Source organism: Pyrus communis, chromosome 16 (assembly GCF_041283825.1).
Source record: "Pyrus communis isolate YQ-2024b chromosome 16, ASM4128382v1, whole genome shotgun sequence".
In the NCBI taxonomy this organism is placed as follows: domain Eukaryota; kingdom Viridiplantae; phylum Streptophyta; class Magnoliopsida; order Rosales; family Rosaceae; genus Pyrus; species Pyrus communis.
In genome coordinates, this window is record NC_142580.1 from 27,440,447 (window position 1) to 27,584,625 (window position 144,179).

Below are 144,179 nucleotides of genomic sequence, written 5' to 3' on the forward strand. Positions count from 1 at the left end.
AACTTCCTAGGGAGACTGGTAAGACGGTAAAGCAGAAGTGAGTTGCGAGAGTTGATCTGGTGCAAGATTGGAGGAGAACTGAGATGGGTGCTAATCGTATGCAAGAGGTAAGTATTGCATGTTTTAATTGGTGGTATGATAAAAAATTTGCTACCATTGTTCACTGCTCTATTATATCTAATAAGCTTATTTTTAGATGGTATTATTTGGTAAAAGTTTTGGTTAACTGTGACCCTTGGATTGATGATGGTAGTTTGTTATTTGCTTATTGTTGTGTGAGTCATGATTGCTAGAATTATGTTTGTCTGAATTTGTTTGTTGGTGATTGTATTTTAAACTGCCAGGATGTAGTGGTTCAAGAGGGAAGTATGAATGTGGGGTGAAGGATATTATTTGAGAAACTAAGTTCATTAAGCAACATTTTACATCCATTTAACAATTAAATTGCGGAAGTATGCTTGTATGCACTTTAAAACAAACTTAAACCATGAAATTCAAAGCATAGTAGTGGTGGTGAACCAAGATTCAACTCTAATCACAAAAGAGTTGAGAAACTATATACCTTTGAAGTTCCTCTTTGCATGAGTACTACCCACGAGAAGGCCTTCATTCCTCTCCTTGAGTTGAACTCATGGCCATCATCTTCATGTAGTTGACCCTATGGATTCTTGGATCCAAAATAAGAGACCTAACTTTTGACACCAAGGGTGATGGAATGAAGAAGATGAGTGACCTAGAAAAAGAAGATTGCTAGCTACATTTCTCCTAGGTGGCTGACCTCTTTAAGGGAAGAGAGAGCTTTGTGTTTTCTCCTTTTGCATCTTAGAAAAACCTTAATGAGGTATGAAGTTATAAAGTTGCTTTTATAGTCATTCAAAATGGGTGGCAAACTTGTAATAAGTCCACCATCTCCTCCCCTGTCTTTATGTCCGGGCATGTTGTTTGTGTTTGGTTAATTCCCATTTTATTTTAGATGTCATACAACTTAAACTCAATGGGGCTAGTGGACCAAAACCTATTTGGGCCCGAAGCTTGAAACTTACTTAAAGCCCTTTACAAACCTTTCGTATGATTAATTAACATATTAATTAATCATTGTCATATACAATTAAACTAGTTAATTATCCTTACTCATATTTGTTATTTCCTTCAATCATTATCTTACTGGTGTGTGATCCATTATATTACTTTTAGCGAGGCAGTGGGTGATTAACACTCTTTCTAATCGATTATGAATTTAAACTTATTTTCAATTCTCTCTTTAGTGATTATACATCTTCAAGGCTTCCATAAGCCATGAGTGATCCTAGCATTATGTCATGGCTACCTAAGCTAATCAGAAGAGTTTGGAGAACCTATTCAGTTTTGGATTACAAATGCAATACGGTCTAATTCAATATTCTTGATCACATTGTTTGGTTTGATAGTTTATTCATGTCTACTATCCAATGTGATTCTTTTTTCTATATGATTACCTTGAATGTGATTTGAAACGACTTTTTAATTCTCATTCATACTCTGGCAAGAGATTCTTAATCATATCATAGAGCATTCTCCCTCAAAGGTTTGAAGGTTGGAAATCCATTGTTGCATATTCACATGCCCCCACAATTAAGTAGCTCAGCCCCAACTATGCTGTGGACATCCCCAAATGGAATGCTTTTAATATAGTCAAAGACTAAGGACCTAACCATAAGACAACTATGATGTCTCAGGTTAAAGGACTACTTTGCATTATCCCAACCATGAGTTCTCATGTGACATAAGTATGAGAACTCTTCGTTGTTCGCGTTCAATGGACTCATTCTCTTTGAGCACTATACATACTTGTCTTGGTGTCAATCACATTAATGACTTGAGACCATCCAATTTCCTGGGAGAGAAGACATAACATGTACTGATCTATGCGGATCGTCAATGCCCAATTGGCAATCCAATGATCAGGAACATGTACAAAAGAGAATGGTCTCATGAATCTAACTTTTTTAGATCACATTCTTTTATTTACATATTCCTTGGACTTATCGTTTAAGCGTATAATGTTTAATGAGACGGCTTTAAACAATGATCTTTGCCCTTATGTTAAACTAGTTTATGATTGGTTTTAGGGAATATTTCCAACATAGGGGAGAGTAGTAGTGTTATTGGGGATGTTATTGCATCCATTATGGCATTAGAAGTTGCGATGGCCTCTCTTAGGCCAAGTGTGGGAGTGTGAACTAGTTACAAGAGTCTGCTTGAAGAAATTGATTAATGAAGTGCATGACGTGGAACTGACAAGGTCTAATAAGACTGGATTTTAGTAGTAATTTTAGGTTTCTGTGTAGTTTAGTAAAGATGGACCATTTTTGTTTATTAGAAACCAAGATGGAATTAGATAAGGTCCCAAGGAACTTTTATGGAAGGTACTTTGATACTGTTCTTTGTTGTAATCCCGCTGGTAGGGTTGGTGGGAGTTGTCTATTGTGAAACTCAGCTAGGGTGGCCATTGATATTATGAATTCCAGCTCTTGTTATATACATTGCTTTGTTAAGAATTTTCATAATGCTCATGAAAAATTCATTACGTTTATGTATGCTTTCCCCCAAAAGCATTTGCATGTGGCTTTTTGGGAGGATATCCTTAAACTTAACCCAACTAATAAACCTTGTGCAGGTTGTCAAAATACAAAGACTTATATGAATAATTTTATTAGCTTTTTGAATAAGGGAAACCTTATATCTTTGAATGCGATGAGAGTACCTTATACCTGGTGTAATGGACATGACGATAACACTAGAATCTATGAAAGGCATGACCGAGGTATTGCTAACAACAACTGGCTAAATGATATCTCTGATTATAATCTTCATAATTATCCAATTTTTTGTTCTAATCGTAGTCCCATTTTACTAAGTAATAATGTGGTGGCCGAGTTTAAAAATAATTACCCCTTTTAAGTTTGAAGCTATGTGGCTACTCCATCCAGAGTTTAAGGAGTTTGTTAAAAATGCATAATATTGTGATGGGGAGTTTGCTCCAATTGATCAGTTTAGGGCATGTGCTGACACTTTTAAGCATCTTCTTAAAAATTGGAACAAAACAATGTTTGGTAATGTAAGGGAGCGTAAGAATAAAATCTTAAGCTCCTTTAGTGAGTTGCAAGGAAAGATCATGAAGAGTCAAAATATAGATGAGCTGCTGAAGTTGGAAAGCAAACTTAGAGATGAGCTAACTAAAAGAAATTCTTTGGGCACAAAAAGCCAAGGTAAATTGGTGGCATGTCCAAAAAACTGGTGCAACATAGACTGATTGCACTATGTAATGTTATTTATAAAGTTACTGCAAAGGTTCTCACAAATCGACTTAAGAGAGTGATGTCGAGGGTGATAAGTGATAATCAATCGGTGTTTAAGGCCGGAAGGCCAATTCAAGATCACATTATCGTTGTGCATGAAATTCTTCCCTCCCTCAAGAATCAATCGAAAGATGATCCGCCGGGTATGGCAATCAAATTGAATATGGCCAAGGCATACGATCGCGTGGAATAAGGATTTCTCCTAGCTATGATGGGACGACTAGGGTTTGCACCTGAGTTTTGTTCATGGATAAGAGAATGCGTGTCTACAGCGACCTACAGTGTTCTAATAAGTAGGCGACCTATGGGCTATGTTTTGCTGAGGAGGGGATTGAGACAGGGCAATAATCATCTATCACTTTTTCTGTTTTTACTTTGCGAGGGCTTTTCGGCCCTCCATCCGAGAAAACAAGAGTTGGGAGTATTACACGGGGTAAATGTGTCACCTATGGGGGTCCCAATTTCACACCTTTTCTTTGCGTCTCCGTACTTTCTGTTGTGCAACGGAAAAAAAAGCCCAATGTCTATTCTATGTCTTAGAATGTTACGCGGGAGGCTCTGGTCAGGTGATTAATATGGAGAAAAGTTCTTTGTATTTTGGGTAAAGGGTAACGAAAAAGACAAGGAAGAAAATTGAGAGGACTTTGATGATCACAAGTAAGGAGAGCTTTGGGAAGTACTTGGGGATGCAGGCTGACTTTGGGCAATCAAAGAAAACAGTTTTTGTGAAGGTACGTGAAAGAATTGAAATGGGAATGGTGGGATGGGTGGAGCATCTTCTTTGGCAAGTGGGAAAGGAAGTCATCATTAAGGCCGTGGCTATGGAGATGCCCAATCATGCCATGGCATGTTTCAAGCTTCCTATTGAAGCATGTAAGGATATCAAAAAGTTGATTAGGAACTATTGACAGCGAGGAAACGAGAACAAAAATGAAGTGCACTAGGTGTCTTAAATGTGGCTAATGAAGCAAAAGAAGCATGGTGGACTCGGATTTAGGGATATACAATGCTTCAATCTTGCATTACTTGCTAAGATTGGATGGAGGGTCATCCTAGAGATATTATGTATATGTATGAGATTGTGACACATGGCATAAGATTAGCTAGGTAGTTAGATTAGTTACAGTGTTGTGTTCTCTATAAATACCTTGTAAGATTACTTACTCAGTGTGAAAAATATATACAAAAGAATTACATTCGACTTCTTTCTCTATCTCTCTGTAAAACCTACGTTCTTCTCTCTAGTTTAACATGGTATCACTCACCGCCATGGCTACCGCCTCTTCGATCTTTCCTAAGCTTCCGCTATTGTCTTCGATACCTGCAACATTGTAGTACAAAAGCTGAAGTGTGCAGTGCAAAAGCTGAATTGTGCAGTGCAAAAGCTGAATTGTGCTGTGTTTTCTTATCTTCTTCTTCCTTAAGATTCTAGGGTTTCGCCGTTCTACAATTTCTGATTGGAACTCTCTTCTCGTTGTCTTATGTGTTCTTGCACTCCAGGTGTTTGTGCTTTTACCGCTGAGAGGTATCTTCCTTTCTCCAAAATCTTGTGCCTTGATTTCTTGCATCATGGTTACTACTAGTCAATTGCAATTGCTCTAGTCTCCGATTACTGCACTTATTTCATCGCTTCCTACTTCGGTGAATGTTAAACTTGATGATTCCAATTATCTTAATTGGCAATTTCAAATGCAATTATTACTCGAAAGTAATGGTATCATGGGATTTGTTGATGGCTCTGTCCCTTGTCCTGCTCGATGTGTATCTCAATCTGGTAATTCTAGTGTGGCTCTGCCAAATTCATCTTCTTCTGTTGATTCTGATGAATATTTGATCTGGATGATGCATGATAGGGCTCTTATGCAGTTAATCACTGCCACTTTGTCTCCCACAGCTATGTCATGTGTTATAGGTAGTACTAGTTCTCGAGATCTTTGGACTCAGTTGAATGAGCAATTCTCTATTGTTTCTCGAACTAGCATCTTTCAAATGAAGTCCAACGTACAGAATATTAAGAAAGGCATTGATATTGTGGCTCAGTATCTACAAAGGATAAAAGTTGCAAGGGATTATCTCACTGTTGCTGGTGTTTCCTCTGCTGATGAAGATATAGTGATTTTGGCTTTGAATAGTTACCTTCTGAGTATAATACCTTCTGCATTGTTATTCGAGGAAGAGAACAAGTTATTTCTCTCAAAGAATTCAAGACTTAGTTACTTGTAGAGGAATTCATTGTTGATTCGAGTACACCTGCATCATTCCTTGCTACATTGGTTGCTATCAATTCATCACAGGCACCTAAAGGACAATCTCAGTCTTTTTCCAATGGTTCTGGATAGCCTTACTTTGTTCAATGGGGTTTAAGCAGTTCAATCAATATAAAAACAAAGGCAAGGCAAAGTTTCATCACCGTTCCAGCAACTTTAATCCTAGATCATTTACTTAACCTCAGACTCATGTTTTTCCCACTTCAGCTCCAAGAGTACTTAGACAAGCTCCACATCCTACTTATGAACCTTCTGCTCCCTCGTTTGTTACATGTCAGTTATGTAATAATGAAGGTCATACAACACCATTTTGTAGTTCCACGCCCCCTACTAGATCTCAATGTCGCATCTATCGAAAAACCAATCATGCAACATGTTTTTGCTTTTAAAATGAGAAAGGCCCGAACTATTTGGCCCTAGTTCTCACTATTCTCCTATATTTGGACAGCAATATGGTTCACACGCTGGACAGCTATATGGCTTTTCCTCTCAGAGTTTAGGTCCTGCTTATACTGTGCAGCCATACCAATCGCAACCATCAATGCAAGCTATGCATACTATAATTGATCCACCATCACAACCCTCTACATCACAGGCTGCCCCTCAGGTTTGGCTTACTGATTCAGGAGCAACCAACCACATGACAGCAGATTTGAACAACTTATAATTGGCTTCACCCTATCCATTCAATGAAACAATTCAAACAGCTAATGTTGAAGGTTTGAAAGTGTCCCATATTGGTAGTACTGTGTTAAATTATGTGCAGCCTATCAAGTTAAATTATGTGTTATATGTTCCCAAACTGTCACAGAATTTACTTTCTGTTCACAAGATTTGTCTAGATAATAACTGTTATCTCATCTTTGATGCTTTTTGCTTTTGGATACAGGACAAAACCACAGGGAGGATCCTATTCCAAGGGCTATGCAGTAATGGACTTTAACCTATTCATTCCTTAGCTACTACCCCTCTTGGTGTACCTCAGACAAAGTTACAAGCTAAAGCTTTTCTTGGACAACTTGTCAACTCTACTATATGGCATAGTCGATTAGGTCATCCATCTAATTCCATTGTTTCTTTGATGTTGCATAAGTCAAACATTACATGTGCCAAAGATTCTGTTCCTATTATGTGTCAAAGCTGCTTAGAAGGAAAATTTTGTAAGTTGCCCTTTCAAACAACTGTCAATAAGTCTGTCATTCCCTTTGAGGTGGTGCATGGTGATCTTTAGGGTCTTACACCTTGTACATCAATTGATGGATATAGGTACTATGGTACTTTTATTGATGAATGTACTAGATACACGTGGAATTTCCCACTTATCAATAAATCAGATCTTTGTGCCACATTTGTTGCTTTTTATGCCTTTATGTTGAATTAGTTTTCTGCTACTGTGAAAATTTTACAAAGTGATGGGGGAAGGGAGTATTGTAGTAATACGTTTTAATCCTTTCTAGTTGAGAAAGGCATTTCTCATCAAAAATCATGTCCATATACCCCGGAACAAAATGGATTGGCTGAGAGAAAACATAGGCATATAATTGAAACTACCATTACTTTGCTTCGAAATGCTCAGATTCTTTCTCATTTCTGAAGTTTTGCTTGTCAAATAGCTACTTACCTTATAAATAGAATGCCTACTCCATTACTATCAAATAAGTCTCCTTTTGAGTTACTCTATGGGAGTGTTCCAATTCTTTCTCACTTGAAAATTTTTGGGTGTACTTGTTATCCTCTTCTTAAACATTACAATAGCACCAAATTACAACCCAAGACTATTAAGTGTGTCTTTTTAGGGTATGCTTCCAAGTACAAAAGCTTTATGTGTTATGAGGTAGCTAAACAGAGAATATATGTATCAAGACATGTATTTTTCTGTGAACAAGAGTTTCCCTTTACAGACTTATTGACAGCATCACAATAGGTTCCTTTACACAGTGATAGTGTTTCATTGCCCATATCATCTGTGTCTTTCCTAAGTCCAGTTATTTCATCTATATCTGCACCATATCATTCATCTCCACATGTCATCGAGTCCACTTCTTCTTCCATACCATCTTCACTCTCACCCTCATCTAGTCCCAATTTACCTGTTCTATCTCAGTCCATTACTGTTGCAGAAAATAACAGCTCTGAGATCCCTGTGGCATCTATCCATTGTCCTGAGACTCTTCAAAGAGTATTGTCAGTTCCACCCATGAACTTACACCCTATGCAAACAAGGAGCAAAAGTGGGATCATCAAAAGGAAAGCATTTCTCTCAGCTTTACAGTCATCTAATGTCACAGATCCTTCTCTGGTTGAACCTACTTTTCACAAGTCAAGTCTTAAATGTCCAATTTGGTTGAATGCTATGAAAGAAGAGATTGATGCACTTCATACTCAAAAGACTTGGAGTTTGGTGCCTTTGCTACAAAATAAGAATTTGGTAGGCTGTAAATGGGTGTTCAAGATCAAGAAACATTCTGATGGTACTATAGCTAGATATAAGGCTCGGTTGGTAGCTATAGGGTTTAATCAAGAACCTGGGATTGATTATACTGAGACTTTTAGTCTTGTTGTTAAACCCACAACAGTGAGGATAATGTTAGGCTTAGCTGCTCATTTCAAATGGTCTCTTCGGCAGTTGGATGTAAAAAAATGCCTTTTTATATGGCATTTTGCACGATGAAGTCTATATGGTGCAACCTCCTGGTTTTGAAGATTCTGCATATCCTGATTTGGTCTGCAAACTTTATAAGTCTCTCTATGGTTTGAAACAGGCTCCCAGAGCCTGGAATGAGAGATTCACTGCATTTCTTCCTCAGTTGGGGTTCAAAAATACGTATTCTGATTCTTCATTGTTTGTGAAGACTGTTGGTTCTACGTTGGTTATTTTGTTGCTTTATGTGGATGACATTATCATCACTGGGAATGATTTTATGGCTATTCAACAGGTTATTCAGTCTTTGACCTTTGAGTTTGATATCAAAGACCTCGGTCCTTTGCACTATTTTTTTGGGAATTCAAATCTCTCGAACTGCAACTGGGTTATTTCTCTCACAGCAAAAGTACATTAATGATCTGTTGGTTAAAACAAAAATGGTTGACTTTAAGCCATGTGATACACCTTGCCTGCCCTATAATCGGCTCCTTAAAGATGATGGTATATCGTACAACAATCCTGCACTTTATAGGAGTGTTGTGGGTGCCCTACACTACTTAACCTTTACTAGACCCGATATTGCCTTCTCGGTTCATCAGGTATGTCAATTTATGTAGTGCCCTATGGTTTCACACTTTACTATAGTAAAAAGGATTCTTAGGTATCTTAAAGGTACCATGACATATGGATTGTCTTATTTCAGTTTTGATTTAGATATTAAAGCCTTTAGTGATGCAGATTGGGCAGGGGATCCCAATGATAGGAGATCCATGACTGGGTTAGTTGTTTACTAGTTTGTAATCCCATATCTTGGTCTTCCACAAAGCAACAAACTGTCTCCAAATCATCCACAGAGGTAGAATACAGGGCCTTGTCTTCCACGGCTGCAGAACTCAATTGGATCAAGCAACTCTAGAGTTTTATGCATATTATAATACCTTATATTCCTGTATTGTTCTGTGATAATATGTTGGCCATTGCGTTATCCTTCAATCCAGTTTAACATCAACCAACCAAGCACATAGAAGTTGATGTTCACTTTGTTCGAGAACGCGTTGCCAAAAATCAGCTTCATGTTCAATTTGTTCTTCTAAGGAACAATTTGCAGACATTTTAACTAAGGGGTTAAGTGCTCCTTTGTTTCATACACATTGTAGCAACCTCATGCTAGGATCATCCAAGCATGAGTTTGAGGAGGGATGATAGAGATATTATGTATGTGTATGAGATTGTGACACTTGGCATAAGATTAGCGAGGTAGGTAGATTAGTTACAGTCTTGTGTTCTCTATAAATACCTTGTAAGATTACTTACTCAGTGTGACAAAATATATACAAAAGAATTACATTCAACTTCTCTCTCTATCTCTCTGTAAAACCTGCGTTCTTCTCTCTAGTTTAACAGGTCATACATACTTTGGATTCTTTGTTGGCAAAGGTATTGTGTGACAAATACTACCATGGGAAAACTTTTTGTAAGGCAAGTATGGGAAAGAAATCTTACTGGGGATGGAAGGGTATTATTGAAGCAAGAAAAGTCCTGGATACTGGACTGAGATGGCATGTTGGTAATGGGCAGAATATTAATATCAGGATGGACCTGTGGTTTCAGAAACCATCTACTTTCATGGTGAGACCATGGGAAGGACTACAGGTGCGGATGGTGAGTGATTTAATCGATCTGGGATTGAAAGTCTGATATGCTCTAAAATTATTTTTAGTCATGATGATGCGGTAACGATATCGGGGATCCCGGTAAGTAGGAAGAGATGTAAGGATAGGCTGGTTTGGCATCATACGAAAAATGGGCTTTATAATGTTAAAACGGGTTATGGGGTTGCCATGAGTTTGATGGAAACGGAGCTTAGGGGCAAAAGGGACTGGGCTTGACTAGCACAAGAACGAACAACAATGGAGTATGGAATAAAATTTGGAGGCTTGTGGTGCCAAATACACTCAAGTTTTTCTTATGGAGATGCTGCAACAATGCCTTGGCGGTGTGGAGGAATTTGCAGAGAAGAAACATGAGGGTGGATAACGTCTGTGGAGTCTGTGGGATGGTTGATGAAATGGAGAATCATATCTTTTTCCGATGCGAACTTAGTCACATGTTTTGGTTTTGTTCTCCTCTTCATGTGAACTCGTTTGAAATGGAGGGGCTTAATTTTCTGGTGAGCTGGGAAAATATTGGTAACCGAGTCAAGAAGGTGGAGAATGAAGATTAGATACTACAGGAATTTGTTTTTGGATTTTGGAGACTATGGAAAAATAAGAATGATGCAGTTTTTAATGGCATAAAACGGGAGCTGCTTGAGATCGTGGAGATGTGGAAGAAGACTGTTGGGGAATTTAGAGATGCTAGAAGGCAGCAGGTGAAGACAATTTACAACCCAGGCGCGACAGAGGCACTACCTGGGAAGGGACGTATGAGTGTAGGAAGAAGCCGAGCTTTGGAATTCTGAAGGTTAACATGGATGCGGCATGATGTAAAACATCGCTGCGTGATGAAATAGGATAGGTTACAAGGGATTTTGCTGGAATTTTACACGCAGAAAGAGGCACGGGCGGCCTGCATTTTATAGGTGCGGCGGCGGCTGAAGCTGGAGCCATTAGGGGGCTATGGAGACTTGCATTGCGAGAGGATATAAGAAGATCATTGTTGAGGCTGATGCAAAGGTAATAATCCAGATGATCAACAAGAAGAGTGATGCTGATATTGTGGTTGAATGATCCCTGGAAGACATTTGGGCTCTTGCGCGAAGTCTGAGTTCGGCGGAGCTCACGTTTGTATTTAGAGAATGTAATCGTGCAGCACCCTTGGTAGCAAGACATGTGTTTAAAGTGGGCTATTCCTCTGCGTGGGATTGTATTGGCCCAGATTTTCTATTTAATATTTTAGCGGAAGACATGAGCGATTATGATCAACAAACTCTATTCTTAGGAAAAAATAAAGTATATATGTATAAATAATTAAATTTAAATGACTGTAATAAAAATGACAGAAAAGTATTTATAGCTAACATTAATACAATAGCCAAGGGCCAAGGCAGAAAATCAAATGGCAAGAAAAAGGAAAAAAATCCAATAGTACCTTAAAAAACTACATGACAAGAAGACAGAAAGAATTTATAACTAACATTAATGCAAATGACCTTGTACCATGGCGACGGGATTCTAACTTCCTTGTTTTACTTGCTTTGAATCCCTTGTTTTACTTGCCATGTGTAAATATAAATTAGCCCGATTACAATTTTTTTGGTCGGAAAGAGAATATTCATTAATTAAGAAAGTAAGTACAAACAACAAAGGGTAAAAGCAAAAAATGAGCAACCCAAAACATCTAGGGAGGCCCAACCAAGCTTTTGCCTAGCAACATAAACAAAGCAACAAAAGGAAACCCTAATCTCCAACACTAAAGAGCAGTCCGTCGCACCCACGATGCTTGTACCAAATCCCAAATCACACACGAACCATAAGATTAATCTTGAAACACCAAACCTACAATGCATGGACACGGGGGAAATCCAACGTATCCTGTATCTGACACGCGAGGATACGGATACGCATAAGATACGCATGGATACGCGCCCGATATGTATCGGAGTGAAGGGATACGTTGTTGACTGATGAGATACGCGTATCGTACTATCGAGATACGGGTAACCCACTTTTCAGATACGTTTCAACTAAAATCGGAGGATAATCAGAATCGTGCTTGATTGAAATTAGCTAAACTAAAATTAGGATTTACATATTTTTCCTCACTCAAAACTCAAAAATCAGAATCGTGCTTGACTGTTGTCTGCAACTGCTCCGTCGTCTCTGTCGTCTCCTCCTGCAACTACTGGTGATAGCGATTCGAAGCTTACTCCTTTGCTTTACTGATCTTACTCCTCTGCTTTACTGATCATTGAAATATTCGAAGCTTAACTGATTCCCCGAGGTAAAACTCGTCTCTGAAACTACAAGCCCCTTTTGCTTTGCTTTTCTCATCTCTGTATATAATAATAATAATCATCATCATCATCATCATCATCATAATAATAATAATAATAATAATGTATTTTTTATATTATAGTATATTATAAGCAATCTGAAACTAAAAGCTTTTTGCTTTTCTTATCTCTGTTTTTAACTTTTTGTATATAATAATAATAATAATATTGTATTTTGCGTATTATAATATATTATTGTGCTGCGGATTGAGCTCTTATTGTTTATATGTTTTTTTAATTTTCTCGAAGTTGTTCATTTTAATTTTTCAAGTTTAAGACTGATTGCTTGTTGGATGGACTATCTTTCTAATTGTTTGGAGTTTATTGAAATAAATTTAAACTTAGAGTAATAAATTTGAATGCTTATTTTATAATATTTTAGATATATTTATTTATTTATTTATTTATATTTTTAATTACTGTATCCCTAACGTATTGTGTCTTCGTTTTTAGAAATTTAACGTGTCCCTATATCATATCGTGTCGTCTCCTATATTCGTGTCTGTGTCCATGTATTCTATCACCAAACCAAATCGAACCCTCGAGATCCAAACCGTCAACAGCAACATCTGCAAGGAAAACCAGAGAACCAAACAAAAAAAGAAAAAGGGGAGGGTCGAAGGGGGTGTGTAAAACACCCTTGTTACGATGCAAATAGTTCCACACTTCACCCAAATTTTCCGACAAGCCGATAAGGCAAAGGCCTGTGAGGTGTGGATCTAGGAAATCAATCGAGTCAACCACTTCAAGAGCAAGCTTATGGCTGAATGAGAAAAGGGATTTGCAAGAGCATGGGGAAGAAAATTGGGTGGGTGAGAAACGGGAAAACACCAAAAATCACCAGGGATGCTAAGAAACAGGCATAAAACCTAGATCTGAGACAATCTTAGGGAAAATTGGGACCAAGCCCAAGGAAATCTAAGAAAAACTCAAAGAAAAGCTGGGAAGAGTGAAGAAGGGAAAAAAAATGAAGGAGAAGGGGGAGGAGACCTGGTTGTGGAAAGCTTAGGAGGAAAGGGGAAAAGAGTAGGAGGAGGAAAGATGCGGATGCCGCCAGCCCAAGCCGTCGCAAGGGCTAGCGGCGAGGTCCTACTAGGGTAGGGTTTTCTTTCAAAGGGAGAAAGAAGAGTGGCACGGCTCTTTCTTTATCTTTTCTGTTGAAAGCTCCTTTTTTTTTTTTTTTTTTTTTTTTGTTTATTATAAGAGTAATTTACATGAATTCATTATTATGCAATATTTTGGTTTTGATAATATATTTTTTTTTTTCCTGACAAAGGGTAAACTTTATTAAATTCTCATTTGAACATTTACATCTTCAGTTATAATATATTTTTAATAACATATTGTTATGTTTAAACTTTTTTCTAACATAACAATAAAAATTGAACATTTACATCTTCAGTTATAATATATTTTTAATAACATATTGTTATGTTTAAACTTTTTTCGAACATAACAATAAAAATATTAAATTACAGGGTGATTGACACACCCCGACCGAGATCAGGGCATGTTGGCCGTCACGTGAAAATGACGTAACCATGTGCACAGTGCGGAAGCTAACAAATAATAATATAAGTACGAATAAATAAAAAATTAAAAAAAAAAAAAAAAAAAAAAACCAGTTATACACAACGTAAGAACATACATGTGCAAGTGCAAGTGTCAAAATGAAGTTCAGAGCACGAAGACCTAATGCAGTCCGGGAGAAACAACACTACAAAAACACACCCAAAGCTGGTCCTACACTGGTGATAATCTGTCAGATATGCCGAGAAAATCCTCTGGGGAGTCACCACAAGTGCTAGCCAACTAGAAACTAGAGGGGCGCAAAACAAAAAGTGTGAGTGGGCAAAAACAAAGCTTTTCAAAAACCATTTCATAAACAAAGTTCTAACCCTTCGCCATAAAACCTGTATACTTCCCAGAAAATATCATATACATATATATAAGTCATGCTCAGAACTAAGTCATGCCAAATGCCTCAAAATAGAATGCAAGTGCTCAGGAAAAATGTCATCTCAATGCCATGTAATCTGTCAGCCGGAGTCACCTAACGTGACCTGTACGGCTGAACCTAGAGCTCAAATCTCCATCTCACTAACCATACCTGCACACGAGTCGGAACCACCTAAAGTGGTCTGTACGACAGGACTGGGTGTATAATAAGTACGCTCGAGTGCTACGATCACGTGAAGGCTGGGCGAATAATCGCGGGTCACCTACGAGTCGGAAACACCTAAAGTGGTCTGTACGACAGGACTGTGCACCTAACTTGGATCCACGATGAGCGTGTGGTGCGGGAGGTGAACATCACGTGAAGGATTGTGCCCAACTCTGGGTGGGACCACTAACACTGGGGGTGCAGGTTATGAGCTCTCTATGCATCTCAATTCACTACTGAACATAGACATAAACCATACTCACCTGGCACTTACCTGTGCGCCTGCAGCACCAACATACAGACATATACATACTACTAATAATGCATAAACAAACGGCAAACATAATGCATGGCATGTAAATGTATAAACGTTTCCATTCACTTTCTGGGAAAAACGTAAGTATATAGGTATATACGGAAAACCAAAAGCCCACTCACTGGTATGTAGAAGGGTCGTAACCCCCTTGCCTCGAGTGACCGCGCTCGTTCTCGGGATAGGTCTCACCTATATGCGAAACAACTATAAAAACGTTAATTTTAAAGCACATAACCAACCTTATGAAATAACTTCTCATACAATGCTCAAATAGGGTGTATGAATACACCGACGTGATCTACTCAACCTCAGGAACATCCCCATATTTTTAAAAAAAATTTCGACGCCGCACGCGGCTCCACGCGCCGCCCACGAGCAGGCACGTGCCTTGCACACTGACGACATCAGTTAACGCCGTCAGGAATATTCCGTTAACTCTGACGGATTCCATTAATGCCGTTAAGAATATTCCGTCACCTTCTCCGGCCAAACTCCGGCACCGTCGCCGGCGCCGGAAAACGGTGAAAATTTTAAAACCTTGTATCTTCTTCGTTTTTCAACCAAACTTCACAAAATTGGTACCAAAATGAAGCTTACAACAAAAGGAACAAATCCATACCACTTTCAAGCACTAAAACCCACAGAATCTTGCCGGGAAAACACCACCAACTCCGGCCAAGCTTGTAACTCACGATCCCGACGTCCAAAACTTTCAAACGAACCACCCCGAGCCTCCTAAGGACCTCGCCAAGCTTCCTACAAGCTTCAAATTCCCAAAAACACAAGAATTAACGTGTGCATGAACAGTGACCAAATCGGGGTATCCCGAGTTCGACGTGAAAACGAAGGTATCCTTACCTGAAATGGGTATGGTTGAACTCCCAAGGACCTCATGAGCATGAATATATAATTTGTTCCCTCGATCTGTGAAGGTTTCGATGGTTTTGGTTGTCGTCCGTACAAGAAGAATAGGAATGGGAGAGAGAGAGAGAGCTCGGGACAGGGCAGGGAGAGAGGGTGAGTGAGTGTGGTGTGTGTGTGGTCCAAAACCAGCCAAGCAACACCCAAAACAAACCACACAACGAAACAACCATAATAGGGGCAAAACCGTCATTTCACCCCTACGGTGCGAAAAGTCCGGGACGGGCTGTCACAGTGATTTTGTGTAAAATCAATAAAAAAAATTACAATACTAACAGTATATCAACAATATTTATGTTAATTATAAATAAGACAATCATGTATTGTGATATTTTTCGTGATTTTAATTCATTCAATATACAATTCACAATTTCAGATGAAACAGAAGGACTTCCATTGGAATCCCATCTAAATTTGCAAAATTTGTCACCATGCCGACATTGCGTTGCAGAGTTTGTTTCCTGGTTTTGTTTTTTACATTTGGATTCAAACAATGTGTTACATTGTCCATTTACTGGTTTCATTTTTTTTGTCCATGTTTTTTTTTTACCTTTGGATTCAGCCACTGCAATGTAGTGTCCGATTTCTGGTTCTGTTTCCTTGAGTTGAGTAGACTCCTCCAAGTAAACAAAGGGCATGAGAGAGAATGATAAAATATTCATGTTCTAACTATTTACAGTAGCTTAAAGCCTATATGACATTTATAGAGAGAAGGACAAAAAAGGATAAAAAAGGCAAGTTCTAACTATTTTTATAATGACTTAAAGCCCGTGACATTCATCATTGGCGTATGCTTAATTAATAAAAATATAACATTGTTTAATTCCAAAGCAAAAGTAGGTCATTGATTGGCTAAATAGTAAAATTTTTATTGATTTTTTTTACTAAATTATTTAAAATTATATGCAATAGTTTCGAACCACTTGTCTTTAAAATAATAAATTTTTTTTGTTAAAATAAATACAGGTGATAGCGGTTTGACAGAATAAAACGATAAGGGAAGCAATAGTAAAGATTGGTCATCGATAAAACAAATGAATAACACGATAAAAAATAAAAATGAAACACAAAAGAATAACACGATAAAAAATAAAAATGATAAAATAAGATCGTGGAGAGTGTTTTACACGTGCGGCATGCCCAACAAAATAAATCCAAAAAAAAAATGAAAGAAACGTGCTTTTCCGACACGCATCAGCCATCAACTGTTTGTCAACAATTTAATATAATGTTTTATTTTATTGAACAAATTGTGTTAATTATTGATGATCTGGTGAGGGAATTTGGAAAAGTCGAGCAAAAGGACGAAAGCGGGCGACCCAATCAAGGGCCAGGATTCAATCTCGTGCGGCCAACGCGTCCCCACCCTTTTGTTTTTGTCTGCTCTGCTACGGTATTTGACTAGATTAACCCTGGGTTGAGTGGAAAGCTGAGCTTCCGATGGATCGCCGATTATTTAGATGGCGGTCAGCGGTCTAACTGATACCTGAACCAGAGAGATAATGAGATGATTATTAGTGGATTACTGAAAATGATGCTTGGGTTAAACACGTGAAAAATGAGATTTGCCAATTAGCCCATCCCATAATTTTTTTTTTTATTTACACGTTAATACCATGCATTTGAAATTTGGTTAAATCGCAGACACTCTCTCTCTCTCTCTCTCTCTCTCTCTCTCTCTCTCTCTCTCTCTCTCTCTCAATATCTAAAGCCGTCATGCTAACTTGTATCAATCTTCTCAATATCTAAAGCCGTCATGCTAACTTGTATCAATCTCTATATATACACAAGGTCGGGATTTTCTTTGAATTTATATAAATAAATAAAATCACATTTGTTTGATCTAACGCAGCATCAAAGTTTTTATGGCCACAATGAAAATCATAAATCATGTTGGTCGCCCTATCAGTGCGGCAGTGCACCTGCAAACCCCATGCGCAACCATTACGAATACTCTCATGGCTGAAACTTTGGAGGGTTGTGTCTGTGAGGAAGACACTTCATGGATTCTATGTATCATGAGTAGATATTATATTATATATCTTACTCTAATTTCAGTATTAAATTATTTGTTATTTTGGTAGAATTTTAATACTTTGACTTCCTCTACAGCAAAAAGTGATCAAACAAACGAATTTTGAAGTGATTCTAATTGGAGGATTTTCGTTAGTTTTTCAGCTTGTTCGTGTCAAAGTTTCAAGTTTTTCTACCAAGCAATTTATTTATGGCGAGGAAATAAAAGAGCAGTGCGCACTACTGTCAAAGTGACGTTTTGGGCATATTTGGATTCTTTGGCATCCAAGATAATGTCTTTTGATTTGAGGCCTTCTGCAATTATGTTTGGGACATCTCAAGCTTTAATTCAAGTCGTTAATTTTGGCCTATTTTGGAGCCTTGAACGTCGAAAAATGTGGCTAATTTGTGGCTGGGCAGATTTTCCATATTTGATTAGGATTATGTTTCCTAGTTTCTCTTAAGTTATTATGTTTCCTAGTTTTTAGAAGAGTAAGGATTTTAATTGTGTAATAGTATTAAAAAATAAAAAATAAAAAATAAAAAATAAAGAGAGGGGGAGAAGAATGCATAAATTTTGGAAAACTTTGCTAGACTTTGACAATTTATATTTCAAGGTGTTTTCTATCCATGTTTATAATAATATTTTGTTTTATGATTGTTCATAACTAATTTTTGTTTGCTAGGGCAAGGCCATCAGCCTTAACAAAAATATGTAGTTTATTTTCAATTTATTCATGATATTATGCATGTAGGTTTTGAATTATTAATCACCATGTTTAAACTATCTATTTGTCTTGATATTTGATCACCATTAGGATATTTAGAAAAGTAATTTGATGCAATTTTCGTCAAAGGTCGGTCCTTGAAATTGATGAAGGCTTCTTGCGGTTAATATATGCAAGTTCACTTAGGATGAATACCACGTCTTAAGGGTTGTATGGTTTTTCAAAGTGTTTTCACAAAGCTTAACGAGTCTTGCATGTTTAGATTTGAACTGAATACCACAGACATATTGCATGTTTGATATACATTTTATGTTGGGAGTCCAAATAGGCATATATTAGGAAAATCTAACCTTCAAAATATGCATGCATAAGTCATAAGTAATTGGAAGAACTATATAGGATTGTTAAGGTGATGGCGGAACCCTAGTGCGTTTACAATTTAATTTTCAAAAACCATTTTCTTTTAGTTTATTTTATTTTTTCGATTTATTTAATTATTTTTATTAAATTCCTTTTTATTATTTTAAATCACAAAATCAACATTTTCTCAAACTTTGTTTTAGATAATTAATTAAGACTTGATTTGACATAAATTATTCATCCAATTCCTGTGGAGAACGACCTTGTTAAAGCCAACTATACTACGATTACCTTGTACTCTTACAAGTATTTTAAGTGTTTTTATCCCTACTTTCTTTGGTGGTAAAAATCTTATCAATTTACACCATGACTTCTATCAAGACCCAAATGCTTTGTTTCAAATGGGCGACTTTGCTTAGCCCATTATGGTTGTGTATATGGTCTGCTATATGGTCTACTCATGTCGTTAACGATAGAATCGTCATATTGAGCTTGTAGTCCACATGACGTACTCCTATTGAATGTAGTTAATTTATGTCTCCACAAAAGAATTCCTCAAGCCCTTCTTCATCTCTCTATGCTGCACCCTCTCTCTCCCTTCAGTAAAATAGGCAACAACATGTTATCAGCACGCTTTTATTATGATTAATTTATTTTATTTTATTGAATTAATATACTTGTTAGTGTTCAATTTATTCTTTTTATGTTGAACATGATACAATGCTTTAAAGATAGAAATCCAATATTGGAGGAGGAACTCTTACAAACCGTTCACAAGATTCATCATTGCAATCCTAGTTCTTCTAAAACACGATCTTCGTCGATATTTTTTTTCAGCCTGATTGCATGAAATATTCATCATTGAGCATGGACCCTAATTTTTTATTGCTGATTAACACATTCTACTCAAATTAGTGTTCACAATTATTTTATATTACTGCTAAGATAATTGTGGTGAATTAAATTTGTGTGAATAAACAAAGAAAAATGAAGAAGAAAAAAGTTTTAAAAACCCGAATCCAGCGCTGGAGCCACGGCTTGAAAAAATAGAAATAAAAATTTGGGCCAATAACTCCAACATTTTTTAGACTCGCAACCTATTTTGTGCCTCCAAGTGTCAACCAACCTATTTCACTATACTTTCACAAGAAGGGTCCCAGAGCTAAAGCTACTGGCTTTCATTATATTTGTTTTATAATTGCTTTCTTTCTCACTCTCTCTCTCTTTCTCTCTCTCTATCTCTCTCTCTCTACATACATACATATATATATATATATTGTCTTGTAAATATGTGTTTGTTTGCAAGTATTATGAACCCGAAGTTTATACTTTCAACTCGAACCTGAAGTTTCGAATGAAGTGCCACAAAAACATGAAGTTTCCTAACACTCGCCACTCAAGTAGAGACCTGAAGTTCTCTATGATTAATCCACTAAACCAAACTATGTCTTAGAAGTCGAATGTTCTAACTTTGATGCTTATGGAGGTTTTATTTCCCATAATAGAGAGAAAAACTAGTAGTCGACATGGGTGAAATTACGTACTAGTACTCTTGGGGATTTCTGTCCCTGAGAAAACAAAACTCCTTAGGAGGACTTCCATGACTTTAAGCATGACTCAAGTGATGGATGATCGTTATTGATTTGTGGGAAGATTAGGATTGGTGCCTTATTAAGAAAAAACCACCACATAGGATGGAGAAGCCACCGCAAAGGATGGAGAAGTGATCATAATGAAAGGATGGAAGAGCCATGACAGAAGGAATGGAAGAGGTGCCTCTCCGAAAGGCAGGGGAGAAAGCCAGTAGATGAGTAAACGTGTGGAGTGTAGAGAGAGTTTTGTTGGGTGACAGACAAAATTTTTATAGCAAATTCTTGTTTGTGGAACCAATTAAGTTGAAGTGGATGATTGCAAGGTTGTTCAGCTGAGCTAGACCTTGGTCGACATTGCCACTAAAATCAATATGCGGCAAAAATTTCCCAAATAAGAAGTCGACTAATTATTCTATTTGTGTTGTAAGCCTATTTGTTGAACTAATCTAAGGGATTAGAGAGAGAAGGGGCCGGCGATATTGAGGGAGAAGAGAGAGTGATTTAATTGGGAGGTGTGTTTGTATCACCCCATTTTGCCTTTATTTATAGTAGAAGGATAGGCAAAAACCTTACCCTTTAGGATTACAACTCTTAATAGGTAATCAACTCCTAATAGGAATATAAGATACATTCATATATCTACTAGGATTTACACAATCACATTCCTATTCTAAATATGGCTGAAACACCCCCCTTGAGTGTGTAAATACTCAACAAACCATCACATCAGATCTTTAACAAAGAAGGTAGAATAGTTGATGAAGTCATCGACACAATGAGTGAACGCGAGTCTCAAATTTAAGAAAGTATGCATTGGTAGTCAAACTCACAAGACCTCGCTGTGGTAAAACCCTTTTACCAAGGCATGGGGAAAACCCATAAACTAAGGAAAAAAGTGGGAAGTATGCATAAATCTAAAACAAACGTCAGACATGACGAAAGTAGTGAACTCAACGGAGTATGATCATCCCAAGATGGGTGCCTTATCAAAACCTCATTAGGTAGCAAAAACCTAGTGGGAAAAATGCTCCTAATCGTAGGACAAAGAGTACATTGAGATCAAGTGAGTATGCTTCTCGATACTCCTTATGAGTTAGGCATAACTTCCAAATAAGAGAACTACAAGCGATTCAACTCAGATAATTTACGCATACCGATTCCTTGAACAAGCTTCTGAAAAGTAGACTTGGGCAATGACATTGTGAAGAGATTGGCCAGGTTGTCCTAGTAACAGATTTGCTTGACTTCAATGTTCTGATGCTGCTGCTGTTGGTGTGAGTAAAAGAACTTTGGCATTATATGCATGGTGTTGTCTCCCTTGATGTATCCCTTCTTTAACTGTTCGATACATGCTGCATTGTCTTCAAAGATTGTCGTAAGAAGGTCAAAGACAGAAGTAAGACCACTAGTGCTTCGAATATATTCCATAACTGCTCTAAGCCAAAAGCATTCACATGATGCTTCATGCAGGGCGAGAATCTCAGCATGGTTCGAAGAAGTCGCAACTAGCGTTTACTTGGTAGACTTCCAAGATATAGCGGTGTCTCTAACAGTAAAGACATAGCCGGTTTGAGAACATGCCCTATATGGGCCAGACAGATATCTACCATCTGCGTAACCAACAAGGCGATAATTAATTCGAGAACCATAAGGGGTGGCAACACTTGAAGATTCGCAGGTATAGAATAAGCCTAAATCTGTCGTACCCTTAAGGTAGTAGAAAATGTTTTTAACACCATTCCAGTGCTTGTGCGTGGGCACATTTCTATATCTAGCCAAAAGATTAACAGCGAAGGAGATGTCGGGTCTAATGCACTGAGCGATTTCACTTAGGTAAGGAACTTCGGGTTCCAAAATCTTTTCTTCATCCCCCTTTGAACGGAAGGGATCTCGTTTAGCATCTAAAGTCCGAACAACCATAGATGTACTCGAAAGCTTTGCTTTATCCTCATTAAAACGTCGCAACACTGTTTGGAAGTAGTTCGATTGATGTACTAGGATTCCACCCAAACAATGCTCGATCTCTAGGCCGAGTCGATATTGCGTTTTCCCAAGATCTTTCATCTCAAATTCCGATTTCAAGTACGTGGCAATTTCCTCAAGCTCTGCAAGAGTCCTAATGAGGTTCATGTCACCGACATAAACTGCAATGATTGCAAATCCGGAATGTGACTTCTTTATGAACACGCATGGGCATAATTCATTGTTCACATGACCCTAACTTGTTCAATATTCACTTAGACGGTTATACCACATCCGCCCAAATTGTTTCAATATGTAGAGCGACCTTCTCAACCTAATTGAGAGAGTGTTCCGTGGTCTAGAACTATTTGAACCAGTTAATGGAAATCCTTATGGAACTTTCATATATATTTTCGTATCTAGATCCCCATAGAGATACACAGGGGTTTGCCAAGCTTTAGGGTCAAAGCAAATGATTGGCTAGCCGCCAATGTACCATGCCTCGTGGAAGGTACGGCTTCCCCACCTTTGAGGACATTCCAGCCTTCCCAGGCAGGTTGTCGACGTACGCGGGGTACATCGATCCTTGCATGTGCATTTGCAGCGGGTATATGTGATATTGTCACCTTAGCTAGATCATTAAAAGCATATAGCATGCTCTGAAGATCTATAATTCGTCACATCTCAGTTTCAGACTGGGCAGTGCGGGGATCTAAATGAGACATAGTGGGAGCATACCACGACAATTCGCGGTGTTCTACAGGAGCGTTAGCATGCTTATCTCCCCCTAATGATGGGAAGAATGTCTCATCAAAGTGACAATCCACAAAACGTGCAGCAAAGAGATCTTCTGTGAAAGGTTCTAAATAGCAATTAATTGATGGCGAATCATAACCGACATAGATTCCTATTTTTCTCCGATGACCCATTTTGGTATGTAGCGGCGGTGTTATTGGCACATAAATGGTGCACCTAAACACTAGTAAATGCGAGACGGCAGACTCGTATCCGGTGACCAACTGTAACGCTGAATGTGGTTGGGTAGCAGTGGGTCTCAGGCGGACTAACACAGTTGCGTGCAATATTGCATAGCCCCAGACAGATACCGGCAGTTTAGTTCTTATAACCAAAGTCCAAGGTATCAATTGAAGATGCTTTATGAAAGCTTTTGCCAAGCCATTTTGGGTGTGAACGTGGGGTACATGATGTTCCACATCAATCCCTACTGATATGCAATAATCGTTAAAAGTCCGTGCCATAAAGTCTCCAACGTTATCCAGTTGAATCGACTTAATCAGATAATCAGGGTGGTAAGCCCTTAGCTTAATGATTTGAGCTAGGGGTTTAGCAAACGCAGCGTTGTGAGTGGATAATAGGCAAACATGTGACCATCGTGTCTATGCATTAACCAACACCATAAAATATTTAAATGTCTCGCAAGTTGGTTGGATAGGTCCACAAATATCCCTTTGAATCCTCTGAAGAAATTTAGGGGGGTTATGAATAATCTTTGTAATCGAGGCTTGAGTATTCAACTTTCCTAAAGAACACGTTTTGCATGGCGAGAATCCAACGTAGAGAGGTAACTAATGCTCATGTGATGATTTGAGGATACGGTGCATCATGTCACATCCAAGATGTCTCAAACAGTCATGCCAAAGAAGCAAAGTGTTATATAACTCAGGCATAAGGCCGACCACATGATGGGCTTCTATGCCACAAATGGTTATGATGTACAACCCACTTGGGAGACATTCCAACTTCTCGTGAATACGTTTCTGGCCATATTCGTACAAAGTGAATCAAAGAAATTCAAAACCATTATCTTCAGTAGTTTCACTATGATATTGATTATCTCGAATATCTCTAAAACTCAACAACGTTCTTTCGAAACATGGAGAATAGAGTGCCTCTTTAATGGTTAAGACTGTACCATTCGACAACATGATACGTGTCTTTTCGTATCCTTCAATCAAGTTGGATCGGCCTGAAAGAGTTGTCAGAGGTGCTTTCTTAAGTATTAAGTTAGTAAAATAGTGTTGCTCACACAAGATGGTGTGCATGATAGCACGATCAGCCAGACAACTAACTTCCCCACTAGACATACCTAGAAATAAATTGATTGAATTAGTCACATGCATAAATATAAGTCCATTCATTCAATTAAGCAATTTGAGAAATAATATCCATGAAATAACAATCCATAATTCAAAACAAACCAAAACCAAACAAATTATTCTAAATACTTAGAATAATTGTTCAAAATTAAACCATAAACATAGAAAAATAGGGGAGAGGGGCTGACCACTCCTAGTAGGTTAGGCCACTAAGGGTAAACACCCTAAAAACATGTCTAATTTATTCATCCATAGGAGTTGACGCCTCCTGAAAATCCGATATCTCCATTGATGTAGGATGTTCCACATGAGCAAACTTAGACTAACGACGGGAATGATACTTGGCAATAGCCTCGGAGTTAGCTCGGCATACGCATGACCAATGATCATTTGATCCACAATGGTAGCACATCTCAATTTCAGTAGAAGCTAACTGAACGAGATTTTTTGCCTTTATTCTTGAAGTTCGGGGCCTTAGGGGTAAGAGGTGGACGCTGCTGGGTCACATTTCTACCCTTGGGGCTAGCACTCTGTTGACCTTGGGCCCGTGGTTGGGCTTGCCGCCATTTCCACAGCCACAATGATTCTTTCATCGTTTGTTGCTGCTAGAATTGGTCGCATGCACTTCAGGCGCGGCGTTTGTGCCAATTGGTCTAGCTTGATGATTCTTCATCAAAAGTTGGTTCTACTTTTCAGCGAAAAGAAGTACAAAGATCAAATCCTAAAATTTGGTGAACTTCTATGCCCTATATTGTTGCTACAAAACAATATTAGTGGCATGAAAAGTCGAATAGGTCTTCTCTAGGAGATCTAATTTAGTTAGTTCCACTTTACAGAACTTCAGCAGTGATCGAATTTTACAAACTTCAAAGTTGTATTCATTCATAGACTTAAAGTCTTAGAAGCGAAGATGTTGCCAGTCGTGTCTTGCTTCAGGCAAGTATACGTCTTTCTGGTGATCAAAACAGTCAGACAGAGCAAGCTAGAGGGTGTGTGGGTACTCCTCAGCAAGGTACTCGGTCTGCAGAGCATCATGGATGTGTTTTCGAATGAAGATCATTGTAGTAACTTTCTGAGCTTTGTCAACAGGTTTGTCGTCGATAGGTGCTTTGATGGTGGCTCTAATACTTATTGTAGTGAGATAGAACTTCACGTCTTGAACCCATTTAAGATAGTTTCTTCCAGATACTTCCAAAGTGTTGAAATCGAGCTTGTTTAAGTTCGACATGTCCCTAAAACAGAGGGAAAAAACATGATTAGTCATATGGTGATCTATAGACATATATCATAGAACATTCAGGTTCTATAGACAAGTATTGGTTTAATTTATGCATGAAAACTACAGGTTTCATATGGTAAGTTTTGAATCAAACTTCGGGTTTCAAAGGCACTAATCATGAAACTACAAGTTCAATTTAGTTTTATGAATGATTAGTTTATAGAGTAGAGGTTCTTGCAATAAACACAGTGCAATATACTGATTTAAGTGTAGTGGATTTGAGTTTCTTTGGGAACTCAAGTGTGAGAGCTTCGTTACTATGAAAGAATGTCAATGGTTCAAAGTATACAAATCAATTATTGAATCGTTAATGTCCAAAAGTGATCTTCAGGTCAATAATTTTGGATTTATTATCAGATTAATGGACTGCATGTCACTTTTAATGAATTCAATAGATCGGGACCAAACAGGGTCGATCGTGGAAGCAAAATAATGCTAAAATAATAGCATTGGGTCGAAAAAACATAGCTCAAAAAGATTTGGGCTCGGGGTAGCTGCAAAAGGCAGCCCACGAGTGGCTGCAGGCCACGAGGTGAGGGGACTGGGCAAGCCCAACAAACAAGACTGCTGGTATTGGGCAACAAACAAGACTGTCGGTATTGGGCCAAAGGGGTGCACGAGGACAAGCCCAGCCGAAGTGGGCTTGTGGATTAGCACATAGAAGGCCCAACTGAAGCTGGAGCCTGGTCTTTGGGTCGGGAACCCAGCCTACTAGGCTGGTTGTTTGGTTGTGGGCCGAGGTAAGATCAAAGCCCAACAAGCGCAAAGGCTTGCTGGCAAGTCGGGCCAAGCTGCAAGTGGGCTCAGGCAAGAGGAGTAAGCCTAAAGGCTGCTGCGGCAGTCCATGTAACTGGGCTTCAGGCCAGTGACGGTGCATGGTGTTGTCGACGGTGGTGCTGCACCATGCCCAATTTTCTTTCCCTTTCTTTTTTGAAATCCCTAGGGTTTGAAAAACCCTAAATTGCTTCTAATTTATTTATATGCTTTAACTCACAAATTCCACATAGCAATTTAATTGCGTAATGCATGAAACAAATATATGAACATATACAATATATATATATCGTAAGGAAAATATAGACATAGAGGGGTTCATGCATCATGGGGAATGTCTTAATGCTTCGTGGACATTTCAAATATCTTCCTTTATTTTAAGCGTACCTGATTGGCAGAAAACAAAGAAGAGCCTTTGAGTTTTGTGGAACATAGCCTCCTCCAACAATCTGTCAATTCCTCATCTTCTGGTAAGAGCGTGCTGATAACGTGTTATAGGCTTATTTGATTGAACTATTCTAAGGGATTAGAGAGAGAAGGCCGGCGGTATTGAGGGAGAAGAGGGAGTGAATTAATTGTGAGGTGTGTTTGTATCATCTTATTGTGCCTTTATTTATAGTAGAATAATAGGCAAAAATATTACCCTTTAGGATTACAACTCTTAATAGGTAATCAACTCTTAATAGGAATATGAGATATATTCTTATATTTACTAGGATTTACACGATCACAATCTGATTCTAAATATGATTGCAACAATTTGTGGATAAATTCATCCTTTTTATGTAGTTGAAAGATATCGGAATAATCTCGGTTCTTGTAATTGGATGCTAATTTCACCCACATTAACACCCAAATAACGATCTAAACAATTATTAGTTACCAGAAAACTATCCTAAAATGTTGAGTTCCATGGCATATTTTCTAATAATATCATCACATTCTGTTCCACGCATTGCTGCTCGTGCGGTAATGTGACCAGTCCAACACGGTCAAAAGTCAAAGAGTTTCACGCGCGTGCCCTACGTATACGCCGGCTTTTGCATGCTGCCGATTAATCGGCCAAAATGCTTTCCTGGAAATTTCTACTCGGACCACTCACTCTCTTCTCTTTTACCTCTCACTTTCCTCCCCAGATACATCTTCAGTTCGAATGCAGTCCACATAAAATCCCCTTACGCAATTCCATACCCTCCCCAACCCAAAATTCTCCCCCCCCCCCTCTCTCTACTTTCTCTCTCTACACACCCAACCAATCCCATCCCCAAAACGCTGCGTATCACATGACGGACTACCGGATACCGCCGACGACGAATCTGTGGACGGACGACAACGCGTCCTTGATGGAGGCGTTTATGAGCTCATCGGATCTGACGTCGTTTTGGGCGGCTCCGCCGGCCCAGCCCACGCCTCAACCTGCTCACGCCCCGGTTCAGCCGCAATCCGCGGCCTCCACTTCTGACTACCCCAAGCCCCCTGTCGCCGCCCAATTCCAGCCCTTTGTCACGCCCTTCAACCAGGAGATGCATGACCAGGAGACGCTCATGCAGCGCCTCCAGGCCCTGATCGAAGGCGCGCGCGAGAGCTGGACCTACGCCATCTTCTGGCAGTCCTCCTACGACTACTCCGGCTCCGCCGTTCTCGGATGGGGGGAAGGATTTTACAAAGACGAGAGGGACAAGGTTAAGGCCAAGGCCAAAACGACGACATCCGCCGCCGAACAAGAGTACCGCAAGAAAGTCCTCCGAGACCTCAACTCCTTGATTTCCGGCGCCGACACGTCAGCAGACGACGCCGTCGTGGATCAAGAAGTGACTGATACTGAGTGGTTCTTTCTCCTTTCCATGACTCAGTCGTTCGTCAACGGCGGCGGGCTTCCGGGTCAGGCCTTTTTTCACTCCGCCCCGGTCTGGGTTGCTGGACCGGACCGGCTGGCGGTTTCTCCGTGCGAGCGGGCGCGACAGGGCCAGATGTTCGGGCTGCAGACTATGGTTTGCGTTCCGACGGCGAATGGGGTTGTGGAGTTGGGATCGACCGAGCTCATCTACCAGAGCTCCGATCTGATGAATAAGGTCAGGGTTCTGTTTGATTTGAACAATTTGGAGGTCGGTTCTTGCCCTATGAGCGGCGGCGCCACCGCCGATCAGGGCGAGAACGACCCTTCGTCGCTCTGGCTCAACGATCCGTCGACCACCACCATGGAAGTGAAGGACCCGGTGAATACTTCGGCAACCACCAACACCAGCAACCAGCTAATTTCAAAGCCGGTGCAGTTCGACAACCACCCGAGCTCCAGTAGCTTATCCGAGAACCCGAGCCCGATTCAAGTACCACAATTGCAGCAGCAAGTACAACAACAGCAGCAGACGCAGAGCTTCTTGACCATGGAGCTCAATTTCTCCGATTACGACGGGAGCAGCGTGAAGAATTGCAATTCCAATACGCATTCGTTGAAGCCCGAATCAGGCGAGATTTTGAATTTCGGGGAGAGCAAGAGGAGCTCTTACAGCGCCAATGGGAAATTTTTCTCGGGGCATTCCCAAATTACCGCAGCCGAGGATAACAACAGCAAGAAGAAGAGTTCTCCGCCATCGCGGGGTAGCAACGACGAGGGGATATTGTCTTTTAGTTCGGGAGTGATTTTGCCGTCCAGCTGTGTGGTCAAATCGAGCGGCGGTGCCGATTCAGATCACTCGGACCTCGAAGCGTCGGCGGTTCGGGAGGCGGATAGTAGCCGAGTTGTTGACCCGGAAAAACGACCTAGAAAACGGGGTCGGAAACCGGCGAATGGGAGAGAAGAGCCGCTGAATCACGTGGAAGCAGAGCGGCTAAGAAGAGAGAAGCTTAACCAGAGATTCTACGCCCTCCGAGCAGTAGTCCCAAACGTTTCGAAAATGGACAAAGCGTCGCTGCTCGGAGATGCCATATCTTACATCAACGAGCTCAAGTTGAAGCTGCAGACGGTGGAGACGGATAAGGAGGAGTTACAGAAGCAATTGGAGTCGATGAACAATCACTTGCCCTGCAAAGATTCGAGGTCTTCGGGTTCAATTATGTCAGAGGAGGAACTGAAAGGGTGTAGTAGTAAATTGTTAGACATGGACATTGATGTGAAGATAATCGGGCGGGACGCCATGATTCGAATTCAGTGTTGTAAGAAGAACCACCCGGCCGCGAGGTTAATGGCGGCTCTCAAGGAGCTCGACATGGATGTACACCATGCCAGCGTTTCTGTAGTCAACGATTTGATGATCCAACAAGCCACTGTGAAAATGGGTAGCCGAATTTATACGCAGGATCATCTCAGGTTAGCTCTACATTCGAAAGTCGGGGAAAACCGCCAGACTTGACAATCCATCCAGAAACATTCCAATCCGATCCAATCCAATCCAATCCAATCCAGTTGGTGGGTTAGGGCTTCGGGACATTTTAAGGCTCCCAGCAATGCATAGAGCTCTGCTCGGTAGTCTGTAATATAGTTATTCTACTTCGTTGTCTTCGGGTAGATTTTGTGTTTTGGTATTTTGTTCAAGTATAGAAATTGATTTTAAGGTTACTTGGATTCGAGGATATGAAACCACTCGAACAATTTTTCTGTGTTTCTTTCCTCTGTGTATATAAATTGGAAGGTCTCAAGTATGTATTATTCACGGAATGCAGCAAAGCATTGTATTTCAGAACGGAGACTGCCTGAGAGGTTTTTTTGTTTTTTAGAAAACTAATGGAAATGGTTTGAAAATTTCGAGTTTTAACCTTCAAACTTTCTATATTTAGAAAAAAAAATACAGGAGTGTAGAATGAAATTTTTGGAATGCCAATAACACATCTCTTAATCAAAATGACAAAAAAGTGTTGTAAATGAATAATACCAAAAGTGACATTTTAAAGTAAAAATATCATTTTCGTTAAAATTGAATAGTACCAAGAATGTTTTGCTAAAACTTTTTTTTTTTTTTTTCCTGCACAAGTGCTGCTACTTGTTCAAGTTGTTTTCGTTTTCCTTTCGGAATTCAATGGATATTCTAAACTAATCTAAATTTGACGGAGGGAGTTGGAGACTATAGCCAACTTGGTTGTGGTTCAACTCTTGTGTGCCGAGCAGTTCACAGATTTTAGTTTGAATTTTGAAAATTATTATTTTTGGTGCAAGCATTTGTTTTTGGCATGTCGTTTAGTCCAATAAATTCAGCATATAGTTACATTTTGAACTTTCTTTTCTCTTAAAAAAGAGACTATTACGAATTTCATCCTATATGTGATCACAGTCAAGTAAATTCACCAGTTCGAAGCATCGAATCCGAAATCTTTCACATTTTTTCGTTTATTGGGTTTGAATCTCTCACCTTGCTCCCTTACTACTGAACCACTTATTCCGGTTATATTTTGAACTTTGAAGGGTTGAATTGTTAGCCCCAAATGGGTTTGAATCTATATTTCTTATTGCTGAAAATGCACCGACACTTGTGGATTAAAAAGGATCTGCCACTGCCATGGTGGGATATTCCCCCTGCCCTTACCTTATTTGAAGAGTTTATGAATCAAATATTCAAGTTCAATCACAATGTAACCCTTGATGCCTTTGCATCCCTCAAAATTTCAAGTACCTAAAAAATACAAAAACAAAAAAATGATTAAAAAAAAAAATGTGGTCTTGCTGTCTATATCACCGAAGTTTGAAGGGGTGCATTCAATTGAGGTTTTGATGGAGTTTATAAGAAGGGTAGTGTTATTGACAAATCTCTTTTTACCTTTCACACACCTATGTTGATTTTTGTCGACTGACCGTCTTCAATTCAGTTGATTCGATGATGGGAAATTGAGAGTAATGTATGGGAAGTAAAAATGAGTATCTGGATAGCGCAATTTAGAAACAAGCAACCACAGTTTAGAAAACTCACAACTCTGTCACTTAAAACTAACCACTTGCATTATTGTTTTTGGTGGATTTATTTTGCACTTGTATGTGTCAAGTCTAAAGTTTAACTCATATCGATGATGAGGACGATTTAATAATGGTATTGAGTTCGATCCTTAGTTATGAACTTAATATTGCCGTGCAATACCTCTAGGCCTTTAACGGTAGTTTAAGTGAGTGTGATACTTATATATAGGAATAAGACAACTTGAGTTTGATACGTATAACAATACTGCTAAATTCGTCTGAGTTTAATAACTATAAGAACCATACTATAAAGTCTACTCTTACGTGTTTGGCTTTCCTTGTCAAAAATTGTAATTGAACTCTCACAAGCTTAATCTAGCTTTAGAATATGCTCAAATTATGGGTTATTGCTGCTGGAGGAAATGTTCATGAATTAGGTCATCTCACCTCAAAAGGTTTGTTCATGCATGTGCATTTCATATCTCTATTTGTGTTGCATTCTGTCTAGTTTGATTGTTTAGTCAGTTTTGTGCACTGACTACCAGCTGTCTAGGCACACTGATTAAGACAGCCCATATGGACTGACTGACACCTTTCTGATGGTAGTCATTTCTGGCCATTGATTTTCCTAGAACTCTTTTGCAGTCGACAAGTGTCCCTGGGACAAGTTGGCTGATGGAAAATCTGATTTCCTTCGATATATGTACTTCTAGCATTTCAGATTTGTTCTTGGGGGGTTTAGAACTTAGTTTTAGAGAAAGAGTTGCTTAAAGGCTTTGAAGCTTGCATCTTCTACATTTATGAACCTTAACTACCAAACCTTCCTCATGTATTAAACATCGAATCATTGTATATTGGGGTTGCATTGTTTTTAAGGTTTTAGACCAAGTTGGATTCAAGTTAGATTCTTCCTTAAACAGTTTGACTGGTCATTTGAATCCAGATTTAATGTGCACATCATAAAATCATATCATATCATTGATTGTACTGATCCCGGTGCCACAAGGTGATGAGCTCAGGAGGAGCTATCATTTCGTGAAAACTGAAAGAGTTCATCTCGTGTAAGGCAAGGTTGCACAAAGGTAAAGCTGCTCGTTAGATATGGATCTAGGAATTGAGCTTGTATGGTCTTTGTATGAACCTTTGTTTACACTAGTGGATTGGACTCAATGGAGAGTCCTTGGTTTTTTAACCCAGATGTGGATTTTTCCAGCAAAAAATATCTTGTGTTCAAGTTATGTTTATTGTGTCACACATCCCACACACACATACATGGTATATTTGTTGAACATCTAAATGGTATGTGTTCTCTGTTATGCTCACCTAACACATTGATAACTTGCAACGACCTACAACCTTGCTGGCTATGATATTTTTTAAAAATTGGAATTGGTATTTGAATCTTAGACTTATTGACTAACAAATCTATTTTAGTTGACTAGTGGGCTTGACTAGTAAGTCCAACGAATTATAATTTTTATATACAGGTTATTCCATTTGGTACCAATTTCAATTGGTATCAGAGCCATGCTCTAGATATACATAGAGTGATCTCTGGATTTACTGGTATTGGGTGGAATCTAACCATAGACCGTGATTGTGTCTGTAGCTCATGTAATACACCTTCATTCTTTGATGGTACAACTTATGCTGCTTGGAACGAGAAGTTTCAAAATCTTTCTTGAGGCACAAGATCTTATTGCGATTGATTATCTCATTCTTGAGTGGAAGGCTCCATTGAGGCTAGTCAATGGAGAGTCAGTGATTAAACCAAAAGGTGAATGGACTCAAGGAGAAATTGGTTCGGCTATGAAAAATAGGAAAACGAAAAATGCAATTGTTTCTGCCATGTACGATATTGTACTACTATCAAGCAAGCTTGGGACAAACTTCAAATTCTTCATGAAGGTGATAAATAAGTGAGAGATCTGAAGCTTCAAATGACCTTTTCAAAATTTGAGGATTTGAGAGTGCTCGAGTCTAAGACTTTCTCGATCTTCTATGAGAAAGTTGAAATGTTAACAAATGAAGCTTTGGGGTTAGGGAAGCCTATTGATGAAACAACCATTGTTCAAAAGATTTTAAGATGCTTGCCCAAGAGATTTCAAGCAAAAAAGGCTGCCATTCAAGAGTTTCAGGACCTAAATTAGATCAAGCTTGGAAAATTGATTGGGAAACTCATTACCTATGAGATGGAGTTGACATGGATGAAAGTGACTCCAAGAAGGGAAAAGAAGTGGCCCTTCATGGTGTTCAGAACTATGAGGTTGTTGGTGATGTGTATAGACATGCCTCTGAAGATGATCTTGCTCTATTCGTAAAACAATTCAGAAGAATTATCAAAAACAAAGGGAAGGATTCTAAATGGTTTAGAAAGCCATCAAGCAGTTGGGAAGAACAATCCACTGGAGTGAAGAATAAAGGGTTCACTAGAAAATGAGACAAAGGTTTATTAAAGGTACCTGGTCCCTGCTTTACATGTGGTGGAAGTGGGCACCGTGCGTCTGATTATGCTAACACCAAACTCATTGGTCAAAGGCGAGAAAAGGCAATAATGGTTGCTTGGAGTGATGACAATGAACAAGGTTCTGTGCAATTTGATGAGTCGTCAGATGATGAAGAAAAGGTGGTTGCTTTTGTTGCCCCAATTGAGGAAGTGTTTCTAAGTGATGATGATTTTGTTCTGAATGGCAATGAGGAGATGACTTATGATGAATTGTGCATTAAGTGTGATACACTATTTGATGAGACTTGCTTTACAAAAGTGGAGAAGATTGAACTAGCTAAGAAAGTTATTGAGTTACAAAAGGAAAACAAGTCTCGTCGTCTAGTCAAAATTGAAATGGATGAAAAGATTGCTTATCTTAAGGCTCATGTTGAGGAGCTGAATGAGAAAGCTCGTAATTGCAATGACAAAGTTGAAGATAAAGTTGTCATCTCTACTCTTGAAGCTTAGGTCTAGAACTTGCTAAAATCTCAAGAAAACTTGAAGAATCAAATTCATGTGTTGAAGGTAAACAATGTGATGTATCATGACGCTAACATAAAACAGCTACTTGAGCTGAATGAGGCAAATGATAAAGTTATTCACCTTACTATTAGAGCTGAAAATTTTGACAAGATACTTAGTTTTGGAAAACAACATAGTGACAAAAGTGGTCTTGGTTTTGTAGAAAGTGGCTCAAATTCTATTCCCACGAAAACCAAATTTGTGAGAGAATCTAGGCCTGTATCTCAGAATGTCAAACCATGTCCAAAGACAAGATATCGTCCTATGTGTCATCATTGTGGTGAATTTGGGCACATTCGTCTAAACTGTAGAAAATTGTACTTTAGAAAGACCAACTTGCTGAAGGATTAGATAGACCGTCTGGTCATCAAAGTCAACAAAAATTTTTACCTTGCTCATTCTTCTTTATCTGGAAATATTAAGCAAAGTTCGAAGTGGGTTCAAAAGGACTCAAATAAGTGCCTTGTAGTTTCCAAATGTATGGTATGTTGATAGTGGATGCTTTCGTTACATGACTAGAGACAAACAGGCTTTCTCATCTCTTACTTCTTTAATTAACGGTGGTGTTGTGTTTGGTGGTGGAGACAAGTCTCAGATCACAGGGAAAGGTGATGTCAAGATCCCTGGATTACCTAAGCTTGAAAATGTTAACTATGTTGATGGGTTGAAGTCAAATCTTATTAGCATTAGCCAGTTGTGTGATGATGTGGCTGATGAAATGCGTTTCTCAAAAAGAGGGTGTCATATTGTAGAAGAACATGGAAATAACTTGCTTGTACTCCCGAGATCTGAAGACAATTACTACATTTTTTATGTCTCTAAAGTTGCTGAATACTCTAAGTGCCATAAAGCTATTAATGAAGCTAGTGTTATGTGGCATAAGAAACTTGGGCATGTGAACTTCAAAGACCTCAAGAAGTTGTCCAAACATGAGGTTGTGAGAGGGCTGCCACCTCTTTCTATTTCTGACTCATATGTTTGCAAACCATGTCAATTGGAAAGTAATCTAGAGTGGCACACAAGAAAATGACTGACATCGGAACAACTAAGTCTCTTCAATTGATTCATATGGATCTTATTGGACCAATTCAGACCTTATCTCTTGGTGGTAAGAAGTACATCTTGGTAATTGTGGATAACTACTCTAGATTCACTTGGGTATATTTTTTAAGGGAAAAATCTGATACCTTTCAACAGTTCCTCGCTGTGTACAAAGTAATGTTGAATGAATCTCTATCTAGCCATCATGCTCTGGTCAGAATCAGAAGCGATCATGGAACCGAATTTGAGAATACTCACTTTGATGATTTTTGTTCAACCAACAGCCTCAAGCATGAGTTTTATGCTCCAATCACCCCTCAACAAAATGGTGTAGTGGAAAGGAAAAAACATGTTTTGATTGAGATGACTAGGGTGCTACTTAATAGTAAAAACTTGGTAAAACACTTTTAGGCTTAGGCAATGAACACTGCTTGCTACATCTTAAATCGTGTGTTCCTCAGACCTGGCACTAATGTGACTCCCTATGAACTCTGGAAGGGGTAAGAAGCCAATGGTAAAGTATTTCAAAGTCTTTGGGAGTGTATGCTATATTCTACGAGATCGAGACCATCTTGCAAAATTTGATACTAAGAGTGATGAAGGAATTTTTTTGGGGTACTCCAACATAAGTCAGGCGTATAAAGTTTATAATCTGAGGACAAAGACCATCATGGAGTCCATAAATGTCAAGATTGATGACATTGATGTCCCTCCCTCTTTGGCAACTGAAAATGACAATGTGTTATTTCCATCTTCTAAGAATAATGATAATGCTTCTAGTAAGTCAAGATAATGCTTCTAGTGAGTCAAGTGTGGTGTTAGAAAGTGACAATGAGAGTGAATCAAGCACTGATCAAGACTCTCATGTCCTATTTAAAGACAACCCAAAATGGGCCAGAGGTCATCATGATGAGGAAATTATGGGTTCGATTGACAAAGGAGTTAGAACTCGAAGACAAATAGCTGATAAAGTTGCAAATGTTTGCTATGTCTCCCAGATTGAGCCTAAGAATATCAAAGATGCTCTAACTGATGATGATTGGATCTTAGCCATACAGGAAGAGCTGAATCAGTTTGAGAGGAATGAAGTTTGGTCCCTTGTTAATCGTCTATCGAACACTAATGTTATTGAGACAAAATGGATTTACAAGAACAAGTCTGATGAGTTATGGAATGTAATCAGAAATAAGGCTAGGCTTGTTGCTTAAGGATACTCTCAACTTGAAGTTGTTAATTTTGGTGAAACCTTCGCTCATGTTGCTCGTCTTGAATCAATCAAACTTCTCTGTGCTACTGCATGCCATTTAAAGTTCAAATTTTTCAAATGGATGTCAAAACCGCATTCCTCAATGGATATCTTAATGAAGAGGTCTATATGGAACAACCAAAGGGCTTTAAGGATCCTCACAAGCCAGATGGGGTGTACAAACTGAGGAAGGCTCTTTATGGTCTCAAACAAGCCCCACGTACTTGGTATGATAGGTTGTCGTCTGATTTTCTTACTCATGGTTATACTCGTGGTTCAGTTGATAAAACTTTGTTTGTTAAGAAGGTTAAATATCATGTTGTGATTGCTCAAGTATATGTGGATGACATAGTTGTTGGATCTACCTCTGATTCTCTTGTGAAACAGTTTATCGATATGATGACAAGTGAATTTGAGATGAGTTTGGTTGGTGAATTAAACTACTTCCTTGGACTCCAAGTGAAACAAGAAAAGGATGGCATCTTTATCTCTCAAACAAAGTATGCCAAGAACTTGGTGAAAAAGTTTGATCTAGAGGGGTCAAAAGCTGCTAGATCTCCTATGAGCACTTGTGCCAAAATTCACAAGGACTCAAGTGGCAAGGATGTTGATAGAAGTATGATTGAAAGTTTACTCTACCTAATTGCTAGTCGACCAGACATCACATTTGTTGTTGGGGTATGTGCATAGTTTCAAAGCTGTCCCAAGCAGTCAAAAGGGTCAAAAAGCATGTGAGTGAGACCACTGATTATGGACTTTAATATACTCATGACACCAACACAAACCTGGTTGGGTACAATGATGTTGATTGGGGCTGGGTGCATTGATGATCAAAAGAGTACCTCAGGAGGAGCTTTCTATGTTGGGAACAATTTGGTTGCTTGGCACAGCAATAAGCAAACTTGCGTCTCTTAAGGTACTACCGAGGTAGAATATATGGTTGCTAGGAGCCGTTGTACTCAATTGATGGGGATGAAACAAATGCTTTATGACTACAGTATATCTCAATCCACTTTTCTTGATTATTGTGATAACATGAGTGCAATTGATATCTCTAAGAACCCTGTCCAACATTCGAGAACCAAACAGATTGACATTAGGCATCATTTCATTAGAGATTTAGTGGAAGCTAAGATTCTTACATTAAACTTGTGCCAACTGAAAAACAAATAGCTGACATATTCACTAAAGCCCTAGATAATCGAAGGTACGAAGATCTTTGACGGTCTATTGGCCTTTCTGCTATGAACTGAATTTTTTAAATAGCTACACTTCCAGGTTGTGTCTGTCTTGTCAGCATGCTCATTAGATACCTTCGTTTTGTCTCTCCATATGCTTATCTTAACTGTCATACATTCATGATATTTTTGGGATTATCTTTGGATAATTGTTCATTGTGATGTCAAAGGTTGTCCCTATTATCTTGATAGCCTTGAAAAATCATTTTTCCAATCATCCAAATCTTGTGGTGTTCTTGAATTTAATGTTGTTTTGGTCCTAATTGAGTGGTAGTGACTTTACTTACTCTATAATCTAGACCATGTGCCAATTCTCTCCTTTTTGTCCTTTCCTTCAAATGGGAGAGTGTTTTATGAAAGGGGCATCTTCAAAAGAAAGTTTATATTATCAAATGGGAAAAATCCCTTCATTTAGCCTTCCATGCAATGTCATGAGTGGTGCCTCAAGATCCCCCTCCATAGGTCATATATGCAATTCTCTCAAATATCAATGGTGATTCATCAAAATTTCACCTTCATTCAAATGACCTTGGAACTTCTCAAATTGGTGCCTCATTCAAAGTTCCTCACCAAAGTTGGCTTTTGCTTCAAAGCTTTTGCCTTACTTTTTTGCGAGTCTTGTCCATTGTCCATGTTATGTAGGAAGTGTTGTCTCTTACGGTCAATGGATTATTAAAAGCTTGGTTAACTTTGAAAATTCTTTTGAGATTAAAGATTTGGATCTATGATTTTAAGATGGTTATCCAAAATCCTTTCTCCCATACCTTGACACATCACTGCAAGATTATGAGCTTGTATTAATTTCATTATTAGTGTTAGTGTATGCCCTTGAAAATTTGTTCATTGAGAACTGCATTGCACGTCTACTTTTTGTGTTCTTCAAATTACATATCTCTTAGAAGCCTAGATATTCAATCTACATTGTTGTTCATTCTCATCTAGTGGTTATGTTGTTGGTTGTCTATTGGTGCAAATCTCAAATTTTTGTGTTAATCCTGTTCAAGAACCTGTTCATATTGCAAGCATCATTTATGGGGGAGTTGTCTTTATGGGGGAGTTCGATTCACAACACATGCATCTTTTGTGCTTACTTGTTGCTAGTCTATTTGTTGCTTTACTTTGCTTGGGTATATCCATATGATCTATTGCAATTTCTTTATTTGATGTGCTCTTGTTGTTCTTATCATGTTTATTTGTAGCAAATTTGACTGTTATGTGTGATTTTCCACCATTTCTTTGTCTTACCATGACAAAATGGGGGAGAAATTTTTTTTTTTTTTTTTTTTGGTGCTTCATATCTTGCAAGCCTTTACCCATGATAAATTTCACTTGTTCTTGTCAAGAGTTGTTCTTTTGCAGAAGTTGTTACTTGTTCTTCTTCTGTTGCTTGATGTTCTCTTGAGTGTCGGTTTTGAGTGAAATTAGTTATAGGCTTGGGCTATTTTGTTAAGGAAAGCCAAAGTGAGAGAATGTAAAGAGTCCTAAGTGTTTGGCTTTCCTTGTCAAATATTGTAATTGAACTCTCACAAGCTCAATTTAGAATATACTCAAATTATGGGTTATTGCTACTAGAGGAAATGTTCATGAAGTGGGTCATTTCACCTCAAAAGTTTTGTTCATGCATGTGCATTTCATATCTCTATTTGTGTTGCATTCTGTCTAGTTTGATTGTCTAGTCAGTTTTGCGCGCTGACTTCGAGCTGTCTAGGCACACAGATTAAGATAGCCTACATGGGCTAACTGACACCTTTCTAATGGTACTCAATTTCTGGCATTGATTTGCCTATATCTCTTTTGCAGTCGACAATTGTCTTTGGGACAAGTTGACTGATGGAAAATCTCATTTCCTTGGGTATATGTACTTCTAGGGCTTTATATTTGTTCTTGGGGGGGGGGGGGGGTTTAGAACTTAGTTTTAGATAGAGAGTTGCTTTAAGGTTTTGAAGCTTGCATCTTCTCCATTTATGAACCCTAACTGCCAAACATTCCTCATGCATTAAACACCCAATCATAGTCTATTAGGGTTGCATTGTTTTTAAGGTTTTGCATTTATGTCTTGGTTTGGTTTTGAGATTTAAATTCATTTTTAGACCTAACTTTTGGATTCAAGTTAGATTCTTCCTTCAACAGTTTGACTGAAGAATCTAACTGGTCATTTGAATCCAAATTTCATGTGCACATCATAAAATCATATCATTTATCATGTTGATCTTGGTGCCACAAGGTGATGAGCTCAGGAGGAGCTACCACTTCGTAAAGACCGAATGAGTCCATCTCGTGTAAGGCAAGGTTGCACAAAGGTAAAGCTGCTCCTTAGATATGGATCTAGGAATTGATTTTGTGTGGTCTTTGTATGAACGTTTGTTTACACTAGTGGATTAGACTTAGTGAAGAGTCCTTAGTTTTTTAACCCAGAGGTGGGTTTTTCCGGTAAAAAATATCTTGTGTTCAAGTTACGTTTATTGAGTTCAAGTTATGTTTATTGTATCACACATTCCACACACACATACATGGTACATATATCTGTTGAACATCTAAATGGTATGTGTTCTCTATTATATGATAGGAGCATATTTATGCTACTTAGTTATGTTGTTTCCTTGCAATTAGTTAGCTAATTACTACTTATTATAGTGTTTTAAGCTATTTTTGTGTGTTTGCAGGTCCTAATGGCAAAGTTGGCAAGAAAGTGCATTTTGGAGCCATTTGGAGGAGTTTTGGGTATCAATTGGATAGCTTATGAGTGGAGCAAGATGGATGGACGAATTTGAAGACCAAAGGTGTCTAGGAATGTGCTAAAGAGTGGGAGAAGCAAAATTGGAAGTTTTGAAGATAAGGAATCAACTACAAAGAAGGAACCTTATCCTATCTTATCCAAAACATTATCCAAACAACCTTATCCTATCTTATCCTAACCTAATCTTGTTCTACCTTATTTCTAGTTGCAAAGGGACCTAAATACCTAATTTCTAGAAGCCTTATCTGCTCCAAAAAGGGTGCCGCACCCTTCCCCTTTATCTCTTCTAGAAGTACCAAAATCTGCCACAAAATACAAAGTTTCTAGAAGCCCTAATTTCTAGCAAATTTCCCTAACCTTTTTCCTCTTGGATTCTGAATTGAATGGGCCTTATTCCTTGTGGATTTGGATTGTGCAAAGCCTTTTCAGAAATTAGTTAGGTTTTGACCCTTTTCTTGAGGCCCAAGCCTTGTGCCACCCCCTAGTCCTTCTCCCACCTAATTTCTATAAACCCTAGACCTAATTCTGATTTCCCTAGGGTTTTTTCATGCAATATACATATATATATATACATTTATGCCGCACTAAATAGGGGAGAACTCAGAGAGAAAATCAAAAAAATTCAATTTGTGTCGCAGCAAGGAGAAAGAAGGAAGGGAGAAGCCTTTGTGCTATGCTTATGCCCAAGCTTTTGGGAGTACTAGAGCATCATTAGGGTGTCTTCTATCATTGTTTTAGTTTTACAATTATGTTGATTTCGTTGTTAATTTCTGCAATCATGTGGAACTAATTTCTTTATAGTTGAAGGTGAATTCGAAGCCATGATTATATGTTTTATATGAATTGATTACATCCAGTTATTGTCTATTAAGTCTTGAATGTGATTTGCTTATCTGAGTTATCAAAACTTGTTTATGTATGTTGTTTGAAGGTCGATACTTAATTTGCATGCATGAATTTGATGCTAGAGTATAAGGGAATTTCATCTAATTGTTATTTGCTTATATTTACAAGTAGTGGAGGTTGCTAGTCACAATCGTGTTAAGTGAATCCTTGGCATGAGTCTCATGTGTTTCATAGTGATGAATGCCTTGTCAATATTTTTGACTTTCATAGAACTTAATGACTTTTGATATGTATCTCTATCATGTGTTTCATATAGAGAACTTGAGAAAGATAATTTGGTTGCGATGCGTATTCCATCGAATTTAATGAGTTAAGGAAAATTTGAAAGTTAATTTATGCTTTTCATGGTTAATTTGGGGCATTGTCATTCATAGTCTAAAGGAATAATAACTGGAAATTGGTTTGTATGCATATGTCATGTGTGGGGAAGGACCCTCTAACTAGCCTTTCACCCATTCAATTCACCCAAATTCGTTTTTACAAAGTGTTTTATGCAAAGTTTCTGTTTTAAGTTTTAAATTCGCCAAAAACAATCCCCCTTTCATTTAGTCTTGTTATTTGAGTCAAAATCTGTTTTATTTTAGTCTTTTGAGTCAATTTAAGTTTTATTTTCGTCAAAATCACTTGTTAGGTCTAGAATTGAGTCTTTTTTATTGTTTGTTGTTGTTTTGAGTGTTTTAAGTTAGTTTTGAGTCTATAGAGTCTAGTTTAGTGTTTTTAAGTCTTATTTGTGTTGATTAACATCCCTAGTTAATCTTCGGTCTAGAACGATCTCTACTTGCATATATACTACAATTGTCAACATTATGCTCACTTGACACATTGATAACTTGCAACAAACGACAGCCTTGCTAACTAGGATAGTTTTTGGAAACTGGAATTGGTATTTGAATCTTAGATTTATTGACTAACAAATCTATCTTAGTTGACTAGCGGGCTTGACTAGCCAGTCCAGCGAATTATAATTTTTATATACAGGTTATTCCACCTGGTACCAATTTCACATAATTTAGAACCTACCAGTTTATAAGTATTATACTTATTAGTTTAATATATTGAACTCATGAGTTTGCCAAATTGGTATGACACTCAAATTTTTCAGTCCACTACAGGTTTATGATTCCTATATGAGCTCTGTTGGACCCAAAATTGTTACCTACAAGCCCAATCATGTCTCAAAGCTCAATCGTTGTGGAAGTGTCACAAGTCGAGCTTATATCTATGCATAAAGTACGAAATGAAGAATGTGCCAATTCACGATCATGCCACGCTAATGAAATAATAGTTTATTGGACGCCAAGCCCATGCAAATTATGCATATTCATCGTGCCAAGCTGTATTATAATATTAATACATTAATTCGAGTCACGCCAAGCATGTAATGAGCCTAAGCCACTTAACAGGGCTCGCTGAGTGGTTCATAGTGTGGATGGTTACAGAAGTTCACTAGGCCTGCATGGAATTAGAATTGTGGAAAACTTTGGGCCTACTTGGGAGCACCAAAAGTCCAAGTCCATGATTTTGGCTCTACGTAGGAAGGCTTGAGAGAGAATAGCTTTAACCTTACCCTTTTCCTTTGTAAAACAACTAGAATACTTAGGAAATAACCAAAGACCAATGGCGTGCTAACCAAATCACATGTTTACCTAGAGTCATGCGCTCATCTTATTGTATAAAAAAGAATCTTTCCTTTCGAAGCTCACGCAGGAAAAAGATGAGAGAAAGTAGGGAGGAGCATAACCAAAGATAAAGTTGTGTTGTGGGACTTGGTCCAGGAAATGAGAAACTTTGGACAGTGTGCTCAAAGAGGCTTCACGAGGTTCCTAGCCTCTGCATCATTATATCGAAAGGAAACTTATAACTGCAGCCATAAAAAGATGAAGGGAAGACTTATCTCATTCGAAAAATGATAAGAAACCAAGATATTCCCGAGCTAGAGCCTGGAAGGATCCCTGCTTCTACAAATACAAGGCATCAGTACGCTGTAAGGGAGACATAACCGCGCGAAGGGAAGAAGAACGACAAGGGCAAGAATGCACCACGCAAAGCAAGCTTTCTCTAAGTGCAAGAAACTCTAGTTCTTTAGGGATAAGCTTTCCTTTTGTCCTGAACCTTCCAATAAGCCTCCTTCAACTCCTGCAAAACCACCAAAACCATCAGAAACCTTAAATTAGCTACTTTGATAACATACATCCAAGAACAACCTCTCTCTCATGCCAAACTAGTTGGCATTTAGTTTCCACACCATGCATCATTTGCACAAGCACAATTTATTGTGATTACTTAGTTATTCCCACTGTTATTATTATTATTATTATTTTTGTTGAACAAATACTCCTCAAAGTCGCTAGGATCAGCATAGGAAGCACTTGCCAGTGCCTAAGGAAGCACTTGTCAGCGCCTAGGGAATACGTTCCAAATCATGTTTACAAGAATAATGTGAATAATAGAATCACACTGGATATTGGGCACGAATAACTATTAACCAAAACAATGTGATCAAGAGTATTGATTTATAGAAAGACTGGATTCTAGTGTAATTTCAACTGAATAGGTTCTCCGCCTTTATAGGATAGCTAGGGTAGCTATGACACACAACTAGGTGCCAATCATAGCGTGTGGAAGCCTTGAGGATTAACTGTCACTAGTCCTCATCAAAAGGAGAATTAAAAGAAGGATTGAATTCATAATTGATTAGCAAGAGTTTTAACCCCCCCACTGCTTTGCTAAGTTCAAATCGGGCGTTAAGTAAGTTTTGGGTTTCATGGCAGAATGGGTCACAATCCATCAAACCCATCTAGTCAAATTGTATGACAACTTACAATCCAAAATGCCTAAATTTCTAGGGAATTTTAACAAAAAACTTCCAGTACTATTCACTTTAACGAAAAACCACATTTTTACACTAAAAAGTCAATCCTAGTACTATTCACCTTACCCTTTATTTTGTCCTTATTATTAAAACTCAAAGTTTTTAAGCCATTTTCATTAGTTTTCCTAAATTTCTAATAACCTTAGTGAGACTGGCCATTGAGAGAAAGATATAGGGTTTTCCCTTTAGTGCTTGAATGGAAAGGGAAATTTGTATCTAGAGATCTAGGGTTTTCTTGTCTCTCATCTCCAACCCTCTTAGGTCTTAACTTGTATTTGGATTTTGCAAACATTTGGAGATTTGGTAAAACATATATTATAATTAATTGATTCTCTCCCTTGTTTAATTATAGAGTTTTTTTTTTTTTCTTCTGTTGTTTGAATTGGGTTGTGGTTATACAAAAAGAAAATCTTGATATTTTGCTCCTCATTTGTTGCGTGAATAACAGACTAATAACCAAAACCACAACATATAAACGGATAAACCTAATTAACCTATGCTATACCATGCATGAAAATTGGACCAATTGGATAAGGTTGGCATCGGTAATTAGTTGGCCCGAATTAGAAGTGGTTAAGCTGTGTTTCCGGTTGGCATTACCCTAATCCAAATACCAAAGTAACAAAAATAACATTTGGTTGTTATTTTTCCAACCACAATGAGTTTGCCTCCAGAAAAAAACTAACCCACCAAAAACATTGTATATTTCAATCTCTTTGTCTCGTCTCCCTAATCCGTCACTGTAATATGTTGTGATGGTAGAACCGTTTGCATCTCTATCCCCACGCATTCGTGCCTCATATGCAAGCTTAGCCTAAAGGCTCTAGGGTTTCACAAATTGTAAAAACCATGAGCCTTAATTGCCTAACATGCCAGGTCCTTCAGAGGACAAGTTCCACCGGAGATAGAGATCATGCGAGCAAGGAGAAGGCTTATAAGAAACTTTGTTGTGTAAACATCAATATCGACAGAAGCTGGTCTGGGAACTTAACTTCGCCACCTTATGAGCAAATTGAAAACTCGTCTATCTTCATGCCGGATAAGAAGGTGGTGAAGAAGGGGCCTGGTCATCGCCGGCTTATGACTACAGGTGGAGTTGCATATGAAGGGAGCGTTGAACCGCGCTTGGTCAGAAGCTCCGGAATGAGAAGGGATTGGAGCTTTGAGAATTTGTCTCTCCTCAGAAATGAGAAGAAGGGGAGAAACTCATAAATTATAATTGGCATTAGTTAATTTTTTAATTGGTTTTTAAAAAAAAAAAAAAAAAAAAATCATTGTGTTATTTGTTTATTTATTTTCTGAGTTGTGGTGTTTTTTTTTATTCTGAGCCGGCTGGACGTGCATATAGTATATGAATCGTTGGTTGAAGGGTGATTGATGTGGTGGAGTTTGAACATATACATATAATGTTTGAACATGCCTTGTTCAAATGTACATGTTGGTTATTCTTATATATACTAATTAAAAAAAAAAAACAGAGAAAAACAAAGTGAGGATCAATTTCTTTTTAGGATTACGGGTTCGTACCTTCCTGTGTTTGTTGGGACATTTTACTAGTGGTGAGGATGAAAGATATGAGGCTTACTTTTAGGTACGTTCTTTGAAACTTGATTTCGATCATACTTTGCCTTTTGAAACTCAAAAGATGCTATTTTACTCTCTGAAACTCGATTTTAATTCCACTTTGCTATTTGGAACTCAAAAGTCGTCATTTTACTCTTTGAAATTCAAAACACGTTTTACATTGCCTTATTATTTCTATTTTTTAAAATAAGTTCATTCATTCAGAATTCCCCTTGAAATAAATAAATAGTAAAAAAAGAATAAAATGAACCATCTTCTTTCTTCACCATCCACCTCCATTAAGAACATAAAAATTGTTTTTGCTATTTTTCTTACTTTTAGTTTTTTAATATGTTATAAAATGTTTGAAAATCAAATTTTCTTTTGTATTTTTGTTTCAATCTATGTGACACTATTTGATTGGATATATAAGCTTTTATACTTGTGCCACATCAGACATAAGTGGGCCTTAATTATACCACATAAGTAAACTTAACAGTTATTTAACGGAATACATATAAGACTCAATGTGGAATGAATATTAAGTTTCAGGATAAAGTGACGACTTTTGAGTTTTAGGGAGCAAAATGGGATTGAAATCAAGTTACAAGGACAAAAGTCGCGACTTTTGAATTTCATGGGGCAAAGTAGGATCACAATTAAGTTCAAGGAAGGAAAGTGGTGACTTTTGAGTTTCAGAGGACAAAGTGGGATCAAAATCGAGTTTCAATGGGCGTAGCTAAAATAGGCAAAGATATAATGAGTTGGGATTTTGTAAAGAGAAATCATTTTCTTTCTACACCCAATGAGGGGTCAGCACGGTTCGATTCAGCCCAGTTCCACCATTGAATCGGAACCAAAACCGAAAAATTTCAACCGTTCAGTTCAGTGCGATTCCGCTTAAATTTATTACTAAAACCGTATTGTTCAATTTACGCTGGTTCCTGTTTAGTTTATGTCGATTTATGGTTCTACCCAAATATATACATATGTATGTATGTATGTATGTATTTTAATCTTCGACTTCCAATTCCAAACACATATATCATCCATATATTCAAGCAAATTTGAGTTCCCGCTACTAGATCTACAAGATTTGAGACCAGAAGGTAGAAAGTTTACATATAAATAAAATGATAGAAAGCCTCAGATCAAGACCAATGTGTACACCTTAAAATGAAATTAAAGTGTACATAATGCACAAAGATAAATAAGGAACAAAAGAAAGGAGAGAGTGATGGATGGAAATTGGAATGTGAACTGACAGCTATAGTTGAATGGATGAGGTGAGGTAATTACCAAGGGTTGGGCTTTGGGTTTGAGAATTTTTTATATAGATTTTTAGGATTTCAAGCCAATACATGGATGTCTTACAAGTGAAATGACTCTAAGAACAAAAATGTAACCTTTATTTTGGTTGATATAATGATTTTGTAACTCGGAATGTTTCTATTGATTTAATAATTTATTTTAAAAAAGGCCCAAAAATCATGGGTTTGAATTAAAGTTGTCAAAAATGAAAATGAGATTGGTTTAAGGTGTAGGCTAGAAGTATATAGATATGTAAAAAATGGACACTTAAATATAACAATTCGTTAACGGAATGGGGTGAAGTGAGACCAAATAGTTGAAAATATCATTTTCAAGAGACAAAGTGAGACAAACCCAATTTCAGATGGTAAATTGAGATTAAATGACAATTTTAGTGGGCCTTTCAATTAATAAGCCCAAAAATAAAGCAAGGACAAGACCAGTTAATGAATACAATCTGAGAAAGAGAAATAATTTTCACTTTGAATTGTCTAATTATTTTATTCACGATTGATTTATTCAATTATATAATGAGAAAGAAGATGTGAAGTGTAAGGCGTTACAAAAAGAGAGTAGAAATTATTTCCCATCACCGCAAGAGCATAACAAATTGCTACTTGAAATAAAATTGTCATTGCCTCCACCAGTAACATATGCTACCACAACAACACACATTATTATAATTGTTGCTGCAAGCTTATGTTGATCACATTTCTTGGAACTTGTCAAGAAAACAATGGAGATCAAAGGTACGCCATCCTTATGACGAGCCAGCGCTGCACTTCAAAATGTATGATTGTTCTTGTTGTCTCGTCGTAATGATGCTTCATTATGATGAGATATATTTTCCATGTAAGCAACATGAAGTCATGAGCGTTATAATTACACACTTGGTTGACTAGATCTACTACTATGCAAAGAGACGAGTCACATGAACTCATTCCATTGCACTTCTACTTCTAATGCAGTTGATTGCCTTATGATGCTAGACTTCTTCATATTTACTTCAAGATGTTTTCGGGCCTACATCTACGTTATTGCTCTCTATTCTTCACGCGACTAGTCTAAACATCATTACAATATCTGGTGTGCTCTCTTTGATCAATAGGCTTCATTATCAAACTATCTTTTGTTTGTTCAATATTCATATCTTTGCATGTCTCACATCCAGACCAAGTTTAGTAAAAGCATGAACAAACAAAATAAAGGATTGAAAACAACACTTACAAACAATGTTTCCCTACTTCACAGTAAACTTACCACTAAAGTTCGCTTGCAACTAAAAGATGACAACTCACTTCAATTACGAAACCTTTTGAATGTTGAATGATGGGAACATGACTCGCTCCATCTATAATCCCAACAATGCATCACTTTAAGCAGTCTAACAAAAATTGACAAAAATAGGTCTAGCAGAGACGAAAAGATAGAAATAAACAATTACATGAACAACATCCTTACAAAACCAATTAAGAAAACATGATCAGGTATTCATTTTATTGGAAGTACCAGCCAATTATATTCTTCTCTTAGACATCACATTTGCGAGACAAACATATGCCATTTTGTATGATTGAGGATCATGCAAGTTTCAATTTACATCAAGGGCCAACAAATAAATTCCAAACAAAATATCTCAAAATTTTCTGTAGACCCTCAAGAAAAATGCATTTAACATTTGTCATTTCCTATGATCGAGAATCATGCACATGGTTAAATCTGTTGTTGTTAAAAGGTATCATCTTTCAACAATGTGCATCACATGTTGTACAAGAGAGGTGTTTAAGTGTACTTGTTGTATACATTTTGGCAAGGTTTTGTGGCATATTGGCACTGGTCATCTTTTGTTAGAAAAATAAAACATCTGAACCAATAATTCCCCCATATTGAAAAATGTGTTTCATACACATTCAATATCAAAGGTAATACCAAATATTTTTTATCATCGGGTAGATTAAGTAATTACAAATTCATTCACATATAATAATATTAATGCAAAATCCATGAAACAAATTTTAGTTGGTATCTTTAATAACAAACAAACTCCTACCTACCATACATTGAGAGCAACTACACATAGATGATGACACTAGCTGTATATGAAATCTTTGGCCAAAGATCATCATAGAACTTCCCAATTGGATCAACAAAAGAAAACAAAATATCTAGAGCTAAATCTAGTGAAAAAAAATTAATGGATAAAATATTAACATGGAAAGCAATATCAATACCACTACTCTAGTAGAACATGAATTTGTAGTTGCAAACAGTAAGACAAACGACCACAGGAGAAGGGTTTTCTAATAACGTGATTTCCTTCACCATCGATTAGTTAGGATCCAAATAAATTGTTTTCTAATAAAGACCAACAAAGAACCCCACCAAATTGAATACTTTAATTGGTGAATTGTAAAATAACACTTAACGGTTAAGTACCTTCATCCATCTTGTGTTGGAAACCTCCAAGAAAATTGTATTAACAATCAACAACAAAATTCAAAACATGGTAGTTGCATTCTGATATCTCATAAAAGTAAATAATCTCGAAAATCACAAGATTATTAGATGATCAGTATGAGTATAAAAGTCCTACAAAGCATACTAAATCAACAACGCTATACATTTTCAGTGTAATGCTAGGCCTCCAACATTTTATATAACATTACTGTCCTAAGTTAGTCAGCAAAACCTAATCAACTGAATTTATAACAATCATCCAAACATGAACATCGCATATCTTTCTAATAACAGAATAGGACATTATGCATTTCTTGTTCCATGTTATATATGTAATCAATTTCCGAAAAATCAAACCCTAAAAGTATAACTAAATGAACAACACAAAATCTTAGGAAAGGCACACAACATCAAACTCTAATCAATTGGGGAGCTATTACCTAAGTTATTTTTGCGAGCTTTGAATAAATAAATTGACTATAGCCTCCTCGATTTGGGTCCCAACAACACTCAGAATAGCGAGAAACGGGCAGGAGAGAAGCAAGGAGAAACTTCACCAAAGATCTGAATAAAAAGTTTTCAGTAACCAAATTAAAACACGTAGAGAAACTTCACCAAAATTTAGCAGCTGAATTAGGGATTTCCAATGAGATTCAGTAACAATGGGAAGAACCATATGAAAGTAGAGACATTCAAACTATAATTTGAAAGAAAAATTCAAGTCTAAAACAACAAATAACTCATATGAGAATCCGCAAAATGGAGAGAGCCCAAAAATGAAAACCCTAACCCTATAAAATTACAGAACTAGAAAGAGAATTGTTAGAAGAATCAGAGAAGGATAAGATATATGTTAAGAAAATGGGAAACCCTAACCCTTAAACAGTTAGAAGAAGAGAAAGAGACAAGACAGTCTGAGAATGGCTAGAAGAGAGGGCCAACTTGAACAAGTGTAAGAAATGAAAGGGTTATACAACCCTATGACAATTTTATGTCATAAGTAATGTGTCTACCACTGAGTGCTACGGAATTATACATTTTTATTTCGAGAAATTTTATTCAAATCCAGAGTTCTCTCCCTATGCCTAATATCAAAAAAAAATTTATTAAAATTCCTAATTCACCCTTAACAATCCTATTTTCTAGTTCTCTCGACATCCATCACAGTGGGCACGGGCTTGGCTGGGCTCAAATTTGGAAAGACTGGAACATATTCATTTTAAAATGCAACGGGGTTGGCTGGGCCAGCTATAAGAATTCTGCGGTTTGGAATGGCACCTAACTCGACCCATTTGAAACGAGCCTATTTAGGTCGAGTTCACTAGTCCAATTATATATATTTTTTTCAAAACAAATTATTTGGTTGGTGAAGCAAACTGAAACAAATTATTGTCAGGACAAATTATGATATACAAGGCCACAGAGGTTGAAACTATATATATTTTTCATTTCTAGAAATAGAAACAGATTGACTTGTACTCTTTATTTATTGATATGTATGTTCATGGAAATTGTCCAACAAAAGCAAACAGATTCACATATGCATTACAAGCATGTCAAACTTGAGAAAACAAAGAAAACAGAAAGACAAAATCGAAATTTGAATTTAAGAACACAAAACATCAAACTTGAAGCAACCCCAAAATGGAGCAAACCAAAAGCCCTAAATTCCAAAATTAGAAGAAAAAAACCCAAATAATTCATAAATCAGAATTACTATCGGATTTGCTTGACTAATCAATAAAACGATCCCCTTAAGTTGCTCAGCCATTTGTGTAAACCAAGATGATAGTAAACACACAATACCTTTCCAAAGACCCTGTAGTTCTACAATTGTGTTCATTTCGGCCCTAAAAATTTCTTGTTTTCTCATGAGTGCTCTAGAGAATTAAGCCTTTCAAATGATTTCTCATAGGACCCCAATCCATAATTAAGTATTCCAAGGCATAAGAATTATAAAGCCAAAAATAATCCCAAAAATCTAGAAGACGACGAATGAACTTTTTCTCTAAAAAGACAAAAATATGCTCATTAAATGGGTCGGGCTCTCAATTACTCCCACGCATAGCTTATCATCACTGGAGGTCCAAGCAACTGATTACGACTACTCAAAGCTCCCTTGATCATGGCCTAGAAAGCCAAAGGTATTAAAGATAGGATTAGTTACTAAATCTTATATATAATATATTCCCAATTGAAGATGAACTCCATCAATTGAGGAATCTCTATCACAATCAATCATGGATGCTTTCATCATCATCTCAAGATATTATCTCTTAATTAATATATTGGAATATTATTTCCTCACTTGATTGAGTTAAGTTTCAATGAGAATTTATTAAAAATGGGATTTGGTGAGTAATCTTATCTTTAATACATTTCACTTTTCCATACCACGTGACACACCCCAACCGAGATCAGGGCGTGCTGGCCGTCACACGGAGGTGACGTAACCATGTGCACGTGCGGAAGCTAATAAAATAGTAATATAAAAAGTACGAATAATTAAAAACTAGCATACAAAGTACTAAAACAAGTGCTAGCGTAAGTGAGACGCTAAGTTCAGAGCATTAAGTCTACAGCAGTCCAAAAGAAAAATAATTCGACAATAGTACACCCGAAGGTGACCCTACGCTGGTGAGCGTCTGTCAGAAATGCCGGGAAAGCCCTCTGGGAAACCACTGAATCTGCTAAGCAACTAGAACCTGGAGGGGTCCAAAACAAAAGCGTGAGTGGGCAAAAACAAAGCTTTTCGAAAACCATTTAGAAAAATACATTCTAACCCCTCGCCGTAAAACCTGTATACTTCCCAGAAAATAACATATGTACGTATGTATAGATATGCTAATCATGCTCAAGAATATGCCATGTCAAAATCTCATAATGAAATGCAAGTGCTCAGGTATAAATCATATCAGTAACATATAATCTGGCAGCCGGAGTCACCTAACGTGACCTATACGGCTGCATATAGAGCTCAAATCTCAAACTCAATAACTGAACCTGCCCACGAGTCGGAACCACCTAAAGTGGTCTGTACGACAGGCCTGGGTGTAATACATATATACGCTCTAGTGCTACGATCACGTGAAGGCTGTGCGAATAATCGCGGGTCACCTACGAGTCGGAACCACCTAATGTGGTATGTACGACAGGACTGTGCACCTAACTTGGATCCAAGCTGAGCGTGTGGTGCGGGAGGTGAACATCACGTGAAGGACTGTGCCCTACTCTGGGCGGGAGCACTAACACCGGGAGTGCAGGTTATGAGCTCTCTAAGTATCTCAAACCACTACTGAAATATAAACATGAATAACACTTACCTAGCACTTACTTGTGCGTCCACAGCACCCAATATGCATATGTATATATATATATATATATATGCAACTACTAATGCAACCAACGATGCATGACAACGATAATGTAATGCATGGCATATAACTGATAACCATTTAATCAATTTCTGGGAAAAATATAGTATATAGGTATATACGGAAAACCAAAAGCCCACTCACTGGTATGTGGAAGGGTCGTAGCCCCCCTGCCTTGAGTGACCACACTCGTCCTCGGGATACGTATCACCTATATGCGAAACAACTATAAAAACATTAATTTTAAAGCACATAACCAACTTCTCGTAATAACTTCTCATACATTGCTCAAATTGGACAAATGAATATACCAACGTGCTCTACACAACCTCAGGATCACACCCAAATTTTTAGAAAAATTTTCCACCGCCGCACGCGCCGACCACGCGCAGGCACGTGCCTGGCACGCTGACGGCGTCAACTGACGCCGTAAGGAATATTCCGTTAGTTCTAACGGATTCCGTCAACGGCATCAGGAATATTCCGTCTCCTTCCCCGGCAAACCTCCGGTGCCGTCGCCGGCGCCGGAAAATCGCGAAACCTGCAAACTTCGATTTCTCTCTCGTTTTTCAACCAATTTTCGTGATTTTTGCACCAAAACGAAGCCTAAGACTAGGAGAACACAACCATACAACTTTTAAGAGTCAAAAACTACAAGATCTTACCTGTCACCACACTCCAATTCCAGCCAACTTCGAATACGGCGATTCCGACGTCCAACTCCTTCAAACGAAGTACTCCGAGACTCCTTGGGACACCACTAAGCTACCTACAAGCTTCATTTTCCCTAAAACGTGAGGATTTACGTTTGCATGAATAGTACCCCAAAACTGACTTCGTGAAATCGACGTGAAAACGGTGATAACCTTACCTGAAAATGGTACGACTGGACTCCCACGAGCCTCACGATCACGAATGTGGTCTTAGTTCCCTCGATCTATGGGTGTTTGCTGGGTTTTGGTGAATGTCCGTACGTTTTCAAGGGAAATGGGAAGAAAGGGAGCTCGGGAGAGAGACAGGGAAAGGGACAGAGGGTTAGGGAGAGTGACAGTGTGAGTGTGTGGCCCAACACATGCCAACACCACACAAAACAACCAATAAACGTAAAAGAAACTAACGAGGGGCAAAGTAGTCATTTCACACATGAGTTTTCAATATTTTCGGGACGGGATGTCACACCACGAGTAGGAGAGTTTTGAGCAATTATAGTCAGTTGTTTGGACCTCCAAAGATATTGAGCTGTGCATAGGAATATTCGTGTGCCATGCCGATGTAATGAGGGCAATCTCGTATTCTTCATAAAAAAAAAAAGGTCTATGCGTTGTCCTCAAGATTTTTGAGATTATTTTTTGCTTCACAGTATTATCACGTAGTATTAAGATGTAGTGTAGAATATGATAGATTGCGCATATATTTATCATAACATGTGGCATTATTGATGTTATATATTAATCAACACTTGAAATAGGAAAGTCAGCATGCTCACAAATTAGTTCGTCGATATTTAATCATAACATATCCTAACATTATCCATTCATATACTATATAGTACCATGCCAAACATCTAACTCACCAATTCACTGACAATTTCAGATACGTTCCAATCCCATTTCTCGTCACCTCAACCTCACATGACATTGACATTAGTAGTTAATAATCCTACTTGTCTCGTTTATATATGAGTTCAACGTTACCCCACCACTATCAACCTACCAAGCAATAACAAATTTATATATACAACAATTGGATTGACTTCTCATAATCTCTATACCACTCCTGACTGTGATAGACTGTTCATATGAGTTTTCTTGTCCATTGTAATAATGGAGTTTTTATTTATTTAGTACAGGTAGGTAGGAGGGTTTAAATTTAGAATGCAGTAGAATAAATAGGAATGTCTAATCATCCGGACAATTCATCATTTGCCGTAATAAATGACCTTTAATGAAAACAAGAAAAAAAAAAAAGTTGAATTACTTGGTAAGTTGAACTATTGAAGAGTGAAGACAAACAAAACCTTTGACAAAACCCTAACATAAGGGCAATATTGATTTGCGCCGCCAAATTCCAGAGACAACATTTAACCAATTTTTATGTTCAAATGCTTTTTTTAAGTGTATCGAATCGTATCCCCAACTCAATGAAAGGTTTCTCCTATAGTAGTATCAGGTTCAGGTACTACCACAACCATATATGGGCAAATCTCTTTTCAGCACTATTATTTGGCTTCCATATCTGGATTCCCACTATAACAAATTAGCAATAGCGGCAGTACTTTCTCTGTAGGGAAAGATTCTGTTGTTATTAACCACACCAAAAATTTCACAATTCAGTAAAGTATAAGATATTCTGGATGTTTTAATCATTAAAGCTTAGTATTTCAAACAAAAATTCATCAGTATTTTAAACATTATAATAAAATATTTTCAAACAATGATTTATCAATTTAAAAAACGCTAAGTATGAGTCTATAGTATAGTAGAACTCCCACTTTGTAAAGGTTTCAATAATACATTTGAAAATTTCCGAGGATTTGATCTAAAACAGACCTCAAAATTTGAAGAAAAAATAAAATAAAAGAAAAACAGATTAACCTCACGAAGAAAAAGAGGAAATTGTAGCAATAGTTTTTCAATTTTAATTTAATTGTTGTAATAGTCTATTAACTAAAAATTCATGATCATTGGTCCCTTTTACTTCAAAACGTCCAGCTATGGTCCTTTTCGTCAATTCCGTTAGAACTTCTGTCAAAATGAATCACGTGCCACACACTTGAGGCTGAATCAATGAGCAAATATGAAAAATGAAATGAGAAAAACTATAGCCATTATCCCTCAACTTTAACCCAATTAGAGAAATTGTTCCTCAACTTTAACCCAAGTGGAGCATTGATCCATCAACTTTAACTTAATTGTAGCAATGGTTTTTCCAACATGATTCATTTTGACGATATTTTGACTGAGTTGACCAAAAAACTATAGATGCATGTTTTGATGAGTTAAGAGACCAATAGTCATGAATTTTTAATTACAGTATTATTGCTTCAATTGTGTTAAAATTGAAATCATTACTATAATTTTCTTTGTTTTTTTTTTTTTGGATAACAGACAACACCATTACTATAATTTTCTGAAAGAAAAAAACGCCATCAGTCCAAAGTCCAAACGCGATGACAAGTGACAATGACTGGATTTGGAAAGCAGCGTAGGAGTGTGACTAGTGCTGATAAATGCCAACCGCCAACATGCAAATTACTAGGTCATGGAAGATTTTTCCCATTAGCTGCCATTATGCAAATTCCTAGGCCATGGAATAGTTCTCCCATTCGGTACACCCACAAGTATTGGCACTCTCCAAATGTAATTCTTCTCAGATGATTTTTCAAAAACAAATGGAGAATACAAGGCGAGTTTTAGGAGCCTTGATAATAGCTCCCCTTTTGAGTTTAAGACGATAAAAGAATAGTTAAGCTTTACGTTCTCGTTAGAGGCGAATTTGAGTTATCAAATGTAATATCATTATAAATCTGTCATGCTATAACAATTTACTATTGATCCTTATCGATGAGCACTGTCACATTAGTGGCTTAATGGGATTTTACATGTGCTTGATTGTATGTTATTTTCTCCACACGTGTCTTGGATTTAAAACTCACTAATTTTCTAAATTAATCATAATAGCTTCGAACTTTCTCTCATCCTCTTAGTAATAGTAAAATTTAAAAAGAAACAGTAACAAATGTTTACTTTAACTTGATTTTCGGTTTTGTAAAAAATTAAAAATCCCACACTGAAAAAATAATTTACAAGTAATAGGTAAGAAATATACAGTTAATATAAATAAGGAATTTTAACGAAAAGTTCTTGTTATTGGTTACTTTAACGAAAAATCATATTTTTATACTAAAAAATCAATCATGATACTATTCATTTTACCATTTATTTGTCTTTATCATTAAAATTCAAAGTTTTTCAACTCTTTTCATTAATTTTCTTATATAAATAATAAACTTTGCAATGCGCACCGGTGGTCGGGGATATACTATCGGTGACAAGTTGGCTTTGACCCTAAAAAGTTAACTATGTTTGTCAACTCGAAAGGGAACTACAAACAACTAATTTGGTGTTTGGTTTTGAGATAAAACCAATGCCCCTGCCCCGAGATACATTGAACTTGATAACTACGATAGCTACAAGCCTACAACCCATATATATATATATTATTAACATTTAAATAGAACGAAGTGTCCCACTTAATACTTAGTACTACAGTTTAAGAGTATTTCATTTCACTTGTAACCCTAGATTTAGTTGTAGCAGTTAGGAATTGAGCCTTCAAGCTTTGCTTTTGGTTTCGTTTAGTTGTAGCTGATTTGGATTAGACGAGAAGTTTTAGATTCGATTATTGTCAAATACGAGTTTGCACAATATTATTCTTAATTTATTGTAAAATTAAGCATATTCTTTCACCATTTTACGTAGATAAAATTATTTATTTAAAAAAAAAAAAAAACAAAGTGAACGGTTAGTGCATTGTAAATTGTGATGGGAAACTTGGAGTAACAAAAAGCCCCATTTATGGCAATTGGATACTTACATAAAGTCAACAGCATAGATTCCAATTTCTTTTATGCATTTATTTATAGGGCGGGATTAAACTAGCAACTACGATTGTGACCCCTTTTCCATTAATCTATTTATTAACTTGTACTTCAAACCCTTTTTTTTTTTTCTTTTTTTTTTTTTATGAGCAAACTTGCTCGTCAGACGTGAGTCTGTCTACATGAGGAATTTTTAATTATAACGAAAACACATATGAGACATTACATATTTTAATAGAAATTATAAAAAATTTTATTTTTTAAATTATTAACTTTTTAACATACATTTTTTACTATTTATTTAATGACATATAATATATTATTTTATGTACCGGTCACTTGGAAAAATCTCTCCGCCCACACAACCCAAATGACAAATCAAATATTCACATTTCTTTACGTACGCATTGACTCAAATACCCTTTCCCTGTCCTCACAATTCCAACCTTACCAAAAGCATGGCATCCCGGACAATCATTTAAAACCAAGGATATTTTGGGGATTACATGGGAGGCGAATTTACAAATTAAAAAAAAAAGATAAAATAGAAAATTCAGAACAAAGCACAAATTAAAAATAAAAATACAAACATTTCCATTCCTGTTTTTTTTTATTTGTTAATTCGTGTTAAATTTTCTCGCATCACCCGAGATTTAGCATCCACCGTTGCTCGCCAGGCCTTCGGTGACCGACGCCAGCTTCTGGAGATTCAACTTGACAACAGTATCCGCGAAGAGACGCGTGTCCTCCTCGGAATTCCCCTCGGGCACATCGACGACGTAGGATTCCAAAACAACGGTCCAGATCCTTCCGTCACGGTCAAACCCATGCACGGTCGTCACGGACCTGTAATTCCTGAGGCGGTGCTCGCCCCCAATGATACTGAAACCGGTGACGTGGCGGTCTTCGTCGAGTAAGTCGAGGCGCTCGGTGCTGGTGGCAGCCGGTAGGCCGGAGATAACATTGACGTCCCTGGTGCACCCGACGGTCATTTTAAAGCCTTCCTTCACGTTACAGCTCCGGATGAAGTGCTTGTAGGTCTGGGGCTGGTCGAAGCGCCGCACCAGAGACCACACGGTGTCGGGTGGCGCGTGCACGCGTTGCGCAAGTAGGGAAGAACATTTTCCGGGGCCCACCTGGTACCTGTGGAATTCGTTGACGAACAGCTTCAAGTCGTCGAACTCGTCCTGAGTCAACCCGGACGGGAGGGTGAGGTGGTGCTGGGTTTCCTCCGCCTCGTCTTGCTCGGCCATTGAGCCCTCACCTTTCTCCATACACTCGAGAGAAGAGGGAGAGGGATGTACTTCCGCTTTTTGGAAAGGGGATTTTGTAGGATGATAGGGATAATAAGGTAACTCTATAGGGTTTTATTAAGCGAGTAGGAATTATTTGCTCTCTCATTTCTATACTTTTTACATATCTTTCTGTTTGTATAATCACGGTTAAGTTACGTTAATATTTTATATTATTATTATTTTTTATTTTATTATTTCTATAAAAAAATTAATATAAAATATGAACGTGGCTTAATCGTGATCAAACATCACAAAAAAGTATAAGAAAAGTATAGAAATGGAAAAGCAGACAATCCATCTCTTTTATTAAGAATATTCGTGGGGTTAGTCTAGGAATATGAAAATAGTTTTTAAAGGGTATAGGAAAGGTGTCAACTTGCTGATGCCGACAGGTGCTTTCTTCTTGGTTGCTTGACAATTTTATTTTTTATACGTCGAGAATAAGGCTCGAAACATTAAATATAATAATACAATTGGTTAGAAATTTAAAAAATAATTAATTTCAATTTATTACTCTGAAATTTATTGGTTTTCAATATTTTATTGATCAAGTTTTTTTATCCCATTTTGGAACCTAAAGTATTAATTTTTAGCTAGTTTCATACATCTGTTAAGCTTTTTCTGTTAAAACATCAGTTAATCTGTGACGTGACGCCTACGTGAACAATGACTGGATGCCATGTATTAATCTAGAACCCACGTGAATAGTAAAAATTTTAAAAACTAAAAAATAAAAAATAAAAAAAAGGTTAATCTCAGTTTACTATCCTGAAATTTTTTCATTTTCAACATTTCATAATCAAAATTTTTTCGTCCCAATCTAGTACCTAAAGTCATAATTCTAGGATACTTTTATACATTTGTTAAGTTTTCTATCAGAAACTCCGTTAACTGATAACGTGACATCCACGCAGACAATGACTGGATGTCATATGTAAATATGAGCCCCAGTGGACATTAAAAAATTAACCCATAAAAATGGGGTTCCCATACCCATTTTAGGGATGCTTCACAAGGTTGGGTCGGGGCTTGGTGGTGAAAGCTATAGGGAGAGGGAAATTAACAGAGGGCGTTGGTTGCTTTGTGGACATAAGGGATTTAATTTTGGGGTTTTGGACAGTACTTCATCGATCTCCGCATCGACACCCCTCCATAGCTCCTCCTTCTCGTCGCCAACACTTCCAGTGATCTCGTCTTGCTCACCTGCATCGACTACTCCAACCGTGAACCCAGGAAAGGGGTCTATCTCGTTTTCCTAGCAATTGGGTTGCCGGTTGGGGAACAAATTCTTGTACTAGGAACTAGGTGTTTTCAATCCCTTAATTTAAATTTTTTTTTTTAATTTTTTTTTTTAATGTACCTGTTGTGACAGCCCGTCCCAGATTTTTCGTACCGTAGGTGTGAAATGACGGTTTTGCCCTTAGTGATTTTGTTTCGTTGTGTGATTGTTTTGGGGCTTAGTTGGCTGCTTTTGGACAACACACACACACCCACACCTATTCTTATCATTTTCTGCCCTGTCCCGTGTGTTTATCTCTCTTTCCCTTTTTCTTCTTCTTACGGACAAGACTGAATCCTTCGAAAACGTTGTAGATTGTGGTGGAGACTTAGACCATTGTGTTCGTGAGCTTCATACGAGTTCAACCATACCCGTTTCAGTTAAGGAAACCTTTGTTTTCACGTTGAACCCGAGATGTTCAATTTGGGGTACTGTTCATGCACACGTAAAATCATGTGTTTTTGGGAATTTCAGGGTTGTAGGAATCTTAGTGAGGTCCTTAGGAAGCTCGAGGTGGTTCGTTTGAAGGTTTTGGATGTCGGGATCGTGAGTTGCAGGTTTGGCCGGATTTTGTGAAGTTTGTCCGGCGAGATTATGTTGGTTTTAGTGCTTGGAAGTGGTAAGGTTTTGTTCCTCTAGTTGTAAGCTTCGTTTTGGTACCAAATTCATTAAATTTGGGTGAAAAACGAGTGAGAAATGAAGTTTAAAAGTTTTTCCAGTTTTTCGGCGACGGCGACGACGGCGGCGCCGGAGGTTGGCCGGAGAAGACGACATAATATTCTGTCAATTTGGATGGAATATTCCTAACGACATTAGGTTAACTGTAACGGAATCTGTTAGTTTTAACGAAATATTCCTGACGGCGTTAACTGACGCCGTCAGTGTGCCAGGCACATACCTGCGCGTGGCCGACGCGTGGGGGCGCGTAAGGCGTCGAAAAATTATTTTTAAAATATGGGGATGTTCGTGAGGTTGAGTAAATCACATTGGTGTATTCACACACCCCATTTGAGTATTGTATGAGAAGTTATTACCTATTTTTGGTTATGTGCTTTAAATTAACGTTTTTATAATTGTTTCACATATAAATGAGACCTATCCCGAGGACTAGCGCAGTCACTCGAGGCAAGGGGGTTACGACCCTTCTACATACCAGTGAGTGGACTTTTGGTTTTCCGTATATACCTATATATACTTGTGATTTTCCCAGAAAATGAAATGAAGCGTTTATATGTTTTAAATGCCATGCATTGCGTTTGCCTATTTATTTATGCATTAGTACTTGCATATATGTATGTTTGGTGCTACGGACGCATAGGTAAGTGTCAGGTAAGTTATGGTTTATGTTTGTGTTTAATAGTGATTTGAGATGCATAGAAAGCTCATAACCTGCACCCTAAGTGTTAGTGCTCCTGCCCAGAGTAGGGCACAATCCTTCACGTGATGTTCACCTCCCGCACCACACGCTCATCTTGGATCCAAGTTAGGTGCACAATCATGTCGTACAGACCACTATAGGTGGTTCCGACTCGTAGGTGACCTACAATTATTCGCCCAGTCTTCACGTGATTGTAGCACTTGAGCATATTTATTTACACCCAGTCCTGTCGTACAGACCACTTTAGGTGGTTCCGACTCGTGTGCAGGTATAGTTAGTGAGTGGTGGATTTGAGCTCTAGATTCAGCCGTATAGGTCACGTTAGATGACTCCGGCTGACAGATTACATGGCATTGATTGTTATTACCTGAGTACTTACATTTGATGTAGAGGCATTCGACATGGCATATTTCTAAGCATGTTATCTATATATGTGTATATGCTAGGAAACTATACAGGTTTTACGGCGAAGGGTTAGAACTTTTTATAATGAAATGATTTGAAAAGCTTTGTTTTTGCCCACTCACACTTTCTGTTTTGCGCCCCTCCAGGTTCTAGTTTGGATAGCTCTTTTGGTGGCTCTCGAGGAATTCACGGCATATCTGACAGATTATCACCAGTGTAGGACCACTTCTAGGTGTGCTTATTTAGTGTTTGTTCCCCTAGACTGCACTAGGTCTTTTGCGCCCTGAATATTATTTTTCATACTTACGCTTGCACATGTATGTTATCTACTTAGTGTATAGCTTGGTTTTTATTTATTCGTACTTTTATTATTATTCTTAGCTACCGCACGGTGCACATGGTTACGTCATTCTCACGTGACGGGCAGCATGCCCTGATTTCGGTCGGGGTGTGTCAGTTTGGTATCAGAGCATAAGTTTGGCAGTCCTGTATTTTTGTGAGTGTTCTAAGTATTTTGGTGTCTTCTATCAGAACTATGCCGCATCGTAGGGAACCACGTCGCTCTGCTGAGCCTAGTTTCCTAGATTTAGCTCAACTGGGGGAAGCTATCGCCACCGCCATTCATTCGGCGCTCCGCCCTCCCCAGAGGACTCATCTGGAGATTATGTACAATTTGAAGCTTGATAAGTTCGAGGGTTTTGAAGGAGCTGAGCGGTGGCTGGAACATATTGAAAAAACCTTTCGTGTACTGCATAATCAGGGGAATCTCCTTGTTAAGAAGTGGGTTGAGACGACATCTTGGTTCTTGGGTAAGGAATCTGCATCTTGGTGGGAGCAGGAGGTTCATCGTTTGTCCCCAGAGGAGAGGACTGATTGGGAGGTGTTCAGAGAGTTGTTTCGGAAAAGGTTCGTGCCTCCAGAGTACATTAATCGCAAAAAGAAGGAATTCACTGAGTTGAGGCAAGGAAAGTTAACAGCGAACGAGTATTATCGGAGATTTACTAATTTATCCTGTTATTATCCAGAGGTTACTGCCAATTCGGCGGAGATACTTCGTCGTTTCCGTTTGGGTACTAAGAAGAAGTGGCGTTCTATGGCGACCACTACCCCTTGTGACACTTACCAAGAGTTCTATGAGATTCTGTTGAGGATTGAGGATTCTGAGAATATGCCCAGCGAGAGTGAGGAAGAAGAAAAAGATGGTAACCAGAGAAAATATGACAAGGGCAAGGGTCAGGCATCGCTCAAACCTCGCAAGACCCAGAGCTTTAAGCAAGGTGGAACCAGTTCTAGTTCTTTTAGCAGTGGTTTTGGTGCCACTAGTCAGGGTCATGGTGGTAGATTTGCTAGGGGTACTAGAGGGCAGAGGCAGGGTGATGCTGGTAGAGAAAGAGCTCCGGTTTGTCGCAGGTGTAATAATCGACATTTTGGAGAGTGTAGGAGAGGCAACGGTGGTTGTTTCACTTATGGGCAGATGGGACATCGGGCTGCAAATTGTCCCCAGAGTCAGCAGAGGCCCCAACAGTCTTTCTTGCCACCACCTGCGTCGATCCAGCGGGTTCCTGACCCTGGTAGTTATGGGCAGACAGGTCATGGTGGTGCCTATTATTATCAGGGCGATGCTGTTCCTTATGCCCCAAGACAATATCCATATCCCCAGGATCCATATTCTCAGAGTAGGTATCCTCAGTATTCTGGTAGCTATATGCCGTATCATCCAGTTCCAGCGGGTGGATCTCAGTGGTACCAGGGAGGACAACCTCAGCAGGGGGAGATTGCTGCTAGTAGTGCAGAGTCTTCAAGACAGTCTGGTCAGCCTAGTCAGGGGTGTAGTGCACAGAGTCATGGTGGTCAGACTAGTAGAGGTCGTGGTGGATGGTAACAAACTCAAGGGCGTATTCACAATATTTCTCTGTAGGATGCTCAAAATAATCCATACTTGATCATGGGTACGTTAAATATCCTTGGTTATTTTCCTAGAGTATTGATTGACTGTGGTGCTACACATTCTGTTATTTCTTATACATTTGCTCAAGTGACGCAACCTCACCCTATACCTCTAGGGTATGATTTAGAGTTTGCTATGCCTAAAGATGAGATATGTATTGTTGATTGTGTGTATCCAGGATGTCCAGTGATGGTGGAGGATATTGTTATGTCAGCTGATCTTATTCCGTTAGATATTGTTGACTTTGATGTGATTTTGGACACGGATTGGTTGCATTTCAATCGTGCCAATATTGATTGTTACGGGAAAATAGTTACCTTCCATCGTCCTAGATTACCTGTGGTTACTCTTGTGGGTGAGCAGAGTGGGGTGAGACATGGCGTTATTTCTGTTGTGCGAGTAAAAAGGTTGTTATCGAAGGGTTGCCAGGGATACTTAGCTCATGTGGTGCTGAACGATGTTACTCCTAGTAGTGTGGAGGATGTAAGGGTAGTCAGGCATTTTCCTGATGTTTTCCTGATGATTTACCTGGGTTACCGCCAGACCGAGATATAGAGTTCACCATTGATTTGCTTCCAAGTACTAATCCTATATCCTTGACTCCTTATCATATGGCTCATGCTGAATTGAGGGAATTGAAAGCTTAGTTGCAGGAATTAATGGATAAAGGTTTTATTCATCCTAGTACTTCACCTTGGGGAGCTCCAGTGTTTGTGAGAAAGAAAGACGGAACTTTAAGGCTATGTATTGATTACCGGTAATTGAATCGGGTAACGATTAAAAACCGTTATCCATTGCCATGTATTGATGATTTGTTTGATCAACTTCGGGGTGCTTGTGTATTGTCCAAGATTGACTTGAGGTCTGGATATTATCAGTTGAAGATCAGTAGGGAGGATGTCCCTAAGACAGCTTTCAGGACTCGTTATGGTCATTACGAGTTTTTGGTTATGCCATTTGGATTAATGAATGCACCAGCAGCTTTTATGGATTTGATGAACCGAGTATTTCAGCCGTATTTGGATAGGTTTGTTATTGTCTTCATTGACGATATTTTGGTGTACTCTAAGTCTAAATCTGAGTATGTTCGACATCTTACTTAGGTGTTGAAAAGGTTGAGGGAACACCAACTGTATGCTAAGTTTAGCAAGTGTTAATTCTGGTTGGATCAAGTGGCATTTTTGGGGCACGTCATTTCTGCTCAAGGTATCTTGGTGGATCCTCAAAAGGTTGCAGCAGTGGAGATGTGGGAGCAACCATGAACTGTCACTGAGGTGAGGAGTTTCCTTGGTTTGGCAGGGTATTATCGATGGTTTGTGAAGGATTTTTTCGTGATTGCTTTACCACTGACAAGGTTAACGAGGAAAAATGTTAAATTTGAGTGGGATGATAATTGTGAGCAGAGTTTCCAGCAGTTGAAGTATTGGGCCATACATGATCACTGAGCGAGTTGGTGAAGTGGCTTACAGGCTTGAGTTGCCTTCTGAGTTGGCTAAAGTGCATAATGTTTTTCACGTGTCTATGCTTCGTCATTATGTTGCGGATTCGTCACATGTGATACCTCCTCAACCCTTAGAAATTAATCCGGATTTGACTTATGATGAGGAACCAGTAACGATTCTAGATTGGAAGGAAAAGGTTCTGAGGAGCAAAATTGTGAATTTGGTGAAAGTTTTGTGGAGAAATCATTCAGTGGAGGAGGCTACCTGGGAGACAGAAGATCAGATGAGAGATTTGTATCCTTGGTTGTTCTTTGATCGCTAGTGGTTGGTGTGTGTGGTTGTTATGAATTTCAGGACGAAATTTTTTAAGGTGGGTAAGTTGTGACAGCCCGTCCCGGATTTTTCGTACCATAGATGTGAAATAACAGTTTTGCCCCTATTGATTTTGTTTCGTTGTGTGGTTGTTTTGGGGTTTGGTTAGCTGCTTTTGGACCACACACACACACCCACACCTATTCTTATCATTTTCTGCCCTGTCCCGTGTGTCTCTCTCTTTCCCTTTTTCTTCTTTATACGGACAAGACTGAATCCTTCGAAAACGTTGTAGATCGTGGTGGAGACTTAGACCATTGTGTTCGTGAGCTTCATACGAGTTCAACCATACCCGTTTCAGGTAAGGAAACCTTTGTTTTCACGTCGAACCCGAGATGTTCAATTAGGGGTACTGTTCATGCACACGTAAAACCATGTGTTTTTGGGAATTTCAGGGTTGTAGGAAGCTTGGTGAGGTCCTTAGGAAGCTCGGGGTAGTTCGTTTGAAGGTTTTGGACGTCGGGATCGTGAGTTGCAGGTTTGGCCGGATTTTGTGAAGTTTTTCCGGCGAGATTTCGTTGGTTTTAGTGCTTGGAAGTTCCTCTAGTTGTAAGCTTCATTTTGGTACCAATTTCATGAAATTTGGGTGAAAAACGATTGAGAAATGAAGTTTAGAAGTTTTTCCAGTTTTCCAGCGACGGCGACGACGCCAACGGTTGGCCGGAGAAGACGACGGAATATTCCGTCAGTTTGGACGGAATATTCTTAACGGTGTTAGGTTAACTGTAACGGAATCTATTAGTTTTAACAAAATATTCCTGACGGCGTTAACTGATGCCATCAGTGTGCCAGGCACATGCCTGCGTGTGGGTGGCGCGTGTGGCCGTGCCTTGGCCGGCTCATGGGGGCGCGTGAGGCGTCGGAAAATTATTTTAAAAATATGGGGATGTTCGTGAGGTTGAGTAGATCACGTTGGTGTATTCACACACCCCATTTGAGTATTGTATGAGAAGTTATTACCTAGTTTTGGTTATGTGCTTTAAATTAAAGTTTTTATAGTTGTTTCGCATATAGGTGAGACCTATCCCGAGGACGAGTGCAGTCACTCGAGGCAAGGGGGTTACGACCCTTTTACATACCAGTGAGTGGGCTTTTGGTTTTTCGTATATACCTATATATACTTGTGATTTTCCTAGAAAATGAAATGAAGCGTTTATATGTTTTAAATGGTATGCATTGCGTTTGCCTATTTATTTATGCATTAGTACTTGCATATATGTATGTTTGGTGCTACGGACGCATAGGTAAGTGTCAGGTAAGTTATGGTTTATATTTGTATTTAGTAGTGATTTGAGATGCATAGAGAGCTCATAACCTGCACTCCCGGTGTTAGTGATCCCGCCCAGAGTAGGGCACAGTCTTTCACGTGATGTTCACCTCCCGCACCACATGCTCATCTTGAATCAAAGTTAGGTGCACAGTCCTGTCGTACAGACCACTATAAGTGGTTCCGAGTCGTAGGTGACCCGCGATTATTCGCCCAGTCTTCACGTGATCGTAGCACTTGAGCATATTTATTTACACCCAATCCTGTCGTACAGACCACTTTAGGTGGTTCCGACTCGTGTGCATGTATAGTTAGTGAGTGGTGGATTTAAGTTCTAGATCCAGCCGTACAGGTCACGTTAGGTGACTCCGGCTGACAGATTACATGGCATTGATTGTTATTACCTGAGTACTTACATTTGATGTAAAGGCATTCGACATGGCATATTTCTAAGCATGTTATCTATATATGTGTATATGATATTTTCTGGGAAACTATACAAGTTTTACGGCGAAGGGTTAGAACTTTTGATAATGAAATGATTTGAAAAGCTTTGTTTTTGCCCACTCACACTTTCTGTTTTGTGCCCTTCCAGGTTCTAGTTTGGATAGCTCTTTTTGTGGATCTTGAGGAATTCACGGCATATCTTACAGATTATCACCAGTGTAGGACCACCTTTGGGTGTGCTTATTTAGTATTTGTTCCCCTGGACTGCACTAAGTCTTTTGCGCTCTGAATATTGTTTTTCACACTTGTGCTTGCACATGTATGTTATCTACTTAGTGTATAGCTTGGTTTTTATTTATTCGTAATTTTATTATTATTCTTAGCTTCCGCACGGTGCACATGGTTATGTCACTCTCACGTGACGGCCAGCATGTCCTGATTTCGGTCGGAGTGTGTCACCTGTGGTGTCTAGTCATTGTTCACATGGTCGTCACGTCAAAGGTTAATTGCTATTTTAACAAAAAGCTTAACAGATTTATGAAATTGTCCAATAATTATCACTTTAGGTACCAAACTAGGATGAAAAAAACTTGATGTATGAAATGTTGAAAACCAACAAACTCAAGGTAGTAAACTAAGATTTACCCTAGATTTTAATTTTTTAAATAGGCTTTATGGGAGAAAGGAAGAAAAGTATGTATATATATAAGGGGGGTGGGGTTGGAAGGAATTGGCAGAATTCTTTTAGGTCCCAACGAAATTCTCATAAGGAATTCAATAAATAGAGCATGAGGGCCAAGTTAATCAAAGGGTTCAGGTTTGGTTCTAGAAGGGATCGTGGAAATGAATGAAAATAATCTACTACTTCATTAAGTGATTTATTAGATAATTGAAAACAAATGATCTTGAAGACTTTTTTTTAGTTTTTAATTTTTTTTAATGTCCATTAGGCACCAGATTGATACATGGCGACCAGTTATTATTCATGTAAACGTCACGTCATCAGTTAACGGAAGTTCTGATAAAAAGCTTAACGGACGTATGAAAGTGTCCCAAAACTATGACTTAAGGTACCAGACTGAGACGAAAAAACTTGATGTATGAAATGTTGAAAACCAAGCAACCTCAAGGTACCAAACTACAATTAATCCAAAAAAGAAAAAAATTCTAACCCGTTGTATTATAATACTTGGTGTGCTGGACCGTATTCCATTCACACCGAAAAATTTCTCCTTGCTGAATTGCAACCCAAGCTGAATTCATCCCCAATGGACATTTTATTTGTTTATTTGTTTTGAATATGTACGTTTATTATTTATTGATGAGATCGGATCTTGTTGCAGTGTACACATTTTATGTAAAATTTAACAATTGCAGATATTCATTAAATCTTCATACACAAAATATAATTGTTAATTTTTCGAACACTTTTACTGCTGAATAAAATTGAACAAGATCATATACAAATACAAGAAATTTATATGTGGAGTACTAAAAAGTAGAGTTGAGTTCGAAAAATAGAAAGAAAAAAAGGAAAAGCATATTGAATCAAAGTCGAAACAAATTGAATCGAAAAACAAAGGAATGAAAATTGGTTGGTTCAATTTTCGATTTTAGTGGTTTTGGAAATCAAACCAAATAGAATTAACCCTAAGAGCAAGACCAGGGGACCTCCAAATGCCCAAGCATTGGAAGTTGAATTGCGTCAACAAAGAAAAAAAAAAAAAGCATCTTTACCGCCCCAAAATCATTGAGGCAATTGGACCAAGACAACAGCCCATTGAAGTAGGGCTGGTTCGTTTTAGGATCCCGTATCTAAAATGGGATCCCAAATCCTGAACCGACATTTTTCAAGATGAGATTCTGAAAACTAAAATCGAACCGATATTTCGGTAATCCTGAATTTTGGGATTCTCGAAAAAAATTTGGGATTTCGGTACGGTTCTGGATTCGTCAACCTTCCTCAAATTCATCGACATGGTCGCTGTCTCCCGAAGGCTCAAGGATCAGAACTAGATCGAGATCAGGAACCACCGTCGACCTCAACGAGCTCATGAAGGCGCGATATTCAATGATGGCGGCTTCTAGGTTCTAACAGCGACCATTCCTCACAGATTCAAGGAGAAATGGAGGTTAAGGTATATGATGGTATGAGAGAGAACTCGAGAGCTCGAGTCTAAATTGTAGTGGAGGTGGCTATGGTTGAGTGAGTGGTTTATGGGGGATTGAGTTGCAGTGAAGGTGCCTATGGCTGTGTGAATGATTTATGGGGGATTCATTTATAGAGGAAGGCATGGCTGTGTGAATGATTTATGAGGGATGAAGCAAAAATGGGGGAGGCTAGGCTTTCATGTTGACAAAAATTGAAGAGAGAGAAAGAAGTCTCTCGAAGCAATTAGAGAGAGAATGGAGGAGCCAAACGGCGCTGATAAGGTTGGATAGAAATGAGGGAATGCACGGCATCTTTTAGCTTTTATACAACCAATAAATCCCAAAAAAAAACTACTCAAGGGCATACAAAGGAATCCTTTTGGTTCGGTTCGGGATTACCGTCTTAAGGAGCAAAATTCCATCCTTATTATATACATATCGTATGTTTTCGTCTTTCTGATTATTTTCTTTAGTCTTATTTTGTGTTTGGATGCCGAGAAAATTATTGAGAAGAAAATTCTGGGGTTCATGTTATATTTTCAAGAAGCGCTCGACTCAATTGGGGAAAATGCATGTGGTTTATTGGGTTTGAAATTTTGAATATAATTTTTCAATTTGTTATTTGGAGGTGATTTCTCTCCTTTTTATATACTTTATGATGTGGTTTTTTTTGTTCAATTCGGTAACATTTTTCGTTTTTCGATTTTGATTTTATTTGTATAAACAGGAAGATGGAGAACCCATTGGGCCAGTCTGTAAAAATATAGAAGAAAATGAAGGGGAAATTGATTCTGACCTTCAGGCAAAGAAGGTGAAGACAGTGACCTTCAGTCCAGAAAATGAAACCTTTTACTTCAGTGGGTACGGATCGGATTGCAATTACAATCCAAAGAAGAAACAGCCGCGGAAGAGGAAGACAATGGCTGTCAAGCAGGTGTCAAAGAAGAATAAGCATGTTGAGGTTTTCGAAGATTCTGAAGGACTTGAATTATCGGTTGATATAAATATTTTTTTATTATTAATATATTTTCTATCGGTTTTATCCGAAATGAATGTTTTTATTTATTCTTATTACTAAATTCTTTGTCGGTTAAATCCGACAAAAGTTTTGTCGGTTTTAATTAGGGGTGTTCGCCGGAGAAGAGATAGAGTGAGGGTGGGTCGTCAGGAAAGAGAGGATTGAGGGTGAGTCATCGGAGAAGAGATGTGGTGGGGTGGGTCAGAGGAGATAGGATTGAGGGTGAGTAAACAGCGAAGAGACATAGTGGGGTGGGGTCACCGTAGAAGAGACGCAGTGGGTGAGCGTCGTTCGCTGGATATGGAAGGCTAAGAACGAGGGAGAAGAGGGGTGTTTGGATACTAGAATAGTGAATGTTTGGCTATCAATTTTAGACTTTTAGTTGAGTTCTTAAGAATTAAAATGGACACAAGTCGTTTTTTAATTGCTTCACATAACAAAGTTAGTATATTGGGTACTCCCCGGTGAGTACCCAAGTATGGTCACCCGGTTGGCACTAGGTCAGGGCTGATGGTGGGTCTGTGAAGGAACACCAAGAAAGAGGATCAGACTTGACCAGTTCAGGCTATGGAAGTTTCGATCTTCCCACAAATATTTTAATGGTGTCGATAGCGTGTCACGTCATGGTAAGCATTAGGCCAAGGCTGACCCTGTCATTATCAAAATATAAAGGTGAATGTTTTTAAGGGGAAGAGATTCCCTTCAGTTCTCTCCCACCAAAACCCACCAATTAATTAATTTAGATTTTTGAAATTTGATTTAACATGTACAAACAATGGGCTTTTTTAAAAATTATAATAATTTTAATCGTTTGATCAAATTTCAAGGACTCGGATTAATTGATTGATGAGTTTTGATGGGAGAGATCCGGAGGGGATCTCTTCCCGTTTTTAAGCACTTGAGTTATATAATTGAATATTGAAGTACTGATTTATGGTACTTTCATGGCAGCTGCAAATGGGAAAACTATAAAACAGGGAATGATTAAAAGAGTGATTATAAGATTAAAAACCATTCCATCCCGTGCTCAAATTTCCAACGAAAAAATGGAAAAAATAAAAAATAGAAGGAAGAAAAAGAAAGAGGGTTAGAGGAGCAAACTTCTAATATCCAAAAAGTGGAGAGCTTAAAGAAATAGTGGACTCGCTGCAGCCTAATAATTTCCAGGATGGCCAACTGGAAGAGATTTTCTTCTTGCCATTTTTGCTAGACTTTTCATCCTTATTGGTCCTATTCTTCTTCCTAATTAGTTGCTGCTGCTGAGCAGGACAGGTACTCAAAGGTTTCTGTTTTAGAAGTTCTCTATCAGGGTTTTCCTGCATGCAAACAGGCCAAACATTATCCCAGGTCCCATTGCCACTTAATGATGAATATTCTACACTGAACATATATAGAACTGAAAAGTAGTCAAATAGAAGTGGAATATATACAGATTGAGGTAAATTCACTGAAACAAAATTGAAACTTTATATAAGTGTGATCATAGAAAGCTTCATTCGTGAATATTGGCAAAAGATGGATTTCCACAAGGCCTTATGGAATATATAGGGTTTGGGATTTGCACAGCATAACATATATAGGTATATATGTATGTATACATACACACACACACACACATATATATGTATATGTATTAGTATGCATGTATGTGTTGTCAGCATCCACAATAAACCAACCACATGATATGGGCATACGCATAACTACATCAGCTTTTGTAAACTGCTAAAAGGGAAAGAACAAAACATATAAGCTTTCGAATTTCCAAAATCCAACCAAAATAGGAGTTTGATGACATAAGGCAAAAATTTCCAGGGAAAGCCTGCTTCTTATTATGATACTTTCTAAGGTTTCTCAATTTGTGGTGTGTTCACCATAAATAATAAGTCTGAATCTATGATTTATTTACTAGGATTTTTTCTACAATGCGGTTAACTGCACATTTTTAAAAAGCAAATATGTCGACGTAGATATAATTTGTGTTGGATAAATATCAACAATTAATGATAAATTTATATATGCTAATAAATAATAAATGCAAATAAATATTCAGGCAGAGCATAAATAAAACGAAATTAATATTAATCAGAGAAATTGAAGAACGAGGTTTGCGTACCGCAATGTCCTTGAACTAGAATTTTGTCCCTACTCTGTACTTGTAGTTCGATGGACATCTGCTTCACCAGGATTTAACGATCTAAGTTGAGATTCCAGCATCGGAAAACTAGACTTTTGGCAAATATCTTTGTGGTACTCTCAATATGTTATGAATGTATGGATTGATGATTTTCAATGAAATGAATGATATGCAGATGCATGTATTTACAGGAATCATGTGCCTGTTCTCAACATACATATTTTTGGGAGGCAACTATTCAACATAAAGGGTTTGTTGCTCCATCTTTTTCTCATACTTTTTTCATATGTTCTCAAATGCACTCAGACTTTATCTGAAAAGATGAGTCTATTGAAAAATGAAAAAGATTAATTATCAATCTATACATCTCATCTCACTGAAAATCATCAATCCATACATACAAAACATACTGAGAGTACCACAAAGATATTCGCCAGAAGTCTAGTTTTCTGGTGCTAGAATCTCAACTTAGATCATTGAATCCTCGTGAAGCAAACGTCCATCGAACTACAAGCACAGAGTAGGAACGAAATTCTGTTTCAAGGACGTTGCAATGCGCAAACCTCGATCTTCAGTTTCTTTGATTATTATTAATTTTGTTTTATTTGTACTTTGCCTAAATATTTATTTGCATTTATTATTTATTAGCATATATAAATTTATCATTAATTGTTGATATTTATCCAACAATTTGATATTGTAGAGACTCTTTGGAAGTTTTAACTAATTGATAATTACCTCAATTTCAAGCCTAGAGGAATGGACTTGGGATAGTCTTTCATTGTGAATCTGAAGTGGGTTGGTGGTAAAAGCTGGGAGCGAGAGAGATGATTCGCCCTTGGATGTATGGCTCCAGTAGGTATCCCCAGATGTTTGTGTTGAAGTGCATGATGATGAGCTACTGAATTCCATCTCTAAGCAGAGCTGAATGAAGCACCACAAGTACAGGTCAATAGGAAAAATAAAATAATTTAATATTCTTTCTCAAGTAGAGGAAAATGAAACCAGGAAATTATTGTGTTCGTCAATAATATAGTAGATCAATTGAAAAGAGAAATCAATTTTTGCTAGGTAACTACAAGTGATTTTGTAGTTGTATATTTATATTATTGTCTGTATACAAACAATTTTTTGTGTTATATATCTAATTAAAAACATCATGCTGCAGGTAGTAGGTTTTCTTAGGTAAAAAAAAAAATTTAAATCAAGAGCAGCCATCCCCTTGATATTAAATAAAATAAAATAAATAAATAGAATATAAAATGACACTGTGAGTTTCAAGATTTCTAATAGATGAACCAAATGGTCTAATACCACTATTATTCCCAACTTAATTATTTATAGTCAAGAGGTGTAAGATTTTATCTTAAAAAATCTCAGTGTAATTAGAAATAAATCATATAATTATAAGTCGTAAATTCTGTTGTCAAACTCCCGATGTTGGATTTCCAACTGCTAGTGTGGCATGTATCCCGAATTTTCTATCCATGCTAATGAAAGTTTCTCTGCTAATACACAATTGTAGAAATATGTAATTTGATGATCAAGCTGCAGTATTATCTTTATTATCAACAAAAAATGTAAATATTAATTCATATATTGTGCCAGCAATTGCAATTATATAACACATCAATATGGGTTGTTCATATTAGAGAATAAAGTCTCATATAAAAAATATAACATAATTTAACATATAACATATAGCATATGTGTGGGAAGTTCACTTCAAAATTTCAAGTAATAGCGAGACCGGCCTAAAAAGTTTATCAAATTAAAGTTGGTGATCATTTCTTGGCTAAAGAGGTTGGAGAACAAAGTCGGGAAAGTAAATTGACTGCATGCAAATTGGCAAGATTAAGAGAATTCATATCATATATCTGAAACGAGCAATTAATAAAGTAAATAAATTTAACCTGAAGAAACTTATGCTCAAGAGCTGTCACTCGATTCAACAGTGACCCTTTGAAGTAAGTCTCCTTCATCGCCAAATCCATTGGCAGGCATTGGCTCTTCGGTCTTGCACCACTCCTCGATCCCTTCTTGCTGCCCAATTTTCCTAATTTTTGGTTTCTTTCCAAATACTTCATCTAAATTCACACCCAAATATTTAAAATTAATTTGAAACCCAAATTTTAAATTGTAATTAAGGAGTGCAGAAAAGTTGATTAAACTTACAATAAAATCCAAATGATCCAACCTAGACACCAGAGGCATGGATGAATTACGAGACTGTATTCTTCTATCCTCCATCTTGTTGTTGAAGGTTGAAGGTTGAAGGTAGCTAGCTGGTTTGGCAACGTGGACGACCCAGAAAAATAAATTACAAAACAAATAAAAGAATTGCTTCTTCTCAAAGGTTATCAGATGGTCAGTCGTCTATTTCTGCTTCTCTGTAACTGTAAGCCTTTCACGCAAAGCCGTTATGCATTCCCTCCTTTTTTGGTTGACCGACTGAGGACACGTCACGAGCCATCCTGCAGTTTGTTACCTCACGTGGGGACGATTTAGATAAGCTCTTGTAGTTGCAAAGCTTCACGTGACTTCCATCTTCTAGTTTGGAGGCAAGTAGTACCTCAAGGGCAGGGGGCAAATATTTCTCACACTTGCACTACCACTCAACCAAAAGTGTAATTTCTATTGCATCCAAATCACTAAGATAACTTGTAATACGGTTACCATTCATAACTCCAAGATGAATTGGTGTTTCGGAATGTAATGGAAATTACCATTCATAACTTCAATATAAATATTTGGGCGTTAATTTTGTTTGCACACTAGTTGACCGTAGTAATCATCAGGAAATTTTTACTGAATTTGTGTTTCTTGTGACTATTGTCATCCTTTTCCTATTGTGGTAATGAAGAAGATATTGTCTCCTTTTCCTTAATTATTGGCCTACAAAATTGATGGACTTGCAACTAGCGAATTGTTCTGGAGAATATTACTGTCTCATCAACATATAGCACTTCTGGTTCGAACCCTCCCGTTTCTCTGAGTTCTCTAGTAATGCTACTTGTAATGAAATGAATTTGATTGACTTTTGGTTAGTTTGGTATTGTTATAGCTCATATCAAATTGCTTCTTTTGTACTTTGAGAATAATCATATGTAATCCGACAAAAAAAAAAAAAAAAAAAAGAATAATAAGATGTACAATAAAGTAGTTAATCGGTTGATATATTATAGCTTTAAAAGTGTTTAGCGAGTGAAAAGCAATGTCACAACGTATGGTAAAGTTTTATGTGAAACTGTTTTTGTGAAATCCCATCCATGGATTTCATTATTTAAATTCCATATTCCGTATTCATAGTTGTTACAACGTGTTCATAGTTTCGGTGTAGAAATTTTTTTGATTTTGCAAAAGGAAGAAAATACCCGTGTTGGGCTACGCGGAGTTTTATGTGGATGTTTTAGATCCTTTCATGTTTTGCTTCATTTCTTGGCATATTTATATAGTACATGTCGATACGAATGCGTGGACGCAAGCGGAATGGAATTTGGAGCTAGGATGAAGATTCTACAAGCTTTGGAAGTCGAGGGCTTTTTGGTAATTTGATCATTATTTGAACACATGTTTCTTATCCTTTTCTGCCCTTGGTGTGTGCCGTGTGGGGCCCACTCCTAGTTTTTGGATCTCTCATCTCTCTTTTCTCTCTCAGCCTCACTGGACTCTCTCACACCTTTCTTGAACTCTGTCTTCCTCTTCCTTCCCCGAGCGACAACACCATCATCTTCAAATTTTCTAGGGAGCAAACACTCACCAAATCACCATCGAATCCCTTTTGTCAACCCTGAAAAGTAGAAACGAGAATTCGACTTTGGTTTCTTGAAATGTAGTGCCTAGACGCTAGTTTCAAAGACCTTCGTTTTGATGAGAATTTCTCACCGATTCCAGCCAAGGTAAGACCTATACTAGATCGATTCCTTATGACTAGTAGACAAATTGTCATATATTATTTGTGTGATTTGGTGGAGATGACAAAGAACGAAGCATTTGAAATTTTCTCAGTTTTCTAGTGAAAATCCCCAAAATCCAGCAAGATCGATAATAGGCGATGACGACGGCTAGAGTCAGGAAGATTGAAGAGGAATATTCCGTTAACTTTTTGAAATATTCCTTAACACCGTCAAGTATGACGTCATTATTCCGTTAATTTTGATGAAATATTCTGTCTTGGCAACAAAATATTCCAATCAATCGAAGCCTCGTGTGTGAGGGCTCGTGGCCGATGACCAAAAATGTTTTTATTGGCTAATTCAATGTTTTGAATCCATTTTTGGCATATGTTTAGCGTAATTCTATTGCTTTAGCCTAGTTTTGTGGTTGGACGCCAATTAAACTTGTGATTGGTGGAGATCTGATAGTTGGATCATCCTGAAAATTTAATATGTTGTTGTGGAAGTTTAATGAGGCCCTTAGGAATTATGGATCAGAAATCTCATGTGCAGATCTTCCGAATTGAATCATGTAGAGTTGTTGACCCTACGTTAACCTTTGACGAAGGGTTGACTTTTGGTTAACGTGTCCCAGATCCATATAGAATGTTGTAAAAGACATATACAAGCTAGGATTATGTGTTTTACTACTAAAGTTTTGAGACGAGACTTGTGATTTGTTCTAGGTGGTGATTATACGTTAACACCTCGATCTTTGTGTTGCGATAACGCGGATTTCAGGTGAGTGACTTTAATATATGTGACATCGGTTTTACTCTGAAATTCCCATGCTAGTATACTTAGTGCATATGTCATGGATGTATAAAATATGTTTTCTGGTAAATTGTTGCTTTTAAATTTTGCCATCAATCTATTTTAAAATGTAATTTGAAGTGCATATTTGAAATGTTTGAAAAAAGTGAGGCCCAGTAAAAGACTGTTAACGCATTGTTATAGGGGAGTTGTTGCTTCAAATTTGTGTCATGTCTTACTTCATTTAGCCATCCTACGTTTCTAGAATTCTACTCGATTCTGTTGAGTGGTCTGAAATCGAGTTTTACTGAGATTTCATTTAGTGGTTTGGAATTCTTCTTTCTTTGCAATTTCGTTGAGTGGTTTGTAGATTTGTTCTGTTTCGATTTCATTGAATGGTCTAAAATCTCGTTTTCTCTCGGATCCATTGACTAGTCTAGAACCTTGTATTGTCGAATTTCGTTGAGTGATTTGGAATCCCTCGTCCTATTCAATTCAGTTGAGTGGTCTGGAATCCCATCCCTTGTTCCCGTTGGTTCATTGGAGTCGATCTAGAATGTGAAAGCTTAAGAGCTGTAGGCTTCGGTCAAACTGTATCACTATACCCTAGTTTTTAGTGTATTTATGAATTAGAAATTTGAGAACCTTTGTGGTTGATTTGCAAAAAGTCAATGGATGTCTAGGTGACACTTTCGGGATTTCCAGCAAATTGTTATGATTTTACTAATGTTGTTTATAAACTATGATCGATGGATTTGTTTTATGATTATAACATATGTTGGATTATTGTCACTTACATGAGCTTCACAACTTCTGGGTTATTTCTTTGGTTGGTACACCATTCCCACAGTGTAGGGAACTATGTGCAAGTAGCAGGTGTTAGTAGATACGAGAAGCTTTTGGGGTAACAGTCAGAGGTCAGAGAGCTTGAAGTGTTTAGGTTAACCTTATATCTTTCCTTGTACTTTTTTAGACTTTCTTTTTGGGAGCCTACGAGCATCTCACCTTAGTGAGGGTTAGTTGTTTTTGTTGTATATTGTGGCAGAGACCCCACCACCTTACTTTTGGTGTAAATATTGTGAATTTTAGTACTCGTATTTGAGACAGTCAGGAGGGTTGCCTAGAAACAGCCACCCTTAAAAGAGTGCGTAATGGTTCACTGGTCGAGTGCTCTTGCGCCAAAGATGAATGAGGCTAAGCGATCTACCTAAGCTGCGGGATGTAAAAATGCATTGGTAGGGGAGCATGTAACTTATTTGTATTCCTCGCACCTTACACCTGAGCATCAGGTGTCGATCCTGAACATATATCGGGATCTGAGCGTGACAGTTTTAATTATGTACAATACCAATAATGAATAAGATGTGGTAAGATGGTGATCATATATGATACCTAGACCATAGTTTGAAAATATATATTTAACTTGTGATAAAGGTATTTACGAAAATAATTAAAAATTAATATACCTATCATTCATGAAAATAGTTCAAAGAAACTTTATCTTCCATACATTTATAAATCTATACTAGTATGTATTCTGATATGTATTGTGACAACACATCCCTAATTTCCTATGTAAATTCTCCCCGAGTGTGTAAACTAACATTTATGCCCTTGTTGGCAAAGTGATGTGGATGTGATTATGCAGCTTTAAATCGTTCTTCTCGCCATCGTCATTAAATGGTACTCGTTGTTACGAATGCGTGGGCGCGAGTTAGACCCAAATTGGATCTATAACGAAAAATTTACGCTCCGTTAAAGTACGTTAACCACGGGTATATTGTACACACACGTACAAATTTACAGTATCAGAAACACTGTTAAGGATACAGATCGTGTGCATTTAAAATTGTACAAAATCTGAAATCCAATCCCTTATCCTCAAAAGTGGATCTGTGTCTCCCAATTGTCCCACCAATCAAATTTGTTTTCCCTTAAACCCTCACCTTCACTCATTTTCCCTAATTCCCTCTTCACCAATCAGAACCTTCCCTCTCATCCAATTAAATATGATCCTACTCTCTTTCCCCCAATCAGAAACTATATTCACTCTATCTCTCTCTTTTCCTTCTCTATCTCTCTCCCGGAAACCTCTTTTCTCTTTGCAACTAGCAAGTTCGATGTCCAAACTCCCTAGATCGACTCCCAAAACACTACCATTAAACTCCCCTTGAACTCACAATCACAACCGTACCCTCAGATCATGAAACAGACAAGTTTTGACTCGCCAAATCAGAAGGTTTAACTCGGTGAGTTTTCCTCCGACGAGTTTTAGGCTGAGTCACAAGGTTTTAGAACATGGGGAAGCTTCTACACAACCCATTGAAGTCCTTAGACTAAGTTTGGAGTCGAGTTGACATCGAAAGTAGCGAGTTCAAGGAGTTGAGTTTTTGGCCAAACCTTTCAAGCTATTTTCAGGTCACTTCTGTCCACTTTTTGGACTTTTGAAGGTATAATATTGTTCTTCTCCTCAAGAGCTTCATTTCTATATAAAGTTGGTCAAAAATGGTTAAGAAATGAAGAAGTTATGCAATTTTGAAAATTTCTCAGAAACCGGCGAAACCAGACGGTGGCGAACGGCGAGGCTCATCAGAGAAGACAAAGAATATTCTGTCAAAGTTGATGGAATATTTTAACGGCGTTAGGTAACGCCGTTAAACTCTGTTAACTATTTAACGAAATATTCTTGATGGCTGTTAGCTTCTGCCGTGCACGTGCCTGCACTTGGCCACGCGTGTGGCCATGGGTTGGGCGGCACGTGAGGGCGCGTCTGACCTTCGGCCGGCGAGTGGTTGACACATGCAGGTCCGTGACTTCGAGTAAAACATTTTCGTATATTCAAACCTTCCATTTGAGCAAAATATAGGGAGTTTTTCCTAGCTTTTTCGCATATGTGTTATTTAGTTAATTATTGTTACTTGTTTCACATATAGGGGAGACTTAACCTAAGGATGTACGTGGACAAGCGAGGCTAGGGGGCTACGATCTTTCTACATATCAGTGAGTAGGCACTTTGTTATACACACACACACACACACTTTATAGTTTCCACAAATGCTTTTAAATTGATATGCGTACTATGCCATGATTTATTTATTTCAAAAATGCTATTATGCGGTTGAGATTTACCTATTGTCATGGCATGTTCATATGCATTTTATCTGCTCATAAATATTGTATTGTTGTGAAATGATAAATAATCCCACGGATGCTCAGGTAAGTTCAAGTAAGTGTATTATGCTGATTAAAATCATTGAATCATTATGGCATGCATACATTCATACAGTTCGTTCATCATTGTTGCACCCCGGGCCAGGGCCAGTCTTTCATATGATGTTCACTAGGGGTGGGCACGGGTAGGGCGGGGCCCAAAATTGGAGGGACCGGACCTGCTTGAAAATACAACAGGACGGGGTTGGGCAGATTTTACTATTTTAAAACTGAGAATCGAACCTAACCCGACCCGTATAAAACGGGCTGGTTCCTACGGGTACCATGTCTTTTTTTTTTTTTTTTTCTTCTAATTTTCCCAATTGAATTTGCACTCGATCAAGTTCAAAATCGAATCAGGACAGGAAGAGGGTGCCGCCGAAGACAAATAAGAGAACTGGAGCGATGAAGTCAATCAATTTTTAGTATCCCACTCTCCTTTACAATTACCTAAGCACATCGACATCACCTCATCCAAGGCTCCAAGCTCTTTCCTTAGTCGCTGCGAGAAAATCCTACAAGCGTCCGTCATCCATGTAGTTCTCATGCTGCACGCTCACCTCCACTGTGGTTTGCAGTAGTGTGTTTAGGTTTGTTTGCAGCAGTGATGGTGATTGCTGCAGAGGAGAGGGGAAGGAGAATATGGGTGATTGCAACAGTAGGTAGTACTTGTGCAAAGAAAATGGTTGTTGAAACGAAGAAATCAAGATCGAGATCAAGATCGAGGTTGAGACTAGAGAAGTTGGGAGGATTTCGGAATTCGAGATCTAGATGTTAGAAATCAATGGTGAAAATTTAATCTCCCTATAATGAATGGTTGAAAAGGTTCAGGTCGGGGGCCCATTTTCTATCAAATTTGTACCCGCCCCGCCCCATTAATTAAATGGACCCGCCTCGACCCACGGGTCCAGGACCTGTTTGCCCAGCCCTAATGTTCACCTCCCTCACTGCATGCTCGCCTTGGATCCAAGTAGGTGCCAGTCCTGTCGTACAGGTCGCAGTAGGTGACTCTGACTCGTAGGTGATCGCGATTATCTCCAGTCTTCACGTGATCGTAGCACAAGAGCATATATATTACACCCAGTCCTCTCGTACATGTCGTATTAGGCAACTCTGACTCGTGTGATAGCATATATTGATAAGCAATAGGTGCAATCGTACAGGTCGCATTAGGCGACTTCGACTTGCGTGCTAGTATAGATTGTTGAGCACATGATTATATTTATATTGCTATTGACTTATAGTGTTGTGACATACTTTTAGATTTACTATTGGCATGCATTTGATTTCATACCTATACGTAGTATGATTTTCTGGAGACTACACATGTTTTACAGCGAGGGGTTAGTATGTTTAGAAAATAAACGTGTTTTATAAACCTTTATTTTTGTGCCTACTCACCCTTCTGTTTTTCACCCCTCCAAGTCCTAGATAACTGACCTACTCTGTGGCACTTGAGGATTACCCGGCGATTCTGACATATCTTCATCTTAACGTAGGAACTTATCCCAGTTGTATAATAAGTACTTCTCTAGTTCGACTGCTTTACCCTTATGTTATCTATGCTCGGAATATTTGTAGTTTATGGGTTCTACCCACTACTGTGCAATCACTTTATTAGTTTAAATAAGTTCTAGTTTCAGTTTTAATTTATTCACATTTTTTTTACATCACTCACACTTTTGGTTACGTCACCTTCGAGTGACGGCCAGCACGTCTCGACTCCGGTCGGGGTGTGTCATGTATAGTATATACAACTTATATTAGTTAACATAGTTAAGCTATGTGGAGGCAAACGAAAAAATTGAGATACAAGTTAGGAGCGGAAGAAGAATAAACAATATTTAATTCTTATATTAATCCTAAAATTGAGTAAAAGATAGACCTGTAAATAAGGGATGAGATTTACCACAGTTTAATAAAAAAAAGACAATTGAAAAACTAATGTGGATAATCTGTGAATAGTCCTAACCCAGCAAAGTGTACTAAACTCAATAATGACTCGTAAAATTGGACTTATATCAGGTTTATTTATAATTAAAAAAAAAATAAAAAATAAAGGTTAAAAGACTCTAGTCTATTTCTTATGAAAGCAGTTTTGAAAAGTAATCTAGAGAATGCTTTTAAAAGATAATGTGAAGAGGTCATTACTTTCAAAATAATTAGCATTTTTTTTAGGTAAACGATTTTTAGTGCTTAAATTAGAAGTGAAGTACTCTTTTTTTTGTTTAGCCTTGATAATTAGTTAACAAGTAACTGCAGCAACTTTCTGGATGCAAGAAAATCTCCAACTACAAAGTTGGTAAGAATATTTTATGCAATGAATACATTGAATAGAGATAATTATGGAAAAGATAATGAGAATAAAATTTGGAATGAAGACTTCAAAGAAAAAAAAAAAAGAAACGTTATTATTCTCTCTTGATTTTGTTTTATGAGCTTAAAATTATTAACCATTATTTACATGCCACATGGCAACTTCTATTCAAACAATTTTCTCTCGTGACGGCAATGCTGTAGCTCTCACTTCGGATAACGTTAGCAACGTTGAATGCAAGAACAAAAAATATGGGCGGCTGGCCCATAGAAGTTTCTCTTACTAATGTGTCATGGTATGTTTTTCTCAACCAGATGACACATGGTTGATGGAAGCCCATCCTCAAAATTCGAATGCAACCAAAATTACCCGAACTCATAAGAAGAACTTACATGACACGAGTATATTATTACGTGTGCTAATTATGTAAGGACGTTGCTATTTTTTTTCACATATTTTTAGTGTTATTAGCACGAGACAGTTACCATGGCAGTGTACAGGCGCTATGTAAAAATTGAATTCCGAACTCGGAGAGTCGAGTCACATGATACAGACATTTATGCACTCGTCTGTTGCCTATAAATATAAGCTCCCAACTCAAATGGAAAGCACAAGAGAGTGGGAGAGACGGAGACCGAGAGACGGAGAGTGGCAGTGATTGGCTTTTCCTACCTCAGTTTTGCCCAACCACTGCGTCCTCTCTCTCTCTCTCTCTCTCTCTCTTTCTCTCTCTCAATGTGATTCCTCTCTCTCTCTCTCTCTCTCTCTCGCTCAACCACACCTATAAACTCTCTCTCCCTCTTCCAGTTCACACTCCATCAGTAACGGAGCTGGTGGTTGGTGTGTGTAATCTCGTCCCACATAAGCAGTCTCATGTGGTTCTGATATCCCCCAAGATTCAACTCCTTCCCTTATTATTCACAGATTGTAGTCCTCTTACAATTTTAACATTCACCGAACTACTTTTTCTAAATCTCTGGTAATCTTTACCGCTTTGGTTTTTCTTGTTTTTGGTTTTTTGGTTTCACAGATTCTATTTAATGATCTAATGATTCTTGGGTCCTTGCAGATTGGACCATCTTGAACTCACGAGCTTTTCCTTTGGTTTTGGGTGCCACCATTTATTTGCCAAGTAAGATTCTTCGCCTTTTTTGTGCTTCAATTCTATCCAATGCGCATGTCTTTGATTGTTTATCATGTTTCTGATATTTAGATTCAATAAACTGCAAAATTGGAGCATTTCGATGATTTACATACAAGCTGATTTTCACACACTCTTTTTCGCCTCTTGCTCACCTGAAAAACCATAGATTCCATTTCAGCCATTATCTTAATCCTTGAGTTGTAAAATTTAAAAATTACAAAGCATGTTTGACATATGGGTAAAAGCATAACCCTTTCATCTTCTCCGTTTCAGCAATCACTTTCTTTAGTTACAATCTATTGCTAACTTTGTATTTAAATTTTGGGGTATTCAATTACAATGTACATTACTTTTCAATGAATAATATGAAATTAGTAAACTGAATCTTTGAAATAAAGCTATAGTGTGACATATGGTTAAGTGTTGAATATTTGTTTTCAGTACTGGCTGTGAATCCGCACTACATGAGCTTTTTACGGGAAAGTAGAAATGTAGGACGGAATGCAAAAGCTAGCTAAATGTTTTTGTGCTTTTTATTCTTAATCCGTTCACCAAATGTTTCTGTTCGAGATTTCAAGTAATAAAACCCAATTGTGTAGGTATTATCATAGCATAGGAAATTTGAATGGTGATATTTCTTTTTGGTGATTGCTGATTACTTGAGTCTTGCAGTTTTGCTGATTACTTGTATGGATTTCTATTTGTGATTTGTTTCCAATGAGTGAAAATCCATTGATTGTTATTAAAGACTCCGATGATAGAATCGTGTGTTGTTTCTTTACATAATCCATTTGCAGCTTTCCGGAAACATTTGAAAATTACTTTTAGGTGACTGGAATAGTACTAAGGCCGCTGATGGTGATTTCTAGAATCCTAGTGGTGTGATGTTTGTAGTCTCTTTTTGTTCCATAATTTCTCAATGAATAGGACCTACCAGAGTCTTACAACAATCAAAAGACCTAGTTGATACAAACAGAATACTTCCGACATAGTATTCGCTTTGTCATGCATCAAATTTGTATCTACAAATTGACATACCACATGGACAGAGATGTATAAGGTGATGTTTCAAAAAGTTCTCTGCATTGAAAAAAAATTTGGGTGTCTGGCTGTAGATTGTTAATTTTTAGGAGAACCATTATTCCATCAAACTTCTCGGGAAGGTCCTTGCGTATTATATTCATAATTCACTATTTTGGTTTTCTAATTCTGAATATGCAGATGGGGGAAGTAGTTAAGGACTTAGCTGCTGGGACTGTGGGAGGCGTAGCACAGTTAGTAGTTGGCCACCCATTTGATACCATAAAGGTTAAACTCCAAAGCCAGCCTACTCCACTTCCAGGACAACCTCCCAAGTTCTCAGGTGCTATTGATGCTGTCAAGCAGACGTTATCAGCTGAGGGAGCTGCGGGTCTCTACAAAGGAATGGGAGCTCCACTTGCCACTGTTGCAGCCTTCAATGCTGTCCTCTTCACCGTAAGAGGGCAAATGGAGACCTTGTTAAGGTCTCAACCTGGTGCCCCGCTTACAGTTAGTCAGCAGGTCATTTGTGGGGGAGGGGCTGGAGTAGCAGTGTCCTTTCTGGCATGCCCTACTGAGTTGATCAAGTGCAGGTCAGTTTAATGACTATTTTCTATTTGGGTCTTGCGTAATATGTCTGTAACCACTCTCAGCCGAGTGTCATGGAGAATTTAAAGTGATACTAGTTTTGTTCCTTGAAAGAAATGTAGTTAAACACCTTAATCTATTCCTTTCCTTTCACTTGCGTTTTCAATCATGGTGTAAGGTTTGTATTTACAGACTGATTTTTTCATTAAAATCAACTTTTTAGTGAAAAGGTTTAAATTCAAAGTTCATCACTTTGCCATTTCAATAAGGAATTAGGATACATTCTGTTTGGATTTCATGTTAGAACAGGTTGCAAGCCCAGAGTGCATTGGGGGATGCTGGCTCAGTGGGTGGTGCAGTGAAGTATGGAGGTCCGTTGGATGTGGCCAAGCGGGTACTTAGGTCGGAAGGTGGTGTGAGGGGTCTGTTCAAGGGGTTGGTTCCTACTATGGCACGCGAAATACCTGGAAATGCTGCAATGTTTGGTGTCTATGAAGCCCTCAAGCAGTTCTTTGCTGGAGGCCAGGACACTTCCGGCTTGGGAAGAGGATCTTTGATAGTGGCTGGAGGATTGGGGGGAGCCGCGTTCTGGGGCTTCGTCTACCCAACTGATGTTGTCAAGAGTGTAATCCAGGTAGATGATTTCAAAAATCCCAAGTATTCGGGGTCAGTTGATGCCTTTAAAAAGATTCTTGCCTCGGAGGGAGTCAAAGGCCTCTATAAGGGCTTTGGACCAGCTATGGGTAGAAGTATTCCGGCTAATGCAGCATGCTTCTTGGCCTATGAGGTCACAAGGTCAAGTTTGGGATGACAATTTATTTTCGGGCTAATTGGTCGCTGTCGATTTTTGTTTTTTGATTCGGAAGCAGTTTTTCTATACATGAACTTGTGGTTGGGTACTAGGATCCTCCATTCTTTGTAACAACACTTCTGTTGCTGGAGGAGACATTCTTTTACCAATCATATTACATGCACTGGTTTTCTCTTCTTTTCTTTCCCTAGAAAGTAGTAACTCTTGCAGATGTCTTGCATCCGACGTCGGATGTCGTAGGTAGAAGCCAAATTGATTATACCCAAATGCAGCCTCCTTTTAAATGTTACTTTGAGGGTACAAGTTTAGTTCAACACTGTTAACATCAAAGAAGCATGTGGGAAGCACCAGAATCCAGATTTCTCCTATACATTAAAACTATCAAAATCTGAATCTACCCAAATTTCAAAAGGTAAATTATGCATACAGGTTTAATATATATATATATATATATATATATATATATATAAAATAAAAAAATAAAAACTAATTTTAAGGAAAAGTACCAATTCCAACCCATTTTCTTTGAATTTAGCCATATTTTGTGGGCCAAGACAATTGCACAAGACCCAAGCCCACCTAGCTCATTTGCTGGAAACGGCCACCGAATATTGGATAATAGACATGAATAAACTATTTTTGAGGCCCAAAAAATGTCACATACAAGCCGAATCAAGCCTCAAAGCCTGATTGTCATACAAGCCTCAAGCTTAGCCTAAAAATACATGTCAAGGTGTGGAATCAAAAAAGGTTCATATGTCTAATGATGCCATGCTACGTTAATTAGGCCGTGCATTTGTGTAAATCACACCATGCTCGTGGAAATCCATATATATTTATCACGCCAAACCTTATCATGCTAATCACTATTCATCTAAGATAAGCCCAAGTCATATGCCTAGGGTTTGTCAAGTAAACTATGGTGTGGATGGTTACAGAAGAATATTGGGCTTTCATGGAACCAATATTATGGAAGACTTTGGGCTACTTAGGAGCCTAAAGATCCAAGTCCAAAACCCTTGTGATCCACATAGGCAGGTTTGAGAGAGAACCAAACTTAGTTTCCTCGTTTCCCTAGCAAGGTGACCAACTTAGTTAGGAAGAAACCAAACCACAAGCCTTAAGATCACGTGAACACCCAGCAGAACATGCATTTAATGAGGAGAGAAGTTGACTTTCCCTCACCAGCTCACGCAGAAGAACAATGTGTGAAAGCCATGTGACCTGTTACCATAAGTAACGACTGTAGAAGGATGGCCCTGGGAAAGTAGAGCCTCTGGAAGAAGGCCCAATGCAGGCATCACGAGGCTAACGGCGTCAGCTTGTCTTGCACCAAAACGGAAGTGGCAAGAGAACTAAGAGGAAAAAAGACAGAAGACCAAGCCACATTTGGAGATTACTTAGGAACCCTAGAAGGGAGTCATCCACCTACAAAAAGGAGATCATAAGCCATTAATAAGGGGGCAAGAACTTAGCCTAGAAGAAAAGATAGAACGTTAAAAGGAATATACTACACCAAGCTAAGGAAATCTCTCCCTTAGTGCAAACAACCTTAAACTCCAAAGAATCACATCAACAATCTTAGTGATTTTTCATAGCTTTTCCTTTGAGCATTCATGGCATTAGAAGCCTTGTTACCAACCTAGGAAACCCACATCATCCAACCTAGAACATCATGCAACTCTGCTAACTCTCACTCTCTCTCTTTCTCTCTCTTTCTCTCTCTCTCTCTCTCTCTCTCTCTCATGCTAAACTGATAATCTTCTAGTTTCCACACCATGCTTCTCTTGAGCAAGTCATTATTTACTTAATATGTCATCTTTAAGTCATTGATCCGATCGAGATATTTCCTAAGATGTGCTGATTCTTTCGAGATATTCCGGGACTTGGTACGAAACCAACCCAAAGGAGACAAGAGGACGTTCCCAAAACCCAAGTCCACCTTGACCTAAAAGTTCCCCCAAAATTATTAACTAAATAAAGTGATCAAGAGTATTGATAAAGAGAATGACCGTATTGCATTGTAATCCTAAACTGAATAGGTTCTCCACCTCTTCTACTTAGCTTAGGTAGCCATGACATGCTGCTAGGTGTCATTCATGGTTTTTGGAAGCCCTGAAGATGTATAATCACTAAAGTAAGTTTCAATTCTTTGTAAGAGTTTTAGTCACCCATTGCTTTGCTAAATATTGGATTGCACACTGTATAAGGTAATGATTGAAGAATATAATGGAGTGTAGTAAGGACAATTACATAATTTAATTGTTTATAGTTAGGATTAATTAATGTGACAACCCGTTCCAAATTTTACGTTTTTATTTTATTTTAAAAGCGTGAATTTACGAAATTGCCTTAGAGGTAAGGACTTTGACTTCCGTTGACCATCAACTTGAGAGATGTGGGACTTATTCTTTTAGCATATCCTCATAGTACTCGTTGGTACGAACGTATAGGCGAAAGCCGTTTGCGAGTCCGGATTATAACGGTATAGTTACGGACGTTCGAAATTGGTTATTCAAGGTTTAGTGTTAATTAAATTAAATCCCCACTTTGTGGGGTGAAGCCAAAAATCAGAAAGGAGAAAAAAAAAAGGAAAGAAAGAATAAAAAAAGGGGGGGGGTGGGTTCCGTCCGTACACCTCTCCGACTACCCATCTTTCAAGGCTGATTCTGGCCAACTCTGGTGGAGTTTTTCGATGCCACCACCACCATCTTGAAGCTCTCATTCCCCTCTACAAAACCCACCCAAGAACCACCTTTGTTAACCATGGGATGTGGCGGTTTGAGGCCACGGAAAATCAAGTGCTCCGGCCACCCTTTTTGATTTTCCAGCAAATCGGCAAAGCGATGGCCGATGCCACAACTTGGGCTTTGTAGCCCATCATCCCAGGAGCAAAACCCAACCAACCTTGACCCCGTTGGACCACCGTAGACGATGAATCGATGTCGGGAAGTTTTCGGCACCCGCCGGCTTTGTGGGCAAAATTGACCATCTTCCGTCCACTTTCTGACTTCGTGGCAGGTATGAAAGTTGCTCCACTCACTGAGATCTTCATTTTTGTTAAGTTTGAGAATTTTTGGAAATAGTTGGATTTTCCAGCGAGTCAGGGCGGCCGACCGCCACCCGCGGCGGCGCGTGGCCAGTGGGCCACCAATGCTATTTTTAGGCTATGTCGAATGTCTTGAATTCAGTTTTGTTATTTGAATGACATAGGTTGATCGTTGGAACCTAAATTCGTTACGATACGTTGCTTGATGAAAATGTGAATCAACGATCCGACCGTTGGATCGTCACCAAACTTGGATAGATTATAATACATAATATTTAAAGATCATAGGAATTTATGGATCAGGAATCCGATGTACGGATCTTCCCGAATTGAATTTGTAAGTTAGTAAAATAAATGTTCACGTCCACTTGGTTTTGGGCAATTGGCGGAGATCCAACCGTTGGATAGTAATGAAATTTTAATATGTTATTCTAGAAACATATTGTGGATCGTTGGGAGTTGTGGATTGGAAATCTGATATGCGGATCTTTCAAATCGAGCTATACAGGGTTGTAGACCCTACCGTCGATCTTTGATCGACGGTTAACTTTTGGTCAATGGGTCTCAAATTATTCTTGAAGGTCCTTGAGGATATGTTTTACGTAAATTATGTATTCTATCGGTAAAAACTTTGAGACGTGATTTGATAATTGGTCACAGACGACGATAGATCGTGATGTCTCGATGTGCGTGCAAGATAATCATAGTGTGGATTCCAGGTGAGTGGGCCTTTTTCTTTCATAGGCATATAATTGATAGTTCCACAAGCACTTCTATAGTGATCTATGCTTGTTACCTACAATTAATCATTTCGAACTACGAATGGCTTGATCCCTTTTTAGGGTACGTAGGCAGTCTAACAAGACGTTAGATGCAGCCATATAATAAATGAGATTAAATAATTGAGACAATAGCCTTGTTTAGTGAATTGAGCAATGTAAGGGACATTGGTGGGAATTGTGAGATTTAGCTTTATGATTTGGTGATTAAATGTTGATCATAAATCAATGCGTGAAGAATCAAGAAATTGAAGTAAGGAAAGGTAAGTATGATAGTTAATGTAACTAGGGTCTAATTGGGCTTATCACTAATGATTACTCTCAAAAGTAAATAGTTTGGGAGTAGGGTGTTATTGATTGTACATGTTACGCCGTATTATATATATTTTGGGAATATCATGAAATGTTTGGGTTTAGATTGCATCATGGCATATTCATATGGATATTACCTGGACCTGATTATGGTGAATGCTTTGAAGTGCTATATGACGCCGCGGACGCCCAGGTAAGCCTCAGGTGAGTACATGTTGATGTTAGTGATGCTAGTGAGTATGATTATGTTGAGATATAATATAGCTCATAAACCTGCACCTCGGTGTTAGTGCTCCCGCCCATGGCTAGGGCACAGTCCTTCACGTGATGTTCACCTCCTGCACCTTACGCTCACCTTGGATCCAAGGTAGGTGCACAGTCCTGTTGTATAGACCACTTTAGGTGGTTCCGACTCATAGGTGACCCGCGATTATTTGCACAGTCTTCACGTGATCGTAGCACTTGAGCGTATTTATTTACACCCAATCTTGTCGTACAGACCACTTTAGGTGGTTCTAACTCGTGTGCATGTATACTTATTGAGCTATTGGCTAGCCATGATTGATGAGATATGAATAAGTCGTACAGGTCACTATAGGTGACTCCGACTTATATGCTAGCCATGATTGATGAGATATGGATAAGTCGTACAGGTCACTATAGGTGACTCCGACTTATATGCTAGCCATGATTGATGAGATATGGATAAGTTGTACATGTCATATTAGATGACTCCGACTGATATATCATTTTGTATTGATTAAGTTCATTTGGCCTACTTATTATTGCATGGTGGAGTTGATGGCAAACCGTGGTTCTGGCCATTTCTGAGTATGGTTTGGATATATGTATATATGTTGTATTGTCTTATGGAAAATGATACAGGTTTTACATTTAGGGGCATTACTTTTAGAGAGGTAATAACTTTGGGAAGCTTGGTTTTATTGCTTACTCACACTCTCTGTTTGGTGCCCTCTAGATTTTAGCTGCTGAGTTTGTATCGACAAGAATCTATGGCGAATCTTAGTATTGATGGATATTTCTAAGGGTATGATTCTTACCCACACTCCTGTACCTTACTTATGCTCTGACATCGTGCGTGAAATGGGTTCGCTCCCGCTCGCAACGCACTCTGGTATTAATAATTTTTAGGTTCAAATTATTCAAATTTTTCTACACTCTATCACATTTTATGGCTTCGTCACCTTCTAGGTGTCGGCCAGCACAGCTCGATTCAGGGTCCAAGTGGACTTTCTGGGTCGGGGTGTGTCAATTAATATGTTATTAATCAAATGAATAAGTATGTTTAAGACCTTGGATTAGTTTTGGGCCTCAAGGCCCAATGAACTTCGGATCGTCAAGCCCATTATTTTAAGTTGTATGACGACGAAAATACAAAAGGGCACAAGGACCCTCTAACTAGAGAAAGCCGCCTATAGAGAGGAGGGAGAGTTGGTTTTAATTTCAATTGTGTCATTCAATGTTAGTGGCTATATAATGATAACTATAACCCTTTTCCTAATAGGGATTTTCTTTGAAGAAATGAGAGAGCACATCTCTCTCTTTCCTTCAAGGAGGCTGGCCCTAGGGGAGAAAGAAGACTAGCATGTTCTTCTCCCTTGGTCATTCATCTTGGTTCTCATTCATCCTTTACAAACACCAAAAGAAAATTAAATTCATTAAACTACAAAGAGAAACATTCAAACTTAAATGGAGAAAAGGCGCTATACATTTTTTATATGTTAAACTTATTATATAAAATATAAAAAAAGGACCACTTATACTTGAAAAAAATACATATTGTATTGGAATATATAAATTGCAGAAGAACGAAATATAAATTATAAAGTATTAGTACATATTGAAACACGACGAACAAACATATAGTAAGTGTTCATCCAATTGCGACCTAGGCGGTGGGCTCCTACGCACGTCTATGCGTCATTTTTTGATTTTCAAACGCTTATCGATTAATCTGAACGGTAACAAAGCGCCTAGCTGGGTCTAAACAACATTAAATGAAAACTTTTAGAACAGTAAATGAAATTATGAAACACAAAATATAACTATTTTTTTTAACATCGTGGGCTAGCTCGGCCCAGAGTTATTTCATTTGTAATTTCGATTGTTCGTGTGGCATCTGTCACCCACCCATAAAAAAAAAAAAAAAAAAGTAAAAAAAAGAGGACGAAAGAGTTTTATTAGTAGTCTGATTCCCTGCCACGTACGAAAGAAAAAGAGATCCGCAGCAGCGGGCATTGGCCAAAAAATTAGACAAACTCGTTTTATTATAAAAAGGGGGAAAGCCGCAATAATCACTAAAACCCTAAAAACAAAATCTAAACCCTAGTTTTTAATCAAACGCTTTTTCTCTGCTAGATTTTCAATTTCACCACCATCGCTACTCTCTCTCCTCTCTCTCCTCTCTCTCTCTCTAAGTAGTCCATTTTCCCGGAATCCAAACAACCCCATTGCGAAATCAGTTCGCCCCCTTCTTGATCCCCCCACAAATGGATTCGCGGGAAGTTCCGCAGCAACAGCCGCCTCAGCAGCCGAACATGATGGTGGGGCCATCTTCATATCCCTCCTCTATGCCCACCGCCAACATAAACCCTAATTCGGGCTCCATGATGGGCGCCCCCAACCCGGGACGCTTCCCTTTCAACGCGGTGGCCCAGCAGCAGCAGCAGCAGCAGCAGCAGCAACAACAGCCCACTTCGAAACCGCAGATGGATTCTCTGAGCCCGAGCCCCTACGACGGGTCGTTGAGGCCGTGCGGCAGTGGCGGACCGTTCAACATCGACTCTTCTTCGGCTTCGGCTGCCAAGAAGAAGAGAGGGCGGCCCAGGAAGTACTCGCCTGACGGCAACATTGCCTTGGGATTGACGCCCACGCAGATTCCTTCTTCGGCTTCGGCCGCACCTGGGACCCATGGAGAGTCTAGTGGCACGATGTCTTCGGAGCCCCCAGCCAAGAAAAACCGGGGGAGGCCCCCAGGTTCGGGCAAGAAGCAGTTGGACGCATTGGGTAATTGAGATTCTGATTTGAAATTGTTGTAAAGAACGAAAATTGGGTGTGGATTTGTAGTTTACTGATGTACATTGTGCTTATTGGTGTTTGGTTTTGCTGTGTGCAGGAGCTGGCGGAGTTGGATTCACACCTCATGTTATTATGGTGCAAGCCGGTGAGGTATGTGACTTTGTTGATGTGAAGAGCAAATTGTAGTCAGTGAAGAGTGAGTTATATTAGTTCCTTTGGAGAAATTTGTTATTTTTGGGTTGTTTATATCTCTATATATATCGGGGAGATGCATCATTCAAATATATGTTTACTTATAAATCTAATGTTACTTTAGTGCAATAAAGGATGACCTTCAATCTCATTTATAGTTGTGCCTTACTGACAAAAAATCATTAATGGTTGTGTGAAAGGGAAGTGAAGTTCTAGTTCATATAAATGGGGGAAATATTGACTTTGAGTAGTATAATGAAATAGCTGTGTAAATTATATTGACTGTGTTGTTTGATACTAAAGCTGAAGAGAATATATAATGTAGTTTCTAGATTGTGTAAATGCTTGTGTTATTCAGTGCTGTTTCTTTTAATAATTTGGTTTCTGTCTGCGTTTCTTTTGTTTTTGTTGTTTGGAAAATCATGTCATTTCTTCAATTTATGTGGTCGTGATCATGAAAAAATAATTAATTCATAAAAGATTATAGAAGACAGGAATCTATATGTAGCACCAAATGTCATTGTGCTTACATGGTAGTATTAGGAAATTAGGCTATAAAGTGAGAAAATCTTTCATCTTTTCTTAATAAGGAATGAAAAATATTTAAGTAGATTGTTGTTAATGGATGTGCCACGTATATCCTGCTTTTTGTTTTAACCAATGAAGATACCACTTAATAGGTTTTTCAGTATGGTTGTTTATGTATGGAATACTTTTATCTTTTGTGAATTTCTTTTGCATGTTGTCATTGGAAATGTCTTAAATATTGACATTTTTGGTACAGTGCTGAAAATACATTTTGTATTGCTGTCATTGGAAAACAATTAAGAAACAATATTCAAATGTTTTGAAGAACAAATTAGAAAAAACAGATTAAAAATAAGTGTTCCAAATTTCTGTTATAAGAACCATCAACCAATATAAGAATTAATTAATCACTTTAGGAAGGAGAACAGTGCAAGGGAAGCAGTGCAACAATATGGTGCGGACAAAGGAAGTAATGAGAGGGTGGGATGTGTAGAGAGATGAGGAGAGAAATCACGATAAGGAGGGATGAGCACTGAAGCAGTTGAGAGGAGACTGATATAGGTAGAGATGTGGTGGAACAACTGGTTCTGTGGTGCTGTAATGGTGGCAGGAAGGAAAGCTAGAGCGTGAGTAAAGGCTGGAAAATTAGCAGGGATATATAATTTGATGAAAATCTGAGGGATTAAGGCTAATTGGGTGGATTAGTGTGGGAGTAGCCCCATTAGTATTAAGTAATTGACATGAGTATGTGACACCGGGCATTTTCAATATTTTGATAAAGCACATATCAGTTCTTGTGGTTTTATGGGTTTACAGATAATTACTTCAATTATTTTAAACTTGGTTCACCCTGCTCGACTGGGCTGGGTTGATTGGATGCCACCATGATTTGCAGATCCCTACAAGTGATGGCTCACTAAAAGTGATATATGTATGCAAAGTGCAATATCTGTTGTGATTGAGGCTGGAGATATTTTGCATGAGTGATATAACATAAGAAGCATAAGCTATGCCACATTTTGTGCATAGAGCCTTCAAACCTTGGTTTCAAGGAATGAATACGTTTTTCCTTTTGTTTCTGTTGTGCCTCCAATGATGTAAATCAGACATAATTGTACCTGAGTTTAACAATGGTTTACTGCATGCATTATATTATAATTCAATCTGTAAGTTAATTATCTTAAGACATATGGCTGTCTCTGCATACAAACAGAATCATTATTCTCACCCAATGGTCATGGTTTTTATGTAAATTTTTAAATTTGTTGCTGTTGGATTTTATAATTACTCGAATCAAACATTTGGGATAACCTGGATTGTTTGGGTTATTTTTGTTTTGATCTGCATCATTGGACCATATAAAGGATTATTCTTTTATTTATGTAATTATATTTGCATCCTTTTTATGCTGATAATTTTTTTTTTTTTTTTTTTTTTAATACTGCAATGCTTTAATCGGCCACAATGGTCACATACTTCACTTGGCATTTCTTTGTATGCACTGATTTATGGCATTTACGTCTTCAGGACTATGTTATCATTTTCCATATTTTAATTCCGATTCGAGTTTTCAGCATAATACAATAAAGATAATTAATAAATTTGCCCAGTCATGGTATGCATTCTCATTTGTGTGGCCTTATGGTTTTCAGGATATAGCAGCAAAGGTTATGGCCTTTTCACAGCAGGGTCCGCGCACAGTTTGCATTCTCTCTGCAAATGGTGCCATCTGCAATGTTACCCTTCGCCAGCCAGCAATGTCTGGTGGTACTGTCACATATGAGGTAACTTTTGATGTTTTTAAAACAGTTATGTTTGAATGGACAATGGAGTTATATATTTTGTTTTATATGTGCTTACTGTGATATTGCAGTATCTAGAGAATAAGAAATGAGTTTGAGAGGACTTGAGATAAATACATTTCTTGTAGAATTATGTTGTTATCTTCCTCTTCTTGATTTTGCAGATACTTTTCTTGTATCCTATAGAAAAGATGTTATCTGTTTAAAGTATATGTCATCATCTAAGAAAAAAAAAGGAGTCATTTTGTAGCGTGGACTTGTGGCATCTCAAGCTGATCATCTTCTTTTGTGAGAGTTCATTTTCTACTATTTTCAGTCTGGAATGCTGTTGCCTTGAAAATGCATCATATTTTTTTTTCTTGTTTACTCCAAGAATGCTATGTTTTTATTGTTTGGAGGCTATAGGTTATATCCCCTGTAAGCTTGCACCGTATATCCTCGTTATACAAAAATTGAGGCCAACAGATATAACATTATCAATTTCTGTTACATCAGTACAATTTGATATTGGTTTTGTTTTTGGATGAAAATGGTTTTCATGGAGGACCTTAGTAGGTCCTGTGGTTTTTTAATACTATGATTATGTTAGTCCTTGATGGAATATCCATGTCATTTAGTATCCATCATAAATAAGTTTCCATTTTTGCTTCCTGTCAGAAGTAATTAACATAAGAGTTCTGTTCTCTTGGTCACCCGCCTTTGGATTTGATATCAGGGGTGCATAATAAATGGATGTGCTTTTAAAATTATAATTTCAACCCTATCAAATCCAAGGGTGGGTGACCATGCATTGTGATGAAGAGAAGGTTTCCATTTAACATAAACTTAATTGAGTTAGCAAACTCGTGCCATGAGACGTGAGCTCTTACAAGTTGTTAAGAAAAAATAGTAGAGTTACCTCTTTATCTGTAACTAGGCAGATCAAACCAATGCCTTTTAGACTAGTTATCCAAAGAATGGAGAAAAGTTGAAACAGATTAATGAAATGCAGTACTAACACTTGAACATAAAGTATTCTAACGATTTGAAGATTTAGCATATGCTGCTGAAGCTCAGCACCTTCAAACCTTCTACAATACTCTTCCAAAATATGAATATAATTGGAGCAGTTTCTCCCATATATGATTTTCCACAAGCACAATAACTCACTTTCACGCCCACTGCACATACACACAAACCGATACACTGGTAAATGTATACCCTTTCCATTGGATTCACAAATTTGTTTGAGCACTCAATGTTACAATGTCATGCTATCCATTTCTGGTCTTATTTGTTCGACAATCTCATTAAAGCCAGCTGATTTTTGTTTTTAATAATTGGTTGTTTAATAGTTTATTTATTCTTTCTGCCAAATTTTTATTAGCTCTGTATTTTCTTTGCAGGGTCGATATGAGATTATTTCCCTGTCAGGTTCCTACTTGTTTTCTGAAAATAATGGGAATCGCAGCAGAAGTGGTGGTTTGAGTGTATCCTTAGCAGGGTCTGATGGTCAAGTTTTGGGAGGTGGAGTTGCTGGCATGCTTGTGGCAGCATCACCAGTACAGGTACCATTCTGCTATTATTTGCTCAGCGTATCTGTTATATGAAATTATGACTGTTCACCTTCTGTAGTTGTAAAGGACATTCAGGGCGAGAACCTTTTCAAGTTAAAAAATATAACCCTGTTATTCTAGCTCAATTTGAATTTTAACTGCAGGTGATTGTGGGTAGTTTCATTGCCGACGGGAAAAAATCCAACCCCAACTTGGTAAAGTCGGGAACTTCCTCTCCCCCAGCATCACAAATGTTGAACTTTGGTGCGCCAATGACAGCAGCCAGCCCGTCCTCTCAAGGAGGAGGGTCAAGCGAGTCGTCAGACGAGAATGGCAGCAGTCCTCTCAACAACAGCAACAGGGGACCTGTGCTCTACAGTAATGCAAATCAACCGATTCATAATATGCAGATGTATCAATTATGGGGTCAAGCTCAACAATGAAGAAGACGATGATACTTCCTAGCCGGTTACAAGTAGAGCAACCGCATTTGACTGATTGCGTTCTTATTTCAAATGCCGATTGATATCCTCCATTGTCCGAAGCAACTCCGAGTCTGAGGGGCTTATTTAGTTCTAGATTATTGAGTTTTTCGTGTTATGGTAGTTAACATTTTTTTCTTCGTCTCTCTCCCTCTCTACATATGATTGAAACATGGCTATTGCTGATGGCTGAGAATACGCCGCCTGTTCTTTACCTTCTCATGAGTTGAAATTTGCATTTTAAATATTTTTTTTTCCTTGTATTTATTGGTGTTACGAGTATCAAATTTCATTGGCTCTAAACTTGCGTGAATTCTTATTACAGCTTTTCCGGTCGTCTCGTGTCATGGAATCTGCCCTGCTCCCTATTGTATTTTCTTCTGCTTACAGGAAGTCGGGCCTGTTTTTGACTCTCAAAATCACCTGGGCTATGTTTGGGGGAGGAAACTGTTTGCTATCTGTTTAGAAATTTTTATCATTTCTCAAAACATTTTTTCAACGTCACCGTCAAACAAAACATATCAAAATCGACGATAGCAGGAGGTGTCGTGTTTAGAGTGCGGGGAGTCGAAGGGGAGAGGAGGGTTGGGTGGGTGGAGTCGAAGAGGGAGGGGTGGATGTGCGGGAAGTCGAAGAGGAGAGAAGGGTTGGGTGGGTGCAGAGGAGAGAAGGGAGGGAAAAGGGAGGGAGGGTCGGGGGTGAGGTAGGAGACGGCCCAATATTTTTATTTTTATTTTTATTAATTTTAAATTTTAAATTTTAAATTTTTTACTATCCACGTGGACTTATATTGACACGTGGCATTCAGTCATTGTTCATGTGGGCGTCAAGTTACCATTTAACGATTGATTTAATAGTAATCTTAACAGATGTACAAGTGTCCCAAAATTATGACTTCGGGTACCACTCTGGGATGAAAAAAACTTGATGTATCAAATGTTAAAAACCAAGATACTTCAAGGTAGTAATATCCACGGAGGTGCATGGGTCTAATCCAATGACTTATGTTAATCCATACTTCTAGTTTATACATCACACTTAAATTCTAATAATGCTCACGAACATATGATTAATTTGATATAAAAACAAATAACCAAAAATAGCGACGTTAATGTTGAGAATAAAATCTCATAATGAAGAAAGTTGAGATTTTATCATAAAATCAATTAATAATATGAGAAGTATGCTCAACTCCTTATAAAACCATACAAAAATCTTTTTCCCATTAATGTATTTTATTCTCATCACGCTCCCTCACGTGTAGCCATTTTTCAAGTCAAAAACGTGGTCAACACAAACAAGGTGACTTGGATCATAACTTTATATGTGGGACAACCTGTTCTGATACTATGAAGAAAGTTAGGGTTTCACTATTAAATCAATTGGCAATATAAAGAGTAGTCCAACTTACTTAGAAGTCCATACAAGATTTATTTTCTCGTCAATGTGATATTCATTTTCAACATTGAATAAGTGTGGCCTTATAACATGGTTCCTAATTTGAAAAATTATTAACACTGCTTACACGCGCAATGTGGAAACCAAATGTACACATTATTGTTAGCGACAAGGCATTTATCGGCCAAACCTTCTAAAACCACGTCATAAAGTCATTAGGTTCGCTAAAGTTTACCTAACAAGACAACTAAGGCAACACGCGGGCGAAAAAAGTCTCAAGAAGGAAGGCAATTGGAAAGCATAATATGCCTCATAAGTCCAATGTTAGTTTATATATTAGACTTGTATGCTACTTAAATACCTCATGATCCAAGCATGACTCAAAATAATGATTATGACTGATTTATTTTCCAAATGTTATGTATACTCTCTCTACGTGATCTAATCGTTGAAATACGATTTTAGAAATTTTTAGTCATACGACGTTTTAGTTGGCCTATTGTATTTTGAAGGGGACACATCAACATAAATGGTTATAAAGTGTAATGCTACATGTACAACGTACCTTACTATAAACTATATCACTAATAAAAACAAGACCAAAAAAAGAGGAAAAAGAAATATGATAATCACAATTACGTTCAAACAGTTTATTTTTAAAAGAAATCAATACGCCTGTCGTTGCCTTATTGACTTCGATATTTCGTTAGTATGATTGATACTATCAATATATCCTATTGTTGCATTAAACTTAAGTTACATGACAAATAATTAACGACATGATATCATTTCATTGAGTAATCAGATTAATCATGTGGTTAAGTTGTTGACCCAAAAATTTTCTAGGAGCCATTCCTTCTTTTTGGCTAATCACAATTCGACATTTTGTCTTTCTTCTTGTAAATTTGATAACTTATTTTTGTGGAGATAATAATTTTATTTATGAATCCCTCTATGGTGAATGACAAATAAGAACATAAATCTTTGCCGAATGTGAATTAAATAATACTCAACTCAAGGGATTAAAAATATTTACTTAAACATAAAATAAGAAAAACGAAGAATGATCAAGTTAAATTTCAAGCAACCAATTCACATATGCATTTAGTCAATGACACCACCGATCTGATAAGTGTGAGTTTCTTCTTGTGTCGATGGCATGCCAAAAATAAACGCGCCAACAGCCAGCAGGCGCGGGTAGGCCCACAGTCCGCGGACGCCTGCTAGTCGGCAAGTCGCAGTCGAATTCCTAATTTCCTACCACCAATGCGATTCTTCCAACGGCTCTTTCGCCAGCAAAGCGCCACTCCAAACCATATAATATACATACAAATACAAAACCTTTCTTTCTTAATCCAAATTAAAAGTCAGGAATTAAAACTCTCTCTGTCTGTAGCCGCTGGCTGGCCTATTCAATCACCCTCTTTACCCATAAATGCCTTTGCTTTCACTTCCAAATTTAACAAGCACACGCCAGTACACATTTACCTCCAAAACAACCATACAAACATCCCCAATACACAACTGAATTGCAGATTATATACACACACATTATATATCTAACATATATATACAGTCTCATATCACACCCCTTGTTCTATTTAGACTACTCATTTCTGCAATTTCAATGGCTTGCTTGGTCTTGCCAATTTCAATGCTGAAAAAGAGGTGCATGGGGTCACGGCTACATGGCTACCGGCCTTTAGCCGATGATAGGTTCGACGATTCAGAGAATCCAGTGATCGTGGTGGTTGGGAAGGAGAAGAGGGAGTTCTTGGTAGACCCTTTTGTGCTACAAGAGAACCCTTTTCGAGTTTTGATCGAGGCAATGAACAAGGACAAGAAGGTGGAGAATTTTGGTGATGGGAATGGTAAGGGAAGAAGTAGGATGGTTTTTGTGGATGTTGATTCTATTCTGTTCGAGCATATGTTGTGGTTGATGTATAATGATTGTTCTTCTTTGTTTGAGCTCAATCTTAAGGAAATTATAGACTTCTATGCTCAAGATTATTAGGCAGCTGATTATTAGTAGAGGAAAATATGCTGACTGATCTGTCTTGGTGTAAGAAACGTTTTATAATCTTAATAATACCTTGTAATACTTTGTTGCTTAAATTGTCTTTTGCAATTGTTTGCTGTATTCTATTTACGTATGCCAAAAGACCTAATCCTGGATATGCCGCTGGACCAGCAAAACATGAAATAGATGAAGATATAAGAAATTATATAAATACTGAAATAAAGAAATTGTAAAAATTTAATTGGCTCAACCAAGTATTTTGATAGGTTTTTTTACCAAACGCACAAAGGGCTTAAAAACACCTATAATACTTGGAAGAATGACAAAGATATTGTAGTATAAATGGTTTCTGCAAGGTCGTTATCCACAAAGATTATTAAATATTTCGAAACAACCCAAATTCCAATTAATTATTGTAAAGCAAAGATTTGGGATGATGATTTTATGACCTAATTTAATAAAAACGAATTTAATTAATGAAAGTAGACAAATATGCAATATTAAAGATGAGGAAAAGGAAACAGTTTTGTAAAAATCAAATTAAGAAAGCACCAGGGATCCACCGTCACCTTAACAATTCTATATAGTTCTCCCAATTACTTATGACCTATACATGCATATTTTGAAGGTTAGGTTTTCCTAATATATGCCTACTTGGACCCCCATAGAGTGTATATCAAACATGCAATCCGTTTGTAGTATTCAAATCAAATCTAACACTTGGTATTCATCCTAAGTGAATTTGCACATATTAATCACAAGAAGCCTTCATCAATTTCAGGGACCAACCACCGATCAAAATTGCATCAAATTACTTTTCTAAATATCCTAATGGTCGCGAATCATCAAAACACTTGGACAATATAAACCGGTGATTAATAATTCGAAAACCTGCATGCATATAATCATAAGCAAATTGAAAAGAAATTACATATTCTTGCTAAAAGGGAATTAGTTACGCATATTCATAACTAAAATCAACATGAATTGTATTGAAAATAATAAAGGATAGAAATGTAAAAGTCTGAAAATCCCTATGCTTGGCCAATTTCCTCTCTCAAAATCGCACGGATAAGAAGAAGAAATAGTTAGGGCCGACCAAGCTTATTTAACCTACTAAAATAAATCCTCCTAATAAAAAGGTCTTCCAATCGAACTAGGAAACCAAATAAATAAAATAAAATATGAAACATAACCCTAAATTAAAAGGGAAAATTCTCCTAAAATCTGCACAACCATGTTTTGGACCCATATCTGCTCCAAAACTAACCCAAAATAGCTAGATTAATTTAAAGCTTGGAATATTTTTAACACTTCTTCATAAGGCCACAAACCCATCAGAGGTCATTTGGGCTCCAAAACCTGCAATTAAGCCCAAAAACATCACTTTCCAGCATTGCGCATTGCTTCTTTATTCCATTGCCAAAAAATAACCGTTTGGTATAAAAATACCAAATTTTGATAAGAACAAGCCAAGAGACACACGAACGTCCTCTAATTTGAATCACTCTAAAATTCATCCGTTTGATCATGTTTTTCTCCAAAGGAATTCGAATGTCCCATATTTAAAATATAAAGCAAAGTATCAAAATTCTACCAAAATAATAACCAAAACATACTAAGAATAAGGTGAAATAGATAATATGAAATTGACTCATCATATTTCATTGATACGTTAGGAATATAAACAGTTTTCCTTCTACAATAGGCAATCCTACAATTTAGGGATTACAATCGTAAATACAAAATCAAGTACAAACCAATTACATGGAAACTTCCTAACTAAGAACATTGACTTTCTTGTTAAAAAAAAAAAAAAAAAGAATAAGAAAAAAAAGAACATTGACTTTCTAACATTTTCCCTCAAGTTGGAGAGTGGAGGTCAAGAATTCCCAACTTGCGTATCATAACTGAGAACTTCTCGTCTCGAATAAAGTGACAATTGATAGGAGCATATTTATGCAACTTTGTTATCTTATTTCTTTGCATTTACTTCGTTAATTTCCATTTATTTTGGTAATTTATGTTATTTTCGTATTATTGTAGGTCTAATTGGTAAATATGACAATAAGTAGCTAAATGGAGCAATTTGGAGTAGTTTTGGACTTGGATTGGACAACATGCATGAATAGCATATGGGCTGAACGTTTTTGGTGTTCAAATGGTGCTAGACATATGATAAAATCTGGAGAAATTAAAGTTGAGGATTGGAAGGCAAGGAATTATACAAGAAAGAGGAATCCTAATTGGAGAGGAACATTCTCTTATCCTATCCTATCTTGTCCAACATTATCTTATCTTATGTCCAGCTACAAGGAGGAATCCTAATCATATTCCAACACTTTCTACCTGATTTTTAGAGTCCTAAAATAACTCAAAAAGACTAAAACCATTTCCTCCTTGGATTCAACCATTTCCCCCTATATATATGAAATTCCTGCAGAGATTTAGCGTGTGCCGTACCTACCATTCATCCATTAAAGTTGCTAGAATTTTTAGAGTTCTTTCTATCTTTGTTTTAAGTTTCAATGTTTATTTTAGATTGCTTTTCAGTTATGATGAACATGTCTAACTAAGTTTCTTTTTAGTTAGAGGTGAATTCGAAGCATGATCACATGTTTTATATAAATTGATTACATCCAGTTATTGTTTCATAAAACATGAATGCGATTTATTTATTTGCTTTATAAAGAACTTATTCTTGTATGTTTATTACGGTGCACACTTAGTTTGCATGCAGGGATTTGATGCTAGAATATAAGGGAATTTCACCTAATCGTTATGAACTTATATTTGCAAGTAGTAAAAGTCACTAGTCATGATTGAGTTAAGTAAATTCTTGGTAGTAGTATCATGCTTTTCATAGTTACGAATGCTTTGTCAATGCTTATGATTTTCACAGAACTTAATGATCTTTGAGATGTATCTCTATCATGCTTTTCATAGTTAGGGAACTTGAGAAGAATAATTTGGTTGTGTCGTTGAGTCCAATTCAATGAATGTAGGAAAATTTGAGAGTTAATTAGTGTTGTTCATGGTTAATTTGGGGCATTGTCATTCATGGTTTATAGGAAGAATAACTGGAAATTGATTTGTATGCATATGATTCATGTGCGGAGAAGAATCCTTTAGCTATCCCTTATTCCATATTTCATTCACAACTTAATTTACTTGCTGCACTTTACTTTTGTTTTAATTAAATTCGTCAAAATCCCCCCAGTCATTGTTTTGTTGCTAGTTTAATTTAGTTTTCAGTTTTATAAGTTTAATTTGTGTTGATTAGCATACCTTCTAATCCCCGGAATAAAATGATCCCTACTTACTTGTACTACGATTGCATAATTTATAGGGTTTAATTTGTGTGTTAGTTTCTACCATATCAACAATCCATCTCAATATGTCATGTACTCTCATGAAAAACTGGATTTGCCGCTATATGTAAAGCCGTTTGGTTACCACAACATAAAAGTGAAGCTTTTGAATGAGGCAATCGTAAATATTCCAATAAAAATCTCCGCCAAGTAAGCTCACAACATGTACCTACCATTGCCCTATACTCAGTCTCGGTGGAGGATAAGGAAAATGGTCTACTGCTTCTTTGTGCGCTAAGAGATGAGAGAATTACCAAAAAAAATATACACAAGTCCAGTAGTTGAAACGACGAGTTCTGGGACAACCAGCCCAATCCAAACCACAATAAGCAAACCAAATTTAATTTATTATCAAACCTCCAAAACAAAATTATTGGCCAGGAGTAGATTTAAGGTATCGACCAACCCAGAGAGCTGCATCCACATGAGGCTGTTATGGTTTATGCATCAAACGGCTAAGAACATGCACGAAATAAGTGATATCCTGATGATAGACAGTGAAATAAATTAGCCGGCCCACCAAACGTCGATATTTGCTTGGATCCTTGAGGAATTTGTTTTTCCCTGAAAGTTTGACATCTTCCATTAGAAACTTCATTGGTTTAGCTCTCAAATAACCTTGATCTTAGAGTATTTCAAGTGCATATTTGCATTGTGAAATAAGATATCTCTTTTGGAATGAGAAACTTCAACGCCCAAGAAATATTTCAAAATTTCCAAATCTTTGATGCAAAAATTACACCAGGTAATTTTTTACACGACTCGTTAACACGACACATAAACAACACGAAAATAACGGGTTTCGGGTCAACACGATAACTAATCGGATTGTTATCGGGTCACATGATAAGAACCCATTAATAACGGGTATTTAACAAGTTTACACGAGGGTGACACGTTAAGAAAAAATTTATTTTGATGATTTTAATTTTTTAAACAACCAAAAAAAACTTATTATAAAACACAATAGCCATAGTGTATATGTATATATTGTATATTAAATATGTAATGATGTAAATTTAAAAATTTAAAATTTAAAATTTATTTATTTATTTTTATAGTGTATTATAGGCAAAGAATATGATTAAAAATTATAAAACTTATTAAAAATAAAAATATCAAGTAATTTAAAAATACCAAACACATTAAATAAAATATAGTTAATTTACAAGGGCGAAAAATGTGAAAAAACATGCAAACGCTCGTGATCACATTCTCTATGATTTGAGGATGGGTACATAATCATTTGAATTTTTAAAACCATACAAACACTCATGAATTGACACACCCCAACCAGAATCAAGGTGTGTTGGCCGTCATGTGAAAATGACGTAACCAAAAGTGCAAGTGATGTAAGAAAATTGTGAATAAATTAAAACCAAAGCTAGAACTTAATTAAACTAATAAAGTGAGTGCGCAGTAGTGGTTACCACCCATAATTACAAATACTCAGAGCATAGATATCATAAGGGTAAAGCAGTCGAACGAGAGAAGTACTTATTACACAACTAGAGATAAATTCATACGTTAAGATGGAGATATGTCAGAATCCACCAGCTATTCCTCATACGCCACCGAGATAAATCAACTAACTAGGACCTGGAGGGGCAAAAAACAGAAGGGTGAGTGGGCATAAAATAAAGGTTTATAAAATTCATTTATTTTCCAAGTATACTAACCCCTCGCTGTAAAACAAGTATAGTTTCCAAAATATCATACTATGTATAAGTATGAAAACAAGTGCATGCCGAATGTAAGTCCAGAAATATGCCATAGCGAAACATCATCAATAGCAATATAGATATGATCATGTGCTATAATATGTACTAACATGTCAGTTGGAGTCACCTAATGTGACCTTTACGACTGCACCTATCACTTATCAGTCTATGCTAACACAAGAGTCGGAGTCACCTGATGTGACCTGTACGACATGCTAGGTGTAATAATAAATGTTCTAGTGCTATAATCACGTGAAGCTTACGCTATGCGCAGCCACATACGAGTTGGAACTGCCTATTGCAGTCTGTACGACAGGCTAACACCTACTTGGATCCAATGTGAGAGTGTGTTGCTAGGAGGTGAACATACACGTGAAGGCTAGTCTAGCCTCGGTTGAGCACTCACCTGGGGTGTAGCAATGATGAGCAAACTATATGTACGCATGCCATAAGGATCAAACCAATTCAATTCACAACATAACCTTACCTGGACGTACCAGTGTGTCCTGTGGTACTTAGCATTTCAAACATTCACAACAATTATGAGCATGTAAAATGCATATAAATATGCCATGATCAAAGATATCAATCTCAACCACATAACAACATTTTTAAAATTATATAACTCATGGCATAATATGCATAAAACAACTTAAAAGCAGTTATGGAAAATATTAAGTTTATATATATACGAAAACAAAATGCCCACTCATTGGTATGTAGTAAGATCGTAGCCCCCTAATCTCGCTTGTCCACATACGTCCTCAGGGTAAGTTTCCCTTACTTGTGAAACAACTATTTATAATTAATTAATAGGACATATACGTAAAAACTAGGAAAAACTTCCTAGAATTTGCTCAAACAGAGGGTTTGAATATATGAAATCGATCTACTCGACGTCATGGGCCTACCAAATTTTTAGAATAATTTTTGGACACCAAACGCACCCTCACGCGCTGGCCAAGGTGCGGCCATACGCGCCAGCCACACGCAGCACGTGCGGTCCATGTGACTAACGGTGTTAGGAATATACTGTTAAAACCTTAACAAAAGTTAACAACGTTACCTGAAGCTGTTAGAATATTCTGTTAGGGTTGATGGAATATTTCATCGTCTTTTACGGTGGTCCTTGCCGGTCGCTGTCGTCTGCCTTGTTCGTTGCCGTCTGAACTCCCCGGAAACTGGAAAATTTTGCTGATTTTTGGAGAATTTTCAAACCTTTATAACTTTTCCATTTCTCAACCATTTTTAATGAAATTTATATGGATTTGAAGCTTAAGAAGAGTAGAACAACTTTATAACTTCCAACAGTCCAAAAGTGGACGGGAAATGGCTTGAAATGGCTCGAAATTCTCGGCCAAAACTTTGCTCCTCGAACTTGTGTACTTCCGAGGTTGTTTCTTCTTCAAAACTTGTCCTAGAAGCCTCGGGGAGTTGTAAGGAAGCTTCCCCCATGTCCTAAAATCTTGTAACTTGGCTGAGATCATGACGATACCATCTCGACCGAGTCGGAGCTTTCAAGTTGCTCCATGTTGACCACTCAAAACTCAATCGTTCAAGAATCAATTGGTATGGTTGTGTTCGTGAGTTCGAGAGGATCACGATGGTGGTGATTATTGGTTCAATCTGTGGAGTTTGGACGCCGAACCTGCTAGTTGCAGAGGGAAAAGAGGTTTCGAGAAGAGAGAGAAGATAGAGAGAGAAAGTGTGTCAGCTTTAATTGGGTAGAGAAATGGGAGTGGATTTCTGATTGGTTGCATGAGAGAGGGAGAGAAAATAATCGGTGCAAAGGTGTAAGGCACGGGTCACCCATTTTGAAGAAGAAAATGGATAAGGTTTGTACAGAAAAATCAGACGCAATCCATCCAAAACAGTGTTTCTAGCACTGGTAAAATTAACGCACACTCGTAACAATGAGTACAAATTAATTAAGATAGCGAGAATAATAATTTAAGAGTGAATAAATACGTCCACGTCACTTGCCAACAAGGGCAAAAACAATAAATTACATATTCTGAGAGAAATTACATAGAAAATTAGGGACAGGTCGTCACATGAATAGTATTTTCAAGAGAGTTCAAAATAAATACAATTCATAATCATTAATGTACAAGTTTGAAAAATGTGAAAGCATATATACATGCTCGTGATTTCATCCTCTATGCTTAGAAGTTAGAACCATGGTTACATGGTTGTTTAGATTTTTAAAACCCTCCAAATCTCATGAGTAGTGTTCTTTTATTTGAGTGAAAAATTAATAAAATTAATAATAATTATTATAGGAGTGGGAAAAATGTAAAAATAAACAGTCACTCGTAATGACAAGCTTTATAACTTTCGTGAAAGGGTCAACTCTGAAATCCAACACTATCCATAAACCTTAGATTTAAGCTTAACCGTCGATTGTCGTTTATATTTTGTTCTATTCACCGAATTTCATTGTTTGGATTTTCATTATTTATTGATTTAAAATATATTTTCTTTAACAGGTAATGGGTCAGGTCATATTACCTAATAATATTAATGGGTCAATTTCGGGTTGGGTCATATTACCCGTTTACTTTAATTGGTGTTACATAACACAACTCGTTAAGATGTCACGAAAACAACACAAACACAAAAAACACGATACGAATGTCAGGTCTAGCAAAAATGTTTTGTGAAGGAAGTTTTAGAGGGTTGATTGCACCAACATCATTGCCTGTAACTACAATATTGTCAACATATATCAATAAGGTTGTGAAAGACTTCCCTGAACTGCGGGTGAAATGTGAATAATCGACCTTGGAATGGGTGAAGCCAACGGTAATAATGGCTTCAATGAATTTGGTGAACCATTGCTGTGAAGCTTGTTTTAAACCGTAAAGCAACTTGTTAAAGTGACACATAAGATTCTCCCCTTGTTGATGAATACATGGACGAATAGACATGTAAATCTAAGTTGCCATTGAGGAAAGCATTGCTAACATCAAGTTGTTGAAGAGACCAATTTTGAATGGCAACGGACGTTGATCATCTTAGCCGTGGGAGAAAAAGTGCCATGATAGTTAATGCCTATAGTATGAGTAAACTGACGACAAAATGGGCTTTGTACTGTTTGATGAAACCATTTTTCCGGTGTTTCATTTTGAACACCCATTTGCAGTCAATCGGAGTCTTGTTATGGGGCAAAGTGGTGAGAGTCCATGTGTTGGTAGTAAGAGCATCAAGTTCAAAGGCCATAGCCTGGCACCAATGAGGATCAATACTTGCCTCTAAAAAAAAAGAAGGATCCACATCTCAACTAATAGAGTTAACAAAAGAAGGATGTTTCAGTGAATAACAGAGCACGAGGAACTAGCGGTGGTGGTTTTTCCATTCAAATTTGGTTGGGGTTTCGACAGGACGAAGTTCCAAACCTTTGAGGAATAAGAAAACTCTCGAACTCTGGTTCGATTTTAAGTGAAATCTTGAGGTTTCTCGTTGGGGACGATTGCTGGTCGGAGTCAGCCCTAAATCCTAAATCCAATCGTTGTAGTTAGCCATAAGATGACTGCTGGTCGCTGAGGGAGACTGGTTTTCAATGAGTAGCAGCGGTGGGGTAGGGTGTAGACAGTGGTGAAGCTAGGAATTGACGGGGGGGGGGGGGGGGGGAGGGGGAAAGTTAAAAGAGTGCAAGGTTCAAAAGAATAGCAACAACCAAATCCTTTATATAGTAAAGTCTTCCATAAATTTATCAATACAAACAAATTATAATTGTTGCTGACGAGGTTTCATATCATGAAAACGCCGCATAATAGGCTCATTATCAATAAAAGCAAATACATCTCTCTCAATGTAAACAAGCATGCTATCACTCAACCATTGATCTCCCATTTTGTTACACAATGGTGTTTTCACAATCTTCATAGCAGAAAAAGCTCTCAACACCAAAGCGGTTACAACTGGTAACACCAAAGTCAATGTAAGAAACTTATACACTAACATATAGCTTGCATACCTCCCGGTCTTCACCAACTCCTTTGCAAGATCACCAATTCCTTTCAATGATGAAAACTCACTATTCATCTTCATATCGTGAATGTAATTGTCAAGTTGAATTGGAAGATTCATGAGGTCCATACAATCAAAATCTTGAGGATAAAGTTGGGCTAGACGAACAATTTTTTCTTTGTCAAAATATGCAAAATTATTCACCGGACTCAAACATGCCATACAAAGAAGCAATTCGGTGTTTACCTCATTGAAGCGATCATTCAATTCCTTTAATTGCGTATCAAGGACTTGAAAATAAAGGTCCACACGACAGTAATGGAAGTTTGTGAGTCTTGGAGCTTTATGCCTTGATTTTCCAGGTACAAAATGCAAATCCTCCATGTTAGGAACGTCAATATCATGCTCTTGACAAAACTTTTGTACATCATCAAGCAAGTCCCCAAAGTCATCATCTCTCAAGGATTGTAGTCTTTGCTTGCATACTTCCACTTACGCCATCGCATTCACAATATCTTGATCTTTCTTTTGCAGAGCTTGTGATAACTCATTTGTAATTCCCAATATGAGTCTCATAAAAAAAAAGGTGAAACACAAAATCAAAAGTTTGTATGTCATGGAATAACGTACTTCACCAAAATTGTATTGGTTGGTATCATCCTTAATTCATTCAAGCACCTACACCACAGCTTCAAACATGACAATGATACTAACTATAGTACCATAATGTGAGTTCCAACGTGTATCACAAGGACGCATGAGACTAATTTCTTGATTTAACCCTCTACCCATTTCAAGATCACCAATATCAAGAGCTTTCTTACACGATGATCTAATAGTATTGACCAAAATACTAGCATTGTTGAAGAAAATGGTGACACCCTCAATTCCCTTTGCAATGGCTACAAGAGCTAGTTGAAGTTGGTGTGCAAAACAACGAACATAAAATGCTAGAGGATACTTGTTCAAAATCTTTGCTTTAAGGCCATTTAGTTCTTCTTTCATATTACTAGCTCCTTCAAAGCCTTGTCCCTGTAACTTGGACATACTCAAATCTGTTGAAGCAAATAATCTCTCAATGACCTCTTCAAGCGAGCTACTAGTTGTAGAGGAGACTTGTTGCACACCCAAAAACCTTTCAATTACTTCTCCTTCCTTGTTCACATAACGCAATACCACCACCGTTTGCTCTTTAGTTGAAGAATCACGTGATCCATCAACTAAAAGAGAAAAAAAGATGTACCTTCCATATCTTTAGTAATTGCACCAATAGTTTCAATGGCACAAACACGGACAAGATCTTTTTGAATATCAGAAGAAGTATACTTGAGATTGTTGGGAGCATTCTCAAACACAACCTTCTTAACTTTATCATTATGATCGGTAAGAAATTACATAAGCTCCAAATAATTACCCCTATTGCTCGATTTGAACGATTCATCATGGCCACGAAAAGGCAAACCTTGTTGCAACAACCATCTTGTGCAATCAAATGCGCCACACAATAAAGTGTGATAACTAATGCGAGCTTCATCAGTTTGCTTAATCACAAATGTTTCAATATGTTGCTTTTGCGTCATCAAATCTCTAGCCTATTGTAAAGCTTTATTATGAAGACTTCCAACACCTCCCTCATGATCTCGAAAATTTTCGAGTCCTTTCCTCCAATTTGTAAACCCAATCTTAGTGAAGACATCACTTCCGGCATTTCCCTCTTTATCAAAATCACACTTGAATAGATAGCAATAACGGCAAAATGTGGCATCTTTTACTATACTATACTCCAACCACTTAAAATTATCAAACCAACGGGTGACAAAACATCGATTGTTGCTAACTTTTCTGGGCATGATGTGGTCTTTAGGTTAACAAGGATTATTTTGGAGATAGTGTCGACGAATTGCTTCACGATAATTAGGTGGATAATCAAGCATTCGACGTCTATGTCCAGGGTCAGGAGGAAGATTAGCCAGTATTTCATCCAACTCAGTGACCTCACTTTGTGGGGAACTACCTGGAATACTTGAAGAAGGAATATTTGGAATATTCGAAGGAGGACTACTTGGAATATTCAAAGAAGGACTAGCCGGAATATTTGAAGGAGGATTTAAGCACTGTTTCTTATAGTATCGTTCCATTATGTAACTGTATATGGAAAAGAAAAAAAAAAAGTCTTAGACTCTTAATCATGGAGTAAACTATACTATAGTCAATATGAGTGCTAACTAATTAAATCAACAATTCAATTAATCAACACCAATATTCATATAAATTATTTAATACACAAAAATTCAACTCATTAATTAATATCAATAATCAATAATCAAGAATTTAATTTTTACTCTAGACAATAATTTCATTCATCAATAATCATTCATAGGATTCATATTTATACGCAAAAATCAATAATCAATAACTAATTAGTGTATTACTCTATGATTCTATATTAATTAACTAAAATTTCATATTAATTAATCAATTAGGGTTAGGGATAATACAAATTAGAATGTTAAAAAATTTACCTAAAATTGAGAGAGAAGTGGAAAACCAACCAACAGTTGGCTGCTAGAGGCTGGCAGTGGCGGCTGGCTCGGCTTGAAGGAGAAATGAGGGACAACGGAACGGAACGGAGGGAGGAGGGCGCTGAAAACTGCTGCTGGGATTTGGGGGGGGGGGGGGGGCACACACGGGCCTTCTGATTGGTTTTAAAAAGGGATTGGCTTTCAAAAAGTGAAGACTCATTTGAATAATGGAAGGCACGGGAACAGTGGTCCCCTTAAATTTTTTTTTTAATCAATTGAAGGAAATGGCGTCGTTTGATTAAGGAGGTTTTTTGTTTGTTTTTTTTTTGTTTTTTAATACAAAATGAAACGGCATGCTGTTTCATTTAAGGGATTTGAAAAAAAATAATAACATAAGCTGCTTCACAGTAGCAGCAGAAACTCAAGCCCAGAAACCGATATGCAGTGCAGGTGCATCCATTAACTCCGACGAGACCAGAGGGGCGGAACGACGCTCCTGGACTTAATTTCCGGCAAGGGGAGGGGCTGTCACCCCTCCCAGTCCCTTTGTAGCTTCGCCATTGACTGTAGGCCTACCCAGGTGATGACCCAAGCTCTGGAGGAGGAAGATGCCAGAATCATTTTTAGACCTAGGGTTTGGAATAATGGCAACGGCTCGGCTCGGTTCACATAGCTTTGTATGTGGCTGCGCTACAGCAGCGCGACTCGGCTTGGCCCGAGCTCACGGCTTCCAACCGTTGTTCTAGCACGATTTTCACAAATTTTTTTTTGTTCCTATTTGTTTCTTATTCATACAGATACAATTCACCACAATTATAAAGGTAATAATAATATAATTGCGAACCATAATTTGTGTGAAATATATAATTTGGTAATTGAAAATTAGTGTTCATGCTCAATGGTGAATGTTTCATGCAATCAAGTTGAGAAAAAATATCAACAATTAAAACCAAATTTTAGAAGAAATTGAATTGCAAGAATAGATCTTATGAACTAGTGTGTAACATAATTTTCTTAATGCAGCATCACGGATGTGCTTATAACGTATTATGATCTAATTTTTTTAGAGGTGCAGCAAAGAAGAGAGAGACTTGAGATTTTTTAGGGATGTGTATTTCTCCTTCTTTTCCGAATTATACAAATCCTAAGAAAAAAATCACTAGCATTTATTTTCCAACAAGCACAAATTTATAGAGGATCCGTTGCCACGTTTAAAGAAAGAGATTCCTTCGAAGCAGCATGAAAGTGAGCAACTGAGTACTTTTGGGAATCATCATTGCTGCACCCATTAGGTTGTCGTAAATACCACCTTAATTACAATTTAAAGCAATCCATATGTACTTTATTTTCATTTGATCAGTGTTGTTTATTAACTTAATACATTAATGGAAATTGATGACAGACACAAACAGAAATTATGTTTTCCTGTGGGTGCGCAATATTCAACTACTCTTGATCATTATCTCTAAAGGTGACAGCTCAAATTAGTATGGGTATGTATTTATATATCCATATGACCCGGTCCTCACCTCATACTTTAGTCTATAGTTTTATGTTGATTACTATTCAAGAACGCATGCACTGTTTTATAATTTAGTCTAACTTTCTTATTTTTCAACACCCTCTCTCCGTAATCATCACACAGTTCCAACCTATATAAAAAATAATTATCACTTGCACCAGATAAACATATATACATGTGTACATGGTTTGGTGACTTTGGAATTTATCTAAACAACATATTATCAATTTTTTTTATCAACTAAAAGACAGTAAAAAAATAATATATCATCAAAAAAATAAAATTATCAGTAATATAATTTCATACAAACTAAATTTTGTTTTTTTTCTTTCTTTTCAAGCCTCACGTATTTGTTATTTTATAGCATCTCTTATTTGAAAAAAAAAAAACACACACACTCTCTCTCTCCTTTTTAGAGTAATGCTAGGTAGACTAAATTTACAAATTAAATGATGTGTCACCAATAAGAAATAAGCACGTTAATCAACATGTAAATTATAATCCAATCATCAATTTCTATGTTATTTAGTTCACAAAATTTAGTCTACACATTTAGTCTTCCTAACATTACCGATATATATTTTAAATTTATATATTTACATGTGTGTGGGCTTCATCTAGTTAATAATAAAAGTAAACTTTAGTTGCGCATACTAAGCAAGCGTGCTGATTGCTAGTGTAACGAAAAAGAGGTAGTGGTAGGAAATCTTTGGCTATACTTGTTGAATGGCACGTTTACGTACCCATAATTGGAATCAATTTATGCAAGAAAGTCGAAGTATATATTTTATTCGATACAAACTCTTTTTTCTTGAGGAAGATGTATAAATTCCTATATTAAGACATGAACGAAAAAAAAATTTCCACCCATAAGCCCTATTTGCCTCTGCTATTCTATTTGGCAAATGCTCATGGTGTTATTGTCTCTAAAGTAGTGCATTAATATAAGAAACATGTTCATAATAGTCATTAAAAAATGCTCAAGATAATTATATACTTTTAATAATGTCATAATAATCCCAATACAATTCCACAAAATGATCCTTAAGAAGTTGGAAAACATAACACCCTCAACCTTACTCAACCATCAGAAATGAAAATAGGTTTAGGTACAAGATTCCAACCGAATGAGGAAGGCCATGGGAAGTGTAGTTGATCTCCACGTGTCATGTGCGTTTCGAGCAGAGTGTTTGTGCTCTTGTTTTGATAACTAAAACCTTATTTTGCTTGTGTTTGGTTAAGTGGAATGCCCATATTTTGTAATCGAGATTCTATGGGTTATATACCTTATGGATGGTAAAATCTCTTATGTTTTCCAACTTCTTAAGGATCATTTTGTGGAATTGTATTGGGATTATTATGACATTATGAAAAGTATGTAATTATCTTGAGCATTTTTTATGAGTATTATGAACATGTTTCTTATATTAATGCCATGCTTTGGAGACAACAACACCATGAGCATTTGTCAAATTATTAATTTGTTGGAGAAAATAAAAATGGTAGTACAAGCTTCAAGAAAAAGACTAACTTAGCTACTTATGAAGACAATAGCACCATATGTCATTTCTCATGCATAGGAATGACAGGGAAAAATAAAATTGAGGATAGGAATTAGCGGGAAACAAATAGAGGGAAAGTTTTGTCTTTTTATTTATTTTTAGTTTTTTTAATCATTTTTAAGAGTGAAATGACTTAACTACCCTCACATGTTGTGCACATGATCTCACTTAACATAAATATGGATGGAATATATGAAAAACTAACGGTATGGGGCAAATCGACTAAAAAAATTAGTTTGAGTCCTTAATTTTCCAATATAAAAGTTTAGGGGAAAAATCGAAAGTTAAGTGAAATTTCAGGGGGTAAATCGACAGCTTACTCTATAAATTTAATTAAGAATTTGATTTAATTAATTAGTATGAAAATAATTTATTTATGTAAGGACAATTTAGTAATCAACCTAGTTTTCATTTCAATTGAAGCGAATAAGTAAACAACTTATATAGACTCGACATCATTCCTGCCATCTTTTAATAAATAAATAGAACCTATTTATATATTTTTATATAGATGAATTTTATTGTATAAATTTAATTAATTAGTATGAAAGTAATTTATTTATGTAAGAGCAATATAGTAATCAACCTAGTTTTCATTTCGATTGAAGTGAATTAGTAAAAGCATATATGGACTCAAAATCATTCCACTTCGATTCCAAACAGTTTTAGTAAACAACTTCTGTGACATCCCGTCCCGGAAATATCGAAACGCACGTGTGAAATTACGATCTTGCCCCTAGTTCGTTTTTGTCACGTTATGGGTTGGTTTGTGTGGGGTGGCATGTGTTGGACCACACACACACTCCCACACACAGACACTGTCCCTCTCTCTCTCTCCTTCTGTCTTCTCTCTGTCTCTCCCGTGCTCCCTTCCTCCCTTCTCCATTGAAACTGTACGGACAAACCCCAAAACCCCTCAAATCCTAGCAGATCGAGGGAACCAAGTACACCATCAAGCTCGTGAGGCTGAGAGGAGTCTAGTGGTACCATTTTCAGGTAAGAAAACTACCATTTTCACGTCGTTTCGAAGTGGTCCGAATTGTGTACTATTCATGCAAATTTAATCTAGTTAGCTTTTGGACTTTTGAAGCTTGTAGATGTGTTGGTGAGGTCCCAAGGAGCTTGGGAGTGCATCGTTGGACGGATTTGGACGTCGGAACCAAGAACTGTAAGTTTGGCCGAATTTTCATGTTTTTGAAAAGTTTGGTTCCGTTGTTTTTAGGCTCTAAAACTAGTCCAACGTGGTAGATGAGGTTTAGGGCTTCATTTTGGTATAAAATACGTGAAAAATGGTTGAAAAACGACGGAGAATAGTGAGTTTTAAACTTTCCCAGTTTTCCCGGTGGCCGGAGTCCGGCGAGGGTAGATCGGAGAAGAAAGGAGAATATTCCGTTAAGTTTAACGGAATATTCCTAACGGCAGTGACGGCGTCAGTTAAGTTTAACAGAATATTCCGTCAGTTTAACGGAATATTCCTGACGGCGTCAGTTGACACCATCAGTGTGCATGGCACGTGGCCGCGCGTGGGGGGCGCGTAGGTCCGTGCCTTGGCCGGCGCGTGGGGGCGCGTGCGGTGGAGGAAAATTATTCTAAAAATATGGTTGTGATCCTGAGGTTGTGTAGAGCACGTTGGTATATTCAATTGTCCATTTTGAGCAATGTATAAGAAGTTATTACGAGAAGTTGGTTATGTTCTTTAAAGTTAACGTTTTTATAGTTATTTCGCATTTAGGTGACACGTACCCCGAGGACGAGCGTGTACACGCGAGGCAGGGGGGCTACGACCCTTCTACATACCAGTGAGTGGGCTTTTGTTTTCCGTATATACCTATATACATTGATATTCCCAGAAATTGTTTAAAAAGGGTTATGTATGTTATGCCATGCACTTTATTATTATTATTTATGCATCATCACATGCATTATTAGTGGCATACATTTATATATGCATATTGGTGCTGTGGACGTGCAGGTAAGTGCCAGGTAAGTGTTATTCACGTTTATATTTCAGTAGTGGTTAGAGATGCTTAGAGAGCTCATAACCTGCACCCCCGGTGTTAGTGCTCCCGCCCAGAGTAGGGAACAGTCCTTCACGTGATGTTCACCTCCCGCACCACACGCTCAGCTTGGATTCAAGTTAGGTGCATAGGCCTGTCGTACAGACCACATTAGGTGGTTCCGACTCGTAGGTGACCCGCGATTGTTCGCACAGCCTTCACGTGATCGTAGCACTAAAGCGTATATATATATTACACCCAGGCCTGTCGTACAGACCACTTTAGGTGGTTCCGACTCGTGGGCAGGTTCAGTTAGTGAGTTTGAGATTTGAGCTCTATATGCAGCCGTACAGGTCACGTTAGGTGACTCCGGCTGCCAGATGTTATGCTATTGATGCGATTTATACCTGAGCACTTGCATTCATTATGAGGTTCCGACATGACATATTCTGGAGCATGATTGGCATACCCTTGAGCATGTTTGGCATATTTATACATACGTATATATGTTTATTTTCTGGGAAGTATACAGGTTTTACGGCGAGGGGTTAGAATGTATTTTGCTAAATGGTTTTCAAAGAGCTTTGTTTTTGCCCACTCACGCTTTTGTTTTGCGCCCCTCCAGGTTCTAGTTGCTTAGCCGTTGCGGTGGTTTCCCCTAAGGGCTTTCTGGCGTTTCTGACAGACACTCCCCATCGTAGGGTCGCCTTCGGGCGTACTACTGTTGTCTTTTTCGTTTGGGCTGCTATAGACCTGCTCTGAAATTGTATCTCACTTACTAGCACTTGTTTTAGTACTTTGTATGCTAGTTTTTAATTATTCATACCCTTTTTATTATTACTTTATTAGCTTCCGCACGTGCACATGGCTACGTCACCTTCGTGTGACGGCCAGCACGCTCTGATCTCGGTCGGGGTGTGTCAACTTCAACATGAATCTGATTATAATTCCACCTCATTTCAATTCCTCCTCAATTCAATTCCTACTCCGATTGCAGACAGTTTTAGGTAGACTAAATTTGCAAATTAAATGATGTGTCGCTAATAAGAAATAAGCACGTTAATCAACATATAAGTTATAATCCAATCATCAATTTCTATGTTATTTAATTTACAAAATTTAATTTGCACATTTAGTATTCCTAGCATTATCGATATATATATATATATTAAATTTATATATTTACATGTGTGGGGGGGGGGGGGGGGGGCTTCATCTAGTTAATAATAAAAGTAAATTTTAGTTTCACATATTGAGCGCATGTGCTGATTGCTAGTGTAACGAAAACGAAGTAGTTGTGGAAAACCTATGGCTATAATAGTTGGAAGAGGATCCTCTTCTGAGCTTAGGATGAGGATCCTCCTGATCACGAAATCTGGACCGTTTAATTTTAATTCAACGGCTCTAAACAGGGGATCCCCTTAAAAATTATAATAATTGCAACCGTTGGATTAAAATTGAATGGTCCGGATTTCGTGGTCAGGAGGATCCCCATCCTATACTCAGGAGAGGATCCTCTTCCATAATTGTTGAAGTGAGTTGTTTAGCAGGAGTTCAAATCCTCTACACCCAAAAATGATTGTGACCTATATGTGGCCTTCTTAACAACATGACACTTCGATACTCAGTTATTGACCTTAACCTCTTAACTCCCTTTGTTATCTTCTAAATTTGGAAAAAAAAAAAACCGAAGAAATTAAGCAAAGCTTGCACTCTGGCCGTCACATTCTTCCACAAACGGCACATGAGCAGTCTGCTCTGCAATTGAAGATGCGAAGCTTCAAACAACGAAACTGTGGCAAAAATCGACGAACCAAATTCTAGGTTATCTGGGTGTTCTTGGGTGGGATCCGGGTCCGCCTCAAAGGCCTTGAAACCGCCAAAACCTCCAGTTTGTTCACCTGGGTCTCGCTCAAATTCGGCTGCTCCGAAGCGTTGCCGTTCACCGCCACCGTGTCTAATTCGAAGTGTCGTCGTCCATAACTGGCATTTGGATATTTTGTTTCCTAGTTCAGTGCTTAGACATAGAGGCTGGGTTGGGAATTTGGAAGCCAGAGCGAGAAGTGGAGTCGGCGAGAGTGGAGAGGGTTAATAGAGTTAAGGATAGTAATTGAGTGAACATGTGTCGCGTTTTTAGGTGCACAAGATTTGCTCTCGTTTAGCACTTTCATTTATTTTCCTGCTAAGTTGTTCACTGTCCTCCTGTTTTTCTCCAACTTTTGTTTACATTGGTATTCATATATGCTTTTGACACATCTTTCAGATTTTACTCCGAATCTTGTGATTGTGTGTGAAAATCTTCTCGTATATAATAAGAAAATCAAATAGGTTGCAAGACAAATACAACTTATAATTTATGCTAACATCAACTTAAGCATATACATGGATTATGTAGGGTTGTCCTAGTACATGGCAGAGGTTATACATATCGCAAAAGCTGGAAATACAATCTTATTCTTAGGTTGCTAGACTACTCATGTCAAAAGTTCAATGTGTGTCTCTGTTAAAATAGATTTAATTAATGAATTCAGAATCTTTTCCGTAATTATAAAAATATAATTTTTTATTGTATATATTTTAAGATTCCTTCCGCATATGAGTTTTGTCAAACCCTATATTACAATATATTGCATCAAATTAGTTCAAGAAATCATACTTCTACATGATATTAGAGCCCTAAACATTATAAATGTAAGCATGAGAATCCACTTAGAGGAATTTTGTAAGCATGTTTGTATGCTAAATTGCTTTAAGGAATCAAATAATATATATTCTCCTAATTAGGATTACCACTATGTATATTGCTTTGTGTGGAGTATCGACAGATTTCATCGAATACCAAAATGCGACCACTTTTCTCATCAACGTCTTGCGTATATATGCAAGATTCCTAATACTTAATTAACTATTGAAGTGGATGGAACTTAAATAAATAAATAAATATATATATATATATATATATATATGAAGCCAAACATGGTTGAAGAAAATTAGGTGGCCGACTTATCATATTTATTGCGAAGGAAATTATGTGGTAGATTGTCTGGGAAAGTATAGTGTTGAGCATGTTTGTGTTCATTGGTGAGATTCTTGATGTATGTAGTTGCAGCTTTTGCTAATAAACTTTTGGGGCTTCCAAATTTTCATTTCTCTTGTCTTAATTGATTTTTGTTTCTAATAATTTTTTACTTCTTTTTAGGGTTTGGCTTCATGTTCTCTCTAACATATTTTATCTTTATTTTTTCTTCTTCAATAAATTCACAATAATGCTTTTTTCCATGATAGCAATGTTGAAGTGGAAGTGACATTATTATTTTAATTAAAAAAAATGGTCGAAGATTATTGATGTAGCCTTTTCCTTTCAAAGACTTCAAGCAGTGTATAAACCATGCATTAAGAGGGTTATTATATATAAATGACAATATGTATATGCTTATAAAGATCTGTCAATTGTTTATTTGTTCTGGCTCCTGATAATTGTAATGTGAGTATAAGCAACTTGTTGTTTTGCAAGTTGCAAGTAAGCAAGTGTGTGATCAACAGACAGATGGATATTAATTATTTCATATGTGCAATGTATCCCAGTTCCTATCTAATAGGGTTTGCAGAAACTATCAGCAAATAAGTGTTTTAGTCTGAGTAAACCGCTTTAATTAAGAACTTGTGTCCCAAGCTGAATGCCTAAATGGACGGCTCCTTAATAATTTTTTAAGGGGTTTCTTCGTTTTAATCTTTGATAAAGATTGAAATTCAATTAAAACCTTATGTTAGATTATATATTCATTATAGTCCTTTGATTATACTTCCATGTCATCATAAATATTAAAATTCATATTTTCTTGTTTTAAAAGATTTAGCGCCTTTTTTTGTTCTCATAATGCCCATATTAAATATTTGATTTTATTTTGCTCCATATTGTTTGGCATTGATTATTGTTTGACTTTCTCAAAAAAATAAACATGCCTCATCTAGACGTCCAAAAAACTATTAGTGATACGTTACAAGAATTAAACAAATACCTAATTTAAATTATTCATTACCATCATCCAAATCATATAGGAAATAAAAATACCCAAATCATTTATTATAGATAACCGAATGCACTTACATGATGTCCTAATGTGCTTAAATCATAGTATGTAGTCGAATGAACATAAATCATAGTACCAAGTCAAAATGCACCTAAACTATGATACCTACCACAATGCATCTAAATCACAGTATCTACTTGAATGCACCTAAATATGTAATCATAATATCTATTCGAATGCACCTACATCATAGTACCTACACGAATGCACCTAAATCATAATATACAATCGACTGCACCTAAATATTCGTACCTTAGGTTCCATGGTAAAAAAAAAAGCAATGGCATTAAAATATACTATATACATAGCCCTCTTAATTTTAGAAATAGAATTACTAATTTCTAGAATATGAACTAAAATCAGTTTGAAATTTGAATGAGAATAAAAAAACTACTGCAAAGTATCATATACATTATACATCCTAAAAAAAAAAAAAAACTATAATAAATGACGTCCTATGATTGTTAACAAAAAAAAAAAAAAAAAAAAAGTCTTCATTGCAAACATTCAGAAAAAGGGTATAATTGGAAGAATAAAATAGAAATCAACAAGGAAATAAATGACAACCCAATGTGGAATTATGTAGGTTGACGTGGCTATTTGGTCAGGGACTTAATTCAATCGTTAATCTTTGCATACGGTATTATTCTAAACTAATTTTTTTTGAAGGATTAATATCTAGTTTCCCATTTTTTTTTATTAATTCGTATAAATATATAAACTAGAGATTGCTAGCTAGGAAATAACATATATGGACCACAAAATTAAGTAGCTTTGGGAAGCACAAACTTCTTAAGGCTATATTTGGGTGAGGGATACCATGGGAATGACAGTAAATTAATAAGAAATGGATTATAAAATGTTAGATAGGAGTCGTTACCAAAATCTCATATGAGCATTGCAAAGACATGTAAAAGAAATTTGTAAACAGCTTCTTTCAAGTAGGGATTTGCAAAATCCTCTCTCATGCTTTGTAAGGGTCATATGATGTTTCCTAATCTCTCTCATCTTACACTTTATGATCATTTTCTTGTTAGTTTGGCCTCAATCCTTTTAGTACTTGAAAGTCTCCCACCCAAATATATAATTAAAGAAATATTTAATAATTAATCAGGAGTAGAAATTAAACTCGCTTAATTAGATTTTATATTTTCTATGCATATGATGCATAATTAACATGTAATTAAACTCTTCTAAATGCCAAATGAGAAAAGCTAATCAAGGGAGGGCCACGCCAATTGGTAATGCAACTTATGTTCAGCATATAGACACCAACACACATAAATCCATTTAGAAGTCCCTGTTGGGTTAATAAACAATGAAAAAAGGACCAAGGGTTTTCTCAACGGGAATTCTACGTTTCGTTTTTAATTACTCATTTGTCATGGAAGTGTCTTATTTCTTAGGGTGATTTTGTGAAAAAATCAATAAAAAGTTACCATATTAACAATAGATCAACAATATTTATGTTAATTATAAATAGGTCAATCATGTATTGTGATACTTAAATGCATTTAAAATAAACAAAAATTACAAAATTTGCAACTACAGATGGCACCCACTTCAACTAACACTCTCTTTCTTATAGTTTTATATTTGGAATAAGTCAATACGGATCAGACACTGCAATGCAGTGTTTGTTTCTTGATTCTGTTTTTTACATTTGGATTCAGACACTGAGTTGCAATGTCCATTTATTGGTTTTGTTTTTTCCATCACTCACGCCTCCTACATGCTCCTTTGTACATTTGGATTCAGACACTGCAATGCAGTGTCCATTTCTTGGTTCTTTTTTCACTTTTGGATTTAGATGCTGCGTTGCAGTGTCCCTGGTTCTGTTTTTTACTTTTGGATTCAAATGTTGCGTTGCAATGCCCGTTTCCTAGTTCTATTTTTTTCCATAACTCGCAAGTCTCTTGCACTACACACCTCACGCGACTTCTGATTTTATATTTAGATTCAGACACTATAATGCAATATCCGTTTCCTAGCTCTGTATTTTACATTTAGATTCAGACACTGTAATGCAGTGTCCATTTCCTGGTTTTGTTTTTTTACAATTGGATTCAGACATTGCAATGTAGTGTCCGTTTCCTGGTTCTGTTTTTTACATTTGGATTCGAACACTGCAATGCAGTGTCTGTTTCTTGATTCCCTTTTTTTTTACTTGAGTAGACTCCTTCATGTAAACGTAGGGCGAGAGAGAGAGAGAGAGTGATAGAATATACATATTCTAACTATTTATTGGATTCAGATTCTCTCAAGATCAGTTATATAGGAATAGAAATCCAACGGTCGAATCCTCTTCCCCCACCTCTCTTCCCCCTTAACTCCTATTTCTCCCTCACACCCCCACACCCCACTGTTGTTAACAACCCCCAAATTCAATTGCAGGTCATTTGTGCTCTAAGTCTGATTTATTTTTTCACTATCCCTTACTGTTTTAGTTTTTTATTTGTCATCTCTTTCTTCTTCTTCATCTTTGAGATCTCTCTCTCTCTCTCTCTCTCTAATTCTTCCATAGTTATGAAAAAGATCTTTACAACCAAAAGACTTTGGTTTGCACGACCCCTCTCTTTATTGTTTCATTAACATCGACTGAGATTTTAAGGTCAAGGGACTTGCAACTGAGGGATGTGGTGGTGATGGGGCTGATTTTGGAGAGGGCGAGGTGAGGGACTTGCAATTGGTGGTTGTGGGTTGGGTGTGTTGAATTTATTTTGGAATTTGAGGAGTTGGTGGTGCGAGGTTGAGAGCTTCGAAGTGAGGGAGAAACAGAAGAGTTGAGGGGAAAAGAGGAAGGATAAGAAATTTTGGCCGTTGGATTTGTATCAATGGATGAGATCCATCGACCCAGAGGATCTCCACAAATTGATCCGGAGATGATCTAAATCCATATTTATAATAGTTTAAGCCCATATAACATTTATAGAGAGAGAAAGAGAGAGGTGAATAATAGAATAGTTAAATTATAACTATTTATAATGACTTAAAGCCTATGTGGCATTCATCATTAACTTATGCCTAATTAATAAAAATAAATCATTGATTAAGTCCAAAACAAAAATATGTCATTGATATATGGCTTAATAGTAAAGTTTTTATTGATCTTTGGCTAAATTACCCTTATTTCTTATTAATGTTTCATGAAAACAACGAAAAAGAAAAACAGATACGAAGTCAAATATCCTACAAGATTTACTTCAGACAGTCTTACAATGTAGTCATAGAAGACAGAAAACTATGCGATCTGTTGAAGGTGACAAAGTGTGTGTGTGTAACTGTTCCAAAGATAATCCTGCTAAAATAAGCATAAAATAAAGAAAAAGCAAGTGAAAAATCTGGTGGATCTATTAGTAACCCCCTAAATTCAGGGACTTCTGCTACTTTTTGAACGTAGAGAAATAATTGCCAGGTAGGTAGCCGTTTAAAGCTGAAACCTCAAACCATTCCATATGAAGGAAAAGTAAGAGTAGTGAATACCCACAATCATGATAAACTGATCAGAAGACTATTTCCATGAATCCAAGAGACCGATCGAAAATTCATTGAAACAAAAGACATATGAAAAAAGAAGCAGAAGAAGAAGAAGAAGAAGAAGAACATATGGGGTTCAGAAAAGAACAATAAATAAAATTTAAACATGGGAAGTGGTACTAGCTTGAACCAACAGGAACAAATTAAGTTGCAAAACATGGGCGTGATGTTAACGATGATAGCTAGTCCGTGAAATTTGCTTACCTTTTATCTCCAACAAAGCTTGTCTCATCCAATATGCACTTAGCCCTACAACGCACGCAGAAGCAGCTTCGAATCTAAATTAATTAAGGTCCTAAAATTAAACATCGCCGATGATCCTTCAGAAAATCAGAATGGTGGACGACCCCCTGAGTTATTTCCATCCTCAGCCCACCCATCGATTTGCAACTGAACATTTTGCATATTCAACGGCAAATTGAAGAATGGAAGCCCCGAAGACGGGTCTGGAAAAGGGTTGTTCCCAACACTGCCACCACCAACTCCACCACCACCGCCATCACTACCCCCGGATCCCTGGGGATCCTGCACCTGCAACTGCTCCTCTTCATCCAAAGGCAGCCTCTCGTAAGCAACATTAGTAAACGATGAGGCGATCACAATAACGGGCCCTGCCGCGGTCAACTCCCCAACAACGCTTCCCCCGACAACCTGCCCCTGCCCGCCGGCCAAGAATATGGTCAAGCTTGTGGCCCCGGGCGGGGCAGGCGGTGGTAAAAAAGACCCTGAAAGGGATAAAATCTCAAACCTTCCATGAAGGGTTACTACGGCCCCTACTGCGGCCGGCTGCCGCAAGGTCACATTAGTAACGGTGCCACTGCCGCTCAAAATACAGATCCCACGCTGGCGGCGCCGGGCGTACGTGGCGACGCAGTCAAAGACGTCGCAGCCGTTGCCTACCTCCAGAATATGTGCTCTGAGACTGTTTGCACTCTCTCTTGTGATGATGACCGGTGGTTTTGGCTTGTTTTTGGATCCTGGTGGACGGCCTCGAGGCCGGCGGACCACGATCTCTCCTGACCCACCGTTGATGCCTCCGAGGTTGAGGCCACCCTGATGATCATCTCCTGATGAGAACTGGCCCGTTGACCTGTTGGCTGCTGCATCGTCTTCAGAATCGGTTTGCTGTTGATGTTGTTGTTGGAGCTGCAAGTCTTGCCTGTGAAGCTGGTGAACGTAGCGAGAAGCTGAGCCTAAATCCAAACCAGCCATGGGCACATCAAAAGAAAAACAGAAAACAAGGAGGAAAATTTTAAAAATGTTTTTTTTTATTATATAAAATTAATTTATGAAACTGGGAAGCAAATTTAAAACTGATTGTGGTTTTTCTGCTTTAGTTTATTTTATGGAAGTGGGAAAATTTTATATATAGAAATAAAAAAAAGAACGGAAAAAAGAAGGGAGATATATAAAAAGAGGGTGTGCTCCGGTACTCGATGTTTTCAAAGAAAACAAAAGCAACAACGACAACAAGAACCAGGAAGATCGAGTGCAGAGATAGGGACGGTGAAGAAGAGGAGGGATGAGAGGTTGGGGTTGGGGGCGACAAGGACTCAAACATTTCTCTCACACCAAAAGCTTAAATATACTACTAGAATATTGATTTGAGTAAAGTTTTAATATTGATTTCCTATTCTGCGGAAGAGGGTATGATTGCAACCATGACTCTCAACCTTAGAGAGTAGAGTAGACGCTATCTTAAAAAAAACTTACAGGAAGTCGCACATTGCATCAGTTATTATAATTTGGTATGAAACTCTTTATTTGCAAGAGTTAAATTAGGTATCACCATTAGTCTCATTTGAGCTTAGAATTTTTTTCATTCGAGTTTTAGACTTTATTAATATTTACAAGCTAATGTATTTTAGATGTTTGATTGGGGTCTGAAATGAGGCTAAAAGCTTTTTTTTTTTTTTTTATTATTATTATTCTTTATTATCAACAGAGGTTAGGGTTTGAGTTAATCCACCAGTTAGTATGCTAGTATGGCTTGTTAACACAATCAACGCGCAACAGCAATCAAAATAGGATTTTAAGTAACAAATCTATCGTTTGACAAAAAAATAAATATACATATATATATATATATATATATGAGCATTTAATTATATTTCGTATTTATTAGCATGTGAACAACTGAGTAGCTAATTACCCATAAATTTACAATTTCGATCATATAAAACCCAAAACTCAAATATAAGAGAATTAATTAATTATATGACTGGAGTTCAATTTAACTTCTTAAAGCGATGAGAAATGTAGCATTACAATGACATGTGAGAGAGAGATTTTTAATTGACTTGCTTCAAGTAGAGATTTGCAAATCCCTTTTACACATGTATTTTTTTTTAATAATCATGAAGGATATTTATAATCCTTTCTATATAATTTTTTTTGTTATATTCTGTAATAACTTTACCTCATTCTCTTGAGACTTGAAAATTCATCGCCCAAACATAGCCTCATAAAAAATTAAAATAGTCCAAATAAGAAATAAATGAAACATGAAACAATGTGAAAGCGACTATAATACAATGTTAACAAGATAAGAAATAAGTGAAACATGAAACAATGTCCAAGCGACTATAATACAAGGTTAATAAGAGAAATGATAAGGAAACTCTCTTAAAGTAGGACTCTATGTGGCCTCTTTGCCATCTCACAGTTTAACGTTAATTGTTATACCAACATTATAAACTAGGTTTCAAAAACATGAAGTGATAGATAGTCCATAGAGATTCCTAGAGTTTACGAGAGTCTCATTAACATTTCTCATGATAACAATATCTTGGTTGGACTTACTTTTCAAATTACAGAGACTAATAGTTTGTCATAGAACAATTTAGAGAAGTGGGTTGAGCTAAATCTCTCAGTGGACCAATAATAATTTAGTTCAAACTCGTCATTTGTAGAGTCGAACTAAGACCCTTCTCTTTTCAAATTACAAAGACTAACATAAAATTTTACCAAAATATGATGGACATAAAACATGTTTTTTGTCTTGTCTTATCATTAGTTTGGGCAAAAATATAGGGACTTACTACTTAATAGTACATGAGAAAATAAAATGCGTATGAAGATGGATCGAAAAAGATGTGGCAGTAAGAAAGATACTTAACTTGTGGATGGGGTGAGTTTGTGACAAAATAAGAAAAAGGGGAGCGTGGGGAAGTAGTGTATTTCAAAGGTTTGAGTGATCTGGTGATACATCATGCATAAACATTTGAGGAAAAGAAAGAACCTTTGATGGGGGGAGGTAGTGTGTGGGTGGGGTTAGATGGCGGATCGGATCGCAGCTCAAGTCTGAAGATGTTGGCCATGGTTAGGGTTTCTGTGTGTAAGAAGTAACCATGGTTAATTTGGAAACTTGACCAGGTTGAGTTAACTTGGAACGTGATGGGAAAAGACAAATTAAATTGTTATTAAAAACAAAAAACGAGGGATGGATGGGCAAGTGGGAGATGGTGCTGCGGCGGATAGGTCCCACTTTTGTTCTCTTCCTCCAACCTGGACGGCTCCCTCTCCTTTTCTCTCTAGCCACCTTTAATTGTACAAGGCCGCATTTTCGTCATATTGAACAATTTTCTGTTCTTGAATAGATTTTGTGTGCCGATAGTACGTGTTGGACATAAAAATTAGAGTAAATATCAGTTTATTATCTTTATGTTTCGTGATTTTTAACATTTAGTACATCAATTTTTTTTCGTCTCAGAGTCATAACTAAAGTGTAAAATTTGGAACAGTCTCATACATCAATTAGTCAAACTGTTAAGTCTCCTGTTAAATGATGACGTGACGCTTATGTGGACAATGACTAGACGCCATGTGTCATTAAGGGGTCCACATGTAAATTTTTTTTTTTTTTTTCTTTCTTCCTTCTCTTCAGAGGTGACGTGAATTTTTGTTTCCTTTCTCTCTTCTTCTTCTTCTTCTTCTTCTTCTTCCTTTCTTCCTCCCCCAACCTTCCCTTCCTTCTTCCTTGCAACCCGCACCCTCCCCCAACCTTCCTTCACCACCAGTCTCCCCCAACCTTCCCCCACCTTCCTTCTTCCCTTTGTAATTTCTTCCTCATCCCCCTTTCTCTCTAAAATTACTACAAGCCTAACCCATGTGGATATTTCTCCTCCTACCACGATTTCTTCCCCATTCCCTTCTTTAAAATCCCTTTCAACAACCTGCAATCTGCCATCTCCTCTAACACACTCAAATTATAATTTGTAAAACCCTAATTTCTACCCATTTCTTTCTCTACTGCTCCGGAAAAAAAAAAAACGTAATTTCCATTGGCGAAGTGATGAGAAGAATCGGGGTTGCGGAGGAATCGAAGATCGAAGCTGGGGAGGGGTAAATGCATGTCGTAGGAGTGAAGGAAGGAAGGTGGGGGTTCCTGCACTTCATATTGCAGGTTGTCCAAGGATTCGACCCCTACCTGAAAGCTCTCTCCTTTCTTTCAATCTCTCTCTTGGCTTGCGTCAGTGATGAGAACTGGATCCCTCTCCCTAAACTACTCTCTGACCGCTTCTCTCTTGGGGAAGACGACCGCCGCGATGATGACAATGACCAGCCTGGGTTTTTTGGGTCCGAGTCCACAGCGTACCGATTGGAGAAGGTTTTTCCGGTTTATGCATTGGGAATTTTGATGAGAGGGGGATGGGGAAGAAATTACAGAGGGAAGAAGGAAGGTGGGGGAAGGTTGGGGAGACTGGTGGTGAAGGAAGGCTGGGGGGAGGGTGCGGGTTGCAAGGAAGAAGGAAGGGAGGGATGGGGGAGGAAGGAAGAAGAAGAAGAAGAAGAAGAAGAAGAAGAAGAAGAAGAGAGAAAGAGAGAGAAAAAAAATATCCATGTGACCTCTGAAGAGAAGAAAGAAAGAAAAAAAAAAAAAATTCCACGTGGACCCCTTAATGACACGTGGCGCTCAGTCATTATCCACATGGGTGCCATGTTATCATTTAACAGGAGACTTAACAGTTTGACTAACGGATGTATGAGATTGTCCCAAAATTTACACTTTAGGTATAACTTTGAGACAAAAAAAAACCGATGTACTAAATGTGGAAAACCATGAAACATGATGGTATTAAACTGATATTTACCCCAAAACTTAATAATGTTATTACTGAAAACTTAAAAAAAATTCAACCAATGATATTACGATATAATTTGTATCGAATTGTATTCTTGACACACTTAAAATGGCATATTGAAAAAATTTTCCCTTCCTCGACTTAGTTAGCCCTAAGCTGTGATTAAACAATATAATTATAAGAGCAATGACCAATTATATCATTGAACGCATCGAATAAAAATTTTCAAGCATGAAAATTTTCCATTAATGTACATGTACTGTGCGGAAGTGAAGATCAATTTGTATCATGGACTTGAATGAAATAAAATATTAAAATGATTAGTTGTATATAGAATAAGTTAAGTGATGAAAGATTCATCATTATCTCATGTTGAGATTAATTTAATTTGAGCACGCCCTAAATACTCGGGTTAATAGTAGACGCTCCACCCACAACATGCGATAGAAAAATCACCCTCAGAGGCAAAAAAACTGATATAAAAAATGCTGTGAAGTATAAAAGAAAAGTTTTCTTTTTTAACAAAATAACAATAATCATTAAAAAAAAATAAACACTACATTCGAGATATGTACAGGACACAAATCTCAATCCAAGATTGAGTTTGGAAGATTACAATATATTTGCTTCATTTGAGGTCTTCAAATCAAGTAAGTCAATACTAATAAACCCACAAGTCTAGGACCATTAAACAATTTAGTTCTTAATGCAGACCATCAACCAAATTCATTATTATATGCCAGCTATGACATTAATTTAAGTGTTACAATAAAATACAAGCATTTTTAGAGCTATAGTGCATGGATGCTATTTAAAATTTGTGGCTGACGAGATTTTTTGACACATTTCAACTTGGGATGTCTACTAGGACTCCGAATCGAGCTGTGTTGGCCAACACCTAAGAGGTGACAAAGCCATAAAGTGTATTGATGTAGAAGATGTGAATAAATTTAAACTTAAAAGTGCCTAAATACAATAGTGCGCGATGAGTAGGTACAGTATAGTAAAATAGGGTGAGAAATATACCATCGATGGTAATCGTCTACCCCAAGATTTGCCAATAATCCTCGTCGATACGAATACCTTGCTACAAGAACCTGGATGGGCAAAAAATAAGGGTGAGTGGGCCTGAAAATAAAGTTTTAATAAAAACCTTTTGAAAGCGTTATAATCCCACGCCGTAAAACCTGTATAGTTTCCAGAAAATAATACTACGTAGGTATGAAAAATGAATGCACAGGTGCAGTAAAACATAAGCATGCCATGCCACAATATCTCAGCAATAATAAATGTAAGCCAGGTGCGAGATCAGTCTAAACTAACATGTCAGTCGGAGTCACCTGATTTGACCTATATGACTAGACCTATTGCTCATTAGTCTATGCTAGCACACAAGTTGGAGTCACCTAATGTGACCTGTACGACAAGCTGGGTGTAAATATGTACGCTCTAGTGCTATGATCACGTGAAAGCTAGAGCTATGCGCGGTCACCTACGACTCAGAGTCGCCTAATACGACCTGTACGACAAGCTAGCACCTAACTTGGATCTAAGGCGAGCATGCGGTACGGGAGGTGAACAATCACGTGAAGGCTGTGCCCTAGCCCGGGGCGGGAGCACTAACATCGGAGTGCAGCAATGATGAACTCTAAATGAATATATGCATGCTCATATAATTCAACCATTTCAATCACATAATAACTCACCTGAACTTATCTATGCCTCCATATGATCACTTGGCATAACCACAAATCTCATCACAATGCAGTATTTCAATATAACACATTTAAATCATGGCATGCTATGCATAATCAATTTAAAATATTTTTGGAAAACCGTAAGGTGTGTGTATATATATACACACACACACACACACTATAAAAAGGAAAAGTACCCACTCACTTGAGGTCTGCGCTACAACTCCCTAGCACGAATATCGAGGCGTCACGAATAATCGGTGCCTAGAACTATTATCAAATCACGTCTCAGAATTCTTATCAATAGAACACGTAACTTACATATCCTATTCAGGAAGATCCATAAATCAGATTCTTGATCCATAAGTTTCTAATATCCTCAAATATTACGTACTATAACATATCAAAGTTTGGTGACGATCCAACGGTCGAATCGTCAATTGCTGTAATAATCAAGTGGCGGACCTTAATGGAACTAGGTTCAAACGGTAAAAATTCATCAATCAGACTTCACGTACACAATTGGAGAGTCAAATTTAGCCTAGGAAGGTTAGGGGATGCCTCGGCCCACGTGCCATCATACTTGGCGGTCGGCCTCCCCTACTCGCCAGAAAAATCAACTATTTCTAAAAATTCTTAAACTTCACAGAAATGAAGATCTCAATGAGTAAAGTAAGTTTTATACCTGTGGCTGAGTCCAATTTGGCAGGAAAAAACTTCAAATCGCCACGAACCCGCCAGAACCCTAGAATTTGAGTGTGCATTGATTTGACTCCTCCGGTGCTCCGCTGCCTCTATGGTTAGTTGGGGTTTGTTACTGGGTTCAAGGAGAGTCTAAGGGTGGTAGAGATCGACAGAAATCATTTGACAAATGGTGATTCAAGGCCGAGACCCACCCAGACCCATCAGTGGGTTTTCTTACCACATCGGGGCTAAAATTCGTTGGGTTTGGTTAGAATTAGGTGATGGGGTGTTGTAGTGAGGTTTGGTGGTGATGGAAGGTTAAAGAACGCCAAAAAATTGGATGGAAAACCATCAAAAACTCCAAGGAAGTCGGGTCATTGTGCGGGTTAAGGGAACCCGACCGATTCCCTCCATCTCATTTTCCCTCATTTCCCTTCTTGGTGTCTCTTCCCATTGGTCACTCACTTCTCTCTCTTCTCCTGATTAGGCAACGCCTATCCTCATTCCTTTCCTTTATCTTTCATCTCCACCGCCCAAATTTTCTTCCCTTTAATCTGGGCCACACACGTGGCTTTCTAGATTTTGTTCCAAAAATCTGGAGCATTCCAGAAAATAATAAATTTACAATTTTGCTGTCGACTTCATTTGTTAATAATTTCTTCCTTATAACTCGAAATTACGTTCTGTTTACGCCCATGCGTTCTTAGCGACGAATACTATGAGGATATGCCAAGAAAACGAACCTTATGTGACATGACCAGATGGTCAACAAAAGTCAATGTCTTTGCCTCGAAGGGCATTTTCGTAAATTCACGTTTAAAATTATAAAGACTAATTTTTGGGGACGGGTCGTTACAATCTACCCCCTTAAGAAAATTTCATCCCTGAAATTTAAAATAATTTGCTATATGTAAAATACTCAAAAATAGGGATATGTATATAAATACATATACAAGGAAGAAGTCGAGTTAGAGCAGCTGCATAGAAGAGAATGCTATTCTGTTGTGATCGGATTGCAATTATTCCTATTTCATGCCTCCAAGCTCATACCTTCATCCTTCCTGGATAATATAGTAGTATGATACCCGTATAAAATATAGAGTAAAAAACATGTAATACTACGTAACAACATAAGGTCAAAAGTATATGCATATAATAAGATAACGACAAGAAATAGATATATAGAAATGTACGATTAAAATAGTTGTATGGAGTTGAAAATCGAAAATGGAAGTATCTCAATCAAAATTTGTAATGGTAAAAAGACCCATATCAATAGAATAATGTAGTAGAAAAATATTGCACGAAAAATCAAAACCCAAAATGAAAATGGACCTAGTCAAACATTCGTTGTGTCACAAATTTCGAGAATGAGTGTGTATGTGATGAGTCGAGTCCAAACCATCACTAATTTGCAAATGCCACCGTAGACGAGCTAACTTGCTCACTTGCTTAGTGAACCCAACAATTAGACCATTGATATTACAGTCTGCAGCCTGTAATGCTGATAACTCATCGTTGTCTCAATAAGCTAGTGAGAAGTTCTCGAGGATGCCAAAATATTGTTTTGCTCCTCATGTGCGAATATGCCTAGATCGCCCAATTCATGCCTCGATCACGATATCGTACTATCCTAGAGCGCACCAAACCAGTTGTTAGAAGTATTTCGACATCCACGTTCCCACAACAATAAGACCTTGGAATGAAGCAGTGGAAATATATGTAAAGACAAACACATATTGCAAAAAAAAAACTTCCTTCGTGACTAATCTCTAGAGTTGCTCTCCAAATCGAAGGCATAAGATTTGAAAGCTTGAATTAGAGAAACCATATCTCTGACGACATTCTTCGAATAATAGTTGCAGTTTTGAGCCCCACTTGAAAATTAACGCCACAATTGCCAAGCTCATAACCTATGTTCATACCTTCACCAATACCATGTTGAAATACTGCTCGATTCTCAAAGCTGCTTGGAATTTTTCTTTGTAAGTCTGGTAAACTTGCAAGAAGATTATACTCCAATGGTTCATGCTAGCATCACCATGAAACTTGTGCACGTATCCGCCGAGTCAACCTATCGTGAATAAACCATGTTGAGAAGGCTAAAAGAACACTCAAGAATTTGAGAGTCAAAACAAGCTCATCAAATTTAAAGTTCAAGATATCTAGATTGATTGCCTGCCATCACACTACAAAAATAACTTCTGGAATATTCAATCACCAATGGTAACGATCCATTCGACGAAGTATTTGACGGGTGATTGAAGAATTAATGATCACAACTAGATTTCAATATCCAAGCAATTCTTCTGAACAGTCTACCTGCCTTTGGAATAATACGAACTGTAGTAAAGTAGACATGTATCTAAAGTTAACTAGAATGTCTTTCTAGCACAAATGAGTCAATATGGAGTCATAGTTAGAAAAGATGATGATCAAAAAGCCAAAAAATCGGATAAATTCAAGAATGCTAATTTTTACCAAGTGGTCTAAAATGTAGTCCTTCTAGACCAATGAAAAATGGGTTGACTTGTCAAATCGATCTATAAACCTCGAAACATCATCATAATCTCCACATGTACAAGACACCTCGTACCAGGAGCTTGTGGTGATATTTCCCATTTGCATTTGGATACAAAAAGTGATTATAACCATTCAAACGATTTCTTGAAGGGTTAGAGGTAATGTCATATCGATACTTGTGAACTTCAACTGGAATGGGATAAGGAAGATTGAAGATGTTTAGGGGTAGAAATAGCTCTTACTACGGTGCTTAATAATTACGTTTAAACAACCGGGATGATCCACAATAGTGCAATCATAGGCTTTGATTTAGTTCTTCCAATGTTGCTGTAAAAAACTTAGCTTTTTCCAAAAGTAAGAGAAATCGGGAAGTTTTAAGGTTAATAAAGATTTTGGACATATTTTTCCACAGAGAAGTACCATTCGATTTTCAGATGAAAATGACAACTGTTGACTCTAGGTCATACATATGATGGTTCATTTTGAACGGTTCTACCGTTGGGAAATATAAGCGATACTCCATCATACTGCCTCTACACAGTTGAAATATCCAAGGAACACTTCATCATGGATCTCCAAAATGATCAACGTCATCAAAAAGTGTAAAGCGATGGTGAGGTGAGAACAATAGTTCGGTTGTCAGAAACTTTATCTATAATCAACACCTCAAGCTTAACTAACTTTCCTTGGCCGATAAGTAAGGAAAAACACTATAGCCAAAAATCGCTAACCAATTGTCGATAAACTCGACAAGACTAAGGATATCTCAAATCTCACAACAGTTTGTGAGAATTTCAACCTTCTTCCACTAAACCCTTTTTGAAAAAAGGAAAGAATATCATCTACGATGATTATGTCTCCCGAGATAAGTACCAATCTAAACAAAACTAATGTTTGAGAAATTTGGTCTCACTGCCGAAGCAGATGAGAAAGTCATTGAAAAGACTACTATGAAGTCATCAGCTTATGGAAGAAAACTCGAGTTACAAAGGTTGGTCAGCTTGACCATTAACTCGAAGTAGGGTTTAAATGGTTTTTAATCGTCACCCGATGGAGTTGCTAAAATCTAGTTACGACCCTAAAGTTCAACCTTTCGCCTTCACGAATAGGTTTGAGGTTTCCTAGATAAGGTGTTTGGTTGGATAAATCACTATTCGGCAAGCTTAGTAACTAAGTTTCTCAATGACGTCGGAGACGTTCAATATGAAGCAAGGAAAATTGGTGTACTACTAGGAAGTGGGTCGATGATGTATTTCACTTCACCATTTGTGATATCCCAGGTAAATTTTGGGAAATGACGCCAAAAGTATTCGTCCTTGAAACATACCATACTACTTTCTTTCACTACGCCACATGCTAATAGGTATTCACAGCTTTCACAATACTCAGTTCACTCTAACAGTGAGGACTTAACTCGTACTTCGATTTTTCTGTTTACCTGGATAGGTGATAAGGTAGAACAACTATCAGTTTACTGCCCTAATACAAAACTTGCTCTTAACTTTCCGAGATTTGGTTTCTTCGGCTCCAGCAGTCATTGTTAATCAGTCTATTAGTCGCGCACTAATTAACAGATTTATGACATTTTGATGTTACCCTGAAACTGTGAACCGACATTCTGGTATAACGGTATCACTCCTAAATACTAGCAACTGTGTCCAGTATCAGAAATCATACCGCTTGAATACTAGTTGACAGTTCATGGATATCGGACAATATCGTCAATTAGTAGAGCCACCATAGGCTGATTACAGACTAAAGCCCACTCTGGTGGGTGGTTTTGGACGACTGATAAGGAACTGATCCTATGAGGGGGTTCCATAATTCTAGGGGAAATACTCACTACTTCGAAGATTTTATACTAATAATCAGTATAACAACTCGTACTTTGTTGCCTATACTCATCGAAATGACGAGTACATCACCAAAAGAAATTTGGAAACTAGTATTGGTTAGGATGTCCCAAAGCTGGAAAGAGGAATTTACTAATAATCTACTTTAGAACAGGTTTAAACAAAAGTCGATGTTCTCCTGAAAATTCAAAATGATAACTAGTGCGTTTAAGAAGATTAGTACTATCGGGGACCAAAAGTGACTGTCCCCCAGATGTTTCTTTCGTCGGCGGCTACCGCTATAGCACCAGGTTGTCGCTCAAGACAATTTTGGAATCTTGACGAAGTAACTTCATAGGAATCCTAATAGATGATATGCTAACGGGTACTGCCAAGGAATAAAAAACAATTATGGTTTCCTATCTCAAAAAGGTTGATTATAATGGCGTGAAAATAATGATGGGATTGATTTATAGTTCCATGGTTATACGCCGTTATTGATACATTAGCCCTGCTTTAGGGCCATCAACTTGTCTCCAATCTACATCTTTCCTTGGCAGGGAAGTTCTTCGCTTTAAGTCTAAAAGCGTTCGCCAAAGTGAAAATGTCAACAAGTCGACAAAACTGCCCAAAACTTAGGAAAAGCGAACATATTTTTCATATTCGACGAAGTGGCAAGATTCGAACATTAGGCTCAAGAACTGAGAATGCTTACATCAGGCGTGTGATGAACGTAATACTACCTAACTTATGCTCTAATACCAAATTGACACACCCCGACTCGGGATGTCCACTAAGACTCCGAATCGAGTTGTGTTACTCGACACCTATAAGGTGACGAAGCCATAAAGAGAATTGATGTGGAAGATGTGAATAAATTTAAACCTAAAAGTGCCTACGTACAAAGGTGCGGTGAGTAGGTATGAACCCATTTCACATATGATGACAGAGCATAAGTACAATATAGTAAAATAGGGTGAGAATTATACCATCGATGGTAATCGTCTACCCCAAGATTTGCCAATAATCTTCGTCGGTATGAAAACTCTGCTACTAGAACCTGGAGGGGTGAAAAACAAGGGTGAGTGGGCTTGAAAATAAAGTTTTAATAAAAAAACTTTCGAAAGCGTTATAACCCCTCGCCGTAAAACCCGTATAGTTTCCAGAAAATAATACTATGTAGGTACGAAAATGAATACACATGTGCAGTAAAACAAAAGCATGCCATGACACAATATCTCAACAATAATAAATGTAAGCCAAGTGTGAGATTAGTCTAAACTAACATGCCAGTTGGAGTCAGCTGATGTGACTTGTATGACTGGACCTATTGCTCATTAGTTTATGCTAGCACATGAGTCGGAATCACCTAGTGTGACCTGTACAACAGGCTGGGTGTAAATATGTACGCTTTAGTGCTATGATCATGTGAAAGCTAGCGCTATGCGCAGGTCACCTACGAGTCGAAGTCGCCTAATGCGACCTGTACGACAGGCTAGCACCTAACTTGAATCCAACGTGAGTGTGCGGTGCAGGAGGTGAACAATCACGTGAGGGTTGTGCCTTGGCCTGAGGTGGGAGCACTGACACTAAGCTCTAAATGAATATATGCATGCTCATATAATTCAACCATTTCAATCACATAATAACTCACCTGAACTTATTTGCGCCTTCGTATGATCATTTGGCATAACCACAAATCTCATCACAATGTAGTATTTAAATATAACACATTTAAATCATGGCATGTTATGCATAATCAATTTAAAACATTTCTGGAAAACTGGAAGGTGTGTGTGCATATATATATATATATATGTGTGTGCGTGTACACACACACACACACACACACACACACACACACACACACACACACACTATAAAAAGGAAAAAGACCCACTCACCTAAGGTCTGCACTACAGCTTCCTAGCACGAATATCGAGGCGTCACGAACCATCGTTGCCTAGAACAATTATCAAATCACGTCTTAGAATTCTTATCAATAGAACACGTAACTTATATATCCTATTCAAGAAGATCCGTACATCGGATTCCCGATCCATAAGTTATTAATATCCTCAAATATCATGTATTATAATGTATCAAAGTTTGGTGACGATCCAACGGTCGATTCGTCGATTACTATAATAATCAAGTAGCCGACCTTAATGGAACTAGGTTCAAGCAACAGAAATTCATCAATCGGATTTCACGTATGGAATTGGAGAATCAAATTTAGCGTAGGAAGGTTAGGGGATGCCTTGGCCCACGCGCTGCCATACACGATTGTCGGCCTCCGTGACTTACCAGAAAAAATCAACTATTTCTAAAAATTCCCAAACTTCACAGAAATGAAGATCTTAACAAGGAGAGTAAGTTTTATACATATGCCCATGCCCAATTTGGCCGGGAAAAACTTCAAATCACTACCCTGCTGGAACCCTAGAATTTAGGTGTGCATTGATTCGACTCCTTTGGTGGTTCAGGTTTGTTCCTGGGTTCAAGGAGAGTCTAATGGTGGTAGAGATCGACATAAGTCATTTCACAAATGGTGATTCGAGGCCAAGACCCACCCGGACCAGTCGGTGGGTTTTCTCACCACATCGGGGCTAAAATTCGTCGGGTTTGGTTAGAATTAGGTTATAGGGTGTTGTGGTGAGGTTTGGTGGTTATGGAAGGTTAAAGAAGGCCAAATAATTGGATGGAAAACTGTAGGAAAACTCCAAGGAAGTTGGTTCATCGTGTGGGTCAAAGGGAACCCGACCGATTCCCTCCATCTCATTTTCCCTCCTTTCCTTTGTTGGTTTCTCTTCCCATTTGTCACTCATTTCTCTCTCTTCTCTCGATTGGGCAATGCCCATCCTCCTTCCTCTCTTTTATCTTTCATCTCCACTACCCAGCTTTTCTTCCCTTTAATTTGGGCCACACACGTGGCTTTCCATATTTTGCCCCAAAAATCTGGAGCATTCCAGAAAATAATAAATTTACAATTTTGCCCTCAACTTTATTTGTTAATAACTCTTTCGTTATAACTCCAAATTATGTTTTGTTTGCACCCACGCGTTCGTAACGACGAGTACTACGAGGATAAGACAAGAAAACGAACCTTACATGACATGACAAGATGGTCAACAAAAGTCAATATCTTTGCCCCGAAGGGCATTTCAGTAAATTCACATATAAAAATTATAAAGACTGTAATTTTTTGGGATGTGTCATTACATTTTTAGTATTAACTCTAATTTAATAACATTAAATTAAATCTTTTAGTTTTTAAGGAGTTTTATTGTAAACCTTTATTTTATTTGTCTTTTTATGTTTCTTATTTAAGTTGTAAACCTATAGTATTTCTAAGACATAAAGGATATAGACGTTTGAATTATAATATTGAAATTTGAGTTGAGAACTCTTGCCTTGCGTTTGTTTAAGATTTTGTTGTTTATTTTTCTAGTTGTCTACGTTGTAGGTTTGTACTAGAAATAAATTTTAAGGATTTTCAGGTCTCTCCTTGCACTTGGAAATGTAAACTCTACCTATTTATACTATCTTTTCATTTTAATTTATATTCATCCTACTATTTTATTTTCCATGTCTTCACCTTGCATCAGTTCTCATCATGAAAATTCAATGTTTCTTAGAACAACATGTTGGTTAATTTCTTGGGAAATAGACAAAAATATGCAATTTTCTTAATCTTGGGACAGAAATTGGATTTTCAAATATCCACACCCCATGCACACATTGTTTTAAATAATTTGTGTTTATCATATTCTTAATTAATTATTTTTGTACATAACTTTTTATTTTATTTTTTAGGTTACAACTTGCTGGTTTTGAGAGCAGTGCAACGATGGAATTTGTACCTTCTCTTGGATTCAATATACAACCTGGAGGACCGTCTTTAAGGGTTAGATATGCAAAATGGGGGTTTTATGGATTTAAACCTAGAATTTGTGCACTTTGCTGTTTGAAGATCCATGATATTTTGCAGTGTCCTGAAAGGAAATATTTTCCTGAGTTTGTCCAAAAGCACGTCAATATGAGAATCAACTAAAATAGGCATTGGAACAATCCCTATTCAAAGTTCTACACTCCAAGCTTGAAAAAGCATGTTGAGCAGTATTTTGAGTAGCCTAATGTGCCACAAGAGTTTTCGGTGGGGGAAAACGTTCTAAATTGTTGGAATCAATCGAGCTACACATGAAATAACAAATCAAGGATTTTAGATTTAAGCATTAAACTGTGGGAAAAGCTATGATGAACAAGAGGAGGGGGAGAAGAACGCATAAACTTTGGATAACTTTGCTAGGCTTTGACGATTTGTATTTCAAGGTGTTTTCTATCATTTTTCTATTTCCATAAAATTCCTTTTGTTTTATGATTGTGCGTAACTAATTTCCTTTTGCTAGGGCGAGGCCACAAGCCTTAGCAAGAATATGTAGTTTTTTTTTTTCATTTTACTTATGATATTATGCATGCAGATTTGAATTATTTAAACTATCTACTTGTCTTAATGCTTGATCACCATTAGGATATTCAGAAAAATAATTTGTTGCAATTTTGGTCGGAGGTCGGTCATTGAAATTGACGAAGGCTTCTTGTGGTTAGATTTGATGTGCAAGTTCACTTAGGATGTGCAAGTTCACTTAGGATGAATATCATGTCTGAAGGGTGGTATGGTTTTTCAAAAGGTTTCACAAAATTGAATGAGTCATGCATGTTTAGATTTGATCTGAATACCACAGAGAGATTGCATGTTTGATATACGCTCTATGTTGGGGGTCCAAGTAGGCACATATTAGGAAAACCTAACCTTTAAAATATGCATGTGTAAGTCATAAGTAATTGGAAAAGCTACATATGATTGTTAAGGTGACGGTGGAACCCTAGTGCTTTCACAATTTAATTTTCAAAAACCATTTTCTTTTAGTTTATCTTGTTTTGTTAATTTATTTAATTATTTCTATTAAATTTTTATTTATTATTTTAAATCACAGAGTCAACATTTTCTCAAACTTTTTTTTAAATAATGAATTAAGATTTGATTTAACATAAATTATTCATTCAATCCTTGTGGAGAACGACCTTGCTAGAGTTGACTATACTACATTTACCTTGTACTCTTGCAAGTATTTTTAAGTGTTTTTATCCCTACTTTTGCAGGTGGTATATAATCCCATCAAGAAGTTGGATGCACACGCCATTCACAATAATCGAACAGAAATAAGAGTTTTCCTACACCTTGAAATGACTTAATTACCTTCAAAGATAAATGGGTTATTTCCTCCATTTTTTTATTTCTCTCTCTCTACTCTCTCTCTCTCTCTCTCTCTCTTCTCTCACTTTCTGCCTCAAGCACTATCTTTCCCGTTCTCAATGTGCACACACGATGCACAGTCCCGACCAACACCATAAAAAATGAAGCCACCATCGATTTCATCTCATCCTCATGAGTCCAAAACACCTAGCCTTGTCATGAATCTCATCCACAATCGTTGGGATTGAAACTCAAGTAGGCCGCGAGTTTTCCGGCCATTTTCCGGCAACACGGCAAACAATCAAGGCTCTAGACCACCACCATTGGACTTGTATCGAGGGTGGAAACAAAGCCCAATCATTAACTGTTGGTGCACACACAGTGCCTGATGGGAACAAAACCCACTCTCCTTTTTCTTTTTCTCCCTCTCTCTCTCACCCTTTTTCTCTCTCTCCATGAACATTTTGGGTAAAAGGGGTCAACACCACCAAAACAAGAAAACCCATTTGTTATTGACTAAAAATAAAAAAACCCATTTGTTATTTGCTCTCTTCCTTTGAATATTTGTAGATTAGTGGGATTAAAGAAGTGAGCTTTTTCTTATTTGGGGAAAGGGAGAATAAACCCAAAAGTTGTATGAAGTAATTGTGAAACAAAATTTAGTCAATTTCTCCCTCTTCTATATCATGGGATTCCTTACCTTGTTTGAATGTTGTGATGGTGTTTACTAAAAATTGGCAAAAATTGGTGTTTTGTTGGATGAATGTTTTAAGGATATGCTCATTGTATGCACACGACATGCACATGACATACATGATATGCTCACATATTTGAGCCAACCCAAAAACCCAGAGCTGTAACGTCACCACCATAAACAGTATATGAACACCACATGTACATCATATGTACAGTACCTACACATGATATGCATAGAACTGGAGCAACCTATTGGTATAGTGGATACAATTAAAACATAATTTCTACGTATAGAAGGTTACAATGGCAATTTAAAAAGTGTTGTTACGTGGAGCAACCACCGCTTAACTGTGCA

At 37.6% G+C, this 144,179-nt stretch overlaps 7 protein-coding genes, 1 long non-coding RNA gene and 2 pseudogenes across 9 annotated transcripts; 5 read left to right on the plus strand and 5 right to left on the minus strand.

Moving 5' to 3' along the window:
• Positions 1–21,849: 21,849 nt before the first annotated feature.
• On the minus strand, positions 21,850–22,257 carry LOC148690227 (secreted RxLR effector protein 161-like). The gene has a single exon (XM_088687221.1). The coding sequence runs from the start codon at positions 22,255–22,257 to the stop codon at positions 21,850–21,852; it is 408 nt and encodes a 135-aa protein (XP_088543347.1).
• A 5,071-nt stretch (positions 22,258–27,328) lies between these two features.
• Positions 27,329–30,149, plus strand: LOC137731133 (transcription factor MYC2 pseudogene; annotated as a pseudogene). The gene has a single exon (XR_015957888.1). The product of XR_015957888.1 is annotated as a transcription factor MYC2 pseudogene (transcript).
• A 27,928-nt stretch (positions 30,150–58,077) lies between these two features.
• On the minus strand, positions 58,078–59,046 carry LOC137732909 (abscisic acid receptor PYR1-like). The gene has a single exon (XM_068472159.2). The coding sequence runs from the start codon at positions 58,978–58,980 to the stop codon at positions 58,360–58,362; it is 621 nt and encodes a 206-aa protein (XP_068328260.2). The 5' UTR covers positions 58,981–59,046; the 3' UTR covers positions 58,078–58,359.
• A 10,213-nt stretch (positions 59,047–69,259) lies between these two features.
• On the plus strand, positions 69,260–70,712 carry LOC148690228 (uncharacterized). The gene is made up of 2 exons (XR_015957977.1): positions 69,260–70,130; positions 70,418–70,712. It is a non-coding gene; the product is annotated as an uncharacterized LOC148690228 (long non-coding RNA).
• A 1,068-nt stretch (positions 70,713–71,780) lies between these two features.
• On the minus strand, positions 71,781–75,138 carry MSP2 (microspore-specific promoter 2). The gene is made up of 4 exons (XM_068472160.2): positions 75,018–75,138; positions 74,756–74,929; positions 73,581–73,766; positions 71,781–72,024 (listed from the first exon to the last, which is right to left on the minus strand). Exons 1-4 carry the CDS (start codon positions 75,090–75,092, stop codon positions 71,812–71,814), a joined length of 648 nt encoding a protein of 215 aa, XP_068328261.2. The 5' UTR covers positions 75,093–75,138; the 3' UTR covers positions 71,781–71,811.
• Positions 75,139–83,665: 8,527 nt separating this feature from the next.
• LOC137730439 (mitochondrial carnitine/acylcarnitine carrier-like protein) lies at positions 83,666–86,797 on the plus strand. Its single transcript, XM_088687289.1, has 4 exons — positions 83,666–84,036; positions 84,127–84,189; positions 85,423–85,814; positions 86,119–86,797. Exons 3-4 carry the CDS (start codon positions 85,423–85,425, stop codon positions 86,618–86,620), a joined length of 894 nt encoding a protein of 297 aa, XP_088543415.1. The 5' UTR covers positions 83,666–84,036; positions 84,127–84,189; the 3' UTR covers positions 86,621–86,797.
• A 6,191-nt stretch (positions 86,798–92,988) lies between these two features.
• LOC137731100 (AT-hook motif nuclear-localized protein 10) lies at positions 92,989–98,625 on the plus strand. The gene is made up of 5 exons (XM_068470179.2): positions 92,989–93,787; positions 93,897–93,949; positions 96,172–96,303; positions 97,707–97,868; positions 98,021–98,625. The coding sequence occupies exons 1-5, from the start codon at positions 93,271–93,273 to the stop codon at positions 98,297–98,299; spliced, it is 1,143 nt and encodes a 380-aa protein (XP_068326280.2). The 5' UTR covers positions 92,989–93,270; the 3' UTR covers positions 98,300–98,625.
• A 2,454-nt stretch (positions 98,626–101,079) lies between these two features.
• LOC137732912 (uncharacterized) lies at positions 101,080–101,851 on the plus strand. Its single transcript, XM_068472161.2, has one exon. The coding sequence runs from the start codon at positions 101,364–101,366 to the stop codon at positions 101,748–101,750; it is 387 nt and encodes a 128-aa protein (XP_068328262.2). The 5' UTR covers positions 101,080–101,363; the 3' UTR covers positions 101,751–101,851.
• A 9,745-nt stretch (positions 101,852–111,596) lies between these two features.
• LOC148690229 (uncharacterized) lies at positions 111,597–112,958 on the minus strand (annotated as a pseudogene).
• Positions 112,959–125,847: 12,889 nt separating this feature from the next.
• LOC137730506 (AT-hook motif nuclear-localized protein 23-like) lies at positions 125,848–127,669 on the minus strand. The gene has a single exon (XM_068469495.2). The coding sequence runs from the start codon at positions 127,261–127,263 to the stop codon at positions 126,382–126,384; it is 882 nt and encodes a 293-aa protein (XP_068325596.2). The 5' UTR covers positions 127,264–127,669; the 3' UTR covers positions 125,848–126,381.
• Positions 127,670–144,179: the final 16,510 nt, after the last annotated feature.

What these genes read in the sequence shown, in the direction of transcription:
- LOC148690227 (XM_088687221.1), bottom strand. Translation starts at nt 22,257, where the DNA reads ATGGTTGTTCGGACTTTAGATGCTAAACGAGATCCCTTCCGTTCAAAG.
- LOC137732909 (XM_068472159.2), bottom strand. Translation starts at nt 58,980, where the DNA reads ATGGAGAAAGGTGAGGGCTCAATGGCCGAGCAAGACGAGGCGGAGGAA.
- MSP2 (XM_068472160.2), bottom strand. Translation starts at nt 75,092, where the DNA reads ATGGAGGATAGAAGAATACAGTCTCGTAATTCATCCATGCCTCTGGTG. An exon ending in TGGATCATTTGGATTTTATT is followed by an intron (nt 74,930 to 75,017) that starts GTAAGTTTAATC and finishes GTGTGAATTTAG; the next exon opens with ATGAAGTATTTGGAAAGAAA. An exon ending in CCTCTAGGCTTGAAATTGAG is followed by an intron (nt 72,025 to 73,580) that starts GTAATTATCAAT and finishes GTTTGCATGCAG; the next exon opens with GAAAACCCTGATAGAGAACT.
- LOC137730439 (XM_088687289.1), top strand. Translation starts at nt 85,423, where the DNA reads ATGGGGGAAGTAGTTAAGGACTTAGCTGCTGGGACTGTGGGAGGCGTA. An exon ending in ACTGAGTTGATCAAGTGCAG is followed by an intron (nt 85,815 to 86,118) that starts GTCAGTTTAATG and finishes ATGTTAGAACAG; the next exon opens with GTTGCAAGCCCAGAGTGCAT.
- LOC137731100 (XM_068470179.2), top strand. Translation starts at nt 93,271, where the DNA reads ATGGATTCGCGGGAAGTTCCGCAGCAACAGCCGCCTCAGCAGCCGAAC. An exon ending in TTATGGTGCAAGCCGGTGAG is followed by an intron (nt 93,950 to 96,171) that starts GTATGTGACTTT and finishes TATGGTTTTCAG; the next exon opens with GATATAGCAGCAAAGGTTAT. An exon ending in TGGCAGCATCACCAGTACAG is followed by an intron (nt 97,869 to 98,020) that starts GTACCATTCTGC and finishes TTTTAACTGCAG; the next exon opens with GTGATTGTGGGTAGTTTCAT.
- LOC137732912 (XM_068472161.2), top strand. Translation starts at nt 101,364, where the DNA reads ATGGCTTGCTTGGTCTTGCCAATTTCAATGCTGAAAAAGAGGTGCATG.
- LOC137730506 (XM_068469495.2), bottom strand. Translation starts at nt 127,263, where the DNA reads ATGGCTGGTTTGGATTTAGGCTCAGCTTCTCGCTACGTTCACCAGCTT.